General features: G+C 34.5%; 5 protein-coding genes, 1 long non-coding RNA gene and 2 pseudogenes across 8 annotated transcripts in view; 4 read left to right on the forward strand and 4 right to left on the reverse strand.

Annotated features, from left to right (window-relative positions):
- LOC137837195 (RHOMBOID-like protein 9, chloroplastic) overlaps positions 1-1,506 on the reverse strand; it is a 4,606-nt gene extending 3,100 nt beyond the window's left edge. For both annotated transcript variants that reach the window (XR_016520320.1, XM_068646124.1), the window contains exons 1-2: positions 1,279-1,506; positions 1-347 (exon numbers count right to left, since the gene is read on the reverse strand). The exon at positions 1-347 is cut by the window's left edge and continues 209 nt beyond it. Coding sequence is in view for 1 of the 2 variants with exons in the window: in XM_068646124.1 (XP_068502225.1) it covers positions 1-329 (329 nt within the window). In the remaining variant the exon portion in view is untranslated. The remainder of the gene's footprint in view (positions 348-1,278) is intronic.
- Positions 1,507-5,313: 3,807 nt separating this feature from the next.
- Positions 5,314-7,124, reverse strand: LOC137837196 (large ribosomal subunit protein eL30). Its single transcript, XM_068646125.2, has 5 exons — positions 6,974-7,124; positions 6,773-6,878; positions 6,265-6,366; positions 5,552-5,620; positions 5,314-5,468 (listed from the first exon to the last, which is right to left on the reverse strand). The coding sequence occupies exons 1-5, from the start codon at positions 6,992-6,994 to the stop codon at positions 5,428-5,430; spliced, it is 339 nt and encodes a 112-aa protein (XP_068502226.1). The 5' UTR covers positions 6,995-7,124; the 3' UTR covers positions 5,314-5,427.
- An 11,510-nt stretch (positions 7,125-18,634) lies between these two features.
- On the forward strand, positions 18,635-25,345 carry LOC137837197 (P-loop containing nucleoside triphosphate hydrolases superfamily protein). Its single transcript, XM_068646126.2, has 13 exons — positions 18,635-19,043; positions 19,843-19,981; positions 20,105-20,491; positions 20,893-21,131; positions 21,544-21,671; positions 21,770-21,888; positions 21,967-22,059; positions 23,092-23,193; positions 23,380-23,482; positions 24,482-24,565; positions 24,644-24,739; positions 24,877-25,004; positions 25,078-25,345. Exons 1-13 carry the CDS (start codon positions 18,778-18,780, stop codon positions 25,177-25,179), a joined length of 1,986 nt encoding a protein of 661 aa, XP_068502227.1. The 5' UTR covers positions 18,635-18,777; the 3' UTR covers positions 25,180-25,345.
- A 10,007-nt stretch (positions 25,346-35,352) lies between these two features.
- On the forward strand, positions 35,353-60,129 carry LOC150027896 (uncharacterized; annotated as a pseudogene).
- Positions 60,130-71,195: 11,066 nt separating this feature from the next.
- Positions 71,196-74,172, reverse strand: LOC150027897 (uncharacterized). Its single transcript, XM_090300944.1, has 8 exons — positions 73,398-74,172; positions 73,156-73,314; positions 72,765-73,022; positions 72,303-72,683; positions 72,030-72,236; positions 71,710-71,945; positions 71,477-71,633; positions 71,196-71,377 (listed from the first exon to the last, which is right to left on the reverse strand). Exons 1-8 carry the CDS (start codon positions 73,662-73,664, stop codon positions 71,279-71,281), a joined length of 1,764 nt encoding a protein of 587 aa, XP_090157070.1. The 5' UTR covers positions 73,665-74,172; the 3' UTR covers positions 71,196-71,278.
- An 11,859-nt stretch (positions 74,173-86,031) lies between these two features.
- LOC137837198 (wax ester synthase/diacylglycerol acyltransferase 4) lies at positions 86,032-92,393 on the forward strand. The gene is made up of 5 exons (XM_068646127.2): positions 86,032-86,524; positions 87,626-88,198; positions 89,094-89,450; positions 89,836-89,973; positions 92,025-92,393. The coding sequence occupies exons 1-5, from the start codon at positions 86,336-86,338 to the stop codon at positions 92,172-92,174; spliced, it is 1,407 nt and encodes a 468-aa protein (XP_068502228.1). The 5' UTR covers positions 86,032-86,335; the 3' UTR covers positions 92,175-92,393.
- Positions 92,394-103,850: 11,457 nt separating this feature from the next.
- Positions 103,851-104,426, forward strand: LOC150027898 (uncharacterized; annotated as a pseudogene).
- Positions 104,427-123,620: 19,194 nt separating this feature from the next.
- On the reverse strand, positions 123,621-128,711 carry LOC137837199 (uncharacterized). Of its 2 annotated transcripts, XR_011085390.2 has the most exons (8): positions 127,676-128,711; positions 127,482-127,596; positions 127,293-127,354; positions 126,358-126,417; positions 126,045-126,127; positions 124,670-124,836; positions 124,477-124,594; positions 123,621-123,789 (listed from the first exon to the last, which is right to left on the reverse strand). It is a non-coding gene; the product is annotated as an uncharacterized LOC137837199 (long non-coding RNA). The 2 variants fall into 2 exon arrangements; XR_011085387.2 differs by having other exon boundaries at positions 124,477-124,836.
- Positions 128,712-144,179: the final 15,468 nt, after the last annotated feature.

The following is a 144,179-nucleotide window of genomic DNA, read 5'->3' on the forward strand; positions in this document are numbered from 1 at the left end:
AGATTTTCTTTCTTTGAATAACATCCCTGAATGAGGCTTAGGTAATTGTCTGTAACACAAAGTCTTGTCACATTCTTATGCAAAGAACCTTTCTCATGAAGTGTGCACCTGGGTACATTCCTCTCTTTGGTGTTTGATTTTGTGAGGAGATTGTTGACTTTGTTCCATGGTTGGCAACTCCTGCAAATTTGACCAGGAATTGAAAAGATGGACCTCTTCATATTATCACACTCATACATGAACCTCTTCTCACTCTGCCTCATTGTATTTTGGGTTGGCAAAGTTTTGTCCTTGTAGGGCGTTTTGTAAAACATAGGAAATGCTGCCATGAAAACCTGAAAGTAAACCTGAAGAAAGAAAAGGATAATCAACATCTAAAGGAAGAAAGCAAGTGAAAACAAATAATCACTAGAGTAAATAGCATGTTTAAAGGATTTTTACACTCATCTATTCACTATGCATAATTGTTTGTTAACTTTTGCAATATTATTAAAAGCCAACCATAATTGTAGGTTGAATGTAAAGCTTTTTTACATAGAAAAATTAATCTCCTTTTAGAATTATTTATGGGGATATAGGAGATTTTACACTAATGAATCATGAGAACCCATATAAAAAATAAAAGTACTATCACTAACTCAAAACACTAACATTAAAACCTTAAAGCAATGAGTTTGTGGATTTTTTTATACATTGTTCAACTTTCTTATTTCTGACTCAAACTCACACTTGTAATCTAACAACTTTAGCTCAAGCAAGCAACATCGAAACTCACAAATAGCATGAAATGAAATCCACCTTACTGGGTCTGCAATCACACAATTTTTTTTGAAGAAAAAAACAATTTATTTCAGACTTATTGGGTCCTTGTTCTTACAAAAAGGTTTGCTCAGAGCATGAACAGTGGATGAGGAGAATAACCTATTCACCTTGAACCACATACACCTTTGTCAGACTATCAACACTTTTACATATCCCCAAATATCTACTGTTGTATCATAATAGAAAGTGGTAAATATATTTTCATTCAATCATTTCTTCATTTATATTTCAAACTATGCACAAAAACTACCTTATGCAATCAAAGATATCAATAGTTTCTTTCTGTAGCAAACAGAAAAACATAAATCCCTTTAAGGCCTTGTTTTTATCGTTAGAACACTCATTAACAAATTGAAATGGTGAAGAAAGAAACAAAGGCGACCAAAGTTCAACAATAATGGTTATAGAATGAAGAAACTGAAATGCAAAAAAATGAAGGTTTGGACTTGGTTGTACCTGTTAAGATACTACAATGCAGAAAAATTGTTTAATTCTCACTCATCTTAGCTTCTTGAGAACTGCAAAAGAAATCATGTGAAATTTGTTACTTGATATGAATTCCATTAATGGCATATGGTAATAGGTTCATGGTAGTTGCAAATTGCACAGACAATGATCTACAATGACAGCTAATTCTGTTTCACTGTGCCTTATCTGTGTTCAGCCATTCATGGTTTGAAACATGAGATATGCAATATTTGTTAGCCAATAAATGCAAAGGATTTGGGTGGACCCACTTGCCAGTTTGGTCATTCTCACACGTTGCATGCTTAAGCACCTCAAACTTCAATCATGGAAAATCTGTGGCTTACAACTTCTTAATGGGGAAATGAATTGTGATGCAGAGGAATCAAAACCAAAATATCTAAAACAAGTAGATGATTCAAATTTTCAAAACAAAAAAAATTCCCATATGAAAAGGATGAGTTTGTTTGTGTTGATTGAACTTTTTTTAATGAAACAACCTAATTTTAATTTTTTTTATGTCATTGTGTAAAATAAGTAACTTTTTTTTTTGTTTTTTAATGAGTAAATTATATCTCATTCTTTACAAAATAATTGCTTTAATTTTTAAAAATATTTATTTTATGACTCGAAATTTATATTTGATATACATAATATATCAATATATTTGTTTTTTCAGTTATGGGTGTTGGAGATTTTTTTTATTTTTAAATAATTCTTGTAAATTTTATTTATTTATATTAGTTTTTTAATTATTTTGTGTTAATACTGTAATATGACCAATTTTGTGTTTCTATTGTATAATATATGAAAAATTGGAATTAGTGTTTTGCTATTTTTTTTCAAACGAACTAACTCAAAACGAATGAAATATTATAAAAATTTAAAACACACAAAAGAATATTACCAGAACTAGAATGAAAGAGCAAAAGTACAAAAACAATTACAACTATCATTTCAATTTTCTTTACGCACTTAACAAAAAACAGTACGGACAGAAGAGTTTAAATTCAATATATAAAATTCACTAAATTCCCTTTAAAATTGGTGATTACTCATTAACATGTAAAATATATATGAACCTCTGATCTAAACATTTTTTTTATCCAAAATATTTTGATGGCTTCGGTTAATTATTTGAAATGTCAAACTATGTTAACATTTTTTTATCTCTAATATAGTTTTTATATTAGAAAAACAAATATGTATAGTTATAAAGTGAATCTGAATATAAATATATAATTTCTCTTGAATTGTTTATACAAGATAATTCTAGTCATAAGAGAAAATTAGAAAAATCTAAATCTAAATAAAGAAAGAAATTATTGTTAAAAATATGAGAGCAAATTGAAGTGGGATTTGCTTGCTTCCTTTATGTAATATTACATTTGTATTTTTTTTTTACTTTCAAAAACAAAAAATCTTAAGAATTCATATTTTTAATAAGAGTAGCATGTTAAGACAATTGTCTTATAACAGTTAGGCAATTGCTTCCTGCAGCACATGATTACAACAATTCCAGACGAAAATGTCCTTTAAGAAATGAGATACATATAAAATTATATTTCAAATTACATTTGAGACTTTCTTTTTCTAAATACAATAAACTCTTCCGAATCTATTTTTTTAAATGTATTATTTTTAGTTTTGGATTTTCTTATCCAGAATGAATTTATTTTTAGAATGTATTATTTTTTTCAATTTTAAATTTTCATTTTTAAAATAAAAGATATTTGAAAATTTTATTGACAGCAGGTTAAAAAATGTTGGGTGTAGAAAGTCTTTGGTTAACAGTTAAGAAAAAATATGTTTTGATAATCCATCAGTCACTTCACAATCCACTTTTAATTAATCTTAATATGATTATTAAAAAAAATTGCCGATAAAAAAAAGGTGGTGCAAAAATTTATTAAATATAATTTAAACAATTTTAATCGAGTCTTTATTAAAATTCATATTTATTTATTTTTATATTTTTAATTAATTTGAATTTTGTCATTAGTTAAAGTGATATAAGTGATACTTTACATAGTCAGGATTTTTTTGCATATATCTACATGTAAAATAAAAAAATACAATTTTAATTGATATCTAATATTAATTATTTTAATTTTAAATTAATCTTTTGATTAATTTAGAATATAAAATAAAAATAATTAATGTTAAATATTAATTTATAAATTAGTTTATAATTTTTTATTAATAATAAAAATTATATTGTATAATAATATTTTTATTATTATAAAATAGTATATAATTTTATTAATTAATTAATTATATTTTATTTTATTTTTATTTAATAATTTCTATGTAGTAAATCCACAAAATAATAAGTAGTTTACATGATAAATTGAATGAGTTAGTAACGTTACACATTAAGTGAAATATTATAATTAATTAATTATAAAGTATTGATAAAAAATTGTAGCTTAAAACATTGAAAGTTTTTTAAGGAAAAAAAAAAGTTTTTTTTAGTGCATGCATGAGAAATATTTTGTTAAGGAAAGAATTTTGTAATAAATTATTTCAAAATCTTAGTTTAAATTTTTGAAGTATCTAAAAAAATATTAAGAACATTAAAAGGATAAATTCAAAATAATAATGTTCGATAAACTAATAAAGGAAACACAAATTTTATAAATATTTAATTGTTGAAATTAATATTTAATTAATAGTAATATTTTAAATTTGTTCATACATTAATTTTAATTTTATTCTGTTGGCATCTCTAAACTAAAATTTGATATTATTATAAGTAAAACCACGAGATATTTTGAATAAGATTATTAAATAATTTGAGTATATAAATAAATTAGAATAAGGAATGAATATCGAGAAAAAAAATGTTAATAATACAGTTTTTAAATGAAATTATTCAGAAAAAAAAAGATTGATTTGGTAGAATAATTCAACTATTTTTTTAGTTTTATGTTATTGTAATATGTCACATAATAGTATATATTACATAATAGTAATATGTTATTTAGATTGATTAAAGCTGTAGCTTTTTTTAATGTGTTATGTAATAACTTGGTTTAATAATAAATATTATAGTTATTTTGTGTCATTTTAACTTATTTTATGTGCAAAATACCGTGGCCAATGTTCTTTTAAGAAAATACACTTCACTTAATAATCTTGAATAAGACAGTATAAAAATGAGGATGATTTTCAAAAAAATATTTTTGAAGTGCTCTAGGTTATATAAAAAAATATTTTAAATTAAAAATATTTCTTTTAAAATATAACAGATTTTGTATTCATAAGTGATTTTGAGATATGTAATTATTTTGAGATATGCAACCATAACTATATATATTTATGTACACTAAATATGTTAAAGTTAATTTTTTTTTAACATAAATATGTTTTTTTTTATAGTTGATTAAAAAAATTTTGTTCTTATTTTAATAATCATAATAAAAATTTATACAATAAATTTAAATTATTAAAAAATTAATATATTTTTTCTAAATTAATAAAATTGTCAAAAATTCAATAAATACTTTTTAAATTTATACTAAACCAATAAGTGTTAGCCGATCGACTTTGAGAAGAAAAACTTATAGAATTTAGGGTTGAAACCCTACTACATTACATAAATATTTCATTAGTCAAATGTTCGAAAACATACTTAAATACTTGTGAAAAATGCATTTAATGGAAAACGCTAAGTATAAAATTTAACTCCATTGACTTTACATTTTTTATCTCTAATTTAATATCTCAAATGGACATTTGAGGCTTCCAATTCCTGCTTCCAATTTAATAAGTGTGAAATGATAAAAATATTTATTTTATTTTTTAATGAAAATGAAAGACATATTTAATCCTTAAATAAATTATGTGATAAAAACTAAACCATATGTTTAACTTTATAAAAATAAAAAAGGACAGATTGAACCATTATATGCTGGTCTGGTCTAGGAATTGTTTAGGTATTTAAAGGAAAATGCTGAACCAAAATGGATTGTGAAACAAACACGAGAAGAAAAAATTACGTAGACAATTTCTAAAAAGCTCAAATACCCAAATAGTTCTGCCTATATTAAACTTTCTTCAAGACATGTCTGAAAAAACAGGAACAAATATCAAACAATCAAAAGTTTTAAGGACAAAAAAAGAGGAGTTGATACAACTCTACTGCTCGGTGGGCATTGTCTTGATAATATCGGAATCACCTGAAAATAATAACTAAGTTAGAAAACAAGGTGCATACAATTAGTTCCAAATATGAATTGATTTAGTAGTAACTACACAGTACCAGGATCAACAATGCTAAGGCAGCAAACTCTGTAATATTTCCCACATGCGGTGCCCAAATCCACGTTGTCTACAGAAACAAGAACAGTTTGAATTGGAAGGTTAATAAAGAGAAATATGATTGTTTTGCTTAGAAGGAATTCAGCATGTCTATGTACTGAAACTTTGGTGACAGCTGAGAAGGAATAATAATATACAAGATTTTGCAGTCTTTTGACAGATACATTTCACATGAGGTAGGATGGGACTTGTATGGCAGAAACCATGACAATTCATCCACAAAGGAAACATAATTTAAACAAGATGTAGTCAAATACCCCAGTACAATAGGATTCACATATACAGATGACATTTCACCATATGAAACCAAAACTATCTCTGCTTTGAACTTAACAAAGCAATTTAAGATTAATAATAACATTATCAAGCTCAAGTTACCAAAACTAGCCTACAAATTGGGGCTTCATGTGTGTGTGTATATATGTATAGAGAGAGTGATAGAACACATGTGAGCTAAACTACAATGAATGAGGAATCCTAATAATCGAACATAAGGAAAAGAAAGCTTGAAGCAAGCATCTCAGCCCAAGTAGACACACTAGGATTATGTTTCTCACATCCCATTCAGTGCCCACCAACATACAAAATATCCCTTGTCTAGATGCTTATAAATTATCATACGATGGCACATAAATTGTTTAGATTAGAACTTACTCCCGTTGTAATGGTGAACTCCAACCTTGGCCAACATAGCATAGTACTCAATTTCAGACTTCCTCAATGGTGGGCAATTGTTGGCAATAATAATCAATTTCCCTGCAAAAAATTATATGAAATGTCAAAACAAAACTTGTATACAGTTAGCAAATTATCCAATGCACTACCAAAATCAGGAACAGATAATAAAATAAGTCATAAACTTTTTGGATCTCCAGCATAGAGAGCGAAATCCTCAAAGTAATTCCGCCACCCTAACGATTTGAAATTTGAACGTGCACAAGACCGGATTTCCTAAACCCTAAGAAAACAATTTCAACCCCTAAAACCCAAGAGTGCAGAACAAACACATATCCAAATTTTATTCAAATTGCAAAATTAAAAAAATCAAATTTTCAGCACAACCCATTAATTCAATTCAACTAATAAATATTATTTATGGAACAACAACTATGTCAGATCGTATGGATCAAATGGGAATTCAAAAGAAAAACTAGAATAATACCTTTGGAGCTCCTGAGGGATTTGAGAACCGTCTTATAACCCAAAGTATATTTCCCACTCTTCATCACAAGAGCGAGCCTGTTGTTGATACTCTCATGAGTCTTCTTCTGCAGAAAAAACAAAAAGAAATCAGATACCATTAACAAAATAAATAATTATTATAATGGATGATAGAGAGGAAAAACATGGTGTGAGATATTACAGTCTTCTTGGCAGCAACCATGGTGGCGTTGGAATTCTCGGAAGAGCCTAATAGTGGTCTGAATTTGCCCTAAGGAAGAAACCCTAATTTTTTGGAGGCAGAGACTTTGATATATAGTGTATGCTAGGGTTTAGAACTTGAACGGTGTCGTTTGGGATGTGAGCGCTTTTCTAATCTCGCATCTATCTGTGAAGGCTTTTACTTCCTGCACCTCACAATGGCTACCTGTACACCCATATCTTTTAAAATATTTATTTTACCTTTGCTATTTTATTTGAAGGCAATTGTTTCCTGCACCATGTAACTACACCCAATTCCAGAAATAAAAAGACAAAAATGTCCTTAAAAAAATGGGGTACATATAAAACTATATTCCAGACCCCTTTTTCTGGAACACAATAATCTCTTCTGGATTTACTTTTCCATAATGTATTATTTTCAAGTCCAAATTTTCTTATCTGGAATGAAATTTTGATTTTTGTTTCCAAATTTTTATTTCTGAAACACAATAATCTTTTCCAAGTCCAAATTTTCTTATCTGGAATGAAATTTTGATTTTTGTTTCCAAATTTTTATTTCTGAAACACAATAATCTTTTCCAAATCTACTTTTTCAGAATGTATTATTTTCAATTCTGGATTTTCATTTCCAGAATAAAGAGCATTTTCATAATTTTAAAACTTTGTTGGGTGCAAGTTCAAAAATGTTGGGTGTAGGAAGTCTTTGCCTTATTTGAAAGGTGATTCTCCTTACTTGCAAGTTTTGTTACATTGTTGAGGTTAATTCTCTCTGCACCAAATCAATTGTCATTTGTCTCAACACCAACATAGGAAATATATATTTTGCCCTTAACCTTCTGCATATCCATGTTTGCAACACAAATAAGACAGTTTCGAATATACAAGTCCAAAACTAAGATGTGCCTACTGGATATGACCATCCACAGTCTTATTTAGACACACAAAAATACCTTCTCGATGTGAAGATTCAAAAGCCTTTTTGCTCATTATGGATGCGAAAATTCAGAATGTACATACATACTTCAGGGTATAGCCATATAGGCCACTCTCCAGATTCCAATATCCGATAACAACTTCGAACCATTTGTAGTTGTAGCCACCATACGAAAACAGAAATGCTTAACTGAAAAGACAACTCGACCGCACCTAACAATAATGCCTTGGCCTCCACTACCACAGGAAACCATTACACCACCACCACGACCTCCACTCAAAACGCCTCCACCGCAGGAAAAGAGCTCCTCTGCAACTTTTTTTTTTTTAAATAAAGGTAACAAAGAGAGTTTGGAGTTTTAAAATAAATGTTGGGTGTAGATCACGATTGATATGGTGCAGGGAGAATTAGCCCATGGTTGGTTACACGATTCATATTGTACCGGTACGGGGAGAGATCGGGACCCACCCGGCTGCCCGATGCCGTGTCAGCCTGACCGAGACCATGAGAACCTGGCCAAGACCTCTGAAGACTTGGTAGACCGGCCGTGGGCCGAGACCTTTGGAGACTTGGCCGAGTGGCCGAGACCTTAGAAGACTTGGCCGGGAGGTCGAGACCTTGGAAGGCTTGGCCGAGACGACCGAGAGGTCGAGACCTTAGAAGACTTGGCCGAGAGGTCGAGACCTTTGAAGGCTTGGCCGAGACAACCGAGAGGACGAGACCTTATAAGACTTGGCCGAGAGGCCGAGAGACCGAGACCTTTGGAGACTTGGCCGAGAGGCCGAGACCTTAGACGACTCAACTTAGACGGCCGAAGACCACAGGTATTTGGCCGATGACCGACCCTTACCATGGGAATTGGCCGATGGCCGAACCCCATTACAACTAACGCTCAAACCGAGATCAGTGAAGCTAATCCATCATCAAGAATTAGGTAATGCAACCCTAAGCGGTATTCACCTCGATAAACGGGCCCAACAAGGTAGGCCCACTAGAATAATATAAATAGCACGCATTTCAAGGAGTAAGGTATGTCATTATTACTGTTCACCTACCTGAGAGCTAACCACCCGCTTTACTGACTTGAGCGTCGGAGTGCCTTCGCAGGTACCCCCACCATCCGGTGTTCACCCGACGACCGAGTCCCGAGTGCCGAAGGGTTAGTAGAAGAAAGAGAAGGATCCCAGTTCATCACCCAGCCACCTGCCCGACCGAAGGAAGGAGAAGAAGACTTCAATAGTTCTCTAGGTCCCATCTCCCTAGCAGGAACAATTGGCGGCCACCGTGGGGCCGAGGGAAACTAGCTGAAGGAAAAAAGTAGATGGTTTCGACAAGAAGCATGGAAAGGATGACTGAAGCCGACCAAACAATGTTGCTGCTGTCTCTCCAGCGGGAGATGGCCGAGATGCGAAGAAAAGCCGAGGAGGCCGCTCAGAGAAATGAGCAAGAGCTGCAAGTTCTCCGCAGGGAGAACGAGGATATGAGAAAGAAGCTGGGGGAGGGAGGACCCTCTGTCATACCGACGAACGTGGTCGGCAAGTCCTACACCTCTCCCCCCAACCCGGATGTGGCCGAGGGGACGAGAGGCCGACCCCTCCCCGTGAGACTGAAATGGGCGATGAGTCGTGCCTAATCAGATCCACCCGGACGACCCTGACGGCCGACCCGAACCGCCGTCACCCCTTTACGAACAACATCATCGAAGTCCCACTTCCTGAGAAGTGGAAGGGTTTCAACCGAGACCGATATGACGGGTCGACCGACCCGGACGAGCATATGGACGCCTACACCACCCATATGAGTCTCTACACCTCGGACGACGCCGTCTTGTGCCGAGTGTTCCCCACATCCTTGAAGGGTGCAGCCCTTAGCTGGTTCACCAAGCTCTCACCCAACTCCATTGACAGCTTTGCCACGCTTGTCGCAAAGTTCGAAACACAGTTCGCGACCAGCCGGCCGCATCATCTGACCTCAATCGCCCTGGTAGGCATACGCCAGGAGAAGGGAGAGTCGCTGAGAGCCTTCGTGGATAGGTTCAGTAAAGTGGCGATGAGCATCCGAAATCTGAGTCCGGATGTCGCCATGCACCACATGCTGACGGCCCTGCGCCCAGGGCCCTTTGCCGACAACCTATGCATGCAACCGGCCGACAGCCTGGATGAGCTGAGAAAGAGAGCCGCTAAGTACATGCAGCTGGAGGAACTAAGAGAGTTCCGCAACCAGGCCCGTACCGAGGCCGGCGGAGAAAGGAAGGAAGAAAAGGACCGCCAAGCGCGGCCGATACAGAGAACTGACCGGCGACGGGAGAATCGAGACCGACCAATTCGATTCTCGAGATACACGCCATTGACGGCTGAGAGAGGGAGGATCTTGGACGAGGCCCTCAACGCCGAGTTGATCCCTCCCCCAAGGAAGGTAGCCAGCCCAAATAATGCCGACCGGAGGAAGCAGTGTCGGTACCATCAAAACACCGGACACTCGACCGACGAGTGTCAGGCCCTCAAGGATAAGATCGAGGAACTTATCCAGGCTGGGCATCTCCGCCGTTTCGTCAGGAATGGCCGAGACCAACCCAGCCGGGCGGATCCACCCAGGCGAACGAGGTCACCCCAGCGCGGCCGAGAAAACCAAAATAACAGAGGCGACCGGCAACCCGCAAGGGCCGACCCCCCTCGAAGGGACGATCCCCCAAGGGAGGGCGATAGGAGAGGTAACCGAGAGGTTATCAACACCATAGCCGGCGGTTTCGCCGGGGGAGGAAGCACAAACAACGCCCGGAAGAAGCACCTCCGGGCGGTACACCAGGTAAACACCGTGGCGTTCCGACCAAGGATGCCACCTATCACTTTCACGGACGAAGACTTTAAAGGCGTGGACTACCGCCAGCAGGACGACCCGATGGTGATAGCGGTCGACATAGATCGATTCACCATAAGGAAGACTCTCGTGGACCAAGGAAGTTCGGTAGATATCCTCTACTGGAAAACTTTCAAGGCCATGAGAATGACCGAGGCCGAGATGATGCCATACGACGACCACGTGGTAGGATTCTCGGGCGAGAGAGTGGGTACCAAGGGATATATCGACTTGTACACCACCTTCGGAGAGGGGAAGAACACCAGGACCATCAAAATCCGGTACCTGGTCATCGACGCCAACACCTCCTATAACATCCTCCTCGGCCGACCATCCATCAACCGGCTGATGGCCATAGTATCAACCCCCCACCTCGCAATGAAATTCCCTTCAAAGACAGGAGACATTCTCACAGTCCACGTGGACCAGAAAGAAGCACGAGAGTGCTACGCCGAGAGCCTCCGGGTGGAGCCTCTAAGGGCAGACACCTCTCCCCTTCGGGTGAGGAAGTCCTCCCGAAAGGACCGCTCCCCCAGGAAGGACCGGCCGAGGGAGGCCCAGCCAACCGTGGCACTAGTAGACCTTGATCCCCGGGCAACCGAGGACAGGCTAGAGGCAAGAGAGGAGTTGAGGAGGGTCCCCCTCCTCGACGAAGAGCACAGCACGGCTGTAGGGACAGCCTTGGCGGCGGCCGAGGCCGAGGTCATGCACGCCGCGCTAAAAAAGAATGTCGACATGTTCGCATGGACGCCGGCCGACATGCCGGGAGTCAGCCCGGATGTCATCACCCATCGGCTGTCCATATTCAAGGAAGCCCGCCCAATCTCCCAAAAGAAGAGGGACTTGGGTGACGAAAAACGACTCGCGGCGAAGGAGGAGGCCGGCAAGCTCCTGTCGGCCGGATTCATAAGGGAGGCCCGGTACACGACATGGCTGGCCAACGTCGTCATGGTTACCAAGCCTAACGGTAACTGGAGGATGTGCGTCGACTACAGAAAATGCAAGGTCTCGACACTGTTGGAGACCCCTATTTATAGGGCCCATGGGCCTCGGAATTCGAAGCGTCGAATCAATCTCAACCGTTAGATCTCTTAGATCCAACGGTTCACAATACTTCCCGCCCAAAAAACCCCTCATTAATGCCAATCATATCACGTCACCAAGGGTCATGTCACGCCGCCCAGATCACGTCACACCTCGAGAAACGAAACAACCGCACGCCCTAGGAAGACCGGCCGAGTCCCATTATTGAAGACTCATCGGACATAACTCACGCGTCTGCCCTTGAGCCTGGGGGGCAAGTGTACCGGTACGGGGAGAGATCGGGACCCACCCGGCTGCCCGATGCCGTGTCAGCCTGACCGAGACCATGAGAACCTGGCCAAGACCTCTGAAGACTTGGTAGACCGGCCGTGGGCCGAGACCTTTGGAGACTTGGCCGAGTGGCCGAGACCTTAGAAGACTTGGTCGGGAGGTCGAGACCTTGGAAGGCTTGGCCGAGACGACCGAGAGGTCGAGACCTTAGAAGACTTGGCCGAGAGGTCGAGACCTTTGAAGGCTTGGCCGAGACGACCGAGAGGACGAGACCTTTGGAGACTTGGCCGAGAGGCCGAGACCTTAGACGACTCAACTTAGACGGCCGAAGACCACAGGTATTTGGCCGATGACCGACCCTTACCATGGGAATTGGCCGATGGCCGAACCCCATTACAACTAACGCTCAAACCGAGATCAGTGAAGCTAATCCATCATCAAGAATTAGGTAATGCAACCCTAAGCGGTATTCACCTCGATAAACGGGCCCAACAAGGTAGGCCCACTAGAATAATATAAATAGCACGCATTTCAAGGAGTAAGGTATGTCATTATTACTGTTCACCTACCTGAGAGCTAACCACCCGCTTTACTGACTTGAGCGTCGGAGTGCCTTCGCAGGTACCCCCACCATCCGGTGTTCACCCGACGACCGAGTCCCGAGTGCCGAAGGGTTAGTAGAAGAAAGAGAAGGATCCCAGTTCATCACCCAGCCACCTGCCCGACCGAAGGAAGGAGAAGAAGACTTCAATAGTTCTCTAGGTCCCATCTCCCTAGCAGGAACACATATGGTTACTCTCATTCCAACTTCATCAAATAACTAATTCAAAACGTGAAAAAAACACAAACTTACCTTTTTTTTTTTGGGAAAACAACAATGAACGCATTAAGAGTCTCTTTTTTTATTTACTTTATACATTCAAAAGATTTGTGCAATTTTTTCATAAAATTGACATAATATTTATTCATAAAGTTTACAAAAACTTTTCACTAATTAAGCAAAAACATAAATTTAAGAGAGACAAAATATGTGGAAATGAGATCAAATAATAAGGATTATATTTACGTAAGTATAAGACTGATGTGCAATCAAATATGTTCATATTATGAAATTTTGCGTACAATATTATAAAAAATTAAAGATAGGACGTAATTAAACATATAAAACAGTAATAGATGTATTGTCATAATCTATTCAACTCTTTTTTTTAAATCTTTTTAAATTTATGAAATAAAGTTTTTCAAATAATTTAAATTAAGATAAATTAGGATGAAGGTCTTGAAAGTAATTAAAATATGTAAATTGACAATAACAATTATTATTTTTTATTTACTTTATACGTTCAAGACATTTGCTCCATTTTCATTTTTATAAAATCTATCCAGTATTTATTCATAAAGTTTACAAAATCTTCACAGTAAGTGAAGAGAAATATATTATATGGAGATGAGACCAAATAATATGCATCATATTTACGCAACTATAACAATAATTTATAATAACATATCTTAAAATTGCTTATATGTTTACAACAAAATGAATATATGACTTAATTAAACACACATAACAAAAAGATAAGCTCTACAAGTGCGAATTCCCATATACGAAAATCAAAAGGTAGAAGACTCTAACTAGTCAAAGAGTATGTACTCTCATTCCAACTTTATAAATATTATAAAAAAGTATGTACTCTCATTCCAACTTTATAAATATTATAAATCTTGAAAGTCAATATAGATTTCCGCTATATCGAACTTATAATATACTTCCAAAAGGTTATTTTTCTCTACTCCTAAAATGAAAAGTTATATCCACATTTAAAATCAAAGTGGACTAATCTCATTCTTATGGTTTGCGTCATAATTTTTTTCCTTTGAAAAAGATAAGTAAAGTAACTTGTAAATTTTAAAAGGATTCTATAATCTTCTTCAAGATTCAATAATGTTCTAAAATTACGTAGAGGTAAAGAGATGGGTGACCGAAGGAAAGAAAGAAATGTGTGAAGGTTGTAACTTCCTTCGTACGTCAGTTTCAAGTCCTTGTGAAGTTTGTAACTTCCTTCACATGGCAACTTCATCATTTGGACATCCCAACTAATTAACACATGGGTTATAGATTAATTTTGTGTAATCATTAGAATAGTGTTCACCTTAGTGTAATAATTAGTTTAGTGTTCATATTAGTGTATTCATTTTGTGTAATTAGTATATTAGTGTTCACCCTAATGTAATAATTAGTTTAGTGTCCATACTAGTGTATTCATTAGGCTTGTGTTCACATTAATATATTCACACTTAGGAAATCATTAGTTTTGTGTTCACATTGCTTCTTACCCATTTTATCTCTCAACTTGATTTGTGAGAATTTCAAGTGTCTTAAGAGTATGATGCTCTTCTTCATAAATTCTTATCTTAGAGTTTCTTCAAGTGACAAATCTTCATTAGACTTATCTTTGGAGTTTTTTTTAAGGTGGTGTGTTTTAATACATTTTCTTCCTTAATCCACTTTCGATCAATTTGAAACTTATTTTGTTTTTCTTTTGGAATGTCGCAAGGCTCGAAGTCCTTTCAATAAAGTCTTGCATTTCCAACACCTATTTAGGTTGATAGATTATTCCTCCTTCTAAGCAACACATCAAATGGTATCAAAAGCTTTGAATTCAAAGTTAGAATGTGTTACTCACTAAAAGTAAGTAATTATTCCAAAATAGGTTTTATCATTGTCCTCCAAACTCATTTTTATAAGTGATATGATTCTTAGTTTTTCTTTGGATAACCATTGATGATCATATATTTATTCACACTCAATAGCCTTAATCATATATTATTGGACTATAATAATAAATAAATCCATTGTTTTAATTAATATTCTTCTAATTGGGTTTATTCGGGCCTTTGCTATTATTTATGTTAATTTTGTATTTTTAACCTAAGTTGCTTCTTTTGGATCAAAACAATAAACAAAATCTGAAATAAAGAATTAGATAATTAAATCTGCAAATATTTGAGAAAAGGAATTGAATGCAAATTTCTGTCGGGATATTCTCTAAAAATCCTGCAATTAAAATTCCTCTGCAAAATCCTTCAAAAATTGAGAAAAATATACTTTGAAAATATTATTGAAGAAAATCTTCTGCAATATCTCTTACAACAATGTTGAAATTAATTACAAACAATGCACAAATATGAAGAAAATTAGAAACAATATATATAAAAGAGAAGCAAGAATAAAGCTGAGACTATTTGGAAATGAAGATATATGTTTAACAATTTGAAATAGGAAAGGAAACATATGATAATTGTAAAATAATATCATAAGGAAGATTTTTAATATGATTTTGTGCAAGGTAAAAAAGACTATAAAAGAGACTTCAGAGGAAGGAAAAAACAACTTTTGGGATCGCATTTTATAGGAGCAAACACGTTATAGACCTAGTTTTCTTTTCTTTTTTGTAATTATTTTGTTTTGCATCCGCATGAAAGACTAAACCTTTTTTGGGTTGTTTCCTTTATAAATTTTCCATTGAGTTATGAGTTTTTGGTCAATAATTGTTTCATTTTTTAAATCTCTAGAGCAATTGTTTTAATATTCTAATCTCTTGAAAAACTGGTTTTTGTGAGATGTTGTACTTGAACGCATGATTGAGAGTCATCCTTATTTTAAACTTTGGTTTTTTAGTTAGTTCTCGTTGTTCTATTTAATTTATTGGGTGCATGATTCAAGAGAGATGTTATAAACATTCTCATGGAGTATACGCATGGAACAAAGTGGGTACTGATTAAACCAGTAGACGCATGTTTTACTGGTGAGTTTTAGTTGAATAAGATTGACGCATGTTCAATCTGGTTTAGCTCGGTTGGAGGATTAAGAAAGGATTAATCTTTAGAGAACCTTGAAGAATTTTATGGTGGAAGAACTTGGGGTTCAATCGCTTTTTAATTGCTATTTTAATATTTTTTTTATATTTTTTGCACAACTATCTCAAACCCTTTTATCTTTATTGTTATTGCTAACTTTTATTGCTTGCAGATAGATTATAAACACTGATTTACTAATTTCACTATTGGATTTGTTGGGAGACGACTTGGGGTCATCTGACCACAATTATACTATCATCTCTCTAGCGTTAGACAGGTCTATGCTGGAATCATATTTAATTTGACTGCTAAACGACGACTATCAACCATTAAGCCAAGTTGTTGTCTACTTGCTTTAGATCTATTGTTTAGTTTGATTTACATTTTAATCCACACCGATGAAGTCTTTGTATAAATTTTTTGCACCACTTGGCCAAAACTATGATGATTATGAGTGTAAGTTGTTGCTTGCTTGATTTATACTTGATAGAGCAAAAGTCCAATACCTTATAATTTTGATTAAATGCTAAAAAGTCAAGTGTAAAACAAGATCATGCTTTGTCTGAAAGATGATAATTTAAATCAACGATTGATCATATAAGACACAAATGTTTCTTCTGATAGATGATACAACACTGTGTAGTATTGGTTTACGTCTAACATGACACAAATGTGTTCATACGATAATCACATGTAAGTAAGCCAACCTTTTACTAATTGAAAGCATATATGTTTATTTTATGTTTTAGGGAATGTCTACTATTTCTATATGCCACAAAAATTTGTTAGCCAAAGGACATGTCACATTAGAAGATCTCTTGGATAGAGCTAAAATTGTTTTTCCTCAACAAATCCATGGTGCTAGCATGGTTAACTATATAATAACTATCTACTTCGTACAATTTAAGAAAAGCACATTGCCTAAGAAGAAGATAAGTACCTCCAATTATTGAGATAATACACAAAAGAATAAAGAAACATTTATTGTTGCATGGAGTGCATTTAATGCACCCATCAGATGTAACAAAATCTAAATAATTTAAGAACGAGATAAGATGTCATAAATGTATTTTTGAAAAGTTTTCCACAAAAACTAAAGTTCTAAATAATTTTCTCATAAATCCAAACAAATGTTTAAATTATTGCCATTAGCTTGGTTGGATAACATATCGCCACTAGCTCGTTTGGATAACATATCACCACCAACTCGACTGGATAACTTATCATTACCCGTTTGGCTGAAAACATCGTCACAATCTGATAAAAACAATCTTATTCAACCAATGATTTTTATTAACATTGTACGTGTAAATAATACCTTTATAGTGTTAACAAACCTTAATTAAAATCTTAGGTTTTCACTAATTGATTGTTTCACTTATTCTCTTTAATTGCTTACAACATCATAAACTCGCCCCCTTTTTCCTTAAAGAAAAGGATATTGTTAGTCTTCTCCTGAAGAAGTAAAGATAATGCCTCCTTCTCTTTAGCTCATTCTTCGGCCTTCAAACATGAAAGTTTGTCTTTATTTGCCTCGACCTTAAGACAATTTTCTTCTTGATGAAGCTCATTAACTTGTTTTTTCTTTCTCTCTTCAGCTAAAGGGATATAATGATTGAGTAAAAGTCGCATGCAGGGATGTGATAGTCGAGTGACATAATGAATCAAAAGACCTAGTTTCAGAAACTTCCATACCCCCCGTTAGATAAGCCTTTTTGCTTACTCGACTTGAGGTTGGGGAGCGAAGTACCATTTAGGGCTCGAGCATTAGTCGTAGTCCAAATTGGAAGGCCAAAATCACATGATCTTGTCATCGAAAGACCAAGCCATTGTGATTTCCAATGTTATGCCTTTATACTAATGGATGAAGGGCGATTGATGTCTATAGACCTTACTCAACCTTGACGATATTCACATAAATAACAACCCATTATTTTCGAGATTCTAGTAAAATTCATGCAACTACCCCTTAAATTCAGCTCTATCCATTTTCGCCGTGACATTTATGACTACTTGTGAAGGTATTGAAAACACCAATCACCTATAAAAGGAGAAGTATTGATAAGGATAATTTTTTTTTATCCTTAAGAACTAAGTTATATACCCTTAAAAAAAATAAAGGTAAACCAATATTTACCTATAATAGAATATAAGGAGAACCTTCCTGTAAATTTAAGACAACTTTATGTAAAATTCACATCGAAAAACGAAATAGTCAGTTTCCCTTATAAATTGTAATAAATTTTTTCGTAAAATCTCGTCTACTTAATTACGCTTCTATTCCAATACGAAACATATAAATATATTTAATAATAAATATATTTAATAATAAATATATTTAATAATTAAGTATCTTTGTATTCAGCTCAATTCTTCTTTTAGAAAAAAATTGTGCCGAATTTAATTGCAATTAATCCAAAGTATCCATTGCTTGGAATTCAAATTTGATCTCCTTCCATACTTTGCGAAAGAAAGATTTAAATCCATTTGTTTAAGGCCACTCACTAAAACTTGAATAATTATCTTTAATAATATTTTATAATTTTAAATTTAATGAGGTTATCTTAATAATTATGTATATAAGAATTTATATATATATATATATAATGTAATAATAAATAATTATATATTTTAAAAATATGATGGTATAAATGAAAATAATTTAAAATAGTAGACATTACTCCTCCTAAATTACTATTGCCCCCTTGGGAGAACAAGGGCAAAATGGCGGGAGATGGTGAGCACCCAAAATGATATAGCAAAAGCACATTGAGATAAACACTCTTTGTAGAAGGTTGTTATTGCTCTGCCAAGGTAAAAAAATGATGGAGGAAGTGAAGGAGAAGAACTGGAGAATGGAAGTGGAGGAGAATCTGCAGAGGCTGCAATCTCTTCTGTTGGGCACCGAACAAGCTCTTGCAAGCCAGGACTTCTCCTCCGCTTACGTCCTCGCGCTTCGTCTTCTCGGATTCCTCGACGCCAAATCCCACTCTGACGTCGTCGACGAAGCCTTCCTCCAACCGATTCGCCGCGACGCACTCGCCAAGCTTCACATCGCTCGCAGATCCCTCACTCCTCAATCTGATCGGTACGTTTTTTCGGCAATGATTTTATCCCACTCTTCAACAGTTGAACAGTGAAATGTTTGGTTGAACTTTGTGATTTTGTGTTTTTTTTTTTTTTATATAGACTAACAATGCTGAAAAATGTTAGGAATTCGGTGAAAATCAAATGGCGTAAGTAAGTGTGTTCTATAAGATTAATTCGCTTTTACATATGCGCATTTTAGGGAAAAATTTGTGAGACAGACTTTTTCATAAGTTGAAATTAGTTTATGCATAATAATTTAGTCTTAGAATTTGTGTGTGAAGTGTAGGTTTTGTTGAATTTTGGAATAACAACCTTTGAAGTCATATTGAATGCAAAATGGTGGAATTTTATTTATTCTGCATAGATATTAAAGCCATAAAAAATTATCTATCATACAAGTTTATTATAATAAGTTGCAGTCCTTAAATTGTAGGTGTGGCCGTAATATAGCGGATTTAGTAGTATGCGGAACCAGATCATACTAAATTAAGAGTGAATTCTATTCAAGTTTTATCGTTGTTGCAACTGAACTTTAATCTTTCTTGGAGAATCTTTTGAACTTTAACCTTTCTTAGAGAATCTTTTCAACTTTAATCACACTCAACTGATGTAATCACAATTATGGTCATCATACCAGAGGGAGAATTAAAAAATCTTGATGTTTTAGCGGTAATTGTGGTTGCAAATAGTTTTATACCTTTGAATATTAGTTAACTCTCCCATCTGTTTTTTTTTTTATCGTTTTTATGTTGTTGTCTCCATGCTTCTGAACATTTTGGTTCCTGTTATTTAATTAGCCAAGCTTTTGAGCAAGCAAAGAAATCTCCAGGATGCATATTTGGCACAACAGGAGATATTGACATTGAGAAGATTCGGAACTCAAAGTACTTCCGTGCACTTGTCAACCAATCTAAAGAAACATATGAGAATAAATTGGTAAGACGTGCTGACAATCACAGTAATTAAAATAAATTTATTTATTGTTTTCTGTGCCTCGGTATTCCTGACATCATGATATGTGAATATAAGATTTCTTTTCTTAAAAAAATATTATTTCAGGTTGATCACCTGGGGAAACAGGACAAAGCAGGCAGCAAAGCCTCGAAGCAAATGGTGCAAACGAAGTTGTCATCCATGTATGGGAAAAACAGCTTGAGGACCAGCAATTGTTCCAAGAGTTCTCTGAACATGAAAAATAATAGCTCCGAGGACTGCAGGATTCTTGGTGGGCCTCAACCTCAAGCCAGCCATACAAAGGGTCCTGGTATCTCTTCTATCTTGCAAGTTGAAGGAGACGAAAGAGCTTTTGGTAACACATTCTCCACTAAACGTGTACACGTGGAAAATAATAGCCTTAGAGTTGGATACTTGAAGTCACCTTCAAGTAAGGAGGAAGTTCACCCTGATGTTTGTGGCAACGGATTTGTTACTGCTAGAGCAAAATTGGTATAATTAGTTTGCCTTATTTATCTACTTTCTGCTTTTTTCTATCAATGAGTTCGGCAATTATTAGCATTTTATTTCTATTCTGTCAAATTTGGTGCATGAATTTGTAATTTGTCTTTATAGTGCACTGGATTTTTCATGTTCACGTTATTCTCCTAACGATGCACATTATAGATGAAAACCTAAACATTAATTTTTATAAGGAAATGCCCTTAAAAGGGTGAGCCACACTCACTCTATTATTGAGTGGCTATCAAACAAACTTTCTAGTAAAATAAAGGAAAAACTCAATTATCGTATAACTTCTATCTGAGTTAAAATGCCATATTTATTTTCTATTCCTTCCATGTGGTTATTTCTTTGCACGTAACAATGTTGAAGCCCTCAAATTATTGGTGCAGGAAATGGAAGCAAAGCAGAAGCGAGGAGTAGGTGGTTCACCCAGTGCCTCGGTCTCACCGCAGTGTGATAACAATCCTGCCAACAGGTTGCATGGTGGGAGATCATATGGTGTTTCACGACGTGGCTTCCGTGGTAATTTTGTCCCCCCTATAAAATCCAATGGGAACAATGCTGGAAATATGAGCGCACGAAATGCTGGAAAATACGATGATTCTTTAGATGACTCTACGAAGAAATGGTTAGTAGTACTCAAGTTCTTCTTGCTCCTATCTTCCGTAACTCATTCATTCTCTTTGCGTTGTGCATTCCAATGTCCAAATGACAATATTCTTTCAAAACTTTTTCTCATAAATTATCTGCTCATCTATCTAACTATGGCTAGGGAGATTTACCCTTACCTGAAATTGCTACTCTAGTCTCTAGGTCTTTTTTTTACGTATTAAATTTGTTACGTTTTCCTTCAACCCCGTGCAAATATTAACAAAATGATTTTTTCTTTTATCTTTATTTTTACTTGTGGGTATAGTGTTTTTGGACCTTACTCTCTTTAAATCCTTTCCTCTCTTCTCAATAAGTCGTTGATCTCAGTCGTGATTAATGATTGCTTGGATAATATATGCAACTTCCTTATATGCTTCATATGCTTGTAGTTTGGAAATCCTGTGTGGTCCTGATGGCGAGCTTCCTGAGAAATTGAGGAATTTGGAACCTCGTCTCATTGAACATGTTAGTAACGAGATCATGGATAAAGATCCCAATGTCCGGTGGGATGATATTGGTAGATATAACAATCTGATCATCTTTCTACTCAGCTCACCAAATTGGCATTTTTTCATAATTATGAAACTAAGTATATGTCGTTTAATGACAATGTAGCTGGATTGGAGCATGCCAAGAAATGTATTGATGAGATGGTAATATATCCTCTACAACGTCCTGACATATTCATGGGCTGTCGTTCCCCTGGGAGGGGTCTGCTTTTGTTTGGTCCACCAGTAAGTACAAATTTCTCCTGTGATGATATAAATTGCCAAGACTCTGGTCTTTAATCTCTCCTATGTTTTAAATGCTAGGGAACGGGTAAAACAATGATAGGAAAAGCCATAGCAGGGGAGGCGAAGGCAACCTTCTTTTACATATCTGCAAGTTCGTTAACTAGCAAGTGGGTAAGTTTGTCGTGCTTATGGTTTAGCTGTTCTATTTTTTGAAGGTTTGCTGATATCGTGTAAAGTTTAAGCAATAACTGAAATTGAATTCCGCGAAGGGGCTTAGGTCAAGTTGGGTTCGGTTGGTGTTTTTTTTAGAACCTGAATTGATTAATGGAGATATTGAATGTGGAACTTGGTATATTTGGGTGGTCAGATAACAATTAGACAACCGTTGGATTTTGATATCATTTTAGAAAGTGTATTTTTAAGTTTAATTCACTTTCACAAAATTTATTTATATGATGAAGTTTGCACCTATTATATACTACATTTTGATCATATATATAATATATATCTAATTGATATAAGATTTTCAATACATTCCTTCATATTAAGATTGGATATCTTTAGTGTGAAAATAAAGGTGGTTTGATAGTTAGTGACTCAACAATTGGGTGACAAAAATGAATATACTATAATTTGATCATTTATCTTGTTGATGTGAGAACTCTGATGCACTTATGTCGAAAACTGAATTTCATGCAAATAGATATTTATGATTCAATAGTAGGTGACATAATAGATCTAATACACTTCACTAAGACTGATTTTGATATCATTTTAAAAGAACTAACATATAAGATGAGGTTTAAAGTCATTTATATAATATAATTTGATCATATTTCTAATGGTTGTAGTATTTCCAAAGGGTCAAATTGGGTCGGTTGTCAGGTTATTTGGCAGGAAGTGAAAAAACTAGAAGAAAGGGAAAACTGGGGGAAAATTAAGAAAAATGAAAGAAATAAAATGTGCACAATCCAAGTCGGATCCGGTCTCAGGTCGACTTGATCGAGTTACTCATTATCTGACCCTACTTCATCATACAATATGGATCGGGTCAAGTCGGTTTTCTTGGGTTGGTCTGATGCATGTTGACTCATGCAAAACATAGACATCTGTGCTTTTAGTCAGGTCGTGCAACAATAATTCCAAAAACTGTTGCAATGTTTCTTAGTACTCTGAAACGGTTCCTCCTTATTATTATTTTAGATTGGTGAAGGTGAAAAGCTAGTAAGAGCCCTTTTTGGAGTTGCCAGTTGCCGTCAGCCTGCAGTAATTTTTGTTGATGAAATAGATTCTCTCCTGTCTCAGGTATGCTATGTTATTCCCAATAAAAGCAACGTGGATTTATCGCCGTAGTAGTTTTTGACATTATGAGCCATAGCATTATCATCTATGAGGAAGTACTAACATGCAATTTTACCAAGTGAAAATTTAGTTTTACTACGCCATGAAAAATTTCTCTTTTCATCAGTTAACGTAAATAACTTGTTACAGCGTAAATCAGACGGGGAACATGAATCCAGTAGACGGCTAAAGACACAGTTTCTCATTGAAATGGAAGGCTTTGACAGTGGTAGCGAGCAAATTCTGCTTATAGGTTATTGCTGACTCACTCGATTCAAATTCCTTTTTTATTTGGCTTTGCAATACAATCAAATTTTAGCTCACTACCTGTTTCTTTCGTGATATGGCCGTAATTACACAATATTTGTGATTTCATCTTTGGCATTTGAAGTTTGTTTTAGTAAACTTAAGATATTTGATGAATTTGAGCATTAAGACAGTATATATCCGCTATAAACGACAATGAATCAGAAAACATAACCCTAAGATGTGATTTCTCATGCTTTCTCAAGTCCTTTTTGTTTCTTTGTATTTATTCGAAAGGAAGGAAAATTTCAAACTTAAAAATTTAATGTTGAAATATGAGGATTAAGTTTATTTTAGTAAAAATATATAAATAAATATAAAAATATGATGTGTGTTTCCTAATTATAAATATATTTTTAGCTAGATTAGCTTAACATATATGTAGGCTGTTTTCAGAAAATAAAAGTTATAACTTATTTATAGTTGGAAAAAGAAAATATAAAACATAAAATGTTACTTTTCATCATATCATACAGAGTTTGCAATCAATTTTGAAAAAAAAAATACTAATTTTATAATGGGTATCAAACCAATTTTTTAGAAAATATGGATTTAGATTTTAACTAATCTAAATTATTTGAATCTATAATATATTAGATTAGTTTAGTAATACAACAGATTCAATTTTAAGGATTTTTTTGTAACTCTTAAGTCTTGAAAACATTACACATTAGTCCCTTTTTTTTTATATCATATATACACCTTTTTAGAAGAGGTCATTGTATTGAGAAAAAGCCAGAGATGTAAGTGTGATTTGAGGAAACTTCATGGGATTTTAGATTAATTTACTTTAATATTTTTTGAAGTAATTGTGATATAAGTAACTTGGGTTTTTAGGTAAACAAATTTTCTTTCCTAGCGTTTCAATTTGATGATAGTAAGTTTTTCTCACATAAACTAGAGCTGTCATACTATTTCTTATGGAATTTGGGTAAAATTTATACAGGGGCAACGAATCGTCCCCAAGAGCTTGATGAAGCGGCACGAAGGAGACTTACTAAAAGACTTTATATTCCCCTACCATCCTCAGGTGCTAATCATGATTCTGCATATTTTTAGATAAACTCTTCTAGCACCAGGTAATTAACATTTTTGTATTGGACATAAGAGGCAAGAGCTTGGATTGTACGTAACCTTCTACAGAAAGATGAACTATTCAAGCTTTCAAACGAGGAAATGGATATCATATGCAACTTAACGGAAGGTATGAGTTTACATGAGTTAATTGCAGTATCTTCTGTATAGCAGCTGTTTGACTGTTGGTTTAATTATTATTTTAAAAAGAAATCCTTTGGTTTCGAGTGATTGATTTACTTTGCTTTTACTCGGTAACTTTTGTAGGTTATTCAGGATCAGACATGAAAAACTTAGTGAAGGATGCTTCTATGGGACCCCTAAGAGAGGCTTTAAAACAAGGCATAGAAATTACGAAGCTAAAAAAGGAGGATATGCGAACAGTAACTCTTCTGGTATGCAGTGCCTAAACCTGTAAAATTCTCAGCATAATTTTAACACGATTTACACTTAACTTACGCTGTGCAGGACTTCGAGAACGCCCTCAGAGAGGTGAGGCCTTCTGTTTCCCCAAATGAACTTGGCACGTATGATCAATGGAACAAGCAATTCGGAAGCTTATCATTGTAGTGACATGTTTTATCACTGTATGTATGCTGACAGAATATCACAGCTAGTAAAAAATGGTAGCAACTAGACTGTACCCTAATGACTGCGCTATTGTAATCTTTATGTTACTCAAATTGCACTGTGCTTGCACAACCCATTTTTAAGAAATTTAGATTTTAAGCACAAAGCATGTTTTGCAGGGCCTTCTCTTTGTGATGGTGATTACTGACATGTTCAATGAGCTGTAGAACTTTATTATATTTGTCTCAGGTGCTTCATTATATCAAAGCTCACCAGTAAGGTAGTTCCTGCATTGAGCGTTAAAGTTGTAAATATACTACAAATAATTTTAAGTAATTATATTAATTAATTTAATTAATATTTACTTACATGTTACTTCTGGGATTAGTTGAACGTAATTTAATAATTTTTTTTTAATTTCAATTTCCCTTGTTTAATTGAGTAAGAATTTGAATTTTTCTTATTTTATTTATGCACATAGACAAAAAAAATCAGTTACATAAAAATAATCAAGTAAAGGTTGGATTTAATCTAAAATAATGTCGTGAGGATTTTAATTAAGCTTCCTTTATAACAATTTGGAATTGCCCTTGTGAACTAATTTATTGTTTAACGTATCGTGAATCTTTAGATCCAAATTAATTCACTTGTACTTACCAATCTTCTAAATCAATTGATGTTGTGGTTTTTGTTGAAGTAACGAAATCCGGACTCTGCAGATAGAGACCCAAAAGGACAATTTCTTCCTGCACCATATCATTTAAGACATCCACTCAACACAAAATTTAAAATTCAATATTGTTCTTGGCTTCATTTTTGCTTATGAATGCAGAAATTTGAAAGTGATTGTTATATATTATGGATTTCGATATCTGGAAGGTTATTTTTGTACTTCATTTAAGTTTTTGGATGATCATATTCAAAAGTGAGTTATGAGTTTTGGATTTTTATATTCAGAATGGTGCGGTGTTGAGGATCGAGATCCGGAACTCATTTATGTTTGCTTACGAATCTTGGCATCTAGAAGGTCATTTATGTTGTCCAGGTAAGTTTTCAGTTGGCGAAATCCTGAAGTGACATATTAGTTCCAGACTTACATATCCAGAACCTTGTGATTTGACTTGTGGATATGAATATCTGAAATGTAATTATTTTTAAATCATTAAAGACAAAATGGATATTTCAGATATCAGTGTGTTGGTTGCGAAATATCTTGGATGCGGATTTAAATTGACATGGTGCAAGAAGAATTAGCCTGCAAAAGTTGTTTTTGGTGCCATCCTTTTCTTTTAGTTCATCTTCTTTATCACATTAACTTCTTCAACCGTATTCATGTTCTTTACAATATTTACACTCAACTATTTCAACGAAGAGAGGTAAAGTTACAATGTCCTTTTTCTTTTATTTTGTTTTACAAGCTATATCTTTTTTATCAGCTAGCTTTACAAGCTATATATATTCAATATAAAAATATAATATATCAAACAATAACATCACAATAAAAAAATATCAATAAGTCAAATATTTTATAAAACAAATTAATATTTATTTTTGTTTAATTTAATTTATTTTATGAAATATTTCATTCATTTTTTATTGTTAGTTATTGTTTGATATATTATCATTTTAATTTTTTTTATATTGGGCACTTCCATATTTTTCTTAATCTCAACAAAATAATATGTTAAAAAGTCATAAATGCATGTCTTAACACATTATTTTCCTTGTCATACACTCTTTTACATTTTTAGTTGTAAGCCATCCCATAACATCCAAAAGAGAGTCAACGTCGCCCTTCTTTTAGTGGTTGTGTAGTTGTTCAAATTCTTGCCCTGTCACACTTATTTATTAAGGTGAAATTCTTCTTCTTCTTCCTTTATCTTCATGATTTGGTGGTTTCTTGTTTTTTTTAGTTATTTTAGAGATTTGTAAAATTACTAGATTATCATTGATTTGCCAATCTTGAAGGTTTTAAAATAAGTGTTATTTTTGGATTGTATTATTCGGAATCATTTCAAGGTTTAGAAATTTTTTGATCATACAATCCAGAATATAGGAAATGCATTTTGGATTGTGCAATTCATAATATTTTTTTTTGTGTTATTTTTATCTGTATGGTTTTATTTTGCTTTTATCTTATGTATTATTTTATTTTGATTTAGAGTAAGTGATAAAGACCTTCTATCGCCATACGTAGGAGAGATCAAAGTGAACTCTCTAATGTGGGTGATGTTGATGTTACGTGCATGTAGATGATGTACTTACACAAAAGTGGTTGCATGATGAAAGATTTCTAGGGAGACCAACAAGTACAACCCTGTTGATGACCTATGTTTATCACGTTGCAAGGACTTTGTTGGATGGGGAGACAAAAAATGAAATTTATTTAATTTTCCCTTTTACTATATGTTAAGAAATGAGTTTCTATGTACTAAGCTATTAAATATTGTTTTTTAGGATCGTAAGGAGTTAAAGTTGATGTTTCAAGGGTGGAAGTTAAATGCATTTGAGGTCTCACACGAGCGAATTGTGTCTGTAAAGAAAATTTTTGGCTTGTTGCCTCTTTGCAGCATTGCTTATAAGACGATGAAAAAGAGGTTATTATCTGCATTAGTGGAAAGGTGGGCATAGTAGGATCAACAACTTCCATCTTTTTGTTGATTAGATAACCATCACACTAGTTCACATCCCTATAGTGGGACATTTTTGCCTGTACATATCTCTGGACGTGACAATACCTACAACAATGATGGTTGAGTTGTTGGGTGTAAAAAATTGTGATGCCTCGATGGAGACTAGACAATGCCATTGTGGACACATTATATTCAGTTGGCTAAGTGAGATATACGAGGCGTCTTATGTGCAACGTAGATAGGCATGTGTTGCCAGTGCTCCTTTGTTACATTTTGTGGGATGCATGATATTGGCAAACAAGAGTGTATCAGTTAGTGTGGCATACTTAGGGCTCTTCAATGAACTTAGGTTGTGTGGAAGATATGCATGGGGAGTAGATCTCACCCATATATACGAACAACTTTTAAATAGTAGTTTGGCATAGGTAAAACAATTAGGAGGGTATGTTACATTTTTATAGGTTAATAATTTAACCATTTAGTACATCTGTTTTATATTATGTTGTAAATAACTTTCTTTAGATATGTAATAGGTGTGAGCATTTCCCGGACATTGGTATGAGGGATTTTAATCCCACTTATGATAAGGACCATCCTTGTGTTGGAAGAGGCTAAACTATTTGTATGCTTGGAGTAGTGAGGTACCAAGTTATTGGTTTTATCCATAATAAAGTCAATTGGAGATTGTATGAAGAGCACCACAACACAAGCGTGTCTTGTGCCAATAGGGGTACATGCATACCATCCCTCGACCCCTGTTTACTTTGGAAAGGGGAACTACTATTGAGTTGGTAAACAGGTGGCTGCACTTTGCAAACCACTTGCTTATGGACGTGATATAGGCCACACATCCTACTACATGCGTGGACGAATACATAGGGTGGTATTAGTTTGAATCATATCGTGATACCTCATAGTCTAGATACGCATGGGAGCTAGTTGACATCACAATAAGAACATCATTCTATGGTAAGTTATTATTTATAATGAATTTAACACTTGTTATCGTAATCACTGTAATTTTTATATATAAATGGAATATTGTAGCCAAAATTTAGAGGATGATTGACTATGACCACATGTATGAAGGAACTCATGCAATGGAAAGGACTAAGATCGAACTACAACCAACCCGTAAGGTAACCAAAGAGGGATGAGTGTACATTATAAAGCCATGTGCTATACATGGAAGAAGCCATAATTCGACTAACTAGTTAGTTACTTATTTGTAGCAAAAGTCTTGTAAGGATATTCATTTATGTTATCTTTTAAAATACTTATTTATGTAATGGGTTATTTAATTTGTTTTAGTTAGTTCACTCTGCAATCATTTAATTTCATTTATTGTAAATGAAAGCGATAAATTCAATTAAAAAAATGAAAATGTTTATACAATCTAGTTTACATATAAATTTCGGGGAGGGGGGAGGGATCACTTTTTTTTAAAAGTAGAATGAAAGTTTAATAGTCCAATTAATTTTAGGATTTGGTTGCTTTCAAAAAAACTTTTTTTAGAAAACAATCAAGAACGAGTATGATTAGTAAAAACTGCAATAAAGAAAGAGAGAGAAGAAGGAATGCTCAAAGATTTTTATAGTGGTTCATTCTAACTCAAAGCTACATCTAATTTCTTAGCAACATCAGCCAAGCTCACACCATGAAAATGTTTTTACAAACACATGACCAATACATCCAACACAAAAAAATCAACTCTTGAACCTTACAAGATTGAATTTGTAATTCTGTAACACCCAATTTCTTCATTGTGACTAGAAACCCTATCCTAAAACAACAAAAAACACATTTTTTTTAATACAATGAAAAGAAATCACTTGAAATACAATAACCACAACAACAAGAGAAAATATAGGTATGTTTCTCTCTTACACCAAGAGAATGATCTTGAAATCCAACCACCACACCTTTGACTAAGAGGAAAGGAGAAGATAAAGCCTCATGGATAAAAAAATCTACATTGAAGAGTAAAAATGAAATGAATTTTTTCATTCCTTTTCTTATTCTTGTACTAAAAATGTACAAGAGTAGCCTTGTATAAAAATGAGTAGAAATTTTGTATAGGAATAATATTTCTCTTGTAAAAGGTAGAAAGCATAAAAGGATCTCCAATTAGACATCAATTAGTGTTGATTGGGTGGTCAAATCCCTAATTTTTAAAGTCAACTTGTCACCTCCAATCCATCCTTAACTAGGGTTCAATTACAGAGTCAAAACCTTAGATAAGTAGTCAACACACGACCAACATTTTATCCATGCACGCTAGTGCTTACAAAGGCTTGAATTAGTATTGTTTTTCTTGGTATGGGACTTAGGTAGAGGCCCTAGACTCCTTCTCTATGTGCATCCTTGCTTTTGCATTTCAAGTTCCACATCCCATAAATCTTTGAGTGCAAGGGGCTTATGCATATATAAATAAGATCCCTTGCCTCCTCTTGTAATCACTTTTAATTGAACTTGAATTGACTATGCTATTTTGCTTGTCTTCTTGTTCTTTGAAGTCACTTAAAATTAGAGTATTCTCCTTGGTTCACCACCAAGGATCCTTCCTTGGAGGTGAGGGTCTTCTAGTGCTGAGTCATGTTTTAAACTTAGGGTAAAGTTTAATTTTTTTCTTTGAGTTCTTTCTCTGCCTTAGAGTGCCTTCCATTAGTCAAAGATGATATCTGAACCAAAGAATGATCCTGTACTAAAACAAAAACAAAAGAAACAAGACATAACATATTGTTTTGAATTCATCAAATTGGGAAATATTAGAAAACAATGCCAACATAATCAAATTATAGACAATTTAAAGCAAATGTTCAAGTGCAGACATAACTCAAGAAAGACGGATAATAACATGATATACTAGAAAGATAGAAAGCATAATGAAACACATGAAAAAAATCCATGCAAAGATTCCTAATTTCCCCTAGCAAAATGAAGCTCACGAAGTTGGTCCCGAATTCCTTCAATCTGATTATCCAAATGCTGAAACCTACAACACGACTCATGATGATCTCTTTGATTAACATCTATGGAATCCATTATTTCTATCATCATTTATTCAAAGTAAGAGATGTTAGAATATATGGCTTTAAACGAGAGGGGGGAAGGGTGAATTGTTTAAGAAAGATTTTCGTAAACTTTTAAGCCTTAGAATGAAAATACTTCAAGAAAACCTTGATTAAGAAATCAGTTTTTCAAAACATAAAGCAAAAGCACAACACTGGAAAAACAATCGGTTGTTTTACCGAAACAATCGGTTGTTTATACCAGTTATCAAATAACAAAACTGAATTTAAAGAGATAGGGATAAAGAGAATGTACACAGATGTTTATACTGGTTCACTCCAAACCCAGAGCTACATCCAGTCTTCTCAGAAACCTTGAGGAAATCCACTAAGCAATCACAACTTGATCACTTACACAACAACCAAGAGAATGACCTTGAACACCTCAAGAAACACACTCTCCTTGCCAACACACTAACACCAAGATTGTTGATCTTGATCCCCTCAAGAACACACAACCAATCTTAGCAAACACAGAAACGAAACTTTGTTTTACAGAATACAAGGATTACACTTGTTACAGAAGATAATCTGAAATCAATACAAGCAGAATCCTATTCCACAAAACTTTGATCAATCATAAACTCTTAGCAATCTCAACTCTTTGAAAAACTCAAAAACTCTTAGTGAAAACTTGTCAAAGATTAATTCTCAAATATGTTATTCTGAATTTATTCAAAGATGTAGTTTGTTATCAAATCTTAACAAACTCTTAAATTGCATTAAAAGATTGGTCAAAGCATTTAATGACTGAAGCGTAAGCAGTTAAATCATTTAAAGCTCAGTCAAAGATAAAAAAGTTTTTCTGTTATGGTCCCAAAACAAACAATCGGTTGTTTCTTCGAATCAATCGGTTGTTTTGGTTCTTAACAGTTCAACCATTTGAAAAACAGTTTTCAATCTTTTTCTCAAAACATCTAAGTACAAACAATCGGTTGTTTCGACAAAACAATCGGTTGTTTTAACTTAGTTTGAAAACATTTTACTTTCACAAAGATTGAGATGCTTATGCTTTAGATTTAATCAAAGGGTGGATTACAAAACTCAAACTACCCCAGAACTATACTAAACCAGCACAGCAACACCAAGCACAGTAAAGGCTTCAACATCCTTGAAAGGGTTTGGATTCTTCAAAGCTTGAACACCACTTGGTTCAACAATCTCCCCCTATTTGATGAAGACAAATCCCTGGTGCTTGTGTTTGATCTGATTGAATCTGAAGCAGTACCTGCAAAAATAGCATTTAAACTATCCAATGTTTCTTACAACAGCAAGTTAGATTTTACATATTTCAAGCATAAAACATGATAAACAATCGGTTGTTTACACGAAACAATCGGTTGTTTTTATCAGCAATAGCAACAAAAAACCTTTTTTATATCAGAGATTTTAACAGATTATACAGTATCAGATAAAGATATACAAGAACCAATTAATTCTCCCCCTATTTGTCTTCACAAATAGACTTTAGCATGTATCAAAAACAGATTTAGGAGAGATTATTAAGATCAAGGATACCTAACTCATTTCTTAAGAAGAAAAACCTCTCTTTTGGTAAAGGCTTTGTGAAGATGTCAGTTAACTGCAGTTTGGTCTCCACAAACTTCACTTCACAGTTCCCATTGTTTACATGATCCCTGATGAAATGATGCCTTATCTCAATATGTTTGGTCCTTGAGTGATTTGTAAACCAAAATCTACAAGTTATTGCTTGAGCCACAGAATCTGTGCACAGCAGCTACCAGCAGCTATATATTCAGCCTCAACAGTAGAGAAAGCAACACATGCTTGCTTCTTGCTATGCCATGAGATTAGGCTTGAGCCAAGAAGGTGACAAGTGCCACTTGTGCTCTTTCTATCTAGCTTGCAACCTGCAAAGTCAGAATCTGAATAACCAATTAAATGAATTGGAGATTGAGAAGGATACCATAATCCTACAGATGATGTTCCTTTGAGATATTTCAGAATTCTTTTTGCAGCTTTGAAGTGTGACTCCTTAGGATTTGCTTGATATCTTGCACATAAACACACCGCAAACACGATGTCCGACCTACTAGCTGTTAGATAAAGCAAATATCCAATCAATCCTCTATATTTTGTTTGATCTACACATTTTCCAGCAGCATCCGCATCCATGTAGCAGCTGGATGGCATTGGAGTGCTTGCTTCTTTGCAACTCTCAATTTCAAATTTCTTGAGAATCTCATTGCAATACTTTGATTGACTTAAGAAGATCCCATCCTTTGTTTGCTTAACCTGCAATCCAAGAAAGAAAGATAGTTCTCCCATCATAGACATTTCAAACTCACCTTTCATTGCAGCCACAAATTCTTCACACAATCTATCTTGTGTAGCACCAAAGATGATATCATCAACATAGATTTGCACAAGAATTATTTCTGCATTTGATTTCTTGATGAAGAGAGTCTTGTCTACCATTTCTCTTTCATAACCATGAGATAGTAGAAAGTTGCTAAGCCTCTCATACCACTGCCTTGGAGCTTGTTTCAGTCCATACAAAGCTTTCTTCAACTTGAAGACATGGTTGGGATACTTATGATCTTCAAAGCCCGGTGGTTGATCTACATAGACTTCCTCATTGATGTAGCCATTTAAGAAAGCACTCTTGACATCCATTTGAAAGAGTTTAAAACCACTTATACATGCAAAAGCTAGCATCAGCCTCACAACCTCCAATCTAGCAACAGGAGCAACGGTTTCACCATAATCTATGCCCTCCTCTTGATTGTAGCCTTTTGCAACTAGCCTTGCTTTGTTTCTTGTGATCACACCATCCTCATCTAGCTTGTTCCTGAAAACCCATTTCGAACCAATAATATTCATTTCATTAGTTTTAGGGACAAGAAACCATACCTCATTCCTTGCAAACTGATTCAGCTCTTCATGCATAGCTTCAACCCATTTCTCATCCTTGAGAGCTTCCTCAATTGATTTTGGTTCAATTCGAGAGACAAAAGCTGTGTGCCTGCAGAAGTTTGAGATGGAGCTACGTGTGGAGACACCTTCCTTTATCTGCTCTATGATGTTGTCCACTGACAGATCTCTAGGAATCCTCCACTCTTTGGGCAGCTCACTCTGTTGCAGAATTTCAATCGGTTGTTTCTGCGAATCAACCGGTTGTTTTTCTGCACAGATTTCCAGCTTCTCCAAACTGATGCTCTGTTCATCTTCCTCAGCACTGGTCTTTGGGATTTGATTGACTCTACGATCTACCTCATCAAAGACAACGTGAACTGATTCTTCTACAGTCATCAACCTCTTGTTGTAGACTCTATATGTATGACTTGTGAGTGAATAACCAATGAAGATACCAAGGTCCGCTTTCTCATCAAACTTTCCCAAGTTTTCCTTTCCATTGTTGAGAACGAAACAGCTGCAGCCAAAGACTTTGAGATGACTGATGTTAGGCTTCCTTCCATTGAAGAGTTTATATGGAGTTTTCTTCAAAATGGGCCTTATAAGCACCCTATTCATCACATAACAAGAGGTGCTCACTGCATCTGCCCAAAAATATTTAGGAAGTGATGATTCACTAAGTATTGTCCTTGGAAGCTCTTCAAGAGACCTGTTCTTCCTTTCTACCACTCCATTCTGCTATGGTGTTCTTGGAGCAGAGAAATTGTGCAGAATTCCCAACTTCTCACAGAATTTGCTAAACTTCTCATTCTGAAATTCTCCTCCATGATCACTTCTAATAGAACCTATGTTGCTGTTCTTTGTATTTTGTAGCCTTCTTGCTAGCTTTTTGAATGCAGAAAAGGCATCACTATTTGATTCCAAAAAAAGAGTCCAAGTGTATCTAGAAAAGTCATCAACAAAAACAAGAGCATAATAATTTCCACCAAGACTCATAGTTCTTGAGGGTCCAAAGAGGTCCATGTGAAGAAGTTCAAGAGGTCTCAAAGATGAAACAACATTTTTAATTTTGAAAGAACTTTGCACTTGTTTCCCTTTTTGGCATGCTTCACAAATGTGATCCCTCTCAAACTTGAGTTTTGGTAGCCCAATCACAAGATCCTTTGAAATTAGCTTGTTCAAATGATTCATGTGAATATGAGCAATTCTTCTATGCCAAAGCCAAGATTCATCTTGCTTGGATAGAAGACATCCAATTGAACATGGTGAAGAGATATCTAGAAGATACACATTATTAACTCTCTTACCTACCAACATTACCTCTTTGGTGTTGGGTAGACAGATTTCAAATGTGTTTGACTTGAACATCACTTGATATCCCTTGTCACATAGTTGGCTAATGCTCAGCAGATTATGCTTTAGGCCTTCAACAAAAAGTACATCATGGATTACCAAGATGTTCTCATCTCCTATGGATCCTCTCCCAAGAATTCTTCCTTTGTTGTTGTCTCCATAGAATTCTTCCCCTGTCATGTGCTTGGAGCATCCACTATCCAAGTACCATAGTTGATGGAGATCAAGATCAAGACGAAATGGAGGCCAATAATCAAGGACAAGAAGAGGTAGAGGCTCAAGTGTTAGACGCTCAAGGAGTCATTAGCCCACCTCATAGGCTTATAAGGAGCAAGTTCAAGACATTAGGAAATAGTGGGAGGTTGTTTTCTCTTTTTATAGTTTCTTGTGTAATAAAAGGTGATTAGAGGGAAACATTAGACACCTCTTTTGTAAAAACATCTCTAGGCCTTAGTTTAAGAAAATATAGAAGCTTGGGGGGTGTGAGCTTAGTAGGAGCGTGAACTTGAGGAGTGAGCTTAGTAGGGGGCGTGTTTGTAGAAGTAGGTAGCTTCTAGAATGAGCTTGTAATGACCGGTCCTTGCTCCTATAAAAGGAGGGCTTAGGTCCTTCACAATTCAGATTAGAATTTGGCTATAGAGAAACTCTACTCAAATTGAGAGAGAATTGTGAGAACTTTGTCTTCTCCTACACCTTGTCTTATCTTGAGTGCCTTGGTTCTCTCAAGTGGCGGCATTTGCTCACTTATCTTGAAGCTTACACACTTCAAGTGACGTGAACATTAACCAAGCTCTCCATCTTCATAAGTTCTTCTCTTCTTCATCTTCAATTTCATTTTCCATGCTTTACGAATCATTAAACATGTTTTAGCTTCTTTCTATTCGGTGCTTTGTTTCCTTTTCACTTTATGTTCGGTTCATTTCTGTTCTAGCTTGATTTGTTCGATTCAATTCAGTTTTTGAAGCATTCTATTCGGTTCAATTGCTTTTATACACATTTTAATCGGTTCAATTGGCAATAGATGAATCTTCCATGTGAGTTTGGTGTTTGGTGCAAGTTTTGGTGAGTTCTTGAAACACAGAACATTGATCCAATTCTATTAAAAATGACTATTCTTTCTCCAGCTCAAGTTGATTCCATAGAATGTCAAAGAATCATTCATATCTAGCTAGTGGAATCATATCAATAGTTGCTTGCTCTCCTCCAAGATTTCCTACAAAAGAGATTTTCAAGTACAAAGATTTGGTCCCCTTATGAATGTGGGTCCATCTGGTTTATACTCATCAATTAAAGCTTTATTTCCCTTAGGAATCCACTTCATAAGACCTTTAGGAACAATATGTTTTCTGATTTTACAGAACCTCACAGAATGGCCTCTTTTCATGCAATAGAAGCATGTAACAATCGGTTGTTTCGATGGTCAAATCGACTGTTTTTCTGGCATTTTCGAAAATGATTTTGAAAATCTATCTTGTTTGTTTTGTGGATTAAAACCCAATCCAGCTTTTCCAAAAACACAGTTTTGAGATGCTAGAACACTCTCAAAGTTGGATTGGCCTTCAGAAAGCTTATCCACTGTTTTAACAAGATAGTGGACCTTCTTTTCAAGATTTTCGCAATTTTCACAAATTAGAGTATGACACTTGCACGAGGAGTTTTTGTAAATGATTTTCAGATTTTCAAAATCTGTTTTTGAATTTTCTAATTCCTCTTCCAGTGCCTTTACTCTGTTTTCAAGCCAGCTGTTCTTTTCTTTTAACCGATTGTTCAAGAGAGCCAATCGGTTGGCTTCTTCATGTGTTTCTTGAAAGGCTTGAAGCAATTGACCATAATTTTCAGAGTTTGAGGACTTTGATGAACTTACACTACTTGAGTCATCCTCCCTTCTGGCCATGAAGCAAAGATTGAGGCTTTTCTTATTTTGCCTTCTTTTCCTTCTTGCTTGACTCTTTGTCATTGCTTCCTTTGGTTCATGAGCAGCCTTGAGTGTGTCCCACATATCCTTAGCAGTTTTGCACTTTGATATCTTGAAAAATTCATTAGTATCCAGTGCAGAAGCTATAATGTTTTGAGCAGACCGATCAAGCTGGGCCATGTTACATTCATCATTTGTCCATTGAGACAAAGGTTTTGTAATGAAAGAATTATTCTTTTTGAACTTTGGAATGTAAGGACCATTCTCAATTGAATCCCAAATTCTTTGATCAATAGATTCAATAAAGATTTTCATTCTTGCTTCCCAAAACTTATAATTCAATCCACAGAATAAAGGTGGTTTGTAGATTGAAGCACCTTCCTCAAAAGATAGTTTTCCAACCATAGAAAAAAGATTTTTGATCAACTTGAATATCTTTCAAGAACCAAGCTCTTGATGCCAATTGTTAGAATATATGGCCTTAAACGAGAGGGGGGGGGGGGGGGGTGAATTGTTTAAGAAAGATTTTCGTAAACTTTTAAGCCTTAGAATGAAAATACTTCAAGAAAACCTTGATTAAGAAATCAGTTTTTCAAAACATAAAGCAAAAGCACAACACTGGAAAAACAATAAGTTGTTTTACCGAAACAATCGGTTGTTTATACCAATTATCAAATAACAAAACTGAATTTAAAGAGATAGGGATAGAGAGATTGTACACAGATGTTTATACTGGTTCACTCCAAACCCAGAGCTACATCCAGTCTTCTCAGAAACCCTGAGGAAATCCACTAAGAAATCACAACTTGATCACTTACACAACAACCAAGAGAATGACCTTGAACACCTCAAGAAACACACTCTCCTTGGCCAACACACCAACACCAAGATTGCTGATCTTGATCCCCTCAAGAACACACAACCAATCTTAGCAAACACAAAAATGAAACTTTGTTTTACAGAATACAAGGATTACACTTGTTACAGAAGATAATCTGAAATCAATACAAGCAAAATCCTATTCCACAAACTTTGATCAATCACAAACTCTTAGCAATCTCAGCTCTTTGAAAAACTCAAAAACTCTTAGTGAAAAATTGTCAAAGATTAATTCTCAAATCTGTTATTCTGAATTTATTCAAAGATGTAGTTTGTTATCAAATCTTAACAAACTCTTAAATTGAATTGAAAGATTGGTCAAAGCATTTAATGACTGGAGCGTAAGCAGTTAAATCATTTAAAGCTCCGTTAAAGATAAAACAGTTTTTCTGTTATGGTCCCAAAACAAACAATCGGTTGTTTCCTCGAATCAATCAGTTGTTTTGGTTCTTAACAGTTCAATCATTTGAAAAACAGTTTTCAATCTTTTTCTCAAAACATCTAAGTACAAACAATAGGTTGTTTCGACAAAACAATCAGTTGTTTTAAGTTAGTTTGAAAATATTTTACTTTCACAAAGATTGAGATGCTTATGCTTTAGATTTAATCAAAGGGTGGATTACAAAACTCAAACTACCCCAGAACTATACTAAACCAGCACAACAACACCAAGCACAACAAAGGCTTCAACATCCTTTAAAGGGTTTGGATTCTTCAAAGCTTGAACACCACTTGGTTCAACAAGAGAGAGAAATACCACGGTTTACAGGAGGTGCACAAGGAATAATGTTAACGATCATAGGATTTTTAGCATTGATATTGCTTGGACCAACTTCATCAGGTGCAACAAATGCATCATGATCATGATCATCATCTTTAGTGGTCTAGTGACCATTAGTCTTGACAAAACCCATCTTGTGGAGAGTGACATTGGTGATTTCAATAGTTCTTTTGACCACTTATGACAGTTCACCATCTAGACTCACTCCAAACTGATGCAGAGAATTGGACACAAGAACAACATAAGGGAAACGATAATCTGACAAGCGCTTGGACTTCAACATATGATCCTTACTGACATAAATTCAATTAACCTTGATTTGGCTCTGAATGCAGTACATTATATCCAAATGAATTTCATTTAGTAGTGCATGATTGCTCCCCGTTGGTGTGATCTACCATGTAATGATGAAAGCAAGAATATGTTCTTCTAGTTTAAGTCCAGTAGGATGAAATCCTTTGATAGGCACTGTTCCGTCCGGTTGACTGGGACGTCTTCGTGCGCGACCTCAACCGTCAACTAGGGACTCCTTCCCACTGGTTACCTGTGGATTCCTGCAAAAAAGAGGACAAAGAGGCGCCCTAGTGGCCGTTTGCACTCCGACGCTCAAGTCAGCCAGCAAGAAACACCAAAACTGTGCACCTCCGTCTCTGAGCACCGCGTATGGCACTCTGAAGGTGGTAAAAAGAACTGTGTATTGTGTGTGTGTTTTTCTCCCTCAGGCAAAGATCTTTCCCCAGTCCCTTGTACGCAACCTCAAAGCACGAGCAAGCAACTAGAGAGTTCTGGTAAATTTGCCAAAAGTTCCAACCCCGTTTCCAACATTCTCAGCGCTATTTAAACCACCCAAGCATTTAAAGCGCCTTAAAGCGCCTTTAATTACAAATATAACGCACTCAATTAGCGTATCTAATTAGAAAACGTAGTGCATTTAAGACGTTGAAACGCTTGGGAGCCATTATAGTACCTGAATGTTCGAAACGGAAACTGTATTGAATGACTTTAATTACCTGGCACCTGACTAAAGGGTGTTTCTATTCTGACATGGCTGTCGCACACGTGGAGGGCCTCACGACGCCGTGACCCCATCTGGGGGCGTTTCTGCCCATCTGGGGACGTTTCTACGTGTGAGTCCTCTTGCTTGGGAGTGCTACTGCGCTAGGGGTGACTTTTTGGGTGCCAACTCATGCCCCCAATCATCTAGTCACTTACTTTGAGAGCGTATCTGCCTTCCTCTCGTACCCTGCACCCGGCTACCCTGGGCGTGACCTTCCTCTTGAGTCGTATATGTCCCAGAGGCGTCTTTGGGGCGGCAGGGTACTTCACGAGTCAGGCTGCCCTACATTGGTGCTATCACTATGGCCTTGAAGCCACCTTTTCCTTCTCTTTATCACTGCCCCGAGTTATCGGGACCTGAGGCCTTCCCACGGCGTCGCTCCCTCCATGGTCTTTCCTACCCATGGGTATCGGGGAACTGCACTGTGATTGCCTTGCTTTAGTACTGTTTGATCTGGCGACGCCTTCACCTAGGCGACGCCTTGCCTTGGCGACGCCTCTTCTTGGTGACGCTGGCACTTAGCGTCTCTTCACCTAGGCAACGCCTTGTGTTGACTTTGACCCCTGGTGTTGACTTTGACCTTGACTTAGTCAATGCTCGGGTATGGGACGGTACAGGCACAATAGGCTTCTTTAAGCAACTCTTGAAATACTGTACTTTGTGTAAGTTCTCAGAAGCACTGGTGTTTGCTTTTCCAACCTGAATAACTTCACATCTCAGACGAATGAGATCTTTTTAAACACTTGGAGTCATGGTAGTTAGAATCACATTAATCATAACATTCGAATCGCAATTTGTTTCAAAATATAGCTTTGTCGATACATATTGGAAGTTGAATCATTTTATGTCTTAAATCGTGTGATTCGCGATTCAGTTTCGTTATGCACGATTTCTTTAATTTCTAAAAAAAACCCAAAAAACAGAAAAAGTTCACATTTCATTTAATTTCTCTCAAAAAATTCCAAAAAGAAAAGAAAACAAATAGTCATAGAGATACAATGAACCCAGAAAGACCACGATTCATTTAATTTCTCTTGAAAAATCCCAAAAAACTGAAAAAAGAAAACAAGCTGTCATAGAGATACAATGGACCGTCACACATTTTGCCTGTAAATAAAGAAAGATTAAAAGAACAAGGAGGTGGAGAAGAAAAGAGAAGAAGAGAATAAAATTGATAAACAATAGAAATTTACCAGCGAAGCAAGTTGAAGAAGAAAAAGAACAGTGAAGAACACATAGAAGAAGAAAAGTGTACACGGAAAAAAAGTTCAGCGAAGAAGAAGAGTTCCTAGAGAATAAGGGTTCACTACAGAAGAAGATTACCAGTAGAGAAGAAAACCTACTTTTGGTAAGGTAACTGAACCAATTTCAAGTTTTAATATTTTTGTTATGAGAAAAACAATTTTATAATCTAAAAAGTTGAACCATAATTTTATAATCTAAAAAGCTGAACCACTTTTGAAAAAGTTGAACCATTTTTAAAAAAATTGAACCATTCTTAAAAAATATTTTTTCGAAAAGGTTATTGGATTATTTATTTTCGAAAAACCAATTTTACTTTTTATATAAATTATTTAAGTTTCTTATTATATAAGATTTTCTAAAAACTATATTTTAAAAAAAAATTCTTATATTTTTTTGTTTATGTTATTTTTATTTTTTTATATAAAATTATTTAAGTTTTTGTTTATTTTATTTTTTTATATAAAATCATTCCAGTACTTATTTTATTTTATTATATAAGATATTTTAAAAAAACTGTATTTTAAAATAAATTCTTATATTTTTTTATTTATGTTATTTTTATGTTTTTATTTAAGATTATTTGAGTTTTTGTTTATTTTATTTTTTTATATAAAATTATTTCAGTACGTATTTTATTTTATTATATAAGATTTTTTTTTTAAAAATTGTATTTTAAAATAAATTCTTATATTTGTTTATTTATGTTACTTGTTTGACTTTGTTGGTAGAGGTAATGAGTCAAAGTGAAAAAAGAAATAGATATTACATAAAATCATTGTGAGAATGTTCCCGCTCATAAACTTCTAGTCAAGTGTAAGCATTCTTTATATACTTGTTGGGGATGGTGTTGCAGGAATAAAACATCATCTTGTTGGTACAAAGAAAAATGTCATTGCATGTACATCAGTTCCAAACGATATCAAATACATATTTACGAAGTTGTTAGACGATAAAGACAAAAACCCAAAGAAACAAATCGTCAAGATTGTTTTGAGAAGTGGATATCCAAGATAGTAATAAGAAAGGGACATTGGAGCCATTTTTCAGGAGGGGGAAACAAAAAACCATGAATGAAATGTTTAAAGATAGAGAATTGGTGATTACAGACATTTGCAAATGCATATACGATAATGCTTTACCATTTAATTTGGTAAAAAGTTCCTCATTTGTTCAAATGTCAAAATCTGTTGCTGAATATGGAAAGGGTCTAAATCCTCCTACTTATCATGAAGTTAGGGTGTCTTATTTGAAAAACACAATTGACAATATGCAAGTTAGTTTGGAGAAATATAAGGTTGAATGGGAGAAATGTGGGTGTACTTTGATGTCTAATGGTTGGACAGATGGAAAAGGAAGGTCTCTTATCAACTTTTTGGTGAATAGTCCAAGTGGAACAATTTTCTTAATATCTATTGATATTAGTAAAGTGATCAAGGAGGCCAAACAAATGTTTTGAACTACTATATTTTGTTAGAATATGTGGCTTGGAACAAGAGGGAGGATAGTGTTTTTTGGTAAGATTTTCGCAAATACCAGTGTTAGATTGAGAACTTCAATTAAATCAACAAATTGATTAATCTGTTCAACTGATTATAAAAAGATTCACAGTTATATAACAAAAATTTAAACCTATTGATTTTAGAAATCAATTGATTGTTTTACGTGCAAAACACTGAAAAGAGTTTAGATCACAAATATCAAAGTAGGGAAGAGAGAGATCACACAAAAGAATTATACTGGTTCACTCTTATCCTAGAGTTACTCAACACACCACTAAGAATTCACTAAAGCAATCAAACAAGATTACATAAACAACCAAGAATATTGATCTTGAACCCTTCAAGAGCACACAACACTCTTAACAACACATAGATTTCAGAAACTCTATGTGAATTTGTTTACAACACGGTACAATAAATAAAAATGAGTTTCGAATACACCTGTGCTTTATACAATTGAAGAACAACAAAAATGTTAACCCAAAACCTACTTCACCTGTGCTTTATTTTCCAAAAGGCATAATTCACACCACCAAACTTGGGAGGTCTATTAATACACACACCCTTGGCAAAAGGAAACTTAAACTCAGCCATATCAATAAAACTTGATTAAAATACAAGCCCTAACTCTAGATACGAATTGTTGACTTTATGAGAGTCTAAGTTCAAGAAGGAGGGGGTGAATTGTACTCATGATAATTTTCGCAAAAGCTATTTTAAGTAATCATGATAGTAAAATAAAAGACTGTTTTTAGAAACAACATATTCAAATATCTCAATCAGAAGGCAACTTCGGAAAAAACAATTAATTATTATTAGAAACAACTGATTATATTTTTGACTTAGATTTTCTATTCTAAACTGCTCATTCACTTATGCAAAACCAGTATTGAGTTCAATTTTCAAATATAAGATTTTGATATGTTCTAATACTTGATGACTTAAAAACTTGGTTTTAATTTGATAAGCAAGATTCAAAACCTAAAACACTTTGCAGTTATTTAGTTCTTTAGGCACAATTAATAGTTTTTAGGAATTGTATTAACAGAAAATTGAAAACACTAATACTGCAGAAAAAACAACTGATTAAAATTTGAAACAACAACTTTTTTTGTTACCAGCTATATAACTTTTCCAAAATTTCAAGGCAATGAATATGAAAGCAGAAAATCACACAAGAACTTATACTGGTTCACTCAAAACTAAGCTACATCTAGTCCCATCTCACACTAAGATGGATTTCACTATATCACAAGAATCTTTTACACAAGATTTCTCAAGAACAACTCTAGAACCCTACAAGAACTACAAACATACACTAAAAAAACTATTTCACCAAGAAACCCTATCACTATCACAATTTTACAACAAAGAAAAAGTATGAAACAAATACACCTTTTTGAAGACTTAGGAGACACAAACTGAACCTCCAAACTGCAACACCTTGAAGAAGCTCTTAATCATAAGCCAATGGTGAAAGTGACAACACAAGAGCTTCACAAAAAATTTCAAAGAACCTCTTAAACCATTTTGAAAACAATAGAATATGTGTATTCAAGTGATGATTTGCTTAGAGAACCTACTTCCCTTTTATAGATTTCAAAACCAAACTGAATTGTTAAAACAATTTAAAATATGTTAAGAAAACAATTGGTTAAAAGTAAAAAGAACAAATTGAATTTTTGAAATACACTAATGTTGATCAAGAGTGATCAAAGGCTTTGAAGAATCCAAATCCAAGTGTTTGATGCAAGGCTGGAGTTGCTGCTGTGTTTAGGATAGGATCTGGGTAGTTTAAATATGTAATCCACTCTTTGTTGAATCTAAAGCTAATGTGTTTTAAAACCTTTTTAAGTTTAAAGTGTTTTTCAAACTAAGTGAAAAACAACCTCTTGTTTTGTCGAAACAACTGATTGTTTTACTCTTAGGTGTTTTTGAAAAGGTTGAAAACTGTTTTGGTTGGTTGACTTGCTGTCAAACCAAAACAATCGATTGTTTGTTTGAAAATCCTAACAGAATTCTGTTTTGTTAGTTGAGTGTGCTTTAAATGATTTCCAACTGAATACGCTCCTCTATTAAATGCTTTGACCGATCTTTGAAAGATATAAATAGTTTGTTTATGTTTTATAACAAACAAGAAAAACAGATTTGAGTTTTTGAGTTGTGAAAGATTGCTTTCAAGTTTTGAACATTCACATTCTACTTTGGGTTTTCATAAGAGAGAGTGGAATAGGATTACATCTGTATTGATTTCAGATTGCTCTGTAAACAAGTGTAATTCGTTCTGAATTTTCTGTAAATTCTGGCGTTGTTGCCAAGGAGTTTTGTGTGCTCTTGAGGTGGTCAAGATCAACATTCTTGGTGTGTGTTGTGCCAAAGAGAGTGTGTTTCTTGAAGGGTTCAAGGTCACTTCTTTGGTGGTTTGTGTGTAATCTGTTTTGATTGCTTAGTGGATTGCCCAGTGGCTTCTGGGGACTGGATGTAGCTCTTGGTTTAAGAGTGAACCAGTATAAACTATCTGTGTATCTCTTTCTTCCTTTAAACTCATTTAAATTCAGTTATTATTGCTTTACTGGTATAAACAACCGATTGTTTCGCAGAAACAACCGATTGTTTTTCTGGTGCTTTGCTGTTTTGTGCTTAAATTCTTGGCTAACTGAATTTATGTTTAAGTTTCATATAAAAGATTTTGTTCTAGCTGAAAAAGTTTTCAAAAACCCCTCTTGAACAATTCACCCCCCTTTCGTTTAACGCCATACATTATAACAACTAAGTGGAAATAAAACTAACTTTGAGAAGTTGAAAACTAAATGTGGAAACAAAACTAACTTTGAAAAAAGAAAACAGAATTTTGGAAACAAAACTGCTTTATATCAGAAAAACTTTAAATCAATTATTTCTCCAAAAAACCAATTGAAAAACCTATAGAGTGTGTAAACTATAAATTACTGGTTGAAAAAACTCTTAACAGATTTAAAAATCAGTGAGAGTTTAAAATCAATTTTGATTGTTTCAAAAAAGGACTTTGTGCTTTGGCTCACCATCATAGGTTTGAGATATAGAGATAGATCATGATACCAAGAACTCTTAATCTAATCTATCTTAGTTGCTAAGACAACTTTATTAGCACCAAAGCTTGACTTTAATGCTTATGACAACATGCAATTCCCATTAAGATATATGACATCATTCACTTCTCTTCAAGGTCTATTTCTTCAACAAACAATATAGTTAGGTAGTCTTTAAGATCTCCAACGGATTTCACTTAACAAAAAAGAAAAAAAGAAAAAAAATCTTTTTTAAATCCTTTAAAAACCTTTAAGTGTTTTCAAACGCTTGATATGATAAATCTGTTGAAGATGGTTGGTGCCCCTTCAAGATTGTGTTTGATGAAGACTTCTATGTACATTTCATGTGTATTTTGCGTTGCTTTAAGTGTGTCTTAGGTAGTGCTTAGAGGTTGTCTAAGAGTGGGCTTTTTGCTGAGTAACTCACCTCATAACCACTGGCCATGTGATAAGAACAAGCATAAGTTTTCTTAAACTGTTTTTCACATGCTTTACAAAAAATACGTTTACTGCATAAAAATAAATCTGTTCTTTTCTAAATAAACAAATTCTTTTTTACACTGATGCCTTGGCTAAGTCTTGAGAAAATTAGATTTTGTGCATCATGTATTTTGACTAAGTCTTCTATCTTTCAAAACGACTGTGTTTCAAACAGTTAAGCTTTTCTGTTTTCGTTTTGAAAAATAAATCTGTTCATCTGTAAATGAATAGATTCTTTTTGTCTCTGGTGCCATATCTAGCTTAAACGTTTTTTCAGTTTTATCTCTGCACCAGAGTGGTTGACTAAGTCTCCTCACTTAACAAATTCTCTAACTGCTTTTGAAAATAAATCTGTTCATTTTGTTTTCAATCTATTCATTTTATAACATCTTTAACTGTTTTTCAAAATTCTGTTATAAGTTGGTTTCTATAAAATGAAAACTTGTTTCTGAGTTTAAACATCGTTCATACATTTGTAAAAACAAGTTTTACAGTAGAGAATTAAGAGTTTACAAAGGATTAGCATTTGTTCTTCAAAGATTTCGAAAATCACAAAGTGCTTGTTCTTGGTTTGGTTCCAAAAGCTTGGTGTGAGGTGCTGCTACTGTTCTAACAATCTTGCCTACTGGTTTAAGGCAGATCTTTGTATCCTCAATCAGGTGTAGTCGTTTCACTTTTCACTTCATGTAATAGTTTGGTTGAACACTCTTCTTGATAGGTTTTCTTGAAGAGTGTGTGTGAGCTGAAATAGGTTTTTTCAGCAAGAGTACCTAAGTTCTTGTAGGTTTCAAGAACAGTGAGAATTGTGTTTGTTTGTACTGTGATTTAGTGAATTTCACCTTGGTTTTAGGTGAAGACTGGATGTAGCTCAGTTCAATGAACCAGTATAACTGCCTTGTGTTCATTCTCTCTCAATCTCTGCAATTAAGTTTCTGCATAATTGATAAAACAGCAAAGAAATAAATCTGTTCATTCATTAATAAATCTGTTTTTTCTGGGCTCGTTTCATCATGTTCTTAATTTCTGGAAAAGTTGTTTGAGTAAGATAAGAACATATAAAATTTGTTAAAAGCTACTGGAACAGATTGATTGTGATAGGTTGCTCAAGAAATTGTCAAAGCTATTAATTGAACCTTAAACAATTGCTTAAAATTGAAGCTTGTTGTTTTGTGATTCACTGTTCTTAATTTCTGGAAAACTGTGTTTCAAGAAGAACACTTATAATTTGTTAAAAGTCACTGGAACAGGTTGTTTGTAAAGGTTACTCAATTAATTGGCATGCTATCAATCGAACCTTAATCACTTGCTTGAAATTGAAGTTTGCTGTTGTGTGTTTCACTGGTTTTCGTTCTAATATCAGTGTGTGTGCATCTGGAAAATCTATCTGCATAATCTTGTGATTAACCTTGCTGTATAAATGCTTTTCAAACAAAAACAGTACTGAAATAAATCTGTTCATTTTCACATAAATCGATTTATTTTCTGTAAACTGTGTTAAACACTGTTTCTGCGAGAAAGTTTTAAAAGGTCAATTTACGCCCCCTCTTGAACTTTGACACTATTAAACCCAACAATTGGTATCAAGAGCTAGGACTTGTATTTTAATCAAGTTTGTTTGTAATAATGTCTGAGTTTAATGTGCATTTTGCTGAAGGATCTGCTGTTAATAGACCACCTATGTACAATGGAATGAATTATGCATTTTGGAAAGTTAGAATGAGAATTTTCATGGAATCCATTGATGCATTAATTTGGGAAGATGTGGTCAATGGACCTTATGTGCCAATGCAGGTTGTCAAGGATGAAGAAGTGGTAAAGCCAAGATCAGAATGGAATGAGACCGAAAGGAGGAAGGCTCAACATGATCTTGTGGCCAAGAACATCATAACCTCTGCATTGACAATGGATGAGTTCTTCAGGATATCTCAATGTAAGTCAGCTAAGGAGATGTGGGAAGTCTTAGAAGTGACTCATGAGGGTACTGAAGATGTGAAGAGGTCAAGAAAACATGTTCTCATCCAAGAATATGAACTGTTCAGAATGCAACCCGAGGAGAGCATTGCTGATGTGCAGAAAAGGTTCACCCATATTGTGAATCACCTCACTGGTTTGGGAAAAGAATTTGACAGAGAGGAACTCAACATAAAGATATTGAAGTGCCTCGACAGAAGCTGGCAACCAAAGGTGACTGCCATATCTGAAAGCCGTGATCTGTCAAAGCTGGGAACTGCTGCACTGTTTGGAAAGCTAATGGAGCATGAGCTAGAGCTCAAAAGACTCAAAGAGCAGGAAACAACAGAGAGAAAACCCAAAGGTCTTGCACTGAAAGCAACTGAACTGGATGAGATCAAGGAGGAAAAAGAAGATGCTGAAGATGATGACACAATCAGCCTTCTTACAAAAAGATTCAGCAAATTCCTGAGGAAGATAGCAGAAATAGGAACCAGCAGAAAAGAAGGTATCCTAAACCCAATGATTCAAATTTCTCTAAATATACTTGCTTTGGCTGTGACAAAACAGGGCATATCAAAACAGATTGTCCAGACAATCAAACAAAGGACAAATCTGCCAGCAAGAAATTTGAAAGGAACAAGGGAAGAAGAGCTTATATCTCATGGGAGGAAAATGAAGTGTCTTCAACCAGCAGCTCTTCAACTGAGAATGAGGAAAGCAATCTGTGCTTCATGATGAAAGATGAGGAGTCAATCTCAGATTCAGTAAGTGATTTCTCTGTGGATTCAGATAACTATGATAAATTGTTTGCTGCTTTCAAGGAAACTCATGATAAAGCAAATAGGCTAGCTGTAATATGCAATAAGCTGCAAAAGGTAAATAATGTGCTTGCACCTAAAGTAAAAACACTTGAGGAAGAATTGCATAAAGCCAAAACAGATTTGGTAAGCCTTGAACTAACATGCTTGCATGCCTCTATTAAAACCTGTGAAAACTACAAAAAATTGGAAAAACAAGTGGAGTATTTGCTAAAAACCCTTTCCAATTTCACCAAGGGAAGAGAAAACCTTGAGTCTCTCCTTGGATCACAGAATGCTGTTTTCAATAAGAATGGTCTTGGTTATACCCCTGGAAATGTAACCAATGTCAAAAAGCTTTCAAGTTTTTTTGTTCCAGCAAAATCAGTTTTTTCAGCTTTTAACAGTGGCAAAAAGGCATCTCATGTAACCTGTTTTTACTGCATGAAATCTGGTCATACCTCTAGGTCTTGCATTGCTAGAAAGCATCTTATGCCTAAGAACTTAGCAAAATGGCTACCAAAGAGAAGGTTTTAATCTGTGCTGGACCCTATACTGAAAAGGGTACCATTTGTATCATTTTTATTCTGTTTTGCAGATTGGCAGCAAGAAAAATCAGTGGTACTTGGACAGTGGCTGTTCCAAGCATATGACTGGAGATCTTACAAAGTTTACTAGCTTGAAGCTCAAAGCAGAAGGACATGTAACCTATGGTGATAATAACCGAGGGAGGATTTTGGGCAGAGGCACTGTTGGAACAGGGAACTCAACAACCATTGAGAATGTGCTCTATGTAGAAGGACTCAAGCATAGTCTTCTCAACATAAGTCAGCTTTGTGACAAAGGATACAAAGTGAATTTTGAGTCAAAAGGCTGCACAATCTCAAGTAATTCATCTAGTAAGGTACTGTTTACTGGTAATAGAGTGAATAACATTTATCTGTTGAATATCATGGAAACTAACTCTTCAAATGAGTGCTTGCTGTCCATAAGTGATGAGTCTTGGCTGTGGCACAGGAGGTTAGCTCACATACACACAAATCACTTGAATAAATTGAAATATAAAGATTTAGTTTCTGGTTTGCCTAACATTAAATTTCAGGACAACAGGCTTTGTGATGCTTGTGTGAAAGGTAAACAAATCAAATCCTTTTTCAAGTTAAAGGATATTGTCTCTATAAAAAATCCATTGGATGTGTTACATATGGACTTATTTGGTCCATCTAGAGTTGCTAGCTTGGCTGGAAATTTGTATGCTTTAGTTGTTGTGGATGATTACTCTAGATTTACATGGACTCTATTTCTTGCTCATAAATATGATTCTTACACTGCCTTTAAGAGATTAGCAAAAATTCTGCAAAATGAAAATGGTTGCTGCATAAAATCAATTCAAAGTGATCATGGATGGGAGTTTCAAAATGCTAAGTTTGAGAGGTTCTGTGAGAAGCATGGGATAACACATACCTTTTCAGCCCCTAGGACACCCCAACAAAATTGTGTAGTTGAAAGGAAAAATAGATCATTAGAGGAACTAGCTAGAACTATGTTAAATGAATCTAAGCTTCCTAAGTATTTTTGGGCTGATGCAGTTTATACTGCAGCTTATGTGTTGAATAGAACCTTAATAAGACCTATTCTTAAGAAAACCCCATATGAATTGTATAAGGGCAGAAAACCTAGTGTGAGCCACCTTAGGGTATTTGGGTGTAAATGCTTTGTATAGAATAATGGCAAAGAAAATCTTGGTAAGTTTGATGCTAAATCTGATGAAGGTGTGCACATTGGTTATGCTTTGAATGGTCATGCATATAGAGTCTTCAATAAAAGGTTGCTTATAGTAGAAGAATCAATGCATGTTGTTTTTGATGAAACTGATCATAGCATATCTAAAACTGCTGCTGATGACCTTGACAGTAATGAATTTAAATCTGTTTTAAATCAAAATGAATCGATTCATTTTGATACTGCTGATACACATGCTATACAAGAATCTACTGCAGCTGCAGGTTTGCCAAAAGAGTGGAAAACCCCAAGAGACTTAACCCTTGATAATGTCATTGGGAACATTGAGAAAGGAGTGTCAACTAGAAAATCCTTGAATAATTTCTGTGAAGCAATGGCCTTTGTATCTCAAGTTGAACCCAAGAATTTGAATGAAGCTCTCAAGGATAGCAACTGGATTTTAGCTATGCAAGAGGAACTGAATCAATTTGCTCTTAATGAGGTCTGGACTCTTGTACCTAGAATACCTGAGATGAATATAATTGGGACAAAATGGGTATTTAGAAACAAGATGGATGAGCATGGAGTGATCACCAGAAACAAGGCTAGGTTTGTAGCTAAAGGGTACAATCAAGAAGAAGGGATAGACTATGATAAGACCTATGCACCAGTGGCTCGGTTAGAAGCTGTTAGATTGCTGCTTGCCTTCTCCTGCATCAAAGGGTTCAAGCTATTTCAAATGGATGTGAAGATTGCCTTTCTAAATGGTTATATAAATGAAGAGGTATTTGTTTCACAACCACCAGGTTTTGAAGACCATTAACATCCAGAATATGTGTTCAAACTCAAAAAGGCTTTCTATGGACTCAAGCAAGCTCCTAGGCAATGGTATGAGAGGCTAAGTGATTTTCTCACCTCACAAGGTTATGACAGAGGCACATCAGATAAGACCTTGTTCATTAAGAAGAAAGGAGATGACTCAATTCTAGTACAAGTATATGTGGATGACATCATTTTTGGATCAAACAATGGAGAATTGTGTGAAGCTTTCGTGAAAGTCATGAAGAGTGAGTTTGAAATGTCAATGATGGGTGAGTTGAACTATTTTCTAGGCTTGCAGGTCAAACAACTTAAGGATGGTAGTTTCTTAAGTCAAGCTAAGTATTGCAAGGATCTGCTGAAGAAATTTGAAATGGACAAGTGTAAACCAATCAGCACACCCTTCTCTCCAAGCTGTCATTTGGATCATGATGAAGCTGGAATTTCTGTTGATGAAACCAAATACAGAGGACTCATAGGATCACTACTGTATCTCACTGCCAGCAGGCCATACATAATGTTTGCAGTGTGCATGTGTGCAAGGTTTCAATCTGCTCCTAAAGAATCACACTACAATGCTCTCAAAAGGATTTTGAAGTATTTGCAAGGAACTAAAGAAGTTGGCTTGTGGTATCCAGGTAATATTTCATTAAGTTTAACTGGATATTCTGATTCAGATTTTGCAGGTTGCAAAATTGATAGGAAGAGCACAAGTGGAACCTGTCATTTGCTGGGATCAAGCTTGATCTCATGGCAATGCAAAAAGCAGGCTTGTGTAGCTCTCTCCACTGCTGAAGCAGAATACATTGCAGCAGGGAGTTGCTGTGCTCAAACTATATGGCTAAGACATCAATTAAATGATTTTGGTATCTTACTTAACCATATACCTCTGCTGTGTGATAATACAAGTGCAATCAACTTAACCAAAAATCCTGTCATGCATTCAAGAACCAAACACACTAAAATTAGGCATCATTTTCTAAGGGAACACATATCTAATGGAACATATGATATTAAGTTCATTGGTACTGATTTACAACTTGCTGATTTGTTCACAAAACCATTAGCCAAAGATAGGTTTAATTTTCTGCTTAATGAATTGGGTATTATAAATGTCAATTGAGCCTAGCAGTGAAAAATTAAATATGTTTATTCGTAATTGAATGTGTTTATTTTCTGTACTGATATGCATTTATGACTAGGAAAGAGAAATTGTGATCTTTGACTGCTTGACTGACCTAGTGGGCATTAACCTCTGTACCTTTGACGGTTTTGGTCATGGTTATGTAACTGATTTGATGGTTTGGGTGCTCAATAAAGGTATGAATTGTGTGCATCGTGACCCTAAATATTTGCTGCATATTTTCAAAGATTCTCTGCACAAATTCAGAGCATAAAATCTTCATGCATATCCACTCATAACTGCCATATCAACCTATTCATTTCTATATAAATCTGTGTGAATATCTGCTACCCACATTGGCTACCCTTTTTCTGTTATCATAATTTGAAACAAGAACAAAATTCTGGTTCAACCATGGCTTCTTCTTCAAAGAAACAGAAAAATAAGGGCAAGCAAACCACCTTTCAAGGTGTGCTAGAAGGTTGGTTCACTAGAAATGAAGAAGCAATCAATGCCTACATTCACGAGACAAGCAGAAAGCAGATTAATATACCCAAGGTGCTGGATTTCAACTGGCTGAAATCTGAAAAACTGGAAGAAACAAGGGCTGTGTTGAAGCACCAGAAACTGAAAAAGCTGCTGGAATTAACGGGTAATGTATATCCTGACTTGGTTAAGGTGTTTTACACTAACCTCACATTGGATGGAAAGAATGTTGTCTCTTATGTGAAAGGGACCAAGATGAAGATCACAAGTGAGATGTGGAATTCTGTGGCTGGAATAAAGTATGCTGGACTGAAAGTAGGGAAGGGAAACACCAGTGGAATCCAAGAATTCAACAAGCTGCAATACTATAAAAGCTGCATGAGGAATCCTACAGAGAGTATAAACAGGTTCCATGCAGGGCACTTGAACCTCACTCCACGCCTAGTAGCCTACATCATAGCATGACAACTTATTCCAAGAGGAACAAACCATGCTGTTTTACATGAAGAGGATCTAATTCTCCTATATTGCATCATGAACCAGATTAAGGTAAACTGGGTTTTCATTATCAATGAACACATGCTCAAATAAAAAAGGTTGGCTGATTACCGCTTTCCCTATGCTATAATTGTTTCCAAATTGATTGATTACTTTGGTATTGATGTTACAAATGAGAGAAACGACCCTATCAAGGCTGTAAGTGAGATTGATACTTCAACTCTCACTAAAATGGGTTTTCACAAAATTGAGGACAAGTGGGTGGTTCTCAAAGGGAAGGACCCTCAAGCAGAACATGAGGCATCAAACCTCCACAATGAGGATGAGGATGAAGCTGCTCCTATGGATGATGACTCACCTGGTACCCAGTCTGTGCATGAGGAAGTTGCTGCAAATGCCATAGTTGCCTATCAAGCTCCAGAATACCGAGGAGAACCAATGTCTATGTTTGAAAGGCAAGTGTTGTATCGTCTTGATGTAATGTCTGCAGAACAAAGGGCATACTTTGAAACTACTCATGCAAGGTTTCAACACCTTGATGATCAGATTGAAGGGGTTCAGGCACAACTTGCAGAGCTTTACTACAAGGATCAGTAGTCATCTATTTTTAATGCGTTCTTTATCAGCTTTCAAATGTCTGTAATGCTGAACAATATGGTTTTATTTTCTGGACTATTATGGTTATGGTTTCTGTTTTATGTTTTTTTCCCTATGCTTATATGCTGTTTGATGAATCCAAAGGGGGAGAAAAATAGCTGACAAATAGCTCACCATGCTAGGTGAAGCTAGCTGAAACAGGGAGTTAATTCTGCACCTTAAAACCATTTCTCATGCTATGCAATGTTGCTGTTTTTTCTGGTTTAAAATCTGGTGCAGTGCAGGTGCTTAAAGCAACAAAGCTATGAGGTTAGCTATGGGGATTTGTCTCCACCAAACAGGGGGAGATTGTTGAAGATGGTTGGTGCCCCTTCAAGATTGTGTTTGATGAAGACTTCTATGTACATTTCATGTGTATTTTGCTTTGCTTTAAGTGTGTCTTAGGTAGTGCTTAGAGGTTGTCTAAGAGTGGGCTTTTTGCTGAGTAACTCACCTCATAACCACTGACCATGTGATAAGAACAAGCATAAGTTTTCTTAAACTGTTTTTCACATGTTTTACAAAAAACACGTTTACTGCATAAAAATAAATCAGTTCTTTTCTAAATAAACAGATTCTTTTTTACACTGATGCCTTGGCTAAGTCTTGAGAAAATTAGATTTTGTGCATCTTTCAAAACGACTGTGTTTCAAACAGTTAAGCTTTTCTGTTTTCGTTTTGAAAAATAAATCTGTTCATCTGTAAATGAATAGATTCTTTTTGTCTCTGGTGCCATATCTAGCTTAAACGTTTTTTCAGTTTTATCTCTGCACCAGAGTGGTTGACTAAGTCTCCTCACTTAACAAATTCTCTAACTGCTTTTGAAAATAAATCTGTTCATTTTGTTTTCAATCTATTCATTTTATAACAGCTTTAACTGTTTTTCAAAATTCTGTTATAAGTTGGTTTTCTATAAAATGAAAACTTGTTTCTGAGTTTAAACATCGTTCATACATTTGTAAAAACAAGTTTTACAGAAGAGAATTAAGAGTTTACAAAGGATTAGCATTTGTTCTTCAAAGATTTCGAAAATCACAAAGTGCTTGTTCTTGGTTTGGTTCCAAAAGCTTGGTGTGAGGTGCTGCTACTGTTCTAACAATCTTGCCTACTGGTTTAAGGCAGATCTTTGTATCCTTAATCAGGTGTAGTCGTTTTACTTTTCACTTCTTGTAATAGTTTGGTTGAACACTCTTCTTGATAGATTTTCTTGAAGAGTGTGTGTGAGCTGAAATAGGTTTTTTCAGCAAGAGTACCTAAGTTCTTGTAGGTTTCAAGAACAGTGGGAATTGTGTTTGTTTGTACTGTGATTTAGTGAATTTCACCTTGGTTTTAGGTGAAGACTGGATGTAGCTCAGTTGAATGAACCAGTATAACTGCCTTGTGTTCATTCTCTCTCAATCTCTGCAATTAATTTTCTGCATAATTGATAAAACAACAAAGAAATAAATCTGTTCATTCATTAATAAATCTGTTTTTTCTGGGCTCGTTTCATCCTGTTCTTAATTTCTGGAAAAGTTGTTTGAGTAAGATAAGAACATATAAAATTTGTTAAAAGCTACTGGAACAGATTGATTGTGATAGGTTGCTCAAGAAATTGTCAAAGCTATTAATTGAACCTTAAAAAATTGCTTAAAATTGAAGCTTGTTGTTTTGTGATTCACTGTTCTTAATTTCTGGAAAACTGTGTGTTTCAAGAAGAACACTTATAATTTGTTAAAAGTCACTGGAACAGGTTGTTTGTAAAGGTTACTCAATTAATTGGCATGCTATCAATCGAACCTTAATCACTTGCTTGAAATTGAAGTTTGCTGTTGTGTGTTTCACTGGTTTTCGTTCTAATATCAGTGTGTGTGCATCTGGAAAATCTATCTGCATAATCTTGTGATTAACCTTGCTGTATAAACGCTTTTCAAACAAAAACAGTACTGAAATAAATCTGTTCATTTTCACATAAATCGATTTATTTTCTGTAAACTGTGTTAAACACTGTTTCTTCGAGAAAGTTTTAAAAGGTCAATTCACCCCCCTCTTGAACTTTGGCACTATTAAACCCAACAAAATCAATATGTTAAAATATTCGATGTAGTCACTAGACTTAAACAAGAGTTATTTCAATTGATTAAAATACGAATCAACTAATTAAATTAAGGACAAATTTGAAAAATGAAACATTCAAAGGAGATTTCAAATCAAATTAACTTGAATCATAACTAGATACAAATTAACAATACAAAATCTACCTAACTATACATACACACACTGCAACAGATCTTTGATAACTGTCGTTTTGCTGTCAAATTAAGATGATTCCAGCTTAGATCTGTCTAACGATAGAAAGATGATAGTATAAATGTGGTAAGATGACCCCAAGTTGTCTCCCAACGAATCCAATAGTGAAATCAGTAAATCAGTGTTTAGATAAAAGTTAACAATAATAATAATAAAAAGGGGGTTTAGATAATTGTGCAGGAAATATAAAAAAGATTAAAACAACAAATAAAAAAGTGGTTGATCCCAAGTTCTTCCACCATTGAATTCTTCACAGGTTCTCTAAAGATTAATCCTTTCTCTATCCTCCAACATAGCTAAACTAGATTGAACATACACCAATCTAATTCAACTGAAGCTCACCAGTAAAGCATGTTTCATGTGTATACTCCATAGGAATGCTTATCTCCTCTGATGAGAATCAAATAAAGGAGGCTTTTATTAATGGAGGAAAAGGACATCCACCCTCACATTTGAAGTTCTTCCTTCTAGTCTTCTCAAAATTAAAAGAAGACATAAAATAAAGATGAGGCCCAAGCCCAAAGCCCAAGCCCAAGCCCAAGAAGGCCAAAGCCCAAAGAGCCCAAGTCCATCCCATGAGGGGCAAGGCCAAGCTTTGAAATACTCTTGTATAGTTTTAGGAGGTGTGGTTATTAAATAAAGGTGTGTGAAAATGTAAAATAAAGTCACATTGTCCATGTGACTTAGGAGAGTGGTGTAGGTGTAGTTTTTGGGAGGTGTCATAGTAGAAAAAGGTCACACCTCCCATGTGACTTGTTTTTGGTGGGAATTTCAAATGAGTTTATTTGAAATTTCCCACTTATTTTTCAGCACCTTAGGCTATAAATAGAGGTGCTTCCTTTGTAAAATTCAGATTTGAATTTTATCTAAAGAAACTATACTCAAAATTGGAGTGAGCATTTGGAGAGCTTTGAGCTTCTTCTCTAGTCTTATCTTGAAGGACCATGGTTTCCTCAAGTGGCGGCTTCCACACTCATCTAGGAGCATCCATTCTTCTAGTGGCGTGATCATCCAACCATTCCTCCATCTTCATGAGCATTCTCTTCTCCTTCCTTTCTTCTTCTTCAATTTGTTCTTATTGCCTTGAGTTTTGAGTTGTTTTTGTTTCGGTTCCTTTAATTTTCCAGCACCTATTTTCTGTTTAGTTTTTAAATTCTGTTCGGTTCTTTTGTTTTGAAGTTCAATTCTGTTCGGTTTGTTCTTTTCCTTCTCCTTTGTTGATTCAATTTGACAATATTTGGTTCATCCAAATGAGTTTGGGATTTGGTACTTGTTTTGGTGAGTTCTTGATCTTAGAACTATGATCCAACTTCTAAGAAAGTGCCTCTACATTTTCCAGCTCAAGGTGATTCCTCAAAGTGTCAAGAATCTTGTTCTATGTGGCTATTGGAATCACATCATCCTCTCTCTTGAATCATGCGCCCAAGAAATTAATCAGAAAAATGTGAATTAACTAAGAAACCAAAGTTTAAGATAAGGAAAAGTCTCAATCATGCGTTCAAGTACAACATCTCACAAAAACCAGTTTTCTAAGAGATTAGAATATTAAAACAATTACTATATAAAATTAAAAAATGAAACTTTTATTGACTAAAACCCCAGAACTCAATGTGAATTACAAAGGAAACAACAAAAAAGGTTTAGCCTTCCATGCGGAGGCAAAACAAAAGAATTACAAAAAAGAAATGAAACTAAGAAAATCCTATGAAGCTCCCCCTTTCTCCTTGTTGCTTGTGTTCTTTTATAGGCTTTTTTGCTCCAAGGATCTTGGGAAAATATTGTAGTTTATATTTTGTTAATAGTTTTCAACTTTCCATAATTCTTGTATTTTGCAGGAGATTTGCTTTGAATTTTGTTTCTGAGACATTGTAGATTTTATTTTCTCTTTCTTTTCCTCAGATTTTGTTTTCTGTTTTGATTTAAATAAACAACTTGGACTTTTGCATATTTGGCCTATTCACAAAGGTATACACTTCCTTTAGACCATTTACTCTAAAAATAAAAAATTAACAAAAGTAATAGTTAAGGTCCAAATAAACCCAATTATATGAATATTAATTAAAATAATGGTTTTATTTATTTATTATAGTCCAATAATCTATGATTAAAGCTATTGAGTGTGAATATATATATGCTCATCAATCTTTATGACAAATTTTGAAATCATCAAAGCTTCCTTGTTCAATAGATTATGTGATAGAAGAAATTGGGGAGGATAATGTTGTGCAAGTTGTGACTGATGGTGCTTCTAATTTTATAGTAGTAGGAAAAATGTTAGAGGAGAAAAGAACAAAATTATTTTGGTTTTTCTTATGCAACTCATTTCCTTGATTTAATTTTTGAAGACATTGGTCAGCTCCCAATTTTTTATAATACCATTGCAAATGCCAAAAAGATCACAACTTTCATTTATAGGCACACATGGGTCCTAAAATTATATAGAAAGTAGTCCAAAGGAAAAGAATTAGCTCGATCAACAATCATGATATTTGCAACTAGTTTTCTTACCCTACAATCCATAACACAATAGAAAAATACTCTTCGAGCTATGTTTTTTTTCACAAGAATGGACAACAAGTAATCATGCTAGTAAATGAAGGTAAACAAGTGGTGAACATTGGTTTAAGTGATGATAGATTATGGAAATCCATCCAATATTGTTTGAAGTGTGTAACTCCACTTATGAAAGTATCAAGGCTTGTAGATGAAGACACAAAACTTGCTATGCCATATATATATATATATATATATATATATATATATATATATATATATATATATGAAGCTATGGATAAAGCTAAAGAACAAATAGCCTCAAATTTTAAGAATCAAGACTCTCAATATAAAAGGTGTGGAAAATAACTCATACTCGTTGGAATTTGCAATTACATAGTCCTCTTCATGTTGCTGCTTACTACCTTAATCCTAAGTAAGTAACTATTATTACCTTAATCAATATTGCAAATTAATAATGATTTTTTATTTCAATATTTTTTTAATCAGATTTGATTACGACAAAAATTTCAATGCGGATAATGAAGTTTTATATGGTTTATATGACACTATTGAAAAAATGATATCAGATAAAAGAAATTAGATTTCAACTTGATCAACAACCTGACAAATTCAAAAAAGTGCAAAGATTGTTTGGAAGAAGTATGACCATAGATACCAGGTATAAGAAGCATCCTGTGAAGCATTTAATTAATGCTAATAGTTTCATAAAAAGCATAACAGTTTGTATCACGATTTATTAATGTTAGCTTTTCATTTGAAATTACAGCTCTTTGGTGGGAAAGTTATGGTGGAGCGGGTAAAGAGCTACAAAATCTAGCAATAAGAGTTTTAAGTCTGACTTGTAGCGCCACTGGGTGTGAAAGAAATTAGAGCATATTTGATCAAGTGCATACTAAAAGAAGGAATCACTTAGAACAACAAAGAATAAATGCTTTTGTCTTTGTTAAATATAACCTTCAACTTGAGATAAGACAAAAAGGTGAGAGAGGAGAAATGTGATACTTATGATCCTATATGTTTATCTGATATGAAATCGATGAGTGGATTACTGAATGATGTTTCATTGATGGATATACATGAATATTTTATTCTTGAAGAGGGGACTCCAAGTAATAAAAAGAAGAGAGATATTTGTTTAAATTATGAAAATTTTACAATTAATTAAATTAATCATAAATGTTATAATACTTATAATAAGTTTTTTGTTTCTTTAATAGGTCCAAGGAATTTAACTAATAAGGTTGATAGATAGAGAAAATCTACCATAATCGCAGATGATAATGAAGTCGAAGATATAATTTAAGATGTGGAGGAAGAGAATGAGAATGAGCTGCAAGAGAGTGTTATATTAGAGAAAAAAAGATAATCTAAGTGACATTGATCTTGAAGATGATGAATGAAAGCATAAGATTAGGATGTAGGATTTAAATATAGAAAATATTTTACATTTTATTATGTTTTAATTTTGTGAATGGAACATTTTGACTTTATATTTTGATTTTATGGATTAAACATTTATTCATATTAGTTATTTTTATTTAAAGTTATATCATATTTTATTTACTATGAATCTTACTATTCATAATAAGATTCGATTTACAATTACAAAAATCTAAAAACATTTACGATTCTAATGTCGATTCTATAACCATTCTTGGAGTAATTTGAGTGTCCACTCCTTTCACCTTAGTCTTCAAAATATCACTTTCAAAGATAAGATTAGAATAAAACACCTTCACAATAAAACACCACAATAAAACACCATAATTCATAAGATCTGGATAAACCTCACCAGACATTTCAAGAAAAGTCTAAAACTTCTGATGTTAGCGGTTTTCTCACCTCTCTGAAGTTTTCTTCTTTTTGCTAGGAAAACTTGAGAAGCTTAGGTACATTTATCTCTTTACTTATTTCCTGAGAAATATAGTTATCTATCCATTACCATCAAATCAGGTTTTAAGGCGACTAACTCTAGCATTGTGAGAGGAAAGAGATGATGTTGGCACAGAAGATTCACCACACAGTGGAGTCCTTCTTCCACTAGCACCACTTGATTTAGTCCTTTTTTCTAGGTGGTGTAGTGGAGGTAGACATGGTGCTGAAGCAGTTTTGCTCAGGGAAATGAGAAAAAACTACAGAACAATGTAGTCAAGGTCAAATAAAAATGTTCATATTTAAATTTGAATTAAAGAAATTATGTGCAATTAGGTGAGAGGATCACAGGAATGTAACTGCTTGGCAGTTTTATAATTAAAAATTGTGCACTTTTAGATTTCAAAGAAATATTTCACTTCTTCATTGGGAATACAAATCCTATTCAAATAAGATTGACTCAGTCAAAGTTGTGAGCTTTAACATTGGCCAATCAATCAATATAAAGCAAGTATGAAGGAAATTATTTCATGCATCTGACACGGGTACCACGTACTGCAGTTAAAGGAACCTGAAAATATGCACTCTTTTAATGAATTAAAAGAAAATAGAACCAATTAAAAGTTTAAGAGGTTTTTGCAGAGAACTATAAAATTCCTATTTAATTGAATAACTCGTTAGATGAATCATTAATGCAGAAAAAACTATGGGTTTTCAAATGAGCAATTTAATCGATTATATCAACCAATTAATCTATTAAAATAGAACATAATGAGATATAAAACTTGAAAAAAAGATATATAGAACATTTGAGTAACCAAGAATCCCAACCCAAATTCAGTTATTAGATAGTTAAACCTGGCTAATGGTTTAGTGAACAGGCCAACCAATTGATTAACAATTTCAATGAACTTATTTCAGAATTATAAAGACTTTTTCAACTTGTACACATGATCTAGATTTTGATTGTCCTCAAAGTTAGGAGGTTGTGATACATATAATTCTTCATTGATAAAGCCATTTACAAAGACACTCTCAACATCCATATGAAAAATCTTAAAACCACTCATACAAACATATACAAGGAGTAATCTTACAACCTATAGTCTAGCTACATGGCCATAAGTTTCATCAAAATCTATCCCTTCTTCTTAATTATAACCTTTAGCTACAAGTCTGACTTTATTTCTAATGATAATACCTAACTCATCCATTTTATATTTGAAAATTCATTTTGTACCTATTACATTAATGCTTCTAGTCTTGGGTACAACCGTCCAAACATCATTTCTAATAAATTGATTCAATTCCTCATGTATAACATAAATTCAATGTCCATCTTTTAAGGCATCACAATATTCTTAGGCTCAATTTGTGAAACAAAAGTCATTGTATTGAGGAAATTATTTAAAGAATGTCTAGTAGATACTTCCTTTTTAATCTATTCAATTACATTGTCAAGTGAGAGATATCTAGAAATTTTCCATTGGGTAGGCCTTTATGAGATTCTTGTCCAACTACATATCCATCAGAACTAACTTGATTTCTTCGTTTGTTCAGGTTTAATTTGGTGAAGTCTTCCGAAAATTCATCATCATCAACCAACATTATTTTGTTAGTTTTTGATTCATAAATAATGCAATATTTAAGTTCAAATATCACCTTACGACCTTTGTCATAATCCTAACTGATACTTAGTAGATTATACATTAAACCATCAACTAAGAGTACATTCTGTATAGTATTTGAGAAACCATTCTCTATATCAACAGAACCAAGGATTCTTCCTTTATTATTGTCACCATAAGTAACATAACCTTTAGATTTCAACTACAAATTCACAAACTTGTCAACATCCATTATGGGCCTTGAACATCCACTATCTAAGTACCATAACTACTTATTGGCTTTCACGTGCACATTGCTTAAAGAAAAATCACATCCAACCATCTAGTAAAGGTTTGCCTCCTCACCCTCCTTTGAAGAAGCACTTGAAGAAGTCTCATCATTATCCTTCTAGGTTATGTAGGCTTTTCTATTTTTGTTGCCTTTCTCAAATTTCTTGTCATTTGCCTTTTTTTTTTATTACTTGGACATTCAATTCTGATATGTCTTTGTTATCCAAATCCATAACATGTCAAATTAGAAGAATTTGAATAATTTTTTCTATTTACATACATTTTATGCGAAAAGTTTCCATCCTCGTTTCTCTTTCGTAGAAAATTTTCAAATTTTCCGACCAACACATTCAGGTTTTTTAAGTCACTACATTCTTTCGAATCTTATTCACTAACCCCTTTCCTCTAAATAATAGTTTTCACAAAAATGCTTTCCTGCTCATTGAGTTTTTTTCATCTATAACTTGTGGTCTCTTAATTTTCCAAACAGAGATGCAATTTTCATGGTTGACAGGTCTTTAGACTCTAAGTTGTTGTTACCTTAGGCTGCCAACTTCTGTTCAGACATTTCAATATTTTGATATTCAACTCTTCCTTATCAAATACTTTCCCGAAGCCAATAAGGTGATTTAAAATATGTGTAAACCATTTTTTCACATTAACTATGGTCTCTTCCTACTGCATCCTGAGGAATTCTTGGATTAATGCATGTTTTCGAACTCTCTCGAAATCAGTTGTTCCCACATATGTGACTTCAAGGATGTCCCACACTTCCTTTACAATGTTGCACTTAGAAAATCTAAAACTCATCAAGATTCAAAACACAGGTTATAATATTTTTGGCCATGCGGTCATATTGAGATTTCTAATTTTCAATTTCAAACAAATAAGACTAGGGTTTTTCTACAAATTCATTATTAACAACATGCTTAGGAATAAGCAGTCCATTTAAAATGGCATCTTATATCCCTCTATCAAGAAGCTCAATAAAGATTTTTATTCTAGCCTTCAAAAATTGATAGTTAACACCTCCAAACATAGGTGGTCTATTAATAGATGCATCTTATGCAAAAGGAAGCTTGTTTTAGTCATTTTTAAAATATAGGATCAAATCTTGAGTATCTTTCAAGAACCATCTCTTGATGCTAATTGTTAGAATAAAGGGATTGAGTTCGGGGGAGGGGGGGTGAATTGATCTATCACGTAAGTTTTTTAAAAACAAAATGACAAAGTCCAATCAATTTTACGATTTTTTTGCTTTCACAAAACTTTTTAAGAACCAAGAACACTCAAGAAAAAGTAGTAAAAACTATAATAAAAGGAAAGACAAAAAGAAATACACAAAGGATTTTATATTTGTTTAGTCTATCTCAGAACTACATCCAATTGTCCAAGCCCACCAGCCGAGCTCAAACCATGACAATGTTTTTACAAACACATGACCAATACAACAAACACAAGAAATCAACTCCTGAATCCTACAAGATTGAATTTCTAATCTCGTAACTCCTTGTTAGAAAAACTATGATTGGAAATCTTATACAGAAACGACAATAAGACACAAAAGGAAAATAATACAATGAAATAAATTCACCTGAACCCAACAAGCACATCAGTAGAAAAAAATACAGGTGAATCTTTACGTTTCTCTCTTACATAACACTACAAAAAATCGTGTATAAAGTGGCAGCTATAATATGGTGGTTATTAATAACCGCCACAAGTTTCCGTACAATACGACGTCTTAGTAACCGCCACAATTATCCTTTAGAATGTGTAATTCTGAAATGCCACAATTATCCTTCAGAATAAAAAGCCTGCGTTTTCCGTCCCTCCATACACCATTCCTCATTATTCCCAATTTTTTTTGAAAACTTGCTTTGACTCTTGGAAACTGAATACACTCTTAACTCTTCACATTTTTCATAAACACTCTTCCCTCTCTCTGCTAAAAAATTCGCCCCTCTCTTTCACGAAACACTCATGAAACCCTATCACCCTCTTCCCTCTCTATCTATGTAAAACACTTACGAAACCTCTCTTCACTACACACTCACGGAACCCTACCTCTGTTCACTCTCACGTCACTCTCCGTGAACCCTACCTCTCTTCAATCTCGCGTTCACGCGTTACACTCTTCGCGACTATTCACTATCACAACCTCCTCCGCCACCGTTTGTTCAGGTTTGAAATCTACTGCTGGATTGTTCCTAATTTGTCAAATCTATTGTGGTTATTATTTTTTTTTGAAATATATTGTTCTTAATTTGGGAAATCTATTTTGTATGACTATGCTGATTGTGTTATTGTCTTTGCCCTGTGCTGGTTGGTAACTTGCCTTGTGTTAACGACTGATCCTTCACTTGCCAAAAATCCAATGATCAAAGTAAATCGTGACAGAAGCGAATTTTACGGAGGTACCAAATTCCGATTGATCTATCACGTAAGTTTTTTAAAAACAAAATGACAAAGTCCAATCAATTTTACGATTTTTTTGCTTTCAGAAAACTTTTTAAGAACCAAGAACACTCAAGAAAAAGTAGTAAAAACTATAATAAAAGGAAAGACAAAAAGAAATACACAAAGGATTTTATATTTGTTTAGTCTATCTCAGAACTACATCCAATTGTCCAAGCTCACCAGCCGAGCTCAAACCATGACAATGTTTTTACAAACACATGACCAATACAACAAACACAAGAAATCAACTCCTGAATCCTACAAGATTGAATTTCTAATCTCGTAACTCCTTGTTAGAAAAACTATGATTGGAAATCTTATACAGAAACGACAATAAGACACAAAAGGAAAATAATACAATGAAATAAATTCACCTGAACCCAACAAGCACATCAGTAGAAAAAAATACAGGTGAATCTTTACGTTTCTCTCTTACATAACACTACAAAAAATTGTGTATAAAGTGGCAGCTATAATATGGTGGTTATTAATAACCGCTACAAGTTTCCGTACAATACGACGTCTTAGTAACCGCCACAATTATCCTTTAGAATGTGTAATTCTGAAATGCCACAATTATCCTTCAGAATAAAAAGCCCGCGTTTTCCGTCCCTCCATACACCATTCCTCATTATTCCCAATTTTTTTTGAAAACTTGCTTTGACTTTTGGAAACTGAATACACTCTTAACTCTTCACATTTTTCATAAACACTCTTCCCTCTCTCTGCTAAAAAATTCGCCCCTCTCTTTCACGAAACACTCACGAAACCCTATCACCCTCTTCCCTCTCTATCTATGTAAAACACTTACGAAACCTCTCTTCACTACACACTCACGAAACCCTACCTCTGTTCACTCTCACGTCACTCTCCGTGAACCCTACCTCTCTTCAATCTCGCGTTCACGCGTTACACTCTCCGCGACTATTCACTATCACAACCTCCTCCGCCATCGTTTGTTCAGGTTTGAAATCTACTGCTGGATTGTTCCTAATTTGTCAAATCTATTGTGGTTATTATTTTTTTTTGAAATATATTGTTCTTAATTTGGGAAATCTATTTTGTATGACTATGCTGATTGTGTTATTGTCTTTGCCCTGTGCTGGTTGGTGACTTGCCTTGTGTTAACGACTGATCTTTCACTTGCCAAAAATCCAATGATCAAAGTAAATCGTGAAAGAAACGAATTTTACGGAGGTACCAAATTTCGATTTTTCAGTATTCTTGTTTTTATTCTATAACTCTTTCTATTTTCTCTCTAAATTTTCTTTAAAACTCAATAATTTTTTGTTGTATTGCAATGTACGATTGGATGATAATGTAATTCTATGAATGCCCTGCCTATGCGAATTAAATTCTTATTCTCATTCATTGGCATTTGATACTTAGAAAATTAAAGTAACTTTTATGTGCAAAGCACACCCATAAGTTTCTTAAAATTATTTTAAATTAACAAGGTAAGGAAGGAGGAGGTATGCATTTCTAACAAGTAATGGTGGTTTGTGGAATTATCCCTTATGCTAGTCCTTATGAGTTTTCATATTTGTTCAGGATCAAGCTAGTGACTTGGTTCCTGTATCTATCACTACATCATAAGTGAGCATTCCAGGCCTTTACCTAATGCATGACTTCATCATTGCTAAAGAAGAAGAGCTTATGAATCTTTTCATTCCATATCAATGCTAATTGTTTAGCTTACCATGTTTTCATTTTTCTTGCATTGTTGATTTTTCAATTATCTTGTACTTATGGTGGTTCTTCCTGTACAAAATTTTGGTCTTTTCCATCTTCTCAGGAACTCTTCAGGCTGTTGACTAAAGGCCTTGAAATAAAGATAATGATCTTGAAATAACTCAAAGAAAACTCAAAGAAAAGTATATTAGGTAAGTAATAACTATCTCTCAATAGTAGAAATGGTTTTAGAAATGCAAGTTCAAAAATGTGTCAAAAGGGTTCAAAAGGAGAGTTAGATAGATTTTAAAATGTCAGATTTAATGGGCTAAAATTGTACTTTAATATGTTAATTTCACTTACTCGTGAAATTGATGCATTAAACATAGTTTTAACATATTAAAATAGATTAGTTCAAAATACTCTAAAAGGACATGAAAGACTAATATGTTAAAAACATGTTTTAACTGATGAAAAAAAATCCCACATAACTGCTTATAGTTCTAAGTAATCTTAATCAATTAAAAAAAATATAATTGATTAAAATTCTCTATGCAATCATTCCATACTACCATATAAACATTTTAGTGGATTAAAAACATCTTCTAATCAACTAAAAAATTATTATGTATAAGATAAGTTCTAAAAAAATCAAAATGACTTTCTGTTCTTGCTGTCTGACATGGGTCGGACCATAGTGGTGGTTACTATCTTCCTCAGTCTTTGCCACAAATTCCAATGGAGGGTGCTTCACCTATTGATTAGACTCCATTGATCAAGTCAGTGAGAGCATTTATATATTATAATATAGTGTAAATAGCATAGAGTTAACTTCCTTAGTAGTCAGGATCTCAGGGCCCTTTTATAGTAGTCGTCAAGAATTGATAACAACAAAATTTATCCGTTAATATTCTTCCTTTATATTTTGAGGTTACATCCTTTGTAGAGTATCGCCTCTGACTGGGTTTCTTCTTTCTCCTCCTTCTAACAACTAACTGAAATCAGATAAAATCTTCTTTTGGTGTTTGGGCTGTGTTAATTTTACCAAAAGTGAGAAGTGGATGCTCTTTTAGAGACACTGGGCCTTATCATCTTTGGGCTGATTTCTAGAGTTATGGTATTCTCAACAGCTACCGCCTGACTGATGGGCCAGGGGTTCAAATGTTTAGACTACGTACCTGGCATGCCCTAATCGGATCGTAGATCGAACATGCCGAACAGGACACAACCCCTGATGCAAACCAAGCCCACAAGGAGATGACCAAGGATGCTTTACACTATGAAAAGTCATCTCAACATACAAGTGGAGACCTCAACAGAGGAAGAATTGGACCAAGACCGGAGAATCTAAAGTTCTTCTTGCTGGTCTTCTTAATGATTAGAAAATGTTGTAAATAATTTTGGGCTCACTTTGGGAGTTCAAATAGAAAATATAGGCTAGAATAAGGTACCTTTAGCATAATAAGGGGTGTGGGTAGCATTTTAGCTTGTTGCTAGCCCTTTTGGAAGACATTTTGACCTAGTTTCTAGAAGGACAAGCCTAGGATGCGGGTTTGACTTAGTCAAACCCTAAGGCTGCCCATTTTTTCCCTTTTCCCATCCTACCCCTTTAGCTTGTTATCCAAGGCTTATTCACCTATAAATAGGAGGTCTACCTAGTGTATTTTACCTGTTGAATTACTTACAAGAAAAGTTAGTCTGCACAAATTTGTGTGTGATGCTAGTGAGGCTTGTTCCTCTTAGTCTTTAGTCTTATGTTGTGAGTTTTTTAGAGCTCTCAAGTGGCGGCTTCCAACACTTATCTTGAAGTAAATTCATCCTCCAAGTGGCGTGCTCACTTTCTCAACTCCATTCTCATAAGCTTCCTTACTCCTTCATCTTTCCATTCCATTTGTCATTTCATTTATTTCATAAATATATGCTTGTTTGATTTCCTTATTTCCATTCGTTTATTGCCTTTCATTCTTGTTTTCCATGTTCAATTCCGCACCTATTCATGGCATCATGTTCATCTTATAATTGTCTTTTTCCTTTTGCCTTTGTGAAATGAACCTTCACATCTACTTAACCAGTTGGTTAAGTTAATGTCCAGTGGGGATGTTCCTTAGGTTTTAACTCATAATTGCCTAAAAATCTCAATCCTAAAACAAAAGTGTCACCTAAATGAAAACTCTTAAAATCAACTCACATCAGCCCCCCAAATTTAAGCCGGGTAGAGCAAGGCAAATAGGCTAAAATGAGACGAAAATGTGTCGTCAGTGACAAGATATTTTGCCAGAGGGTAGGTGTCGCACGGGTTTTGAAGCGTCTTTGGATGAAATGCCATCTTAGAGGCGTACATGTGGCTCAACATCAACAATCCTTATTTTTTGTCGTTTTTCTTCCCTTATACTTTCAAAAAGCATTCTTTTAACTCATTTCTACCTTCGCGCCTTGGCTAAGAGAAAAAACCCGTGTCCTTTGTGATAATGCCTCTTTTGGCACGCTGGTTATTGGATATGTGCAATCCCCTCCTCGGACTATTTTTCCTGGGTTTACACTATGTTTGAGATTCATTTCTGGTGTTTGTTTATCGTTTCTAAGATTGGGATTTGTCATTTGTTTCTGGGTTGAAATCTTTGTTCTTTCTTGTTAAAGCTGTTTTGTCTTCCTTAGCCAATGACCCACCTGAAGATCTCTTGGAGTTTGAGAACATAGACATACTAACACTAGTACAAAAAGGTATATTAACGACGGTTAAAATCAACATTTAAAGACGGTGCCAGAACCGTCGTTATTGCAGGCGTCGTTAAAAAGTAGTAGTTTTTCACGACGGTTCTTTAACCGTCGTTAAAACTCCGGCTTATAACAACGGTTGGATTGACGGTTGGATTTAAAGACGGTTCCAGGAACTGTCGTTGTAAGCAGGTACTTTTAAAGACGGTTCCAGGAACCGTCGTTATATGTAGGTATTGAAAAAAAAATATTTTTTGTTTTTTAATAAATCTCAAACCTGCATAAAATTTTCAAATCCAGAAAATCAAAACATTTAAAATCATAATTTAAATATATATATTACATACAACAAATTATATCATTATACAAAAAAGTTGACCTAATATATGAAAATTTTTGTCATTCTAATGATTTATCTATTCTAAGGTGTTATACATGGTAACAAAATACTTTGACCATGTTGTTCTCACATACTCCAATGCTTCCGAATCTAGCGGGTGTTTATCGTTGAAGAACTGTGATATTTGAAATTTTTTGAATTAGTGCATGAATAATAAACCCCAAATTTTAAAGTGTTTATTGTATTGAGGTATTACCTGATCCCAACCTTTCTGAATTGCAGCTTGCAAAATAGTCAACATCCACTACATAACATAGTAACCGCACTCATAATTTCCAGATTGCCTGTTGCACTGCATGTGAAAATAAATGTATTAAATGAATGAGTGAAACACATTAAATTGAGTGAACAAATATAGTTTGAATACCTTAAGGTCACTAGTGCAGATAAGTTAAACAAATGCGGCTATTTTAAATTTACAAATGCGGTCATAGAACCGCATTTGATCAACACGCATTTGTAAATCTGGAATTTACAAATGCGGTCCTATGACCACATTCATAAATCACATTTACAAATGCGGTCATTTTAGGTAACCGCATTTGTATATTATTCTGAATTAGGGAGTGGGTTTGGGGTTTAGGATTTATGAATGCGGTCTTGGTAAAAACCGCATTCATAAATCACTATTTACAAATGCGGTCATTTACTAAGACCGCATTTGTAAATGCGAATTCACTATTTACAAATGCGGTCTTGGTAAATGACCGCATTTGTAAATAGTGCTTTTTTTTTTTGGTACATCCTGTTTTGTGCAAAAACCATATATTTAAATAACCTGCATAATGATTAAACCCAGCCAGACAAATACAAAAATGTAGTAACCAATTGAAATCATCAAAATGTACATTTACAAGTGATCAAATTACATATAATAAAACCACTAATGTTGTTTACTTATGCTAGAGTTATAAAAATTAATGAAGTATGTGAACCAAGAATCTTTAACATATGAAATGCCTTCCTCACTCATTGGTGTTTCTTCTGTGAATAACTGCATTGCAAAGTTGACATAAATTAGTTTCTAGATATATATATGTTCAAGAATTATAAAAATGATTTAACATATACCTCCTTCCAACCAGTTTTAACACCTAGTCTTATAATGGTAATCATCCATTGCATAATGTAATAGCCACACTCATAGCTTCCTGGTTGTTTATTACACTATATAATTCAATAAAAAGTAATATGTTAGTATATTGATAAACAATGATAATAGAGAAAGAAAAAAATTACAAACCTTTACTCTTATGTAGTTCAAATTATTTGAACTGGATCGACCTTTTAGGATGTTATATCCACGCCATGAACTGGTTAATACAAAAAACCTCGTTAGTAGATGGTTAATTAGTAACATATACAAAGTTAAGTTTATACTATACTTACGTATCAATGATATCCTTAAATTTTGTGGGCATCTTCTTGTGTAGGGAACAGAACCACACAGCAGTCTTATCAACCATTGATAAGACAAGTAACTGCCAATGATGCCTATATGATCATTGAAAAGAGTTAGTAAATATTTAAAACATGAAATAATAATAATTGATGACATATAATTAAACTTACTCATTAATGTAAGGGCATAAATAAATTTGTTTTCCCTCTTTTTCCAGGATGTTAGTGATGTATGCTTGAGTCTCAGTTGAGTTTGGTCCAACGGGATTAGTATATGCAGGATCTACGAATCCATACATATTTTCCTTCCCCTCAGTGATACAGACTCTATGCAAAAACCTACAAGTTTTTAGTTAAAGCATAATCAATAATAATTTAACATAAAGTAAATTGAATAATAGGTAAAGATACTTACATCATAAAAAATTGAATTATACTTATATTGAGCTCCTGGTTCCCAGATATAAATTCTGATAAATCTGTGTTGTAAATCATCAGTGGCAGTTCAGTGTTGATTTGAAAAAATGTATTATCCCACGGAACTGGAAAAGGATCATTGCCAATCTGACTAGCAATGAGACGTAGGGAAGCCATAGGATCGTCAACTGGAACCTCACGCTTCTTTTTCGGAGTTGGTGGCTGAAAAGGTTCCTACAAGATAAACAACATTTGTATTAAATTATATGTAATATATAAATATAAATAAAAAATAATATAATGAAACGAAATTATTACATGAGGTTCGGGCATAGATCGAATGAGCTCTCTGGGCCAGGCAACGAATGTCTGAAATGCATCGGCCACAGTGGTTACCTCATCTGAAGGTAGTGGAACACGAGCATCGGGAAATCGTACTTTTTCAACAGTTACCTTCGCCACATCAGGGGAGAGAGGAACGTTATGTAAGGTGGTGGCGTTTTTATAGACTTTTCCAAGTGCCACCACCCGAGGAAGTTTGCCGCCCACTACCAGTAGCTCACAATCCTTTGTCTGCCCATTGATATCATCCCCTGATGTTGGAGGAGCCGCACAACTCCCCTTTGTGCTCTTGGGAGTGGGACTAACAAGGGGTTCAATCGGCTCAGCACAAACTTGTTGCGATAGAAACTCTTGTCGCATTCGATCATTCTCCTTTTTCATCTCCAGCCACATCAAATCAGTCTCCTTTCTCATCTCCTCCATTATTTCTTCACGTAACTTAGTCTTCATTTGAGTTTCCTTCTTGGAGGAGGAGGATGGCTGTCGTTCTGAAACTCCAAAATAAAGTTTAATTCCGACCCCTTGTCCAGCGGCACGAACACGACCAGAGTGTTCAGGTCGTCCAATTGCTTCAACCAGGATATCGTGACGACCTTCAGCAACAAATGTACCGTCAGATTCCAAGGAATCCTGCAAGAGTACACAAAAATCATATTTTCAATCATTAATATAATTAATGCTTTAAAAAAGTTGAAAATAACAAAAATAACTTACAATTTTTTCGATTATAACCCCGGATTGCTCGGAACTTGGTGCACCGGACTTTTTAATTCGGGCCCTCTTCCATTTTTCATGGCGAAAAGGTGGTGGAGGAGAAGTGACCCCTGTTTCCACATTCTCAGAATACGTCCCCTGTTGAGATTTCTCCTTTTCCACCATCAGTGTTTGCTCAAGTTTTCTATACCCCGAACGAGACATAACGTGCGGGGTAAGATTCTTCAAAGCTATCTCTTGAGCTTTCTTCCGACGATCCTGTCATAATTGAAATAAACAAACTGAAGTAAATAAGATTAACTTATTAATGTTATATAAACAAAAAAGTTACTTCACTTACCATCCAAGCCTCATTTTCATGGCTTTCTCTAAAAAGACGCCATGTCTCTTCATCAATATGTTGGTACTTTAAACATGGATTTTCGTCTTTAAGGTCGCCAAAAATGTATCTCGATGTCAGTCTTGACTTAAAGGTACGAAATTTAAGTGCGATATTGGATAATATCTTTGATCGAAGCGGTTCCACATCAGGAATGTCAAAGTTTGCCTGCAAAATAACATCATGAAATTAAAATTAATTAATCAATATTAAAAAGCATTATATGATAACAATAATAATGTAAAGCTTACCAGAACATCCTCCCATAGCATGTTCCGATCAACCTCTGAAACCTCATCCCATGAATTAATCAAAATGGAGAGCCTCTCACGAGAAACAACTCCAAGATAGCTCATAAACTCATCTGCCTTAGGACCAAAAGCCACTCCAGTGTTGACGTCAATGTCAACATGTGTCTTCTCACCAGCAGCACGTCTCAATGCAAGACGCTTCAATCTAGTAGGTCCTCTACTACCTCGCCCAGATCGAGGTCTGACTGGAGTCTGGTCGTCATCCATGTCTCTGTTAAAAAAATTAGGTAACAAACATTAGTTAATGTGCATCGAATTAAAATCATATAAAAATAATACATAAAATTATAAATGTTTATTTACATGTTGCATGTGGGTTGAATGTTTATATGTAAATTCCTTCACTGTGGTCTTTACGGGTTGCATGTACATCATCAAGTACATCGTCATCTTTATTAGTTATCATTGGTGTGAATGAACGAGTTTCGCCATATTCAATATCATCTATGGCTTCCCCTTGTTTTTTCCCGTGTAAAACGACATACCAATGTTCTGACGTAGGATCTTTCACATAGAAAACCTGAGATGCTTGTTGAACCATTATAAATGGCTCATCTCGATACCCTATCTTTCGAAAGTCCACTAGTGTGAATCCTGATTCATCAATTTTAACCCCACTTTTATTATCAACCCATTTACACTTGAAAACTGGAACGGAAAACTTAGTGTAGTCAATCTCCCATATCTCTTCTATAAACCCATAGTATGCCATTGATCCAAGTACTGGATTTGTATCTTTCGAAGTCGAAAACTGCATTGACTCGGCTTCAAGAGTAACACCAGAATTTGCTTACAATATTCACACCACGTAAACATTTACTTGTAGAACGCCTGTGGTGCCATGAATTAGCTGGAACACCTATTGGATTTGCTTTTGTCATGTACTCTGAACAAAATTCAATACTTTCTTCAGCTATGTACCTTTCAATCATTGAAGCCTCTGGACGATAATGATTTTTCACATAACCTTTCAAAATTTTCATATACTGCTCAACAGGATACATCCATCTTAAGTACACTGGTCCACACAATCTAACCTCTCTTACCAGATGCACCACTAGATGAACCATGTTGTCAAAAAAAGACGGAGGAAAAAACATTTCCAATTCACACAAGATAACAACAATTTCATTTTGAAGTTCATCTAGTTTTGAGGGATCAATGACTTTACAACAGATGGAAGAGAAGAATGAGCACAAACGGGTTATGGTGTGTCTAACATTTTTTGGTAAGATCCCACGGATAGCTACCGGCAACAATTGTTGTATCAAGATGTGACAATCATGAGACTTCAACCCAATTAACTTCAAATCTTGCATTGACACTAGACTCTTCACATTTGAGGAATGTCCTTGTGGCACTTTCACACCCTTTAGACATTGACAAAAACTAATTTTTTCATCTTTTGACATTGTGTAACAGGCTGGGGGCAAATATGTACGCTTACCCATTTGTATGGGTGCCAACTCGCCGCGTATGTTCATCTCAATCAAATCTAAACGAGCATTTAGACCATCCTTCGTCTTCCCGTTAATGTTAAGAAGTGTACCAATTAAGCTATCACACACATTCTTCTCAACATGCATTACATCTATACAATGTCTGACTTCTAACCTCGACCAGTACGGAAGATCAAAGAAGATTGATTTCTTCTTCCAAATATTTGTCACAGATGACTTTTTTTTGGACTTGCCGAAGGTGTGGTCTATGTTATTTACCTTTTCGTAAACCTCAACACCGGTTAATGGAGTTGGTGGACCACTACCCTCTTGGTGTCCATTAAAGACTTTTTTCAACCTCCGGTAAGGATGATGACTTCTAAGAAACCTCCGATGCCGAAGATATACTGTTTTCCTTCCATGTTTCAATTGTTGAGAAGCAGTGTCTTCTTCGCATATTGGACACGCTTTGTGACCCTTAACACTATAACCTGATAAGTTACCATATGCCGGAAAGTCATTGATGGTGCAAAATAACATGGCATGAAGCTTGAAAGTTTCATTAGCAAATCCGTCAAATACTTCGACACCCTGGTCCCACATTAACTTCAAATCTTCAATTAGGGGACTTAGATAAACATCAATATCATTCCCTGGTTGTTTCGGACCGGATATCATCATAGACAACATCATGTATTTTCGCTTCATGCACAATCCAGGAGGTAAGTTGTAAATAACTAGTAATACAGGCCATGAACTGTGATTTGTACTCATATTACCAAACGGATTCATTCCGTCTGTAGCTAAACCAAGTCGGATATTTCTTGATTCTTTACCAAATTCTGGAAAGTCATCATCAAATTTCTTCCATTGAATAGAATCAGCTGGATGTCGGTACATGCCATCGCATTTCCTCTCATCTGCATGCCATCTAAGATTCTTAGCATCGTCTGGGTTTGCAAACAAACGCTTCATCCTTGGAATGATGGGAAGATACCACATAACCTTCATTGGGGGTCCATGCTTTTCCATGTCATCAATAGAATCATCATCTTTTTGTTTCAACTTATAACGTGATAACCCACACCTCGGACAACTTTTCAACAATTCAAAATCTTTCCGGTATAATATACAATCATTAGGACATGCATGTATCTTTTTGTACTCCATACCCATTGGACAAAGAATCTTTTTTGCCTCGTAATTACGATTAGGTAGACTATTTCCCTCTGGAAGCATATCCTTTAACAGCTGGAGCAATTCCGTGAAGCTTTTATCAGTCCATCCGTTTATTGCCTTCAAATTCATCAATCTTAACACCGCCGACAACCGTGTGAAGTTAGTTGATCCAGGATACAAAGGAGTCTCTGCATCTTTTGACATACTTTCATATCCATGCGCTTTTGCAAAACACTCAGCTCCCACATCACGAATCATGTCCTCCAATCGATCATCATCTCCATCATCGTGTACTGCTTCATCCATGGTAGAACCCACATATTCTTCAGTTACGGAAACACGTGGTAAATTTAATAATTCACCATGCCATGTCCAAGTTGTATAAGATCGAAGAAACCCATCACATAGCAGGTGTTCCCTCATGATATTCACATCCAGTATCCTTCCATTCAAACAGTTAACGCACGGACACCTGATCTTTGCTCCATCATGACCACTAATAATCGCGTTACGCTGCGCAAATTGTATAAATTCCTCTACTCCCCTTTCGTACTCATCACTTATACGAACAGCATTAATCCAACTTCGATCCATTATATATTCTGGAATATAGTTAGGATTTTCTAATAATTAGTATTCTCTTCAATCTCACACATTTGCCGAGGGTCGAACACCCCCGGACTCAATCCAAACACGATATTTCTATTCTAAAAGTAACAATAACTAACATAACATAAAACTTTTATTAAAATGTAATTAACAACTAACTAAATATTTCACTTCTAAAATTAAAATTCTAGAACAAAGTTTAATACACTATAGAATTATAATTCCATAAAGATTAATATCATATTCATTTTTATTTAAGTAAAAGTAGTTTAAAGTGACAATTATAAAAAATAAATGATGCCAGGGAAAAAAAGAAAGATATGCAAAGAGAAAGTGCAAAAAATAAAAATAATTACAAAAATAGAATTTATATATAATATAAATTTAAGAAAATAGAAATTATATAATACAAAAATTCAAAATACACACAAATATATAAATTATTAGTTATTAGTTATACATTCCAAGTTATATTAGTTATTAATTAAATATATATTATAATACAGAAAAATAAAAATTCAAAATATTAAATATGAATTCAAAATTTTAAATATAAATTCAAAATATTAAATAAATACAACACCAACCTTTAGGTTGATGGTGATCGGAGACGAAGACGAAGGCGTATGCGAAGGCAGTGGCGGAAGCAGTGGCGGTGACGGAAGCAGTGGCGGAGCAGAAAAAACCAGCGAACCAATAGAACAGTAACCACCTATATGCAGAAAACGAGTAAGGAAACGAAATGACAATGCCAAGGAAGTGAATAATGACAATGACAAAAACGAAAACGAAAACAAACGTTGAAGCAGAGAGAGCTGAAACTTACAATGCAAAGCGGAGAGAGCTGAGAACGTTGAAACGAAGAGCGGAGAAGACGAAAGTGAAAGTGAAAACCAGTGGCGCGCTTCTATTTTTAGGGTAAAATTGATTTACAAATGCGGTTCTAGGGTAAGACCGCATTTGTAAATCAATTAAAATGAATTACAACTGCGGTCATAGTAAAGACCGCATTTGTAATTCATTCTGAATTGAATTACAACTGCGGTCATACTAAAGACCGCATTTGTAATTCATCCGCAGTTGTAATTCATTTTAATTGATTTACAAATGCGGTCTTACCCTAGAACCGCATTTGTAAATCAATTTAATTACAAAAATGCCACCGCGTTTTTTACAAATGCGTTTAAACGCAAAGCCGCACTAAATAAATAGTCGTTGTTTTCAAATTTTGTACTAGTGGGTACATCCAAGTGAGTTTTTGTGCGTTTGAACTTCTTCTCCCACACAACATATTATATCCAGAGTAAGCACTAAAATAATAAGATTTCATGTTAAAATACATAACATTATATAATGTATAAGTAATAATAAATGTTAAATGAAATTGTCGTACCTGTCTATAATGTTTTTAAAATAGGTAGGGGGCTTTTTATGCAAGGAGCAAAACCATGCAGCGGTATGATGTTTTATAGATATGATCAATAGTTGCCAATGATGCCTATATAACAAATTAGTTAATTAGTTTATCTTATTTCAATAATTTATTATAACTTATTTAATAAATAAGGACTTACTCATGGATGTACGGAGCAAAATAAATTTGTTTTCCACCATTCTTTAAGGTAGTGGTGATGTATGTTTGTGTTTTCGACTTTTTGTTTCCAATTAATTGAATGACTCGAGGGTCTAAAAACCCATATATATTGTGTTTCCCCTCATCCAAGCATAATCCAAAAAGATACCTAAATTTCAATAAGTTAGTACTAATATATTTAATAAATCAAAAGTATAAAGATTTTAAAATTTGAACTTACATAATCCATAATTGCACAACTGTTATGTTAATTTCTTGATCTCCGGATGCAAGATCCAACAAATCAGACATGTGAACGTACAACGGTAGATTACTATGCCTTCCAAAAACATTGGCATCCCATGGAACCTCTAAGACAGTTGTATCTAAAGCTGTAGCAACTTCCACCAATACCGCCAGAGGATCATCAATGGAGAATATTTTCTTCTTTCCCAAAGGCAGTTTTGTCTTAGGTTCCTGCTACTCATCAACAAACAAACAAATACTTAAATTAGTTAGAATGTAATATATCTGATATATAATTCTATTAGTATTAGTGCAAAGATATATCATAAAGTTTATAGGTCTGACGAGATGTCTGGGCTAGGCAACGAAAGTATGTAATGCCTCTGCTACAATTGTGACCTCTGATGTCGGCACAGGAACTGTAAGATCACCATAAAGGACCTTCTCCACCGTGACCTTCATGAAATTAGAAGGAAGAGGCACATTGTATAACATTGTGACCCCTTCATAACACTTACCCAAGGCAACGAATCGAGTCAAAGAATTACACTCAACATATAACTCGCATTGGCTAGTTGAGCCAAAGTCATCTCCCGATAGATCAACCGCCGAACAACTCCCTTTAGTGCTGACTTTCTTAATAGGAGGCGGAGGTGGTTCATCTTCTAGCATAGTAGGTGGTTGCTGAGAGAATCCTAAACCCTCCAACCGCTTTTTGAACTCCCTTTCCATTCGCACATTAAACTCCTCCATGAAGCTTTCTTTAAGCTCTTGAGTTACCTCAGCCTTTAACTACTCACGTAATTGTAGTAAATACTCTTGGCTAGGTTGATTGGACGATTGTTCCTTGCTATGTGATGAAGGTCCAAAGTATGACCGAATCCCAACCCCATATCCAGCTACACGAACACGTCCTGGGTGCTCAGGTCGTCTGAGAGCAACATTAAGAATATCATTGTGACCACATGGATTAAAAGTCTCCTGTGTTGACTGGTCAGCAAGAGAATCCTAAAACAAATGAAAAGAAATTGTCAAACTTCAACACATTGAATTTAAAATAACACATAAAAAACATATTTCTTACAATTCGTTCAACTGTTTGTTCTGTAGACTTAGAACTCCATGTCCCTGATGGGTTTATACGGGCACCCTTCCACATCTCATGTCGGGGTGGTGGAGATGGAGGCCTTAAAGAATCTACACTATTCATTTCCTCAATGGAAGTAGAACGTGCTTTAATCTTTTCTTCAAGCATCTTCTGCTCTAACAACTTATAACCACCACGGGACAATAAGTGTGGGGTATCATTATGTTCCTGAATGGCTTTTGCTTTCTTCCGAACGTCCTATCATAAAATTCAAAATTTAATAATACGTTAATATAAACTATATTCAAATATAAAAGTGATATGAACCTGCCATTTTTCAGTTTGTTGAATCTGCACAAACTGCTGCCAAGTTTCTTCATCAAGGGATGCATATTTTGCACAAGGATTTTCTTCTTTCCTTTCACCATGTATATAATCTGTTGTCAATTTTGATTTGAACTGACGAAACTTGACACCTACATCAGAAAGAACCTTCGCTTTCAAGGTTTCCACATTCGGGATCTTGTAATGCGTCTACATTATTTGAAAGAATTAGTTCATAAACAAGAACAAAGTATAAAAGAACTTTAGATTAAACAAAGTAAAAACAATTACATACCAGAATATCTTGCCAAATCATGTTTTTCTCGTGGTCAGACACGTGATCCCAAGACTGAGTTAAGATAGAGATCCTTTCACGAGACAGTACTTCGAGATAACTCCTATATTTCTTTGCATATTGCCCAGTGGCCACACCAGTGTGGATATCAATAGACAAAGGTATTTTGTCATCTTTCTTTATCTTCTTAAACATATTATTTAATCTTGTAGGTCCTCTACCAGTTTTTGAATGAGAAACTTTATCATCTGTCATGTTCCTGTTATCTAACAAATATGATAAGCATCAAGAATATGAAATATAATTAAAATGAAATATATTGTAAAACTAAACATGAATCACATGTACATACAAATATATATTCCTTCGTCATGATCATTTCGAGTTGCATGTACAACATCAACAACATCCTCATACTCTTTATTGATGGTCGTTCTTGTAAGTGATTCAATCTCACAAATGTCATTCTTTGTATCTTATGGGTCATTATGTTGCTTTTTTCCATGTAGCACAACAAACCAGTGTTCAGACGTAGGATCTTGGATATAGAAAACTTGGGAAGCTTGATGTGCCATTATGAATGGTTCGTCATGATAACCTATCTTTCGAAAGTCAACCAAAGTCATTCCTGATTCATCAACTTTGACACCAGTCTTATTGTCAACCCACTTGCATTTGAAAACAGGTACAGTAAACTTGGTATAATTAACTTCCCAAATCTCTACTATGACACCATAATAAGGCATTGATCCCACAACATGATTTTGATCCTTTGCAGTTGAAAACTGCATAGACTCTACTTCCAAGGTGACTCCGCTATTTTGCACTGTACTCCTATCATCTCGAGACTTTGTGTAAAACAAACAACCATTTACTTCATAGCCAAAACAACATAAAACATCAAACTTGAGACCGTTTGCAAGCCATGTTAATGTTTCAGATGCTGATGGATCATTCATTATTTGTTGCTTAAACCATGACATGAAAGTTTTGTTATGCTCAATTAACACTCATTTTTCTGATTGTCTTGGATTTTTATATTTGACAATGTCTTTGTGTGTATCCAAGTATGGTAACACCTCATCAGTGTTATTCAAGATATACAAGTGTGCTTGCAGAACCTCTTCTCTAGATTTGCTTATGACATGTACACCTTTTGAAGATTTACTTATCAATCTACGAGAGTGCCAACCTTTTTCAGGAACTCCTATACATTTGGCTTTTGACAAGTACTCAGAACAAAACTCAATAGATTCTTCAGAAATGTATCTTTCAATAATGGAAGCTTCCGGACGACATTGATTCTTCACATATCCTTTCAAAATCTTCATGTATCGTTCAACTGGATACATCCATCGCATATAAACTGGCCCACACAATCTGATTTCTCTTACAAGATGAACAACCAAGTGTACCATAATATCAAAAAAAGATGGAGGAAAAAACATCTCAAGTTGACACAAGATAACAATTATTTCTTCTTCAAGTTCATCCAACTTCTGAGAGTCAATCTCTTTACTACATATGGAATTGAAAAATGAACATAGTCGAGTGATTGTATACCTAACATTTTTTGGTAAGATTCCACGAATAGCCACCGGTAGTAATTGTTGCATTAGAACGTGACAATCATGTGACTTTAAGCCAATTAGTTTCAAATCATTCATAGATACAAGACTTTTCACATTTGAAGAGTAGCCTTGTGGTACCTTAACACCTTTCAGACATTCACAAAAACTTGTTTTCTCTTTCTTTGACAAAGTGTAACATGCTGCAGGCAAGTATGTATGTTTACCAATTTCTCTCGGTGCCAATTCCTCTCGTATGTTCATCTCAATCAAATCCAGACGTGCATTCACACCATCCTTTGTTTTGCCTTTAATGTTCAGAAGTGTTCCTATTAGACTGTCACACACATTCTTTTCTACGTGCATTACATCTAAACAGTGTCTGGCATCTAACTTACACCAATACGGAAGATAAAAAAAAGATTGATCTCTTCTTCCATATTTCATTGACAATTTTCTTCTTCTTCATTTTTCCAAAAGTCACATCAACATTTTTTATTTTTTCGTAAATTTCAACACCACTTAAGGGAGTGGGACAAATGTCATGTTCTTGGTATCTGTTAAAAGCTTATTTCAATCTACGATACGGATGATATTTCTTTAGAAATCTACGATGCCCAAGATACACGGTTTTTCTTCCATGTTTCAACTGCTCATATGATGTCTTCTCTTCACATATTGGACATGCTCTATGGCCTTTCACACTATAACCTGACAAGTTCCCATATGCAGGAAAGTTATTGATAGTACAACATAACATCGCATGCAATCGAAAAGATTCATTGTTAAACGCATCAAACACATCAACCCCTTCATTCCACAATAACTTCAAATCTTCAATCAATGGATATGTCATTTCTAGGTTGTTTTGGACCAGAGATCATCATAGATAACATCATGTATTTGCGCTTCATACACAAAGCAGGAGGTAAGTTGTAAATCACTAACAAAACAGGCCATGAACTATGATTACTACTTAAATTTCCAAAGGGATTCATTCCATCAGTTGCTAATCCAAGTCTTAAGTTTCTTGATTCTTTTCCAAATTCAGGAAATTCTTTATCAATATTCTTCCACTGCAAAGAATCAGCAGGATGACGAAGTAGTCCATCACATTTTCTATTATCTGCATGCCACCTAAGGTTTTTAGCGTCATCTGCATTTGCAAACAAACGCTTAAGCCTTGGAATTATTGGAAGATACCAAACAACTTTAGCAGGAGGACCTTCCTTTGTGAATTCATCAATTTCATCATTCTGACCAACTTTAACCTTATAACGTGACAAACCACATCTGGGACATCTTCTTAAATCTTCATACTCATTTCTGTATAAAATACAATCGTTAGGACATGAATGTATTTTTCTATACTCCATACCCAATGGACAAAGTATATTTTTTGCCTCATAATTTCGATTGGGCAAGGTATTTCCTTCTGGAAGCATGTCTTTAAGCAATTGAAGCAATTTTGTAAAACTTTTGTTAGTCCATCCATTCATTGCCTTCAAATTCATCAACCTTAACACTGCTGATAATCGTGTGAAGGTACTTGAACCAGGATACAAAGGAGTCTCTGCATCATTAGACATATTTTCGAAAACTGCATTAGCAAAAGATTCTGCTCCCACATCACGAATCATGTCTTCTAATCTATCATCCATTGAGAAATGAACTTCCTCCGAAGCTCCACGCACACTTGGCAAGTCTAACAATTCACCATGCCACGTCCATGTTGTGTAACTTTTCAAAAATCCATCACACAAAAGATGTTCTCTAATTTCAGGAACACTCAATATCCTTCCATTCAAACAATTGACACTAGGACACCTTATTCTTACTCCATTATGATTACTAATGTCATTATGCTGCGCAAATTGTAAAAATTCTTCAACCCCTTTTTCGTAAGCATCACTTATCCTTGGTGTATTAATCCAACTCCGATCCATAGAATTGGTAAACTAAGAAAATCTAAATCAAAATTGGCGAAAGTCAAACACCCACAGAATCAATGTATTCCATATAATCAAATGTAGTATCTTATTCATTATAAACCTAAACCAACATTGCCGAAGGTCGGACACCTCCGAACTCAGAATCAGTACGTTTAATATGTAAAGACAATATCAAATCATTAAAATAATATCTAACAATTATTAAAGCAATATATATATATATAAAATTAAATTTAATATATTATTAAATAAATAAATAAAATACTAACCTGGAAATGGAGCGAAACAAAAGTGGCAGACAAAGTTGGCGCCTATCCGCGGGAATGCGAAAATGTTGGCACGGAGACTTACAAGGCAGAGATTAGGCAGAAACAAAGTCCACAAGGAATGACAAGTTCAGCGACGACGAGGCGCAGCTGTGCGGTCGTGGAGGTGCGGAACCGCAGAGGTGGCGAGGCACGATGCGGCGATGATGATGACTAGAGAAGAGCGCGACCCACGACGGCGCAGGAAGCCAACGGAGGCGGAGATGCGCACGACAGCGCGGAACAGCAGTGGCAGAGTGGAGCGTAGTCCAGCAGTGGCAGAGGGGAAGCGTGGAGGCGACGTTTGGCTTAGGAACGGCGGCACGAAAGCTGTGAAAGTGAAGAACAAGAGGTAAAGTGAAGAGTGAAAGAGACGCGACTGGTTTTTCAGTTTTTTAAGCCAATTAAAGACGATTCCCTAGGAACCGTCGTTATAACTCCAAGGCTGAGGCAATCAAAGACAGTTCCAACCGTCGTTATAACTCCCAGCTCCACCTTATAAAGACGGTTCTTTACTGAACCGTCGTGATATGTTCCACTTATTTACAAAAGTGCCACCGTGTCTCTTATAACGATGGTTATTTAGGAACCGTCTTTGTTTAGAGTTAATGAAGTTTTTTGTACTGGTGTAACTTGAAGAAAAGAAGACACACTTACTTGAAAGCAAAACAAACATAACTTCTCCTCTCAGATAACAGTTCACAAACAAAATGGGTATGACATATTGCTATATATAGAGGAAGGAATACCAACCTTTGTAACCCCCTTCACTCGTTGGATCTTTTAAATCTTGCAGTTCCAAGATGAGAGTTGCTCCCACTTCTCAAGGATGTAATTGCTACAACCAATTCTACTTTTCCTAGCATGGCATGAGTGACTAGCCTTAGTTAATTCATCCATTAAAGCTTTTTCATCACTCATCACTCCTCGAGCCTACGACCCAATATGTAGGGATAATCAAGGAGATCTCGACCACCAAAGAAATGAAATTTTCCTTATCTTCAGACCTAAATGACAAACCTCTTCGTCACTCATGATTTCTCAAGCCTAGGGGGCTTGTATGTAGGGATAGGTGAGGAGATCAACCACCAAAGAAATGGAAATTTTATTTTCTTTGATTAATTTCTTAAACAATATAAAACACTTTTAAGTTCTATATAAAACACTTTTGAATCGAATTAATTCAAGCCCATCTCGGTAAGTTACCATTAAAATGTTATAAACAAGTTGACACTAGTGCAAAAACGCTTGTTTGCGACAACTAATATACCGTGTTTCACTATCAAACATTGTCTATCAAAAGACAGTGGCATTTTTGAAATTAAAACGGGTAGATAGACAACGATTGTAAGAGGAACCGCTGTCTATTTAAATCATAAAGGGAATAGACATCGATTCTAATCCAATAACCGTTGTTTATTCCCTCTACGATTTAAATAAACAATGATTCCTTTTACAACCATCATCTATACCTCAATAGAATAGATTACGTGCTAATAGACAACGGTTTTGAAACCACTGTCAAACTGCTAAAAAAACTGCTATCTTTGACCTTTTCTGCACTAGTATGACATTTACAAAGTAGACATAATTCATTATTACTCATTTATTATACTCAATATATACTACTAACTTGAGTGTTAAAGTGTCTTTATTATACTCAATACATAGTACTGACTCGAGTATTAGAGTGTCTTTATAAACATACCACCCGCCTTAACAAAAGAAGTAAAAAAAAAGTATATACAAAGAAAAGACATTCTCTCCATAAATAAAAAAAAGAAGACAAAAAAGAGTTTGTTCATGCGAGACTCATACATTGTTAACAAAAACAAATAAATTCCATGAGATCATTAATGAAGATCACGTTCCATAACACTTAATTTTACTTTGAGTATACCTTATAAATATATGCACATGTTTGATGCTCTTAACTGAATAGAGGTTGGTTTTTGATTTAGGTGGGAGAATAAATTTTCAACTGTTATTCTAATCTTATACTTGGCCACCCTCTCAACATTTTGCTTTCTCCAAATAAATGGTCTCACAGAGTAAGAATTGAATGCTTAAAGCTACCACAAATTCTATAATTTGAGTAAACATAAAGGAACCGCCACAGGGTAGAGGGTGCTGGTTGTGTGACCATTAAAGAGGACAACAAACACACTCCTCTCTCTCTCTTCTCTTTTTATATATCTTCCCTCAACTCATGAACTGAATCTCAGCAACAAAACTTGTTTCCAACACACACCACTACTCCTCCAAAAACAAAGCTTTTTTTCTGGAAGGTGAAGAAGAGAAATGGAAGCATTTGATGAGGGAGAGATTGTGGAGCCAGTGAGTCCAACAGGGCAATACTTGACAAGCTCTTCTCTCAGTATATACATTCTTGCTGTCATGGAAACTGAGATTCCCATTGATGACTCTCAAACTGTGCCACTTCTTCAGAATCTCTTCCTTCCCATCAACTCACGTTTCTCCTCCATCATGGTAACCATCTTCACAATTTCTTCCATTTATGATAACATGTGTTTCTGTCATTGCCAATAGTGTCTTTTTGAAGTTTAAATTTAAGATCTAAAATGTGTTTTTTGCAATTTTGTTTATCTGAAAATTAAAAAAAAAAAATTAAGAAAGAGTAATAGAAATAATTTTGATAAATTATGAAATATATATGTTAATTTAAATTTATAAGAAAATTATTAGTTTTTACAGATAAATGCTTTTTGTTTGCAATTACTCTAAAAATGGCTTTAGAAATTCTTCCTTTAAAGCCTTTAATGCATTAATGCATATATATAGCATCTACATAATTGGCCTGCATGAGTAGCTTCAATTACTCTCATATATTATGGAGACAGCTTCCTAACTTATTACGCATTTCTTCTCTTGCCCATTCTTTAACCAACATGCCTCTAATATCACAGTAATAGATGAATATCACCATTGATGTACACACATGACTTTTTTTGTCACTATTGGTTAAATCTTCATGGGGTTGTTTATAACCGCCATTAATTCGTCACTTATTAATGACAGTGATATAGTCATCAAAACTGACTATTTTTAATGGCTATATCTACCATAATTTATAAATTATTTATAAATATTATTTTTAACTATTGTTAAAAGTTATTTTTATAATAGTAATACATAATTAAAGGGTTAGTAGCCACTTGTTGAAATAAATTAATTACTTACATTTTAGGTTTTAGCTACTAATTATTAAGATTATAAAGTTGGTATATAAAATTTTGGTATCTAATTAGATACTAATTTAAAAACTATTTATCGATAATAGAAACTAATTTAGATACTAATAAATTTTTTAGTCTCTAAAATAGTATCTAATTTTGTTAATAGCAATTAATTATTTCTAGTTTCTAAAATTGATTCCTATTTAATAATTTTTTTTAGTGTATATCCATTATTTTATTTTACCAATACTTTTAATCAAATTAAAATAAAATGTAATGTTTGAGCTGTATAGATGCATATGCATGATCATTAATTAGGCATGCATGTATGTACCCTTTTGCTACTGTTGCCTCCAAAGACAAAAAAAAACTGACTGTGGATTTTGAACAATAGATTAAGGACAAAAATGGAGATAAAAAGTGGAAGAAAGTTGAAGTGAAGCTTGGGGATCATATAAAAGTTCCTAAATTTCAAAGTGGCAATGAGTCTTCCAACTTCTTATATGATGAGTATCTTGATGAGTACATGTCCAAAATAGCTGTGGAACACCTGCCACAACATAGACCCTTATGGGAACTTCACATTGTAAAGTACCCTACAAGCAAAGCCATGGGAACCTTGGTGTTCAAACTCCACCATGCCCTAGGGGATGGTTTCTCTCTCATGGGTGCCCTTCTTTCATGCATGGAAAGAGCTGACAAAGCCTCTCTCCCCTTCACACTCCCATCAAGCCAAAGACCCAAATCACCAATTTCGAACACCAAAGTGGTGTTCAAGAGATTGCCCTCCATTTTCCTTCGCACTATTTCGGAATTTGGATGGAGTTTGCTGAAGAGTAACTTGGTTGAAGATGATCAAACACCTATTAGATCTTGCTCTGAAGACACCAAGATGAGGCATATTAACATCTCGGATGTTTCTTTCTCCCTGGATCTCGTCAAGGAAGTCAAATCTAAACTTGGAGTGGTTGGTGAAATCTCTCTCATATTATAATCTCTCTAAACTTTGATATATCATGTTCATTATTACACAATTTTTAGGATAAGTTTCACTATTGCTTCCATATTTTTCTTGAACTTAAACTATCTTTTAAATTTCTTTAAGACTATATTTTGTTTCATTTTTTATTTATTCATCTTTACATTATTAGAAAATCATTAAATAAAAATTAAATTTTAAAAATAAAAAATAATCATGTTCACTAAATTAGATATTATTTTAAAAAATAAATAATTATTAATATCTAAATTAATTTTTATTATAAATAAATAATTTTTAAATTAATATTTAATTAGCTATTAATTATCTCAATTCTAAAATTGATAACTAAAACATGAGTAACTAGTTAAATATAGAATTTTTTTATCAATAATATAAACTAATTTAAATATTAATATTTTTTTTATATACAATAATATTTAATTTAGTTAATATATTAACTAATTATTATTTTAAATTGATTTTTATTTACTTGTAGTGTTATTTTATTATATATTTTTCTTTCGAACTATAATCAACTTAATTATATTTATGTTTCATTTAATTGTCAATTTCTGATTTTTTATTAATTTGATATTCAATATTTAATGATAATATTGATGTGACATTACTCAGATCATGTCCTTATAAGTATTAAATGCTAATATAACAAAAGAATTAAGATGGAAAAATTAAAATATAATTTTACAAAGAAATAGAAAAACCGAACAGGAGATAAGATAAAGATATTAGTTTAGTTGATGCCTAACTATCTTGAACAAGTCTATTATTTCTATTTTTTATAGCATTTAAACATGAATAGTGTTTAAAACATGAGAGTATATTAATTGTTAGCTATTTTTGTTGGGTTTGGTGATGAAAGAGCATAAATGATGTCCTTGCTGGGGTAATTTTCTTTGGCATTCGGCTATACATGCAAGAAATCAGTCTGAAATCAAGCCAGGGACAGTCAACAGCACTGGTGTTGCTGAACACCAGAAACATTGAAGGGTACAAGTCTATCAAGGAGATGGTGGAGAAGACCAATACCAGTTCTGCATGGGGGAATCAATATGCCTTTTTGCATGTTCCAATTCCAGAGCTCACTGATTCCAAATATGCAAACCCTCTTGAGTTTATTTGGGAAGCACACAAAGAGATGATCAAAAAGAAAAATTCTTTGGCCACTCCTCTCACTGGCATGCTTCTGGATATGCTCAGAAAACTCAGAGGACCTGAGGTACCTACCTATCACAGCACACTTCTGTTTTTCATATACATTTTAGTCTGTTTTTGGTCTCATTGTTGTTTCAGAATCAGATTAAAACTTTACTTGTTTTCAATATTAGTTACAGTTTTTTTTGACACACCCTTTTAAAATACTCTCTTGCTTACTCACATTTATTACAAATCATATCCTTTTAGCTTTTATTTTTTTCATTTAATGATAAACATTCACAAATTTCAGTTACGAGATTTTGTAGTTTAAAACTTAAAATACTTAAACTGCATCTATTTGAAGTAATGAAAATTTTAGTTAAATCTTTGGGATAATTAGTGCAGCTTAATTAATCAATCTCTGGTTTCAATCATGATATTTATTTGTTCTTAACATGTGTTTTCAGGCTGCAGCTAAATACTTGTACTCTACCTTAAGAAACTCAAGCACAACAATCTCAAACATGATTGGACCAGTGGAGCAAATGGCTGTGGCTAATATTCCAATCAAAGGATTTTACTTCATGGTGGCTGGTTCACCTGAGGTATGTGTCTGTTTTCTTGCATTGTACTGTGCTTCATATCTATGGCAGTTTTTCCACAGAAACCCTACTTTTTCACCAAAACACGTGGTGTTGCCAGGTACCTTCGCTTTCTGCATTAACCAGCCTCATATCTAAAAGTTTTTTTTGCAATTATGAATGCCGTGTAGAGTGATTTTGGTGGGATTTGTTAGGTTGCATCATCAATGCATGTCAACCAATAACATAGCCCTAGCCACCACACATTAATTAAAAAATATGACAAATTTATTCACTTACTCAAATAATATTTCTGTCTCTTTTTAATCATCATTTAATGTTTAGTATAATATCAATGATTTTTCATCAATAATATATTCTTGCTTTTAATATAATATTTAATGTTAGATATTTTTATGAAACTTAACATCTAAATTAGAATTTAGATTGATTTTTTACGAATCAACAATCATCTTTCACTATATGAAAAAATATTATTAAAAAAAAACATATTTAATTAATTTACATTTATATATTTATTACAAAGTAAATTTTTTTAAAACTATTTATTAAGATATTTTTTTTATATTTCTTGATTTCATTATCTTTTCAAATTTCAAATTTTTTTTTTCTTTTGGTTCGTCTCCATATATAATAAGTATGAAATTTTTGTGTCATCTTCATCTCTGTTGCATAACTGATATATGCATATCCATATTCTTGTTGTTTTGAATATTACTTCAACAATTTTGTTACAAAAAATCACAATAAATTAAATATGATATTATCAAAGATTTAATATCAAAATAATATATTTTTTTTTCTGTTAAATATCAAGAAAAAAATTATAATTGTGTAAATATCAAATAACAATTGGATAAAAATAAAATAACTATAGAAAAGTAAAAATGATTTGATTTGATAAAATTGAGGATTGTAATTTTTGAAATGCAATACACCATTTGAACAAAATGACAAAGAAAAATGTGTAATACCTTGAAGATATCAATAAACTTTATTGATATTAAAGAAGTGAAAGAGTTAAGAGAGTATGAATTTTCTTTCAGCTAAACAAAACTAAGGGTGTACATGATTGAACAATTGGAATTGGAATTGAGAGTCAAACATCTTCATGAAAAAAATTAAATAAAAAATAAAAAATCAAAATAGACTTAAAATAATTAAATATTTACCTTAGAAATTATTAGATTCAATAAAATTGAGATTTGTGTTTTCTGAAATACATTTGAACAAAACTATACAAACGATATAATCAAGATTATAGTAAAAGGAAAAGTAATTTAGGGATTTAAGCCAACTATGAAAATTTTGAACAATAGTTGACGGAGAATAGAAAGAATTGTAAAGAGAAAAATTAATATAACTTCTTTAAATTATTCAATAAAGTATGAGTGTTGAGTATTATCCATATTCATACCCTCTTCAATCAATAAGAGGACTTTAAAAAAAAACAAAAAGAAATCAGACAAGAATGAAGAACAGGATAGTTAAAAAGTAAATCAAAATTAACAAAATTAGTTTAATTGAAAAACTAGTTCTCCTAATAAAGTGAATCAAAATTGAAAATTAAAAATTTACATTTTTTTTTTGTAAATGAAGTTAAATTAAGTATTTTTGTTATTAAAAGTAATTAAGTTTGAATTATTTAAAGTTTTCGTTCCATTATGTTAATATATATATATATATATTAATTTATAAATATATATATATATATATATATTATAATTTTTTTTAATTAATTAACCAAACTAAACCACTTATGAAAAAGATTTTATTAAAACCGAACAATCTTTAAAAGTTGTTTAGTTAGATTTTTTTTTTAAAAACTTTTATCGATTTATGTTACGAGAAAACGGATTAAATAAATAAATAAAATCTAATTTAACTAATAATATACATTGAAAGTGATTTTTTCACTGTCATTTATTATTGATATCATAAAAAAATTTAACTATCAATACATGAAATTTTTAACACTTTTTTTAATCGTGCTAGTTGCTATCATTCTATCGTATTTGTTTACTTTTTTAAAAGAAAACATTTGACTATTGCAGAGTCTCACCATGACAATCATGAGTTACATGGGAAAGATAAGAATTGCATTTGGAGTAGAGAAAGACTTCATCGACAAGCAATTATTTAAGTCCTCTTTGGAAAACTCTCTTGAGATGATAGTAGAAGCAGCAAGACAGATTAAGGCATAAAATCAAATATGGAACATATGCATCCATGCACTACCCCTATATTCTTGTTCATATTTAAATTTTAATTTATTTGTTTATTCGTGTTGTAATGATTAAGTAAAAGGATTTTGATTATGTATGTGAAATTTGGATAATCAACAATTGAAGAACATTTATCCAATTTGGATAATCTTAATGAAAATTACGTACTTTAATTATTATCATCAAATTCCTATCAAATCCCTTTTTAATTGTCTTTTGAGGAATCATTTTCTTCAAGTTTCTTCCTTTTAGTATCCACTTCAAAATTATTAATGTAATATTTTGAATTACAATCTTCTTTTTTATTGTCATCTTCTACATTATTATTATCTTTAAACTCCTCTTTCTCTCTAGATGCATTCTTCAACAATGTGAATGTTGAAATTCCAAAATACCCTCAACTTCAGTTACTTCATTTACATGTGATATTTCGTCTATTGGTAAGGAACACCATCTTAACACCATGGGCGCTTCTATGAAACCTCTCAACTTCGTTTTGATTGCAACACACCAACCTTGTTTATCCTTTCTTGATATGAGACATGACACATAATATACTTTTTGTACATTATTTTGCAAGGATAAATGAGTCAAAAGGTAAATATACCTTTTATCCATGTGCTATCAAACGGATGAGGAGCAGAGGAGGATGGTGGGAGGAGCAGAGGAGGAAATTTGTATCACACATAAAGCATTCGCCCTCAAAATCCTATACTACCTATTTCTTTTCAAACTTTCCAAGTTCTCATGGGAATACGATATGCTGAAAATCTTTCAAAGATAAGCTAGGGTGAAAGTGTTCATTTCTGGATGTCGAAACAGGTGGGGAAGAAGATTTGGGTTTGTGAGATTCTTTACGGTGCCAATTGAGCTCAGATTGGAGAAGGAGCTGGATCAGATATATATTGGCAATATGAAACTTTTTTTTAACCTACCAAAATATAGTAGAAATGGGAATACTCAACAAGGTGCGGCGCTATACACGGATGGTAAGGGTAAGAATCAACATTACCGTGCACAGGGGCAGTCGAAGAGCAAGGAGGTATGGAGAGAAATAAAAGGGAAGGGTATCCGAAGGGACCTTAACATGAAACATTCACATGCTGATGTTGTTAGGAAAACTTCACATGACCAGTGGCAAGGCCCAATCATGAGACTACATCAAAAGTTCTACCTTGGACGTCTAATAGTGCAGTAGGTTGGATGATACCAGATTTGAACTTTGAGTCCTTACGTGAAGAATTTATAAAAGGAGGGATGCCTATGATTAAGGTGAGATATATGGGTGATAATCTTGTCCTTTTAACTCTGAAGGAAGGAGAACGGATGGATGATATCATTAAGTTAAACAATATCTGGTTTACCAGCGTGTTTGAGGATTTAGAACCCTAGTCTGAATCATATGTTGCAGGTCACAAGATTGTATGGGCTAGATGCTTCGGTTTACCCATTATTATGTGGAATAAGGATTGTCTGTCTAAGGTGGTTGGAGAAGTGGCAGAGCTGATAACCATTGAAGAAGCTACTGAGCAGTGGGAGAACCTTGAGTATGCACGTATCCAAATACAGGTGTTGAAATCGTGTAAAGTAGGAGTTTCAAAAGGATATCGAATTAATGGTCATATTTATAACATTAGTATTGTTGAGGAGGAACCCAGTCAAGGGGGAGGAGAGTGCAATTGTCATGTTCATAATTATGCTTCCTCAGATAGCATATCATCAATGGATACCTTTATTGAGGAGACCATTTTTTTCGAAAAAGTGTTTGACGAGGGGGATGTTAACGCCGTCGTTACTTCCCAGCGAGATGAGGAGGCTAAGGAGGAAAGAGAAACCTGGTTTTCACTAGAGACAAAATCGAAAAAAATGAAGGAACTTTCTCAGTTTGAAAGGTAGAGTCAAAGTAATGCGTGAGCAGGGGAATTATAATGCTGGGGCAGCTTTATCCGTGTCAGAGAAGGTCAACGCAATTTGCAATCTCATCCAAAATTCTTTGGCTAACCTAGCGCATTGTGTCCAGGGTAATAACCCTCCTTTAGTTATACCTAAAATAAGCGTGGCCCAGATTCCTAAAGCCTAAGATCAAAATATTGGGCTAATGGGCCTACTGAACCAGGGAGTTAGGGTCGGTACGGAAGAAGTATGTGCAGGGACTGGGCTAAGATAATCGACGTTACCGATCGCAGGAAGCACGAAGTCGGCAACAAAGGCATTCGTTAATTTCTCTGGAGGGGTGAATGCGGAGATTAAATTTGTTAATTCTCAACCAGGAGGTTTTATTCGAAGTGACGAGGATGCAGGAGGATCACCGCCTTATCCTACGTCCAACCACAATTGTATTCATGATGAAACGAGCAACGTGGGTAGCTCGATATCGCAGATGAGAGATTCGGTCAATGGCAAAGTTGGCGCAAATGTAGAGGATGAATTCACATCACCAGAGAATGTTCTAAGGCTGCGCGATATGTGGGAGCAGGGCACGAAGCAATCTCGTCTGCGATGGAGGTCCAAGGGAGGATTGTGGCCCATTCATTACAGAATCAATCAATTCCTCATCCAGGTTAAGCCGTTGCTTTTTTGCTGAGTCTGAATATGATATTGTACTATGTAATAACCGGTTAAGACTCGAGGATAATGTGGCTGAATCTGATCGCATTTGGGATGCGGGTAAACAGTTAGGTTTGAGATGTTCAAGGGAGGAGGTCGATGTAGTAGTAGAATTGGGGTGTATGGAGGCAAGGGACAAGGAAGTTAAAAAACTGTCTAAGGAGGGCTCTTGTCGTGCTGTTTAATGATCATAGTCAATCGAAATATTAGGGGTGGGGGTGGGGGGGAAACTAAAGCAAATTACTTGAAACATATTGTAGCCAAGGAGGGTGCGAAATTTGTTTGTTTGCAGGAGACAAAAACTTCGTCTATCTCAAATAATAGATGTTTTTCGCTTTGGGGGGACAATAATATTGGTGGGGGTGCATAATGAAGGAGACAATGGGGCAGGGAGTACGTTATCTATGTGGCACAAAGATAAATTAATATATGACTCACATGTTATAGGAATCGACTTCATTGCAGTAGTAGGTCAGCATATCAAAACAAGTTGTATGTGTATCGTGGTTAATGTTTATGCAGCGTGTAACTACAAGGATAAAGTTACTTTGTGGGAAGCTCTAACGTCCTTCAAGAGGACTTATCAAGACATGATAGGATGTTTTTGCGGTGACTTTTATGCCGTAAGAAGGTAAGATGAAAGAAAATGAATCAGAGGAAGTTCCAGCTAGAAGAAGGAAATGAGTGGCTTTAATTGTTTTATTGATACAAATTGTATGGTGGACATCCCAAGTGTAGGAAAAAAATATACTTGGTTCAAATCAAACGGTACAACTAAAAGTAGGTTGGATATATTCCTTGTTTTTGAAGAATGGCTCCTTACCTGGCCATCTTACAAGCAATATGTGCAACCAAGAATAGTGTCAGACCATTGTGCTATTGCGGCTAAGTCTTGGGCCAAAGATTGGTGCCCTAAACCCTTTCGTTCTATAGATGCGTGTTTCATGGAGCCAGGGTTCAAGGAGTATGTGAAGGAGAAATGGGGTACTTACATTGTTCAGGGAAACAATATATCTAGCTTCAAAGATAAACTCAAACTTTTGAAGGTAGACCTTAAAGATTGGAACAAGAATGTATTTGGGTGTTTGCAGTCAAATCAAAAGCGAATCTTGAACGAAATTGAGGACCTTGATGTTAAGGACGATAATGAAGAACTTTTGGAGAATGGTCGGCTGAGAAGAATGGAATTACTTAGACAATTGAGGATGGTGGATAATAAGCTGGATTCACTTTCCAGGCAAAAAGCAAGAGCAAATTGGTTCAAGTCTGGGGACATGAATTCCAAATTCTATCATTCGACTATCAGATGGAGAAGACTTAAAAATGAAGTCAAAGGTGTGGAGGTTGGGGGTCAATGGTGTGAGGAACCGGAAGGAGTACATAGGGAAGCTAAGTCTTTGTTAGAAAAAAGGTTCACGACTACACAAGAATATGGAGTAAATCTAGGCTCTGTGGAGTTTAAATCTCTTCCATTAGAAATCAGTATAAAAATGCTTACAAATTTCACAGAGGAAGAAGTGAAAGAGGCTCTTTGGCAGTGTGAAGGATCAAAGAGTCCAGGACCTGATGGGTTTAATTTCACTTTTATCAAGAATTGTTGGGATTTTCTTAAATCTGACATCATGGAAGCTCTATATCTTTTCTAGGAAACGGGGAATATACCCAAGGGGTGTAACGCCTCTTTCATAGCCTTGGTATCTAAAGTGAATGACCCTCTAACTCTCGATCAGTTCAGGCCCATTTCCCTAATAACATTTTTTTATAAGATTGTTACTAAGGTGTTAGCGGGTCGCATGAAGGAAGTTCTTTCTTTGGTTATTGACGAACACCAATCAGCTTTTTTGAGGAACAAAGGTATGTTAGATAGTGTACTCATGGAAAATGAGGTGGTTGAGGAGGTTAGGAGGAATTAGAGAAGTGAACTTTGCTTTAAGGTGGACTACGAGAAGGCATATGATTCGATAAGATAGAATTTCTTACTTGATATGCTGCATAGGTTGGGTTTCCATTGCAAATGGATAAAGTGGGTTAGAGGGTGCTTGAAATCAGCTTCTATTTCAGTGTTAATTAATGGAATCCCAACATGGGAATTTAAACCATCAAGAGGGCTGCGACAAGATGATCCTTTGGCTCCGTTTTTGTTTCTGGTGGTAGTTGAAGGTTTGGCCGGGCTAGTGAGACAAGCGTCTAAGCAGAATATGGTCACAGGTGTGAAGGTGGGGAGGAAGCAAATAAATTGTTGTATGTTACAATTCGCAGACGACACCCTTTTCATGTGTGAAGACTCCTTTTCCAATATATTCACTATTAAAACGATCCTAAGATGCTTTGAACTAGTTTCTGGCTTGAAAATAATTTTTCACAAATCGAAGCTGGCAGGTATAAATGTTGATAGGAACACTCTGGGAACCTATGCGAAGACTTTAAGTTGCAATACCATGTGGATTCCTTTCAAGTATCTGGGGTTAGAAATATGAGGTAATCCAAGGAAGGTACAGTTCTGGGAGCCTGTCGTCAATAAAATCAATGCTTGACTTAACACATGGAAAGGAAGATTCTTTTCTATGGCAGGAAGAATTTGCTTAATCAAATCAGTTTTTAAATCCATTCCTCTTTTCTACTTGTCTTTCTTTAAAGCTCCGGTCTTGGTTTGTAACAAAATCAAGTATATACAAAGGAGATTATTGTGGGCTTGGGGCAGAGATAAGAGGTCTATACCTTGGGTAAGTTGGGAGAATATCTGCAAATCTAATGAAGAAGGCGGCTTAGGAATCAAAGACATCAAGAAATTTAACTATGCTTTATAGGCGAAATGGAAATTGAGGATGATGAGCGATGATAACAGAAAATGGAAAGATATTCTGGAGTCTAAATATATAGTGGTACCTGGCAATAGTAATGTCCGGTTGAATTGCCAACCTTGGTGGTGGAGAGATCTAGTCAATATATGTAGGGAGGGCGAGGGTGAAGGTTGGTTTCAAAAAGCTTTAGTTTGGAAAGTCAGATTTGGGGACTCTGTTAGATGTTGGGAGGATCCTTGGATTGACAACAATAATCTCAAGGGATTGTATCCTAAATTATTTTCTCTATCTCTAAATCAAGGGATGACGGTGGGAGAAACTGGTTTTTGGGATGGTTATGAGTGGCAATGGAATTTAAAATGGAGGAGGGAGAGGTTTCAATGGGAGGCGGTCTTGGAGGAAGAACTATTATCAATATTGTTAAGGGAAGTTTTGTACAAGGATTCCAAGGATCATATTACATGGAGAGGGGATTCCAAGGGGATTTTTTTCTGTAAAATCAGCATATACTCTTTTGGCCAATCAAGGCACCAGACCAAGTAGTGGTGTATTTAGTCTACTATGGAAGACCAAAGCTTTACCAAAAGTTTTGATCACTGCCTGGAGAATCCTTTTGGACAGAATACCAACAAATCAGAATCTTGTGACATGAGGAGTTGTAGTGAATCCATCTTTATGCATACTCTGTAACAAGTCAGAAGAAACCACCCAACATCTGTTCTTGGACTGTGTTTATGCACATCGTGTTTGGATGCTTTGCTACAAATGGATAGGTATTTTGGGAGCACAAAATAAGGATATATGTAGTCATTTTGTGAACTTTCATTTAGTTCATATGTCCGAGAAAGAAAATTAGGTATGGAAGGGTGTGTGGGCGGCGATTGTACGTTGTATATGGGAGCACAGGAATAATGTGATTTTTAGACAAGGGGTCCCTGATTCCGAGGAAATCTTTCAAGCGATCCAACTTCTTTCTTGGCTATGGTTGAAACATATGGAAGGCTCTTTTTTGTACTCTTTCTTTGATTGGCATCTGAATCCTAATCAGTGTCTTCTTTGTATCCGCTGAGTCTATTCTGGTGCAAAATGGAACATCTATGAATTAGAGTATGCAGGTGTCTAAGTGGGTGTTGATGGGAAGCTATGGAATCTACTTGTGGAGGCAGGGTTGCTCATAAACTGAGGATGTATAACAGTGAGAGGCACTGGTTTTTGGTTGGTTCGATGCAGATCCATCTTTACTATAAGAAACTAAGAAGTTTAGGTGGGTATATACAGGGAACATGTGGAAGAGCTGCTAGGAAGCATGATGGGTGTAGCAACTATGTTTCTATGTAAACTAGCAACTATGTGCATGGGTTTAAATCTATTATTTGATTTCTGGTTTCTTGGTACAAACTGGGAGCACAAAATAACCCTGTTACAGTGTATTGCTGCACATAGTCCTACTGTTTTCTTAATGCAGGTGTGATATTTTTGGTTTTCTGGTACAAACTGGGAGCACAAAATAACTTTGTTACAGTGTTGCTGCACATAGTCCGACTTTGTTCTTAATACAAGTGGGAGGTGAGTAAAGGTAGTCAAATGGAAATGGAAATGGAAATGGCTTGGCAGCAGGGACCGAATATAGCTATGCCAATACAGTGTTGCTGCACATAGTCCTGCTTTGTTCTTAATGCAGGTGGGAGCTGAGTAAAGGTAGTCAAAAGGAAATGGAAATGGCTTGGCTGCAGGGACCGAATATAGCTATGCCAATACAACTGTGATGAGCCTAAATAGATGCAATAGGGTGGGAGGAAGTCTCTATTCTTCTTGCTAGTAGCTTGATAACAAAGGAACCAAAGATCTTTTATGTCAAACATCAGGTGGATTAGAAGTGTTGGGTTGGGGGTACAAGTTGGTAAAGATCCAAGATTGGGATCAAGGAGGTGAATTAGAAGTGTGGCTAACAGAGTTTGATTATGTTGGAAAATCCCAATATACAATCATATTGTAGCTAGTTTAAGATTGTTGAGATAAGTGGTAGGTCACCTCACTATGTTTTATTTGTTGAATGCTTAAACTTGAAGTTTCTTGTATAAGGGTTGGACACCCCTAAAGTGTCCCATCTTAATTTTATTAATTAATTGCTGATAAAAAAAAACCTTTTATCCATGCAAATGCCCACCATTCCATATTTAGGATCCACTATTGTACCTCTACATGATGGATCAAACCAATCACAGTAAAATACAACCACTCTTTTAGGAGAGTTTGAAATATTATTCTCTAACTCATATGTGTTGAATGATCCCAAAGAAATCATCTTCACCTCCTTTTGTAAGTCATCTTACATAAACACCATTGTTTATCATTTTTTCCCTTGCTCCAAGCACGAGTGTGAAATTTATAGACATTGACAAAATATGTGTGTATGGGATAATTCTAGTAAGTGTGTGTTTCGCACACTTAAAGACTCATTGTTAACCTACAAATGTAACAAACATTAATAGTTTTATTTTATTAAAAAAGAATACAACATTTTTTTAAAGATACATAATTGATCCTTGAACCATTTCGAACCATTGGAGAAATATACATGTATATGAGTTGACACATTTGATTTTCATTTATTTTTTGAGATTGCAAGGATGAACTATGAATATTTATCATTTAAATGAAGATAATATTTTTTTACGTATAAATATCATATGTAATGAAATCAACAATTTAACTACTCACTCAAGGTATGATTTAACTTCGATGCAATTGATCAACACATGGACACAGGCAAAGTTCCACTTTTTATAAGTTAACCAATGATTTAACTTCTTCCCTACGCGACAACTAAGTTGGTTAAAGATGTATAAGAATGAAGGACACCTTTCACTTTCAATAGGTATTTCATTTCTACGATTTTGTGGAGACAACATGAAGTTTTTGAAATAGTGAGAATAAAAGTAAGTTGTCTCTTTATGCAAGTAAGATGCGCAAATTAATCCTTCTACCCAACTCTTATTTTTCACTAATAGTTTAGAATCATCCATGAATTTATAAAATTAATGAAGCATGGTTGAGTTTAGTGTCGTGTCAAATAAGTAATAATTTTTTAGTAATTGCAATGACATTTTTCTTACCTTTGAAATGAGTACATTCACCTATATTGAACTAGTTCACTAAGTCTCTCAATTTTGGAAAGGTTGTGATTGGAATATTCCCTTGTCTTTACAATAAATGCCTCATTTTTTTAATCATATCATGATTAGGGAGGAACAAGATATTCCTAATTGGATTCTAGATGAGTCTGGTCGTTTCACTCTTAAATCGGCTAGGACTTTTTTCTTGGAACCAGGAGTTCCCTGTGGTTGGGGTAAATTTATTTGGTCTTCATCTATTCTGCCTTCCAAAACTCTAGTACTCTGGAAAGTTTTTCATGGGCGGCTTCCTACAGATCAACATATTCAGAATAAAGGTTTGCATATATGTTTTATATGTACGCTTTGTGAAAAGCAAGAGGAATCTATTCAACATTTATTTTTTGAATGTTCTAATGTTTTGCATATTTGGAGTTGGGTTCAACATATTTTTCTTACTTCTCATTTCTTTAATAAGGATGATCTTCTTTCTTTTATTATGAGTGATGATAGTCCTTTGGTTAAATTGATTAAGCTTGTTGTGATAATTTTTTCTATTTGGATGATATGACGTATGAGAAATTATGCTAGATTTTAGGATAAGATTGATGTTTGTAGGGCTATTTCGATATTTAAAAATTTAACTTGTCTAGTGGGAAATTCGTTTAAAGCTTTAATGAAGAATGATGATATGTTGGATTTCAACGTGATTATGTTTTTTTGGTATTAATACTCGTACTGGTAAAGTTCTCCATCCTCTTCCTGTTAGATGGGAGTTCCCTTCACCAGGCTGGGTTAAAATTAACACTGATGGGGCTGCTAGGCGCTATCCTGGTCTTGCTACTTATGGAGGTATTTTTCGTGGAAGTATGAGGGAGTTTATTGGTGTTTTCTCTGCGTTTCTTGAAGTTCAGACTGCTATGGTTGCTGAGTTTTATGGAGTTATACATGATATGGAGGAAGCTTAGAAGATGAGGCTTACTAATGTATGGCTTGAATGTGATTATGCCTTGGTTTGTGCTGCGTTTACTGTTAGGACTAATGTTCTGTGGATGCTTCATAAGAGATGGAATACTTGTCTTAATTGCTATGGGAAAATTAGGTTTAGGATTGCTCATATTTTTTGTGAAGGGAATGCGTGTGCTGATAAGTTAGCTAATTTAGGATTTATTCATTGGGAATAATTTCATTGGTATAATAGGCTTCCATCTAGTATGTTCTTAGAATTTTTCATGAATATGTATAGTCTACCTATGTATCATTTTTGTTAACATATGTGTTTTGTCTAGTCCCCCCATATTTTTTTGTATTTTTTTTCTTTTTTTAATAATATTTTTTTCATGTGATGCCATTCAAGTAACAACAATCATCTGCCTAGCTGAGATGTCAAGTTGAATAGGGAGTTGTTCCATGCATGGGGAACACTACAAGAAAATCATTAAATAGCAACCAAATTTAGAAACAAAAAAAATAATTAGTCACTATATTAACTAAATTATATACTAATTTAGAAACTAAAAACTTATTCGTATCTAAAGTGGTTTGTATTATTCATAAAAATTTATAAAATAGTTTCAAAATTGGTATCTAAATTAGCTACCTAGGTTTTAGTTACTGATATTTTAGATTCTAAATTTTTCTCTAAAAGACTAATAGAGACTAATTTAGAATATAAAATAGTGAGTAGCTAAAACATTGGTAGTTAAGGGTTAGATATCAATTTAGAAACTATTTTATAAATTTTTATTAATAATAGAAACTACTTTAGAAACCAAAAATTTATCTAGTTTATAAAATGGTCTTAATTTAGTCAAATAATAACTAATTATTTTGTTCTCTAAAATTAGTTTCTATTTAATGATTTTCTTATAGTGAAATATTCTCTCCAACATGCAAAAAATTATTGGAATGTTTTCTTCTATTTTGCCAAGTCATGATCTCATTATTGTAGAGCATAAATCTCTAAAGAAATGACTAATTCTACATACGTTGAGCGGGTTGGGTCAGAACAATCAAAAAGTTCTAGAGATAGAAGGGCTAAGAAAAATTAGAAGGGTTGTGGACAAAACATTCTTAATCATGAAGAAAACCAATTTTTTCTCAAAAAGGGCTTGAGCCAACCTACACCAAGTTTGGAAACAAAGGGATTTCGCTTGAAGCTTGAGCAAAATCAAATTTACTTCATGGTTAAGAAAGGTCAGTGTTGGGCTTAGCTAGCTTAGAGAAAATCCTTGGGAAATCTCTAACTTTGGAGATCCCAAGAAGCCCAAAGATTTCTTAAAAATGAAGAAAGTCAATCTACTGAGCGGATTGACCTGCGTTGAGCAGATTGGCATGCGCTAAGTGAATGTTAGATCCCATGAATCCCACTAAAAAATTCTATAAATAGGGACCTTGGGGCAACATTCCAAACCATCGAGAAGTCTCGAGAAATCAAGTAGAAAGATAAGAAGCCTAAAGAGAAATCAAAAGGCAGAGAGAATTATAGGATCAAGTGAGACCATAAAAAGGTATAGATAAAGAGGTTTTGATTGTTTATGCTCAAAGAGACTAATTTTTAGAATCAGTTAGGCTATTGGGCCAAACCTCAAAGGAAGTGAAGACAAATCTCTTGAGGGAGGAATCTTGAAGCCTTAGTTGGCCTACAACACTCAGAGATCCATGTTTGTTATATCTTAGCTCCTCATATTGAACTATTATTGTAAGAGCTTATTATGTGTTGTTAAATTTACCTTGTTGAGATTGAATAACATTGTGATATTTTTGGATTTATTGTTGTTTATGAATGCATGTTTTTATTTGAGATTTAAATTCATTAGGTTTGGTAGTGTGCTTAAGGCTAAATGGTCAGGAACGACCATTGATTGTCCATAGAACATGAATGAGGCCGAAAGGAAATTTCATGTATCTGAACCTTATTCAACTAGCCAGTGGATTCAAAGGTTGCAGAATGCGAAGCTGAGACTATGGTGAACTGTTCCTTCATAATACAGAAATAAGCCATAACAATGACTTATTGTTCTAGATAACCTTGCATGAGGAATCAACTTGGTTTGGCCATAATGAATAGGGAGTCTGAACAACATATGTGCTACATGGAAAAATAAGTGCGGAGAAAGGGAAAATAAAAAATATATGGATTTGTTTAACCTCATTCCATCCATAAATCTAGAAATGAAAAGGTCCAAATTCAATAATAGTGTCAAATATGGAAGAGTGACTCTCACGTACATATTTACTTGGCTCCATACATTAAAGAGTTAATTTTCTAACTTGTATTTTTTAAAATTATGATAATTATATAACTAATTGGTTGTCATTCAATGTAGGTCTCATTGGAAGTTACTTGTATTATACTTAGGGATTAAAGTAGTGCGGTTTTGTTGCTTCAAAGAAAATACCGGCCAAGAAATGGTGAGCTTATTACAAGGGTGAATTTAACATTCTTCATTAGAGTTTGTCACAGACAAAAACATTTTAAGTGGAAGGAGCATAATTAGGTCACTACAATTCATATACCCTAAGGTTAGACAACTTTTAATTCATAGAATAACCATTTTATTTAAAAGTTGCATGAAAATATATATTTTTTCACTTGTTTCTCATTTTAGTGTAATAGGAGAGTTGATTTGTTCGAATGTGGCTACTACATCATGTATTGGATGAGATCCATCATTTGGAAGGGTATTAGTGACTCTTGGACAGGGTAGCACATTTCAACATTTGTTAAAATAAATTTTACTTTTGTGACTTTTGCATAATAACACAAGTAAAATGTTTTAGGTCTTCAATGATCAATCTCCATTGTCCTAGGATAACATCCAAAAAATAAGAGAACAATGAACAACCTTTCTTCTCTAACATAAATAATGTAGTTAAATTTATTTTATTGTTGAGCTCATTTCTAGATTAGATTAGACCCATTTTTTTTTATTAAACTTTTAGTTGAAAAGTTTAGCTTATATTATATCTATATGTGGATTTGTGTTTCTCAAAACATTTGTCAGGGTTTAGTTTTAAGCCAAAACTAATGAATTAAGTTTAAAAAGATGTTCAAAATTTATGTTGGACAATGCACTACCAATGTAAATTTGCGAAAAATATTACCAAGTATGACATAAATTTGCGATAGAAGTTACCAAGTCTAACGTAAATTTATCTTGTGTGGGATGGAACACACACAACTCTCATGTCAACATGATGAGTTATAGAAGAAAGGGTTGTGTACGTTAGAAGGTCACAACATGAACGTAGATAATATTTTTATGTAGTATGATTTGGTGGACATGTCGTTTATTATATGTTTATTTGTCATTTATTTTATTAACATGTCTATGAAATATGATTTTATGCACTTCATAATATTTATAAATGTTTATGTCGTTTGTTCCTTCTAACTACATAATTGATGACTAAATTGATAGTTACAATGATTAAAGATTAACTATATGTCACAATAATGATAATAATAAAATGTTAATAATTAAAATATATGTAAATAAAATTTGAGTTGCAAATGTCATTTAATGGTCATTACCTGTATAAATACTTGCATATAACTAGTGTAAAATGATGACCAAGATTGAGTAGTTGGATAACAATGTGTAGACCACAACATATTCATTGGTAGAATCTGACAACCTTCTTGCAACATTACCTACAATAATTAATACTAAACATAATTTATATACATTATACTAACATAACATAACCTAAATAATGGTATAACTATCGTAATTACACCTACACAAAATGATTTCCATAGACGTGTCTGATGCAAATAATACGATGATGTCTCATATTAGATAGTGGTTGGGTTCTAAGAGGAAAAATAACAATTGATTACTTAAGGGATAAAAAAACGAGTATGATGTTAAAGGAATTTAGTAGTTTCACTTAAAATATATTTGTCACCACATTGCACCCTCACTGAACCTACACCAATAAATATACATATCTTACCAAAGTAGTATCATCAATTGTTGCGTTTTAGTTCTATGACCTCAATCCAATCTACAATAGACATACCTCACATTATACACTTCTTTTATTATTGTCACATTCTTTTCATTATGCTTCTTAATTGTTAACATAATATTTATAGGTTTCACTAAACTATTTGTCATATCAATAAGCATTGGCTTTTTATTATGTGTTAATCTAACAACATATAGATGAACTACCAACATATATACCAAGTCGTGGTTACGAGAGACACAATAATTTCACAATCAATCTTTTACCATCTTCCATTGGTTTCCCTTGCAGTATAAAACGATACTCATGTTTCCTATTTCCACTAGAAGTTACTTTCTAATTCTTTTATGTATCATGTGTATTTACCTCCTCTCTCAGCCTAACAATGTGTAGGTTTTCCTTCCTTGTTGTCCATTTGATGTATTTGATCTTAATATTAAAATAAAATATTCAAAATTAAAAGCAACCTTTCTGGCTCATAACAACAATCATCTTATGTACCGAATATCCACAACAACATAGTACAACATTATGCTCCTTACAAATCTTTTTGTTGTATCAAAATAATTATATGATAGTTAAATTTACCTCTTTTATTATGAACATGTCAATGTAATCTTATGACATACATTCATTATACATTACATCAAAAGACAAAATATAGTCCATATGAACATCGAAAACATGTCAAATTCATTTGATAGCCTGTGTAAAAGTCTTCCTCCATAACAAATAAAATACAATAAAATTTAAGTGTAAAAAAATAAAAATGAACAAATTCTTTTAAGTTTTGAAACACATAATTTGAAAGGTAAAGTACTCCAGAATAATTAATCATATATATTTTCACATTCTGGATTAAGTGTTCCATAACCTAAAAAGTTTTTTTTTTGGAGTACATTTTCTGGAATTATATACAAACCATGTATTTCAAAAAGGATGTTCCAAAATGTTTCTAAATTAATCATTCCATAACATTAACATTACTGTCCAGAGTGCTTTCTCTGGGTAAAAAATAACCTTCCAAAAATGGCAATATGAAAAAAAAAAATTTTTTGATAAATATTTCTCAAAATATGTTGTCTAGAAGTATCTATTTCATAATCAATTATTGAGAAAATATTGGTTTAACCATTACAACGAAACAAAACTCTAATAATATCCAACCATACCTTTCCCACATATCCTAGACTACACAACTTCAAATGGAGAAAACCGACAACATAAAAAAAAAACCTCTCAACAAAGAAGGAAATAGATTTCAAATAAAATAACAAAGATAGAATTGGACATTTTAAAAGTTATCGGGTGAAGTTAATAATTATGAGAGTGCAGGGAAAAAAAAGTTCAAAAAATTATATAAAACAATTAAAAGGTCCTATAAAGATTTCATAAAGAAATTATAAAAGTACAAAATTTCTATTGGTCCTTTATCATGTCATGTATAATAAAAATGAAAGAGTGCTATTATAAATTCAATAAAACATTTAAAAAAACAAACATTAAGTGTACCATGAATAAAACAAGAAAAATAAATACGAAAATAATACTCAAACCACTTATACCAACATTTAAGTACAAACACCTTGATATAATGTTAACATCTATATAAAGATTACATATGAAGAATATTAACATTAATATCCTTTCCAACAATTTTATTGTAGTCTTTATTGCAGCTTTGTTGTTGTTGGAATCATGTGATCTGTTTCAACAACTCTTATTAAATTATTTGGCCCTACTCATTATTAAATTGATTAGGAAACTTCTAGCATGAATGTATATCTGAATTAATGTTGCATTATCAGAAAATTCAAGTTTCCAACGATGTGAATAATTTTAGATATTATAAATTGAATGATTTTTTATTTAAAAAATAATTCTTTTTGAAATAAAATGACATCAGAAATTAAATGTTTGTAGGTTGAATGGGAAATTAAATGACATCCATCTTTTAATCTATAATTTTGTAGGTTGAATGGGACATTAAATGACTATTCTAAAATAACATCTATGGTTAGTGTATAATGTCTGTAAAATTATTTAAATTTTTTAAAATAAATGTTATTTATGTGTATTTAAAATGAATGTTAAGATAAAGAAATAATTTTCAAATTATGAAAAGATTACAATTAAGGAAAAATAATTTATATATTAAAATTCATTCCGTTTATAATAATTGAAATCAATTAATTCAAATTTAAGAAGTTTGTAACAATTAAAATCAGTTCATAGAGAGTTAAAATATATTTAAATGATAAAAGTTTATTAAAAAAAATTGCTCTAAGGTTTGCAAAATCATTTTAACCTTTTATGATTACATTAGCATTCAACAATATTCTAGCAATAGGGTATTTCCTCTTGTTACGTTAATCACGAATGTTTGTGATATTGTTTGATTCCGTTTTTTTTTATTAAAAATAAATTAATATAATTGTTCTCGTAGGTTGATCTTTGACGGACTGAATGAACAAGTTCCTCTTATGCTTTGTCTCCAGTTGTTGTTTTGGGGTGTCGCTTCACTGAGACAAATGCGACTCTGCCTGTTGATCATACTTCGACAATCAAATCAGTGAGAGCATTCAAGATATCAAATCAGACTCAGTCTTCTAAGTCTTAAGTATTCAGAAACAATGTACCTTTTACTTGGAGTCTCAAGCTCCTTTTATAGTTATTCCTTCAACCGTTTTCTCCAATCTCAACAGAGCAAGATTTCAACAGGGAGAATATAACCTCAATAGAAAACACATAATCATAACAGAAATACATATTGCTTACGTGCGTGCACGTGCACCTTTATTTTTAGGTGCATAACAACAATAAAACATTTTGTTTACATGCACCTCTATTCTCGGATGTTAACTACTTTATTTTCAACAACTTTTATTGGTATTTAATTAGTGTATGTATTATAATCAACTAGAATATTTCTTCTATTTTAATTATCCTTTTAGAGTTGTCTACCCGCATCTGGGCCAAGCTCATGGTCAACCCTTTGGGCCCATACTGGCCCAAAAATCGAGCTGACTTAAACGCTTGGATCGAGGTCCCAAGCACTCATGCCCAAGCTTGGCTCGAGCCTGGGGGGCTTTTGTATTGGCCAGGAGTTCTTGGGACCTCAGTCCAAGCGTTTAGGCCGGCTCGGTTTTTTAGCCCAAGGGTGGGCCATGAGCTTGGTCTAGATGCTGGTAAACCGCTCGAAAAGGATAATTAAAATAGAATCAATATTTTGATTGATTATAATACATACGCTAATTAAATATCAATAAAAGTTGTTGAGAATAAAGTAGTTAGCATCCAAGAATAAAGGTGCATAAACATAATGTTTTATTGTTGTTAAGCACTTGAGAATAAAGGTGCATGTAAGCAATATGTTTTTTTTACTGTGACGTTATATTCTTCCATTTCTCTATTGAGATTGGAAAAATTGTTGAAGGGATATCTATAAAAAGGACTTCAGACCCCAAGTAAAAGGTACGTTGTTTCTAAATACTTAAGACTGAGACTGATTTGATATATTGAATGCTCTCATTGACTTGATCGTCAGAGTGTGATCCCCTTTGTTCCAACAAAGTGACATCTCAAAGCAACAACTGAAGACAAAGCGAAAGAGAAGCTTATCCATTCAATCCGTGCGAAGTCAACCGATGAAAACATTATAAAAGATATTTTGTGATAGTTACATCGTGCACCTAATTAAATATGAACATACACTCAATTTACATGAAAAATAACTAAAATGAAAGAAAAATGTAGAATAAAATTATTTTCGAATCCTTTTCAAGAAACATGTTTCTGAATCTGAATTATTTAATTCTATTTTTTTTTTCAGAATATATTTTTAAATTGTTTTTTTGAAAGAAAAAAGATTGGAAAGTAAACTTTACATTCTGAATTTACTTTAAAATTAGGAGATTTTTATTTTAAAATTTCATTCTTAAAACATAATAATATTCTCTATATTTAATTTTTTAAAAGGTATTTTTTTAATTTTCAAATTCGAAATGAACTATAATTTAAAAAAATTTCGGAAATGAATCATGTGGACAATCGGTAAGGTGAGGAAAGAATTTGTCAAAAATATATATGATTTGATCAGGTCTCGTTTAAAAGAAAAGAAAATTAAAAGAATAAACAAACTAATTTGTACGGTATGATTTTGATACCCTTTTGCCGTCTTTTAAATTTTAATTTTAATTTTTGTATTAAAGATTTACCTTTTTATATCTTTGAAACTAAGACACAATAATAAAAAATATTATTTAAAATTTGATAAATATATTAAAAATCAAAATTATATATTTTTATATTCTTGTAATCTACATAAAAAATACAGAGGAATATAATATTAACTTAAAAACATAAAAATATAACATGTCAATATCGTAAATTTGATCAGTTCATTATAAAGTATTTAAAAACAATAATCAACTCACAAATATCTATATAACATCATCCCTCAAAGTTTGATTGTAACATTTTCTTTCATTCTCTTTAAAAAAGAAAAATATCTTGTTAAGAATTTTTCTTATCATATCATAAGGATTAATTTTAAGTCCAATAAATAATAAGACTCAACATTATATTGATATTGGGTCAGTGGTGGAACAAGTTTTAAAATTATATAAAATATAATAATCAATATAATTGGAAAATTAAACAAAACTAATTATATAATAAAATTTTAAATGGTAAAGAGAAATCAAAGAAACTTGCAAATTAAATATGTGAAACAAACCAAACAACTCTGTAAAGAGATATATGTTGAAATTTCTAATTTATTACAATAATAATAATAATAAATAATAATATATTAAAAAGTATATTGTAGTTCAGTTTAATTTGGGTTGTACTAAATCATTCGATTCTTAAAAGAAAAAGAAAAAATGGTTAAAAAATATTTGATGTTTTTCGATGATCGATTATTTTAATTTTTGTATTAAAAAATTATTAAAAAGTGTTCAATTTTGTTTCAATTATCCAGTATTTGAATTAGTTTTCGTTTTTTCGATCTACTTGGTTGTGAACACCTCTATCGTAAATTAGTAACTTAACTAGGCTATCAAAATATTTTTGACGTGACTAAAACTTTTTTTGTACGACCAAATTGGTTTTTTCATTTTGTTATCAAAATCATAAAGATGAATATAGATATTTCTTCAAAGAACTGATTTAGTAAAAAAAAAAAAAAAAAACTAAAGACTATTATGATGACATTTAAAAAAATCAATTTAATGATTAAGGAGTTATAGCAATAATCTAATGATATTTATGAGACTTCATCACGATGTAAAGTTATTCCACACTCCATAGTCTTTCTTCTCTCTACATGTTTAAAAAATTTACTCTAAAAAAAATATATTTTTAGAGCTTTCTGTTATCAATAAAGAAAATATTCAAATTATACAATAAAGAGTCGAAATTAAGAAGTTTAGAATGGAAATATTTCTACAAAATAAACACGAACATATATATATATATATTATTTTTTGGGGGTGTCAGAATTTATTATCTTTGGTCAAAGATGAAATAATGTACAGACAACATCTAGAAATATATGTAATTTTTGTCTGTTATTTAAAGTAATTTTTACATTTGAAAATAAAAAAGATTGAAGTAAATTTTTTATAAAGTATAGAAAAGTTTGAGTTCTTCTGTTTTTATTATTTTGAACTCTAAATCTACATTACATTAGCCTTTTATGAATACTTTTGCTGATGAAAAAGATTTTACTTCCTAGTTTTACATTTTGAGGACTTGGGACTTATTACTTGTTGGTTGTTGGAAATTGTATAGTATGTTTGTATTTCTAAAATAGGTTTACTTAGTTGTAATTTTTTAATAAAGACAAAGGGTACACTACAAAAAAAAAAAGTTTATTATCGTGGGATAAAAACAGAGACTAAGTATGAAAAATCTACGCAAAAGTGTCATTATCGTCGGCATAACGTTAATAAGAATTTTGAAGCTAATATACTCGACGTAAACATATTGGCGGGTGCGGGCAACACATGGCGGGTGTTTTTTTGCGTAGGTCAAGTGTGGACTTAGCTTACAAGGAGTTTAGAAATTTATAAAAAATTGTGAGTTTGACCTACGCTAAGCTCACACAAAATTATATTGGCATGGGCCAAGCCTTCAAAATGTCCAAGTAGTTATAAAAAATTGTGAGTTTGACCCGCGCTAAGCCCACACAAAATTATATTAGCGTGGGTCAAGCCTTCAAAATGTCCAAATAGAGTGAGTTTAGCTATGAGGGGTACACAATAAGCGTAGGTTAAGCCTTCATGTTGGCAACAAATTAGCGTGGGCTTAGCCTTCAAAATATTTTTTATATTATTTATTTGAAAAGTGTAGGCTTAGCCTACAAGTTTGGCTCACAAAGAATTTCATGTAACTGCAGTTTCCAGTTTGAAATATATTTTTATTGAAATAAATCAATTTAAAAAAGAAAAATATTTTTTTATTAAAATAAATTAATTTTAAAATTACATTAACTAATGTGAAATCAATTTTAAATTACTTTATTTCTCTTTTTCTTATTGCATTTATCCTATTTTTTTACCTATTTAATTTTTTTCAATATAATTATTCAAGATAAAATTATTTTAGAGAGCAATCTAATATGAAGAAATGTTTTCCTTACTAAATTTTTTTTATTTATAACTTTTTTTTAAGAAATATTTAGTTACGTTAATTTGGTTGAAAAGAATGTACGAGGATTTATAATGATGGTAAAACTCTATATCTTATATACTAAAACTAATTTAAATTTTTTAATTAAAAAGCTAAAATTGAGAGCGTTAAGTAAAGTAAATGTTGAAATTGTAGTTCATAATGATAAAGCATAAGCCTAATAGTTACTTCTGTCTGCAAAGCTAATTGCACTCTTAATATTTTATCCTCCACACAAACCAAGATTTCCACAAACAAATTACCAACTTTATATATTTTGCTTCATCAAGAAAATAAATATTCTAGTTTATTCTATTTGCATGCCAAAGGAAGAAAAAAAGCAAGGGAAGAACAAAAGAGGAAAATAAGAAAGGTAAGAAACGAATATACAAATAACTAAATGGTGTTTTGAATGTATCAGTTTCCTCTAAATGCCACCAAGACAGGAAACATGTCAAATGAATTAAAGGGGAACACTTTAGGGGTGCCCCAACCCTTATACAAAGAAAACTTACAAAATAACAAGCATAAAGATCTAGGTTCCTTTGGTTTTTGTTTTAACATAACAAGAAAGAGCCTAAAACTAAAGAGGTCATTCACATAACAAATGACTACAAACATTCCCAAAGAACAAGGACACACACTCAAACAAACTATGTTTAAGACCCTGCTACTAAACCTGAAAACAACAGTGCCTAGGCTCCAAAAAGAACATCAAAACTGTAGCAAAGACATCATCAAAACAGCACCAAACCAGCACCAAAACTGCAGCATAAACCAACATTTATACAACATAAAACCAGCTAAAAAACAGTACCAAAACTGTAGCAGAAAACCGACATTTGTACATCATAAAACCAACACCAAAATATCACCAAAACAGCACCAAAACAGCAGCAGAAAACCAACATTTATACAAGATAAAACCATCAAAAAGCAGTACCAAAACTGCAGCAGCAAACCAGCAAAACCAACACCAAAATTGTAGCAGAAAACCATCATAATCCTAGCAGCTACTTCATGATATCTAACTCCCCTTGCATAATCATAATCATAATCATAAGTTGAGCTATTAAAGCCTATCCTGCTTACAACAAATCAGTATTTGCTACTATCTAATCACCCACCAAAGGAAAAGAAACTTCTACATTCTGATTATTTTGTACATTATCAAACTTCATCAAGAGCAGTATGCGACATCAATGAAGGTAATGAAACATAATTTAGTTAATACAAGGAAAAAGAAGTTATAGTACCATACATAGATATTGTTTTAAGAAAACTTACAAAATGATGAACTCAAGGAAGAGGTTGGTCATCAAAGTTCCGAGCATAGTGAGGGTGAACTTGACTTGTGCTTGTTGAGGTGTCACCCTGTTGTCGCTCCATCATCATGGTTAACTTTTGCTCCATGAACTTTATTTTATCCTTCAACATTGCACACTTTTGATTTGCTTGAGCAGCTATTTGAGTTGCTTGATCGACTCTTTCATTTGCTTGCATCACTTGTTGATGAAGTTGTTCATTATGAGAAAAGTAATCATTGGAAGGAGCAAGTATTGAAGGTTGGGTTAGGGAAGACACTCCATGGCGAATGTTGGAAGCCAAGTCTGCAGTGCCATAACATCGACCTCTACTCTTGCCTCCAACAACATCCTTCTAGCATTGAAGTTTTGTTGTTGGATTGATCGGTTGGCTGTTGGAAGTTGATCCTTCAGAGTTGTCTGATTGGAGGGCTTTCAATCGCTCATGGTAGGTTTCCTAGTTCATTGTGAAAATTGTAAGTGGGACAATAATAATATAAATCATGTATACAAAAGTAGAGTAATAACTTACGTAAGTCTGTTTGGCACGACTATCTACCCAAAGTCCATCCTTCTTTAGTGTGTGTGGCTATGAATAATTCATCAAGTTGAACCAGTCAGCCAAATTTTCGTTCCTAAAATAAATGGAAAAGTTACCAATATTAGATATTATCTACTAAATTTAGGCTTATGCAACAAAATATAGATACTTACTAGGCCCAATGCAATGTCGAGGTGTGATTTACGATTAGTAGAGTGCAATGCCCCACCTCGAGTCGATGACCTATTCAATTTATTTTGGATTGATTGTTCTTTGAACTTTTTCGAATCCAAATAGTCCAAGAGACCAATCCATGCTTGTTCACTAATCCAGTTAGGTCTATTTGCTTTCATCCTAGCTTTACCAAGCATATCAGAGAGGCATTTTCTCACCTTTGACTCGTACACTTTTCTAATTTACCACTCATCATGAGGGGCCTAAGTCACTCGAGTCTGTTAAAAGAAAAACAAATTTAAATAAAAGTTATTGAATATAATAAATGCTTAAATGGAAATGAGTGAAAATGTTATGTTAAGATCACCTTAAATTCAGTCCACCATTTAAGTTGGACTTCCTCTGGTGTTTCGTCATAGTGATAGTAAGGACCCCTAAATTGTGACCTAATTGCATGTCCAATTGCCTTAGTAGCACAATGATTAGGTATCCATTTACAAAACATGCAAACCAAAATGATTAGGTATCCATTTTCACTCATGACTTTGTATGGAACTTGTATCCATTAACAAAGTACATGTTCCACGATCTTGTAGATGAATTAGGTCCCCAAGCTAATGCTTTCATGTTTGGGTCAATCACCCTATTCCTCTCATCATAAACCTACGAAATAGTTACATAGTTGTTAAATTAAGTAACACTTACTTAGTTGTTAAATTAAATAATACTTATGTAGTTTTTAAACCATTCTGGATAATGTCTATGTATATTCATTGAACCCTCTTCGTTGTTGTTGTTAACTTGTAAGAACAATCTTGAAATAAATAAGTAATCAGTCATAAACTGCAATTTAATCGTAATCAATACAAATTGTTGTTGTTAAGTTACTCAAGTATTGGTTTAACTTTATTGCAATTGATGAGGATATGTACATGGGCAGAACGATATTCATCATCATTTAGCCAATATTCCTTGCATGATCCACTAGGAAGACCACATTTGTTGAGAACGGACCACATTTGTTCACACACACATTTGCATTTATGCTTGATTTTGGTTTTCACTTTCCATGAATATATTCCGTGTTTGATGGTTATTAAGCAGAAAATGCAGGATAATTGCGTGTTTGTTTCTATTTAATTGATGGTCTAACAATTTTTACAGTTACATTATGAAAATTAAACTCTCTCATATTTTCAGGTTGCTTACCCTGAAGATCGTGGCAGATTCACTCAAATCCCTTTCAATCACATGTACTCGGCGTCCATCCTGCAATAAAGAAGCACAAAACAAGATCATTTGATCATTCTCCTTTCAATTTTGAGCTATGCTTTTACTTTTTTACTACATTCTCCTTTTTGTGTGTAAAGGGAGTTTGATAAACTTTTAATGACAATGCATGGAATCTTGCATTGTGTCCCACTTGGTTGGTTCAATTGAATAATATGACTCACAAACACCATTTTTATGTGATTATGATACAGAACAATAAAGATGAACAATGTTTTTAATGAATTTTTTCCTTTTTAACTATTCTTATGTATCTTCTTAATGTTCCAATTCTCCATCCTTTTTCCTAATTAGTCTTCCTATGACTGAACTACATATTTATATTAAGAATGAACTACATATTTATATTAAGAAAGGTGTTTCACAATTCTACAAACTTACAATATTTTTTATTGATCTACAAAATCAATGAGTTTGTATCAGTGAAAACAGTCTGATCTGTGAAAACAACTTGATCTGTCTAACACCAACCTGATTCTGAGTTTGATTAGACTCAATATTAAAAACTTTCCACGACTTATATTGGTGATGTTGAAAAAACTGAATGGCTTCACCATAGCAATAACCTATATTTTTTCCTTAGATGAAAATCACTAAACAATTTTGAAATTCATGTGCAGGTGAACAATGCAGGAATCAATGGGTTCGATACATATCTAGATGGCATGGTCAATGAGCAGTTTTTTTTACACTGTGTGAGGATATTGCTCTCTCTAGATTAAAGGCTTCTAAAAGTCATTTGACTTCTTTACTCTAATGCAGGTGCCTTAAAAAGTTAACTGGAACGAGCTATCTCAATTTTGGTTAGATGAAATTCTAGTTTGTAGAATTCGGCTTCTCTACCTCTGCCTTTCTTTCTCATCTCCTCTGTATGAATTAAAAAAATTAGAGACTCGGTGCAATATGTTACCTAATACAATGATCAAGTTTTGGACACAACATAGTACCACATCCCTAACTTCTTCAACCCTTGTCTTCCTATCATTCTTGCTAAAAAAAGGTTCAAAGAAATGGGAAGTTCCCAGAGATACAAAAATAAAATTATACACATTGTTACCACTATCATATTCATCTGGATGCATTGAATGCCTAAATGAAAATGTTTAGGCTAGATCAAACTTTAAGAAAAGGTAAAAAGAAATGAAGAAAATGACCCTTGTGTGGTTAGTTATTGCCTACATAAGTAAACTTGTTAAATGTAGCCTTCATTACCTTAGGCTTATTTTGGAGAAACCTATAATGTTTTTTCAATAAATCACCAATATGGTGTTGAAATATTATGTTGTTTCCTAAATGGTCTTGATAAAATTAGATAAGTAGTTCTTAAAGTATTGGGCATTCATCAATTTAATCTCTAATTAACATGTGTTACTAATATTGACATTGTGTTATATACTTTTCTGCCTAAGTTGATGGATGGTGAGCCTAAGCCATCAGATAACAAATGCCTTTTCAAACACAACTGTTGACGTGTAATGTTCACTCTTGTATCCTATTCTAGTCAGTGGTCGTTGCTTTAAGAAATGGGAAGTTCAAAAGGAAATCTCAAGGCTAAGACAAGATACAAAGTCATCAATCAATGGCATGAAGAAGTTCAATCAGGAAGAATATTTCACAAGATATGAAGTCATCAATCAATGGCATGAAGGAGTTCAATCAGGAACAGAAAGACTTTCAAAGCAAAGGCGTGTTGACATAAATATGGTGTCGTTGAACTACATGCCACCAACTGTGTCCAAAAAATGTCGAACGATCCAAAAAAACAAAACAACAGAGACTAAGGCCAGTGAATCAATAATATTCGAACAGTGTCAAAAATACAAAACTAATAAAAACCAGTGAATCCAGTAATAAAAATAGGGGACAAGACCAGTGAATCCAGTAATAAAAATAAGGGACCCTTACTGGTGGATTTTATGATTCTGGCATATTAAGTTTACCTTCACCATGAGAGATGCACGCAAAATTTAAGGTGTTAGGGCAAGAATCACAGAGAATCACTGAAAATCAAAACACAATGTTAGGGCAAAACTGAGAGTAGGAATCAAAAATAAAATTACACATAATACAGAAAGAAAGGAATCGAGATGAAAACCTAGGGCAAAACCGCGAAGACAACGTTTGGGTTCTCACGGTGGCACGGCTACTCCATCACAGTGGCACGACTACTCCATCACGGTGGCACGCTGCTTATGAACGACAGTGCTCAAGCTGAAGCTAAAGGCTATTCGAGACTTCTCCTTGGCACGCTGCTTATGAACGACAGTGCTCAAGCTGAAGCTGAAGGCTATTCGAGACTTCTCCCGAATGAAATGCACTCCTCTGAAAAACGGTTTAAAATTTTCTCAAAATATTCAAAACCTTAACAATTAAGAATTTTCAAATAAATAAAAATTATTTGTTTGCATGGGCTTCACCTTCAGAATTGAATTCTTTGTTTAAATTTAATTTAAAATGTTTAACGTGGGCTAAACCTTCAAACATTTAAATTTTTATTATTTTTATACTTTTAATAGTGGCTGTTCCACCCACGCTTTCTCACATTTTATTTGAATTTTGTGAATAGCGAAAGCTTATTTGACACCATTTAGTGTCGACCTAAGACCTTCGTTTTTTTTTCCAGCTAAATAAGCAATTTCTTGTAGTGGAAGCTTCTAGATACCTGTTAAAATAATGATTACCTGTGAATTTAATAGATTGTAAAAGATGATTTAGTTTTAAAAAATACAGTCTAAATTTTATGATTTAAAAATATATATCTTTTCTGTATATATCTCCTCGAAAATACATTTGAAATTCTACTAGCATATTTTTTTTTTACAAAATCCATAATATATTTTTGGATTAGGTCCAAAATTCATAACCCAAAATGTAATTGTTTTTAAAAAAAAATTGTTCTAAATTATAAAATCTGAACAATATAAAAATACCTACAAAATTCTATAATCAATAATTTTTCCATATCACTCATTCTAAAATGAAAGTACGATAATTTTTATATTCTAAGAAATATCGAATGATAGAAAAAACAGTCCCATACGTGCTGAGTTTCCATAAAAAGATTCAATGTTATATTAAATTTTATTACATTATTTAAGAATAACACGTTGATTAGTTTAATTAAAGGCTAGATTTTGGGAAACCAACAAATTTAAGTCAGTTGATCTATTTAAAAGTTCTATTAGAGTAAAACTTCTTGTCTCTTGCATTCGGTGAAGAGAGAGGAAGGTAAAGGGTAAAAGACTAAAAGCAGAGTGAGAGTTTGAGAAAAGGAAAAAGTATGTTGTAAGTGGAGAGAAAACTTGTCGGAGTTCTGTTAGAAGAGATTGAATCCATAACAGCTTGGCGAGAACAACAACGACACTTTGGTACTCAGCTTCTGTAGTGCTCCGAGAGATGACCTTTTGTTTTTTAGAAGACCATGAGATAAGATTCTTTCCCAAGTAGACACAGTAGCCAGTTGTGGAGTGTCTATCATCCAAATCAATTTCCCAATTAGCATCATTGAAACCCATTATAAATGATGTAGAACTGGGATGAAGATGGAGACTGTGCGCAGTAGTGCCAACAACATATCTTAGAATCCGTTTCACAGCTTTCCAGTGGTGTTCTTGAGGAGCATGCATGAACTGACAGACTTTGTTCACTGAAAAAGCAAGTTCAGGACGTGTGATAGTGAAATATTGAAGTGCTCCAACAGTAGATCTGTAAACAGTGGGATCTGGAACAGCTGTGCTACCATCTTTAGTTAACCGCAAAGAAGAAATCATTGGTGTGGGCTGGGATTTGGCATGAAGCATATCAGTTTGCAGCAGAAGATCAGTTGCATATTTTTCCTGAGACAAGAATAAACTACCATCTGGTAGTGATGAGACATGAACACCAAGAAAATAATGCAATATGCCAAGATCTTTTAAAGGAAAAATAGTTTGTAGGGCAGAAATAAACTTTTGAATTACATTAGATGAGTTACCAGTAATAAGAATGTCATCAACATAGACAAGAATGAGTAAGACATTACCATCCCAAAACTTGATGAACAAAGAAGAATCACTTTTAGAAGATTGAAAACCCATCTGTGTAAGAGTATGATAAAGCTTCTGAAACCAAGACCGAGGAGCTTGTTTTAGACCATATATAGCTTTGTTTAGTTTGAATACATGTTGAGGATGTGCAGATGAAACAAAACTAGGTGGTTGAGCCATGTATACATCTTCTTGTAAGTCTCCATGCAAAAAAACATTGTCAATATCTATTTGATGTAGTGACCAATTGTGGGAAACAGCTAAAGCAAGAACAATTCGAATTGTTGTAAGTCGAACAACAGGACTGAATGTGTCACTATAATCCAGACCAAGAACCTGAGTAAAGCCTTTTGCTACAAGACGTGCTTTGTTGCGATGAAAAGTCCCATCAGCGTGCAACTTGTGTTAGAAAATCCACTTGCTCCCAACGACACTCACACCAAGAAGAAGATGCATTAGAGTCCAAGTGTTATTAGTTATAAGCGCATTATATTCTGATTGCATTGCTTTAAACCAGTTTGAATCAGATAAAGCGTGTTTATAACCAAGAAGTTCAGCAGAAGATGTACTAACCTGATATATTTTGGGTTTGAACACACCAGCTTTGGAACGAGTCACCATGGGATGATTGTTGACGATAGAAGTTGAAGCAGGTGGAGAAGAAAGAGACTCCATAGATTCACAAGATATAGGTGCAATGGTGCAAGTAGGAGTAACATAATTATTAATAGGAGCATAATTATTATTAGGAGCAGATGGTAAAGAGGTGGGTGAAGTAATAACAGTGAGGGGCACATTAGAATGAGTAGAAGGTGACAAATTAGAACCAATAGAGAAAGGATTATTGGTTAGAGAAAAAGGAAAAACAGTTTCATTAAAAATGACATGTCGTGAGATAATGGTCTTACCAGAAGGCAACAAACAAAGGTACCCTTTATGTTTAGAATCATATCCCAAAAACAGACATATAGAAGCATGATATTCAAACTTATGATGATTATACGGTCTAAGCAAAGGATAACAAGCACAACCAAAAGCTTTAAATAATTCATAAGTGGGTTTCTTGTTAAAAAGAACTTCATAAGGGGTACGGTTGTTAAGCACAGAAGATGGTAAGTGATTAATAATAGTAGTTGCAGTAAGAAAAGCTTTTCCCCAAAACTTATAAAAAAAGAGGCAATTGATAATAAGGCTAAACCTGTCTCAACAACATGTCTATGTTTTCTTTCAATTGAGCCATTTTGCTCATGTGTGAGGACAAGTTAGCCTATGTTGTATCCCATTATTATGCAAGTAAGGTGTAAGAGTAATAAATTCCTTAGCATTATCCGTTTGTAAGCTTTTTAATATGCATCCAGTTTGTTTTTCAGCAAAACTTTTAAAACGATGGAAATCTGAAAAAACTTGAGATTTAGATGATATGAGATAAAGCCATGTAAAGTGCAAATAAGCATCAAGAAAGGCTAAGTAGTACCGAGATCCATTAGATGAATAGTATGGAGAAGGACCCCATATATCAGCAAAAACAAGTTCAAGAGGACAAGTATAAACAGTTTCAAAATCATGAAAAGGTAATTGGTGATGTTTAGCAATAGTACAGTTTTCACAAAACAGAGTGTTTAATACATGGTACTTTGCACAATTTTATTACTCAGGTCACAATGTTATAGGAAGCATGACCAAGGCGATTATGCCATAGTTGAAACTTAGAACACACAAAATTAACACTAATATTGCATACAGAAGGTTTGAGTTTGTGAGTAAACGGAGGAAACACATAAAGACCATCTTTAAGTTTTCCTTGTAGAATGATCCGCTTTGTATCCTGCTGTTTGACAAGGCAGTAACCATAATAGAATTTAAAAAAGACATTATTGTCTTTAGAAAACTTAGAAACACTTATAAGATTTTTGGTGATGTTTGGAACATGAAGAAGTCAGTGTTATGGTAAGGAGTAATGTAAGTGGCAGAGCCAATGTGAGTAATGGGAGTACCTGAACCATTACCTAACTTTACATCCTCGATGCCATTATAATTGGATTTAGTGGTAAAAGCATTGAAGTCACTTGTGAGTGATGTGTAGCACCGCTGTCAGGATACCAACGAGGATCGGTGACCGTAGATGGTGCTCCCAAAATAGATGGTTCAGCAGATTCATTCGCTGAAGCAAAAATTTCAGTAGCATTAGCATTGATAGAGCTATTTGAATCGGTGTCATACATTTGCCAATAACAGAGAGCTGTGTGACCCATCTTTCCACAAATTTGGCACTAGATCTTGAAATTATGGTTTCTTATTGACGCTCCAGAAATTCTATTTGACGCTCCAGAGAAAAGATTTGAGGGTTGTCCACCACGACAACCACCTCTATGATTTTGATTCATCCATGGTTTGGTGTATGTGGGGTTTGACGGTTGCCAAGAAGCTGTTGAAATATGTGCTTGAACAATACCAGAATCCAACAATCGATGTTTGTCAAAATGTTCCTCTTGAGCAAGCAGAAGAGCCTCAATGTCTTCAACTGTGTATGGATCGATGCGAGAGGAGACAGAAGTAATGAAACCGTCATATTCGCCAGGTAAGCAGTCCAGAATAGCTTCAATTTGATCATCGATCGAGATTGGGGCACCGACAGCGACAAAGGTATCCACGATTTTCTTTTGATTAAGAAGATAGGTGGAAATGGAATGATCTTTCTTAGGATTGCGTAACTGTACCTTGAGTTTCTTGATTTTGGCTCGAGACTGAGTTCCATGATACGTATGCATTTTATTCCAGATTTGATACATTGTGCCACCATTTTCGTCAAGATTGGCGTTGTCATGGATGCGAGAAGCCAGACAACGAGAAGGTGATCTTGTTGTTGATGCTGAAGAAAAACAGGGTTAAGAGTGGGCGATTCTGGATTTTCAACAGTGCTAAATTCTGGAGGTGATGAAGACTCCTCCAAGAATCGTGAAAGATTGAAACCATGTACAGTGGTAGTGACTTGTTTGCTTCCAAAGAAAAAAGTTATCATCATCCAATTTCAACGAAATTGGAGTAGAGAAAGTATGAGGTGTGAAGGAAGAAACACTAGAAAAAATTTCAAGATTGGTAGCCGAAGAAGAAGAAGAAGGGGAAGACATGAGTAAGAATAACTTTGTATACCATGTGAAGAGAAGGGTAAAAGAATAAAAGTAGAGTGAGAGTTTGAGAAAAGGAAAAAGTATATCAATCACTACAAAAAAAAGTGTATATTGTGGCGGTTATTTTCGTATAAACTGGCGTTTATAACCGCCGCAATATACGCTTGTGGCGGTTTCCCAAACCGCCATAGAACTGGCCGCCACAAAGTTTTATGTGGCGGTTTTATACTACCCGCCGCAACACCCGCCACTTTAAAAATAGTGTAAGTAGTGGCGGTTTTTGTATGTAAGTACTGTCAGTTATAACCGTCGTAATTTACATTCATTGAAGAAGACTCTGACACCATAATAAACATAAGTAGTGGCGGTTTTAACTGACGTAATTCTAATTCTGAATAAATAAAATTTAACCACCACTTTTTTGTAATTTCTTTTATAATCTATTTTATACAATTATTAAATTTAACCACCACTTTTTTATAATCTGTTTTATAGAATTATAAAATTTAACCACCACTTTTTCATAATATAATAAAATAATGTATAAAGTTATAATCATCCATTCATTTCATTAAAAATTAAAGCACGCATAATAATGTTCAAAATTTGTATGGAATTGAAAATTAAAACACATAAACCCAAATTTAACCACCACTATTTTATAATCTTTTTTATAATCTGTTTTATACAATTATAAAATTTAACAACCACTTTTTCATAATAAAATAAAATAATGTATAAAGTTCTAATCACTCATTCATTTCATTGAAAATTAAAGCACACATAATAATGTTCAAAAGTTTATATATAATTGAAAATGAAAACACATAAAAAATTCATGCATCCTTAATAAAGTTTAAAATAACAACACATAATTGTTCAAAAGTACAAGGCAGTCCAGTATATCATCATGATCAATACATCATCATCAATTAAGCACTACTTCCAATATCCGGTACCTGAAATAAGTTAAAATATGTTCACAGTTAATTGACAATTTTTAAAAAATAAATGAAAACAGTATTAGAATAAAATTTCACAATCATGGGATAGATTCATCATTCAAATACCTGAAATTGTACTTAAGCTCAAGAAGAAATGCGGCACAACAACTAGTACAAGCTTGGCACAACTTAATAACATTGTAGCATAGTAAGAATCCTAATAATTCAACAATAGAAATCTAGGACAACAGTAGACCTGATTTGCTAGCATAATAGCCTTACAAATTAGACATTATTTGGACATCTCCTTTCACTAAAAAAATAATGTAATTTCTATAGGATGTTGAAGCATTCTTGAAGATTCTAAACTACTGCAAAATGAATATATGTTTTAATTTATTTCAAGAATGCCAATTATATTTCAAAACTGAAAAGAAAAACTTAATATTTGCACCTCTAAAACAAATTTCTGTGAAATAAAACTGAAAACTTATATTACATCCATAAATCATTATAATTTATTTCAGTCCCTTGTATATTACAACCTCAAATAGTGTTAAAGATAGGTCCCAATTGAAAGAGAAGTGTAGAATGCACATGGCATAAACAATAAATTAACACTCTTGAAAATGAAAATGTTTCAATTATTGAAACTTTTGAATAATACATTACTAAAATTACACCATAAACAGAGGAATTTACCAGCTTTAGAGAGCCTACGAGCTTCTGACTTTGCCCATGCAGTGAATTCTTCTTCTTGACCAACAACAGACAGTTGAAGCCGGTCTTTCAGAATTGCTAAAAGCTTCTGCTCCCTTTTCTTTTTACATGCCTATGGTTACAACAAAGAAACAGTACAAATACCTTCATCATAAAGATTTGAGAAAAAAAATACCTTCATCTTTTCTTGAATTTTTTTGCCTCTGAACTTCAGGATCCTATATGTCTTCATCAATCTCTATAGATGTTAAAGAAGCCAGTGCAAGTTGTCCAATATATTCTTCAAAAACTTCACTTCCGAAAATCATTCCAAATACAGCTGTAGGGTCCATCATGGAATCTCTGAAAAAATATCAGTGTATTTAGCAGGTTTCTGAATCCATGAAAACATTTTGTTACATTAGATTCATCTTGAAACATCTAAAATAATTATTTTAGTGGATTCCTCATAAATAAACAAGCCTTAATTGGTTGATATAGATTAATACTAATTTTGGGAGTTACGTTATAAACTAATTTTAGGACTTTATTTTACTGTTTGGTATTATTGCAAATTAGCTAGAATTGTTTGTCTTTCCTTTTAGATAATATAGAATCGATCGAGATTTTATGGTATCACATTTTAGTCTTAAAATCGTGAGATAGAGATATTGTACTCTTAAATAATTGTCATTCTAGTGCAATACAAAACAGAGAAGTTCATTCTCTCATCCTTCAAATAAAAAGATAATAGGTCTCCACTATAATTTTGATACCTCAACATATAGTGGAAAATACTCACATAACTAGCACACTTGATCAAGTTATAGATTTTCTATAAACAACACTCGATTAATTGAGAATATTTTTTCAAAACCTTTCTTGTACATTTGAGCAAATACTACAAAATATCTTCAATGAGTTTCACTAAGTTTGGTTAGACTTGCTTTCTAACTTGCAACAAAAAGAAAAATAACCTATGAGGTTGTCAACAATGGCAAATACTATTAATAACATAACAAACACCATGTTAGGCACCTTTCTATGCTCAATCATGCGGGAATGATATATCAGAGGACACAAAAGGTAGGTTTGTGAATATTGGAGAGTGAAATTCTGATAAGCTGAGTACATGAGAGAAGGAGGGGAGGTAAAAGGGGCACAAAAAGATTTATGTGGTTTTCAACAGTGAGGAAGCAAGCCCCTTTAAGTGCCTATTGTATCTCTATCTTTTCACTTGTTTCTTTTACTTCATTTTACAGTAACTCTAAATCATTGTCTAGACTTGAATCACATTAATATATAAAGAGATTCAACAACATGCACGTAGAGTATATTCAGTTACATATGTTCGGTTCCGATTTAAATTTGACAACAACTGGATATAGTAACAAGAAAAGGAAAATTCAATGAATACAGACAATTATACCAAAAACTTCTTTTTGATAAAAACCTTCACAAGTTATCTTTGAATTGCAAAAACAACACTTCACTATTTGATGGAGCATTAATTAATTGCAAGCAATTATTAGCTAATTAATGGTGAGTAATGGAAGATAATATAAACTTACTGTGGTAATCCCTCCTTTCTATTTTTATCATATGCTTCACGCTTCACGGGGTCACTTAAAACCTGGTAAGCCTCACCAAGTTTCTAGTAAATATACAAAGATACCAGACTTAGAAAAGTATATTGAGAAAATAAACCAAACTGAATAGAGGGAGAAATTCAAAATGTATAAATACTTCTATATTTTATACTGTAAAACGTCTAAAAGTAAGAACTAAGAAGGATGGCATAACTTTGTTAATAATGGTCTCTATTAAATATATCTTCGTTTTGAGAATCCGACAAAACATAAAACAGAGCTTCTTATTGCTTACTTGAAAATTTTCTACAGCCTTAGGATCCCCAGGATTTTTATCAGGGTGAATAATTCTTGCCTGAAAAGGGAAGAGAGAGAGATTAACATCTATTAAATTGAAAAAAAGGAGGAATTGTCAAGTTTAAGATTTAGTTAGAAAACAATATAAAAAGGTAAAACACAAGCATGAATGAAGTTTTCTAAAAATTTAATGTAAAAGTAACTAGAAGAGAGCCATCATTTCTTCTACTCTCTCCCAAAATTCACCCTATATTTTTTGTGTCACCAATTAAGAGTTTTCTGGAGAGCACATTTGAAATTAACAGCTACCAAGGCAGAACAAGATCAATAAACAACTTCAACCTTTGGGCTTATTCAAATCCAACTTTCAGACACAATTCAAAATAGAAAATGCCAAATTAACCAAGGCAGTCTAGTTATATGAAATTGTTGTATAGCACTAGTCTTAGAATGGATAAAAAAATTAAAATTAAACCATCAATTCAGTCCATGAAGCATCACCCTCTCTGCTAAATTGTCCTTAAACTAATGAAAGCATACATGTAGCCACTAAAGTATTACAAATCATGCTACATAGTCCCTAATGTGTTGAAAAAATCTTCAAACCAGTTCCTCAATTTCTGTAAAATATATCAAATATTGATGGATATTCAATACTCTATGGAGATAACTTATATAATTTCATTATTTTAAGGACCATTTAGATGAGGGGTGATACTTCAAATACAAATTGATGGTTTATTCAAAATTAAACAACAAAAAAACCAAAGCCATGTTTATATAACCACCTAGTCGATTCCATAACACAAACACATAGTATAATCAAATTCAACATTCCATCAGATTAGGTAACAGTACAAGAACATTTCGAATATATGTTTTTGGTTGTACAAATCAGAAAAAGTGAAGGACATTCATTTCATTATTTATTACCTTGACATAATAAGCCTTCTTAATATGCTAGACTTAAGGACAAAAGGATAAAGTTGAGTGACCTGCAACAAGTTAGAAATACAAGCAACAAATAAATATACGTCCAAAGAAATAAACAAGACCATCGAACATCACTAGTTATCTGCTTAATAATAGAAATATGGACAGGTGGGTAAAATGGATTTGCACCTTTAATCAACCATGTGTCCCACTTCTATTTGTTTAATTTTTTCTCGTCGTATGAGAAATTCTCAAGAGTATTGACGTGATGCAACCAACCTCCACAATTGTATCGATGGACATTCTGTCAAACATGTTACAATCATAATTTTAATCTAAGATTTCATTTAATCTTTAAGCTATTGTGGAAAATGGGCTCAAACCTAGGGTTGTCGAAGAGGAGCTTCAGGTGCTCTTTGTCTCTTGCTGAAGAATTTGTCTCCACATGAGGTTGCTTCCCATCTCCGTTCGTAATCGCACAACCTCTAAAATTGATAAGACCATAGATCAAGCTCACAAAGAGGACTCCCTCCCCTGCTCACGAGTCAATACACCCTTTGAGACTTCATTTTGTACCTACTGTTCTGAAAATATTTAGTATAATTGTTAGATCTGCAACTCCGTTAACTAAAAACATCATCGCCCTCTCTAACTACCTCAAGCCTATTGACTTCATCATTGGCACAAAAATGAATGATACGAGAATATCAAATGTCCCACAAACCATTTCAATACAGGAGGAAGAGTGCACAACAATCAAATTATAAACGAATTGGGAATCCAATTTAGAAACCAAACCAAGAATCATCGAAATCGTAATTGTTGCGATGATGAACTTTTGAAATCGTTGCGCGGAGGGCGTCCTTCAAGCCGGCGGCGATGGCGGACAGAACAAACGGCGACAATGGTTTTCTGTGAAGGAGTGTTAGGTTTTGCGGTGAGAGGGTTTGCGGAGACCGAGTGTTTGCGTGAGAGTGAGAGGGCATGAGAGAGGCTTTGGCGAGAATAGTGACTGTGAAAGTGAGCGAGAGTGTTTGCGATGAGAGTGAAGGGTTTCACGAAAAGAGTGAAGAGTGAAGGGAAGGGTTTACAGAGAAGAGTGAAGAGTTTGAGGGTGCCGTGAATGAAGAGTGAAGGTTTGAGGTTTTTGGAGAGAAAGAAGATTAGGGTTTGTGAGTGAAGAGGATTCCTAAGAGTAAAATTGATGAGGTTTCCAAAAAATAAATTGAGAAAGAGAAAAGGTACAAAGGAAAGAAAAACGCTGGAGAGTGTATATTTCAAAGGAGATTTGTGACACTTTAAAATGACACAATCTGCACGATGATTCTGGCGGTTACTAAAACGTCGTATTAAGCAGAAATTTGTGGCAGTTATTAATAACCGTCACATTAAAACTGTCAATTTATACATAATTTTTTGTAGTGAATTATTCATATAACAGATCACATTTACAAGTATATATCAAGGAGTTATAACCAATAGGTGGTTACAACAGAAAAGACTAAAAAGAGAAGAGATATATTATCCCTTTACACATTCAAAGGCAATGTTTTAAATAATAAAAAATTATCTTATGGTAAGATTTTAAGAAATAACATAATAAAGTTTTAAAATGTTATATCTATTTAAGTTATTACCAAAAGAAAATAAGATTATATCAAGCTAAATACAACAGATAAAGTTTAGCACCACAACTGAATTTGAAATGAGTGTGATTAGGGTGATGATCTAGTTTTTCAGTTTTTGCTTTATTTTTATGATTTATGAATCAATTAAGATGATCTGTTTTCCATTCTACTATTGCCAAGGTATGTTTGCCACCACAGGCAACAAGTTTAGCAAACCAATGTCCCTCAGCTTCAGTGGCAGTGAGACTGTGAGGAGGAGGAAGGTTTATAGGTACCTCCATTGGTTGACCAGTCGTCACTTTCCTACCATATCCAAGACGTCCATGGTCACCTCTACCAAACTGCAAACAGTTCAAGCAAATCAATTAAATTTGGTATAAAAAAGAGAAATAAAGATGGCATAGAAAATACTTATAGAAAACATGCGACCATCACGGGTTAATGCCACTGAGTGAGTACCTCCACAGGATACCTGACCACAAATCAATTATCTTCATATCACAAAAAATTATTACCCTTCAAAATTCTTTCGTTAGATTGTGGCGATTAGTACAAGATATGAAGCAACAACATGAAGTCGAAAAGGTTCCTGTGAGGAAAAAGCTAAATTTACATCTTCAGAATTTAAATAGTTTAAGATGTTTTGGTTCTTCATTTTGGAGCATGAATGATGTCAAAGTGAGATAAAGGCTAGAAAGTGATTGTTGTGGTTACCAAACATGACATTGACGCAGTGTAGAAAGAAAAAGGGTACCTGCACAATATCTTCCTCAACGAAAAGTTGAACCTTCTGGGGTATTTTACTGCTCTTTGATGGAAAAAATGCACGCGAAAGTAATAAACATAATCACGAAACAATGCAAGAAAATAAACGACACAAGATTTAACGTGGTTTGGTCGTCAACTGCAAGCTACATCCACACGAAAAACTATTAGGTTTTCATTTGTTTCCTGTTGCACACCAATTACAAGTACAATGATCTCTTTAAATAGAAATTATAAAGGGGACACAATGATTAAGCACACTCACTAAACATGGTGTCTAGTCATCCCATCCTAACAGAAATCAAACTTTGTTGTTTGCTAGTCTTACCTTTCCAAAGTCTCCAATAACTAGATTCTATACTGCTTCACTATTGTGGGTAGAATGAAATGAAGCACCAGAATCCATGACCCAGGAATCCACACTACTATCCGCACAACAAACTAAGAGGTCCTCGTCCGCGAATTCTTCTACAATGTTGATTTGTTTATCATTTGGGCATTGATTCCTGAAATGCTCCTCCTCTTTATATTTCCAACATGTTACACTTGAGCAATCCCGAGGCTTTGACTGACTTCTTCTTTTGTTCTTGCTCCCATTATCTCTGATGTTTTTCTTACCTCTGATGACATATAGCGATTCACTAGATAATTCCCCAGAATTCCTTCTTCACAAATCCTCGCCAAGAATGAGATCACGAATCTTCTCAAAAGTGAATCCATCAGATTCCGCTGAACTGGTAACTGTTGTAACCGTTCCGGACCAACTATCAGGCAAAGACGATAACAGTAGTAAAGCTTGAACTTCATCATCGAACTTAATGCCCATTGACGTAAGTCTGGCTAAGATCATATTGATGTGCTCAGTAACTGAACTCGCAAATCCTCAATTTGCAAATCCTCGCATATGATATTGCAATTTCCTCTAGCTTCTCGTATGGTTATGAGAGGTCCCTCCCACTATTTGGATTGGAAAGAGCTAGGAAGCTCCTAAACTATAGGGAAGGCAAAAGGAAATGTGGAAAATTGTTGTTGGTTCGCAACAAAAATTAAATAAGAAATCAAGCCTTAATATGGAGGAGGAAAGGGAAAAAGATGGTGAGAAAAGAAAAAATAGTGAGTCGAGCAACAACCCTAGTTATAGAAATATTTTTAAGAATAGAGTTAGTACACAAGCTACCAACACTGATGTGATTCCAATAGCCATATAGAGAAAGGTTCTTGACCTTCTTAGGAATCACCTTGAGTTGGACATTATAGAGGCACTTTTCTTAGAGTTGGATCATTGTTCTAAGACAAGAACTCACCAAAAACTAGTACCAAATCCCAAACTCATTTGGATGAACCAATTTTAGTCAAATTGAACCGAACAAAAGAGTAAGAAAAGCAAAGGAACAAGATGAATGGACTGAAATATAAAACTGCCGAACCAAAACTCATAAAAAACAGTAAGAACACCAAACCAAAACTCAAGAACACAAGCTAACAAAAACAATAGAAAGAGAAGAAAGGAAGGAGAAGAGAGTGCTCATGAAGATGGAAGAATGTTGGATGATCTCGCCACTAGAAGTGTGGAATGCTCCTAGATGAGAGTGATGCCGCCACTTGAGGACTCCAATGATCCATCAAGATAAGACTAGAGAAGAAGGCTCAAAGCTCTCCAAAGTTCACTCAAAATTTGAGTAGAGTTTTCTTAGATTAATTCCAATCTGAATTTTACAAAGAGAGCACCTCTATTTATAGCCTAAGGTGCTGAAAATGCAAGCTAAAACAATTCAAAATTCCCTCCCAAATCATTCTAGAACCGGCGCCTATTCTATGCATGAGGAAGGTGTGACCCTTTCCTTCACTTTGGCACCTCCTATTCTACTTCTACACCTATCTACTAATACACCCCCCCAAAGCTCCTAACTAAAGCCTACAAGATGCTAAAACAAAAGAGGTTTCTAATGTTTCCCTCTAAGCACCTTCAACTAAAGAAATTACAAAAAGAGAAAATAAATGTCCTCTAGCTCCCAAAGCTTTGAACATGCTTCTTGTAATCCTTTGAGGTGGACTTTGACCTCCATGGGCGTCTTCTATTTGTGCCTCCACCTCGTCTTGATCTTGTTGATTGGCCTCCATGTCCTCTTGAGCTTGATCTCCATCAAACACCAACAACATGTTTAAGAAAAGTTTAAGAGGGGAAACATGTCAAGCAATTGTCAGGTTCTTCTATAACAACACTATACCTTTCAATGAGGTAAAGAGTGAAGAATTCACTGCTATGTTTGATTTGGCTTCAAGACATATCCTTGGATTTAAACCTCCATCTTATCATGAGATTAGAGTCAAATATTTGAAGGACGAATTTACAAATACATTAATTGCTTTACAAGTACATAGGGATGGATGGAAGAAAACAGAATGTACGATTATGATTGATGGTTGGACCGATAAGAAAAGAAGGACAATCATAAACTTCTTGGTGAAGAGCACAAAGGGAACTGTATTTCTAAAGTCCATAAATGCATCTTCTATATCTAAAATAGCTGAGAAAGTTTTTTAAATGATAAATAACATTGTTGAAGAGGTGGGAGAAGACAACGTCATTCAAGTTGTGACTGATAATGCAGCAAATACAAAGTTGTTGGTCAAATGTTGATGGCAAAGAGGAAAAGACTATTTTGGACACCTTGTGTCACATTGTGTTGACTTAATGTTGGATGATTATGAGAAGAAGATTCCAATTTATGAGGAGACAATATCAAAAGGTAAAAAAAGATATACCTTTATCTATTCAAGATCTTCTCTAATTTCTCTACTACAACATTTCACAAAAGGAAGATATTTAGTAAGACCAAGTATTACTCGATTTGTTAAATCTTACTTGACATTAGGGTGCCTTCATGAAAATAAGGGAGCTTTAGCATGTTTACTAGTCATGAATGGAAGTTTAGGAAGTTTGCTCAAACAAATTATGGTAAAATGGTTGAAGATGTGGTTTTAGAAAAGCATTTTTTGAAGAATATCATAACTTGTTTGAAGGGTGCATGCCTTTAATTGAAGAGCTTTGATTGGTTAATTCGGATCAAAAGCCAGCCATGGGTTTCAATTATGAAGCAATGAATCAAGCTAAAGAGATGTTGGGTATTAAGTCAGGACCAATTGGGTTAGGCTGAGTATACACCATGTTTTAGTGAGTGGGCTTAATCATTGTGTCTCTTTATTATCTCTATTTATCTCTATTTAAAGAGATCATTGTACTTCTAATTGGTGTGCAACAGGATATAATGTAAACTTAATAGTTGCCCGGGTGGATGTAGGTTGCAGTTGGCGACCGAACCACGTTAGATCTTGTGTCATTTATTTTTCTGCAGTTGATTCGTGATTATGTGTGTTGTTTCCGTGTGCGTTTTTCCCATCAAGTGGTATCAAAAGCCTTGGTTCGTTTACACACTAGAGATCCGATCAGCAGAAATTAATCGACGAGATGTGAAAATTGCGGTTGCAGTAGCGTCCCAGAGTTAGGGTTTCGCAGAGGCGGCAACAACATCCCAAAGCTAGGGTTTTGCAGGGGTTGCAGCAGCGTCCTAAGGCTTAGGGTTTCCCATATCTGCTTCACAACAGCGATGACCAGCGACAGTGGTGGTGCGGAGCGTCAGGGCAGTGGGGACTGCGACCAGGTCTGTTGGTGAGTGATTTTGGATGGTGCAATTTTTGTGTTCTTGATTTAAAAAAAAAAATTGCCAAGATCTGAAATTAATTGTACCGAGTATCTCGACTAGTTGTTTGAGATAGTAGAAGACGGGAGGTTCCGAATTGAAAATTCGATGGTACAAATTTCAGTTGGTGGAAAATGCAAATTGAGGATTTGCGAGTTCAGTTACTGAGCACATCAATATGATCTTAGCCAGACTTACGTCAGTGGGCATTAAGTTTGATGATGAAGTTCAAGCTTTACTACTGCTATTGTCTTTGCATGACAGTTGGTCCGGAACGGTTACAGCAGTTACCAGTTCAGCGGGATCTGATTGATTCACTTTTGAGAAGATTCGTGATCTCATTCTTGGCGAGGATGTCCGAAGAAGGAGTTCTGGGGAATTATCTAGTGAATCGTTATATGTCATCAGAGGTAAGAGAAATATCATAGATAGTGGGAGCAAGAATAAAAGGAGTCAGTCAAAGACTCAGGATTGCTCAAGTGTAACATGTTGGAACTGCAAGGAGGTGAGGCATTTCAGGAATCAATGCCCTAATGATAAATAAGTCAACATTGCAGAAGACTTCGCGGACGAGGACTTGTTAGTCTGTTGCGTGGATAGCAGTGTGGATTCTTGGGTCATGGATTCTGAAGCATTGCAGAATCTAGTTATTGGAGACTTTGGAAAGGTAAGACTAGCGGACAACATAACTCTTTGATATTACGGGCATGGGTGACATAGTGTTGAAGACACCAGTTGGTTTTTGGACTTTGAAGGATGTCAGAGTTGTTCCAAGCTTGAGGAAAAGTTTGATTTTTGTTAGGCAGTTGGATGAACTGGGACATGAAGTGAAGTTCGGAAATCAGCAGTGGAAGGTCGTCAAGGGAAATCTTGTCATGGCCTGCGGAAGAAAGAGAGGTTAGTTGTATATGGTTGGATTACCGTGTCTGAGGGAGTGACCATCCCAGTTCAGAAGATAAACAAAGTCCGGTTCACAGAATCTCGTGGGCAGAAGAGGGTTGTCTTTACAAGAGAGAAACCCAGAGCCACAGGTCAGATTCAGGATGAACGAGCATGGAAAGGTTCAGGTAGACCAGTCAAAGGTACTTGTGGCAGTGGGAGCACGGGTTGTGCTTCAGCTAAGGTTCCTAGACGACAGTGGGTTTGGAGAACCAGTATTCCAGCGGTTGAAACTTCTCCAGAAAAATTCTTGTTGAATATGAAAAGTGTTTGTTCTCATGTTGTTCCAGGATCCGGCAGTTCCTGTAAGTGGGAATCGGTAGGAACAGAGAACGGGTCAGTGACTGACGTGTTGAAACTCAGGTTGTTCCAAGATCCGGCAGTTCCTATAAGTGGGAGTCGGTAGGAACAGAGAACGGGTCAGTGACTGACGTGTTGAAACTAAGGGGAGTTTTAACGAAGTCTTCAAAATGATTAAGAAGGCTGGTGGCAACTAGTGGTGGAACATTGAGTTTCGCCGAGAGATTACAGAAGTACATGTACACAGTTTGAAGTGCAGGTGAACATTGTTGTTTCGTGACTTCAAGTGGGAGATTGTTGGGTATGAAGTCATGACCAATTGGGTTGGGCTGACAAGACACCTTGTACACAGTTGAAGCGCAGGTGAACATTGTTTCGTGACTTCAAGTGGGAGATTGTTGGGTATGAAGTCAGGACCAATTGGGTTGGGCTGAGTATACACCATGTTTTAGTGAGTGGGCTTAATCATTGTGTCTCTTTATTATCTCTATTTATCTCTATTTAAAGAGATCATTGTACTTGTAATTGGTGTGCAACAGGATATAATGTAAGCCTAATAGTTGCCCGGGTGGATGTAGGTTGCAGTTGGCGACCGAACCACGTTAAATCTTGTGTCGATTATTTTTCTGCAGTTGATTCGTGATTATGTGTGTTGTTTCCGCGTGCGTTTTTCCCATCAAGAGACACTACAAGGAAATCATGAAATAGAAACTAATATTTAGAAACCAAAATAATTAGTTGTTATAGTGACTAAATTAGAGACCATTTTAGAGACTAATTTTTTGTTTTGTTTCTAAATTAGTTTCTATTATTGTTAAATAGTTTCTAAATTGGTATTTAATTAACTACCAAGGTTTTAACTACCAATTATTTAGATTCTAAATTTGGTAGCAAAAATCTTGGTAGTTAATTAGATACCAATTTAGAAACCATCTAACAATAATAGAAACTAATTTAGAAACAAAAAAAAAATTCTAAAATGGTCTCTAATTTAGTTACTATAGCATCGAATTATTTTTGGTTTCTCAAATTGGTTTCTATTTCATGATTTTCTTGTAGTGAGAAGATACAAAAGGCTTTCAATGTTGTCAAAAAAGGTATTTTATTTTGGTTAGCTAACTGTCTATGTATTTGTTTGTTAGGATGGTGATTTTTAAATTCAAAACAAAAAACTAACTCAATGTAATCTATTTTGGTTAGTTATTTGCCTTTGTGGAACATCATTGATGAAAGGTGGCACAAGCAATTCTATGGCCTTTGTAGGCTATTTTCTTAACCCTCAAATGCATTGTCGTCCCTTAATGGAATGTATAAGTAAGATGGTGGAGGATGAGGATGAACAAACTCTCATTGACGTTCAAATTGATGATTTCAAAAAATAAGCAAAAAAAATTTGGTTGTCCCTTGGGTACTAAGTCAATTAATTTAAAGACTCCATCAAATTGGTGGGAGTCTTATGGTGATGAGTATCCAGAACTCCAAAAATTTTTCATTCATGTCTTGAGCTTGACATATAGCTCCTTTGAATGTGAGCATAATTGGAGTTCCTTTGAGATGGTAAGTTAATATTAAAATATAACTCTAGAATAAAATTAGGAATCTACTAGTCCACTCCTTGCTTGCCATATTTGTCTTGGAATTTTTGTAGGTCCACACACAGAGAAAAAATAGGCTAAAGCAAAGCACAACAAATCATGTTGTTTTTGTTTTCACTAATTCAAAATTAGCTAAGAAGAAACAAACAAGAAAACCAATTCAAATTAATATTGATGGATGAAGAATGGTTATGGAAGATGAGCATGAGCATAATGAAGCATTAGATTTGGATGAAAACTTGGTCCCTGTCGAAGTTGGGGAGAATGAAACTTTACATAGTCATGATTTACACTTGATTGATTTGAATGGTGAAGGAGATGGAAATGGAGTTGAATACAAATTTAACTTACAAGTTTATTTGGTTTAGATAGATTATTATTTTCTCACGGTTTTGTAACCTGTAAAGAGTTACTCCTTTCATAAGATGTGGTGTTTACACCTAATTACATTGTCTTTTATATATTATGAGGTTCAATTATGAATTTTAAAAGAGATAAATAATTTTATATGTATATAAATTTCATAAAATTTATAGGATCTTACAATCCATGCTAGGATCTCTTAATTTAGGATTTATATTTCTCATTCCAATCTTGAGTAAGATTTCGACTACCTTGCATAGATGATTAAAAAATGAAAAAAAGTATAACAAGCAGCTTACTTGAAAGAAAAAGCTGTTTTCAAAAACAATAATTTATAAATGGTTTTCTACTATAACAGCTATTTTCAGAAGAAACAGAAAACTAAAAAATTTAAACATGTACAGTTAAATGTAGACTTCAAATATTTTAAAAATTTAAAACCAATAGATTTTACACACAAAAAAAGAATACCTCTCCTTCATCTGTCAATGCAGTAGAATGCCATCCACCAGCTGCAATATCAACCTAGAGTTCCAAACAGATTTAATAAAAGAAATTAGATATTTAAACTATAATCAAAGATTGACAGTTTGTAGGGTACAGATACATAACAATCCTCAACCCCTATTGCACACCCAAATATAATAAAGCCAATGTTAAAGAGAAAGAATGCCACTGGAAGCAAGGAGCTATACCAGCAAGTTGGTAAAATGGAAATAAATGAAAAATAAAGTGAAAATTAATGGTGCTTGGTTGAAGAGAAATAGAGAAGATATGACTAAAGAGATAGAGAGATGAGTAAAGATAGTGAGAAATAGTACATTGGATCCCACCAAATTTAAAATACTTTTCCTGCTTCTTCCCCACCAACCCAGTTATATTAATTCTAACTTCTTTCATCTTATGAATTTCTTGAATACCAAAAAAAGGCTAAGCATTTACAATATATCTAGCCTTCTACCTACATGTATAAATTTAACAGTATTTGCTTGAGCACCAAAACAGCACATGATCACTCACACACATGTTATAACACTGATATATGACTGCATTCTAAACCATACATCTGATTCTAAATCACACAAGTTTATAAAGAGGAATATTTAGATATCGCCTTAAAATTTGTCTCAGCAGTTGTTCTCCTTAGATCTAGGTTTCCTCGAATGCCAGCTTCCGTTCCTCCTGAACATGGCTTCTTCTGTCTCGATGTGAGTGGCAGCTCGTTCACGTATCTTGGAAAATGTCTCCGTTAGATTCCTGATCAGCGAGTCACAGAACGGTCTTGTCATCATTCCTTGTTCAAAGCCAGAGATCATTACCTCATCTTAATGCGTTTGAAGCTTTATCGTGATCGCCCATAATCTATTCAGATTCACTACAAGAAATATTCCATTTACATATTGATTATTACATACAAACCTGAATCCGTATATAAAGTGAACATTACATACGAAATTAATTTCGTATGTAAATAGACATTACATACGGATTTTTCCGTATTAAGAATAAAAGTGATTGCATATTTCTCTTTTTTTCGTATGTAAATAGACATTGCATACAGATTCGAGAAGTTTCTTCTCACTTTTTTTCTTTTTGAATCAATTTAACAATATTCCTCTTCCTTTAAGCGCCTGTATAATTTTATTTCTTTTTAGGAGATAAAAATATATGTATGTTAGGTGTTAAAATTTCTTCATACAAATGAGATTGGGTAATAAGAATTTTTGTTACAAAAGAACAAGTTGAAAGGGTCATATGTAATTAGTTTTAGATTAGGAAAATAAAACATTGGTATCCAAAATAACCCAAATAGTAAAGGAAGGTTTTTAATATTATTCATAAGCATTTGGCAATTTAGGAGAGAATATGTGCTAATGTAAAAAGTAAAAACTTTCAATAAAGAAGTTCCAAACTCATTATTTCACGTGCTTCAATTTCACCAAGAAGGGAACTACTATCATACCACATATTTTTTAGGACACAAAAGTACACCCCAACTTCACTCTCATCACAATCCTGGAAAACAAATTGCCTTATTTAAAAAAAAAATCTCATGCTTTTATATTTTCAAATTCTTTTGGAGTGGAAGTTATAGGTTTATCTTCCAACTTCACATTTATTTGAGTCTGACTTTAGGAATGAAAATGATAATATTAAATTAGTAGTGTAAATTTGACTTTTACGTTAAGATATTACATTATTTATTTTCGAATTAGTATAAAATGAAACACAGTGGTATAATTGTAATATGTGACTTGCTTATTATATCAGTTATGGAAGGAATCAATGTAATATTATATCAATAACATCGGTCATTAAAACTAATTGTTGTAAACGATTCATTTTTTAATTTAATACTTGTGAGGAAGTTATTATATTGGTTAATTAGTAGATAAACTATGTAATATATATTTTTACCGGTGTTGGACATGGAAGTGGAAGTTACCGTTGTTGAACGTGGTACTGTGTAAAGAATATGAATGTAGGAAAAATATTGAGTTGTACATGATGAGGGCTATAGTGGCACTTCTATCTTATCAAACTTTGAATGATCTAGTTCAATTATGTATTAAGGTAAAACAATGAAATTTAAGAAAAAGTTCTTACAAAAGAGATATGTCCCATTCTAGCTTTTATTCAAAGAAAGATTACAAGAGAGGATAGTTATTTCAAGTGTTCTGGCCGGTTGACCTGGGTCGTCCTTATGCGCGACTTGTCCTAACGAGCTAGGGCACCTTCGTTCTGCCTCGTCTGTGAGTACCTGAAAAAAGAAGAACAAAGGGGCGCCCTCGCGGCCGTTTGCACTCCGACGGTCAAGTCAGCTAGCGAGAAACACCAAAGTAACTAGAAACTGTATAATAATCTCAATGACTGGAACTGTGTGGCTAAAACTGTGTTGCCCTAATTGCCTTGTGCTCTCAGCGGATGCACCGTCAAGAACAATTAGGGTTTGTGCTCTGTATGTCTATCTGAGAACTAGGTTAAAACTTGTGTAACTGTAAAAAAGCGTCCCTTACTAGGGCTCTTCGTGCCCTTTATATAGGTGAAAACTAGGGTTTACCTTTGCGCTGCTGCTATTATCTAGGGTTCCCCGGAGAAGGTCCTTGGGCCGCTATCTTTAGGATCTTAGCGTATCCGGCCCATGGACTTCCATTATCTGGAGTGCAATGTATAACCTTATGGCCACTTGGGCTCTAACTTGAGCGCGGTCGGTCGTCTTTAATGAGCACGTGGGCATTGCCACGTGCCCCTTTGACTCGATCATTTATTCTGTGCGGGGGGTCCCACAGTGCCGCCACCCAACTTTAGGGCGATGTCTTACTTTGGGGCGATGTCTACACTCGGCGACGTCTTACTCGGCGACGTCTTACTTCTGCGCAATGCTTCTCTTGGGCAATGGGCGATGATCCATCTTGGCGGTGACACATCTCGGCGATAACCGATTATTTATACTGCAGAACGCCGCTTCTACATACGACGACTACGTTGACTTCTTGACCACCTACCATTCTCTTGTCCACGTCATCACACCCGATGACCTGGTCGGTACACAAGCCCCCCAGTCTTGAGCTGATAACTTGTTTTCAGCAAAAAGACTAAGAAGTTCACCGTTTCATTTTCTTCTTCAATACATATAAATGTGCGCATGGTTTTGCTTTTATCTGCTGTGTAATAATCTGATATAACTGACTAACTCTTGCTTTAAAGAAATCAACTTAGCGCCAACTGGTGCTTAGCTTTGTGAAAATCAACTTAACTGGACAAACTATTAGTTTAAAACAATAACATTTAACGCAAAATCACTTACTGGGCAGTAGGCGTGGATCAGTCTTAGTATCTGAAATCTAGCTCGCCTGATCTGCCAAGTGACATGCGCACTTCTATGCCATCGCCTCAAACTCTGCTAACTTAGTTCTCGCCGTGTACTTCTTCTTTCGAGCTTCAATCACAAAGCCGTGGGCTTCTTTGGATGCTATTTTCCTTTTTATCTGCTAAGGCGTCCTCTTGGGAGCGGCCTCATACCTTGAGCTATCAATTCTGCTCATTCTGGGAGGAAAGCTGCCTTTAACGGACCTCCCTCTGCCTTCCCTGAGCCTTTAATCTGAAACAACTTGATCTGGGTAGTGAGGTGTCTTTTACGAACCTACCTCAGCCACCCTGTGACTTCTTCCACCCTGATAACTTATCTGTTGTGCGATCACCTGATAACTTGGTTGGTTTTTACTCAACCCAATTAACTTAGCATAAACCGATGCTTAACTTCCTGGAAATCAACTTATCTTGAACAAACGGTTAGTCTATAGCAATAAAATTTGACACGAAATTACTTACTGAGCAGTAGGCGGGAGTCATTTTTAGTATCTGAAATCTCGCTTGCCTGATCTGCCAAGTGACATGTGTATTTCTAGGTCATCGCCTAAAACTTTGTTGGCCCGGTTCTGCACTGAGGACTTTCGAACTTGCCTCAATTTGCTTACGCAAAGAGGTCTTGTATTCTGTTCTGGCCTGCACCCGCTCTAGGCGAGGAGAATTTATCTCATAACTATTTAACTGACCTCAGCTTCGCTCGAGGGCGAGGAGGATTTATCTGATATCTGACCTCAGCTTCGCTCGAGGGCGAGGAGGATTTAACTGATAACCATTAACTGACCTCAACTTCGCTTGAGGGCGAGGAGGATTTAACTGATAACTGACCTCAGCTTCGCTCGAGGGTGAGGAGGATTTTCTCTGGTGCCTCAACTTGCCCAGGGGTCTGCATGGATGCACTGAGGACTTTTAATCTCATCTCGTACCGGGGCTATCTATTCATACTTGAGGAGGGGGCGTCCCGAAAGAATCCCTTAACCCCTGCTCAAGGACTAGGTGCCCGGATTTTAACTGTTATCTGGTACCGGGGCTAGCTATTCATACTTGAGGAGGGGGCGTCCCGAAGGAATCCCTTAACCCCTGCTCAAGGACTAGGCGCCCGAATTTTAACTGTTATCTGGTACCGGGGCTAGCTATTCATACTTGAGGAGGGGGCGTCCCGAAGGAATCCTCAACCCCTGCTCAAGGACTAGGCGCCCGGATTTTAACTGTTATCTGGTACCGGGGCTAGCCATTCATACTTGAGGAGGGGGCATCCCGAAGGAATCCCTTAACCCCTGCTCAAGGACTAGGCGCCCAGATTTTAACTGTTATCTAGACATACCTGTCATCTTGCTCTGAACTCTCGCCTATACTCGTTCTTGGCTCTGAACTTTCGCCTATACTCGTTCTTGGCGAGTAGGACTTCTTAATCTGTTCTCGCCTATAGTCGTTCTTGGCGAGTAGGACTTCTTAATCTGTTCTTGCCTAAACTCGATCTTGGCGAGTAGGACTTCTTAATCTGTTCTCGCCTAAACTCGTTCTTGGCGAGTAGGACTTCTTAATCTGTTCTCGCCTAAACTCGTTCTTGGCGAGTAGGACCTTTAATCTGTTCTCGCCTATACTCGCTCTAGGCGAGTAGGACTTTTTATTCTGTTCTCGCCTATACTCGTTCTGGGCGAGTAGGACTTAAAACTTAACTTTCACCTCCGATTGCCAGGTGGCGATGAGGGTTTAAAACTTTGTGCTTGTGCCTCCAATCGCCAGATGGCGATGAGGACTTAAAAACTTTATGCTCATGCCTGCGACCGCCAGGTGGCGATGAGGACTTAAAAACTTTATGCTCGTGCCTGAGATCGCCAGGTGGCGATGAGGACTTGAAAACTTAACTTGTGCCTCGAATCGCCAAACAGCGATGAGGACTTGAAAACTTAACTTGTGCCTCCGATCGCCGAGTGGCGATGAGGACTTGAAAACTTAACTTGTGCCTCCAATCGCCAAGCAGCGATGAGGACTTGAAACTTATGCTTTAAAACCTTGTACTGAATGATGCCATAATCTTTAAACTGTTGCCTTAAATCTCATAAAAGCGATAAGGTCTTTTTTCTGAAAACTTAAAACGATAAGCATGCGAACTTAAATAACTTGGAAACTTTGATAAAACTGTTTCAACTGAAACTACTTCTTAAAGAGTGCCCCTTGAAAAACTGCTTTAACTGAAATTACTTCTAACTATTACCTTGGCGATCTGGTGTTGTGTCTCGCCGTCTAAAGTTTTCCCCAGCTTAAACGCCTTGCCTTTGATCTTCTTCTCAAGCCACTCCTCGACTGGCTGAGGCCTCTTCTCGTTGGTTAACTCCAATGGTAGACTTTAGCCCTTCTATCTCCGTCTGTTCAAAGGTTCGAACCACAACGCTGGCGAGCTGCGATCAAGGGTGCCCATGTCCAGATTGTCTCTGAGCCAAGGGTCAGTGCACATGAGTCGTAATGTACCTGTCAGAGGAGTTGTCCTGATGGCTTGACCTTTCACCAACAGGCTTCGTCGTCCAACACTTCTATGACCCTTTTCTGGGCTGACCAACATCTGAGTTGAGCTCATGACTCACCTCTTGTGCCCAATCACCGATGACCTCCCCCGAACCCTTGGGTCGAGCTGACGGTCTCTCCTGCATGGTACTCATGCCCCTGTCTTACCTGGCACTAGGTAACCATTTACTCACGGGGCGGCTATACTCGAGTGGTTGCACTGACACCGAGCTAGGTTGACTTTACCTGTGTTGTGCTTAAACAAATCAACAAACAGATCAATTCCACAGAGCGCCTATGCTCGTACTTATACCGAGCTAGGCCAACTTATCATGTGCCAATTCAGATAAATCAACAAAGTTAAATGCATCATCTTCCAAGAACAAATTTATCACACATTGTTCAAAGAGAAAGCATTAAGCACGAATATCTTCGTCGAAATACACCTTAAGGTTTGCCACATTCCACGCTCAAGGAATGGCCTTAACTGGTCAGCCTTGGCTTCTTCATTCACTGATTGGAGGGCTTCTCCACGATTTGTTGTATGGTCATCTCTTCGCTCCTAGTGCGTGCGGGTCTCATGTTCATGGTTTCTGGAAGCCCCCCTTGACTATCTGCGATTTGAGGGCTGGAACTAGGTTGGAAACTGCAACTGGAACTGAAAAACTTGTGTGGTGGGACTGATGTTTTATATCGAGCCCCACGGTGGGCGCCAAATGTTCCGACCGGTTGACCTGGGTCGTCCTTATGCGCGGCTTGTCCTAACGAGCTAGGGCACCTTCGTTCTGCCTCGTCTGTGAGTACCTGAAAAAAGAAGAACAAAGGGGCGCCCTCGCGGCCGTTTGCACTCCGACGGTCAAGTCAGCTAGCGAGAAACACCAAAGTAACTAGAAACTGTATAATAATCTCAATGACTGGAACTGTGTGGCTAAAACTGTGTTGCCCTAATTGCCTTGTGCTCTCAGCGGATGCGCCGTCCAGAACAATTAGGGTTTGTGCTCTGTATGTCAATCTGAGAACTAGGTTAAAACTCGTGTAACTATAAAAAAGCGTACCTTACTAGGGCTCTTCGTGCCCTTTATATAGGTGAAAACTAGGGTTTACCTTTGCGCTGCTGCTATTATCTAGGGTTCCCCGGAGAAGGTCCTTGGGCCGCTATCTTTAAGATCTTAGCGTATCCGGCCCATGGACTTCCCTTATCTGGAGTGCAATGTATAACCTTAT

This window comes from Phaseolus vulgaris, chromosome 4 (assembly GCF_051622355.1).
Source record: "Phaseolus vulgaris cultivar YP4 chromosome 4, ASM5162235v1, whole genome shotgun sequence".
Taxonomy (NCBI): domain Eukaryota; kingdom Viridiplantae; phylum Streptophyta; class Magnoliopsida; order Fabales; family Fabaceae; genus Phaseolus; species Phaseolus vulgaris.

What these genes read in the sequence shown, in the direction of transcription:
- LOC137837196 (XM_068646125.2), bottom strand. Translation starts at nt 6,994, where the DNA reads ATGGTTGCTGCCAAGAAGACT. An exon ending in TGGTTGCTGCCAAGAAGACT is followed by an intron (nt 6,879 to 6,973) that starts GTAATATCTCAC and finishes TTTTTTCTGCAG; the next exon opens with AAGAAGACTCATGAGAGTAT. An exon ending in AGTTCACCATTACAACGGGA is followed by an intron (nt 5,621 to 6,264) that starts GTAAGTTCTAAT and finishes TTGTTTCTGTAG; the next exon opens with ACAACGTGGATTTGGGCACC.
- LOC137837197 (XM_068646126.2), top strand. Translation starts at nt 18,778, where the DNA reads ATGATGGAGGAAGTGAAGGAGAAGAACTGGAGAATGGAAGTGGAGGAG. An exon ending in CTCACTCCTCAATCTGATCG is followed by an intron (nt 19,044 to 19,842) that starts GTACGTTTTTTC and finishes TTATTTAATTAG; the next exon opens with CCAAGCTTTTGAGCAAGCAA. An exon ending in TATTCCCCTACCATCCTCAG is followed by an intron (nt 24,566 to 24,643) that starts GTGCTAATCATG and finishes ATTGGACATAAG; the next exon opens with AGGCAAGAGCTTGGATTGTA.
- LOC150027897 (XM_090300944.1), bottom strand. Translation starts at nt 73,664, where the DNA reads ATGGATGACGACCAGACTCCAGTCAGACCTCGATCTGGGCGAGGTAGT. An exon ending in AGTACCAACATATTGATGAA is followed by an intron (nt 73,023 to 73,155) that starts GAGACATGGCGT and finishes TTATGACAGGAT; the next exon opens with CGTCGGAAGAAAGCTCAAGA. An exon ending in GATCTATGCCCGAACCTCAT is followed by an intron (nt 71,946 to 72,029) that starts GTAATAATTTCG and finishes TTTATCTTGTAG; the next exon opens with GAACCTTTTCAGCCACCAAC.
- LOC137837198 (XM_068646127.2), top strand. Translation starts at nt 86,336, where the DNA reads ATGGAAGCATTTGATGAGGGAGAGATTGTGGAGCCAGTGAGTCCAACA. An exon ending in CACGTTTCTCCTCCATCATG is followed by an intron (nt 86,525 to 87,625) that starts GTAACCATCTTC and finishes TTTGAACAATAG; the next exon opens with ATTAAGGACAAAAATGGAGA. An exon ending in TCAAATCTAAACTTGGAGTG is followed by an intron (nt 88,199 to 89,093) that starts GTTGGTGAAATC and finishes TGGTGATGAAAG; the next exon opens with AGCATAAATGATGTCCTTGC.